This window comes from Salvelinus alpinus, chromosome 24 (assembly GCF_045679555.1).
Source record: "Salvelinus alpinus chromosome 24, SLU_Salpinus.1, whole genome shotgun sequence".
NCBI classification, from domain to species: domain Eukaryota; kingdom Metazoa; phylum Chordata; class Actinopteri; order Salmoniformes; family Salmonidae; genus Salvelinus; species Salvelinus alpinus.
Window position 1 is genome coordinate 41,262,870 of NC_092109.1, and position 130,265 is coordinate 41,393,134.

The 130,265-nt window shown below is 44.6% G+C and overlaps 3 protein-coding genes and 2 long non-coding RNA genes across 6 annotated transcripts in view; 3 read left to right on the forward strand and 2 right to left on the reverse strand.

The window, feature by feature from the left end:
- Positions 1-65,011: 65,011 nt before the first annotated feature.
- On the forward strand, positions 65,012-70,068 carry LOC139551973 (uncharacterized). The gene is made up of 3 exons (XR_011670352.1): positions 65,012-65,118; positions 66,189-66,227; positions 69,724-70,068. It is a non-coding gene; the product is annotated as an uncharacterized lncRNA (long non-coding RNA).
- A 153-nt stretch (positions 70,069-70,221) lies between these two features.
- On the forward strand, positions 70,222-84,852 carry LOC139551905 (macrophage mannose receptor 1-like). Its single transcript, XM_071363243.1, has 3 exons — positions 70,222-70,600; positions 70,794-71,150; positions 84,581-84,852. Exons 1-3 carry the CDS (start codon positions 70,222-70,224, stop codon positions 84,586-84,588), a joined length of 744 nt encoding a protein of 247 aa, XP_071219344.1. The 3' UTR covers positions 84,589-84,852.
- LOC139552845 (uncharacterized) lies at positions 75,860-77,768 on the reverse strand. The gene is made up of 2 exons (XR_011670547.1): positions 77,079-77,768; positions 75,860-76,664 (listed from the first exon to the last, which is right to left on the reverse strand). It is a non-coding gene; the product is annotated as an uncharacterized lncRNA (long non-coding RNA).
- A 24,049-nt stretch (positions 84,853-108,901) lies between the features above and the next one.
- On the forward strand, positions 108,902-109,725 carry LOC139551906 (CD209 antigen-like protein C). Its single transcript, XM_071363244.1, has 2 exons — positions 108,902-109,182; positions 109,358-109,725. The coding sequence occupies exons 1-2, from the start codon at positions 108,936-108,938 to the stop codon at positions 109,723-109,725; spliced, it is 615 nt and encodes a 204-aa protein (XP_071219345.1). The 5' UTR covers positions 108,902-108,935.
- A 20,354-nt stretch (positions 109,726-130,079) lies between these two features.
- Positions 130,080-130,265, reverse strand: part of LOC139552846 (C-type mannose receptor 2-like) — a 28,809-nt gene continuing 28,623 nt past the window's right edge. For both annotated transcript variants that reach the window (XM_071364932.1, XM_071364931.1), the window contains one exon: positions 130,080-130,265. This exon is cut by the window's right edge and continues 171 nt beyond it. The gene's annotated coding sequence lies outside the window, so the exon portion shown is untranslated.

Consider the following 130,265-nt stretch of genomic DNA (forward strand, 5'->3'; position numbering starts at 1 on the left):
TATATTGTTACTGTCTCTATAGGAGCTAGGGGAAGGGACTGTTATATATTGTTACTGTCTCTATAGGAGCTAGGGGAAGGGACTGTTATATATTGTTACTGTCTCTATAGGAGCTAGGGGAAGGGACTGTTATATATTGTTACTGTCTCTATAGGAGCTAGGGGAAGGGACTGTTATATATTGTTACTGTCTCTGTAGGAGCTAGGGGAAGGGACTGTTATATATTGTTACTGTCTCTATAGGAGCTAGGGGAAGGGACTGTTATATACTGTTACAGTCTCTGTAGGAACTAGGGGAAGGGACTGTTATATATTGTTACTGTTACTGTTATTTTGCTGTCTGTCTCTGTAGGAGCTAGGGGAAGTCTCTATATATATATATTTGCTTTGGCAATGAAAAGGAGTGGAATTGTATTTTGCTGTCTGTCTCTGTAGGAGCTAGGGGAAGTCCCTCTATATATGTTTGCTTTAGCAATGAAAAGGAGTGGAATTTTAGCTATAGAGACTGGTACTGACAACCTTCTCTCTTCTCCTCCCTCTGTCTTTTCTCTTGGTAGAGAACTCAGACTACCTTCTCTCCTCTCTCTCTCTTCTCTCTAAGTAGAAAAAGAAATGGTACTGCTCCAAAGAAAATGAATCAATATCCATTCCCATGGATACCGGGTGTGCAGAGATCATCTTCCTGACTTTCTTTCGACGGATAATTTGACAGGGCTTACAAACTATCACGGATTACAAAGAGAACCCAACCGTGGGGTTCCCAGCGACACTCACCCACTACACTCCAAAAAAGAATGGGTTAAAAACAAACCAATTTGGGTTATTTGGTAACCCAGCACTGGTTAAATAGTGGACAGAAGACATGTTAAGTGATTTTCACTCAGCCAGTTGGGTTGTGTGAATATTTTTTTTTTATCTGACCTTTTTTTAACGAGGCAAGTCAGTTAAGAACAAATTCTTATTTTCAATGACGGCCTAGGAACAGTGGGTTAACTGCCTTGTTGTTGGGATTACCCCTTATATGGGTTAATTTACCATCAAAGGGGAATTTTTTACACTCATGCTGGGTTAGCAGCTGGGTCTTTTTTAATGTTATCCTTAGGTTCTTTTCAGGAGGCGTGACTTATTAGGGGGTGTGGCTTTCAGATAGATCTTATTGGCCACCAGTGACAGTAAATGTCCTTCCTGTTCATCACGTTAAGTTTATATACAGCAAATGTAAGCGTTCGAGGGAAATTTCACCGCTGCTTTATTTCACTATATAGGTTCATTATTATGTTATTAACATATCATATGTGTCATAAAACATTTGAATATCCTCACTACATGCAAATACGAGCCTAAGTCAGATAAGAACAAATTCTTATTCATCATGACGGCCTACCCCAATCAAACCCTAACCTGGACGACACTGGCCCAATTGTGCGCCGCCCTATGGGAATCCCAATCAAAGCCGGTTGTGAAACAGCCTGGAATCGAACCAGGGTATGTAGTAACACCTCTAGCACTGAGATGTAGTGCCTTAGACCGCTGCGTCACTCGGGAGCTCCCCGGGCATCTCACCAGTAGAAACTAGCCAGCTACATTTCCTGGTTGTAAGCAAAACACAATATCCAGAATTCATAATGATTTCAGGAAGTGGAGGAACGCCCCGTGGAGTTGTAGTTGAGTAATATCAAAATCTGTGTTTGTAATCAGCACTTTCAGCACTTGCACTTTCAACTTTCACTATCAGAGGACTTTGAAAAGGAACTGAAGGCTCAACTGATGGGGTTGCCATGTCGTCGAACATTGAAAAATGATGCTATTCCATCGATCTTCCCCTTCACTTCTAAGAGGAAGGTCATCCTATCAGCCAACATCAGTGCAGCAGAAAAGAGGACAAAACTGAGGTAAGGTAGCTAACGTTACCTAGCGAACTTGCTAGATAGCGAACTGCATTTGTTTATCTACAACAAAATATAGCTAGCTAGTTTTCATAATATGCTAGCAAGACATTCCAAAGCATATCAATGCAATGAGCCAGCTACTATCTGGCGATGTGATTTGTAACTTTGCAAGCTAACATTGACTTTGTTAGGTTATGTTAGCTAACTGTTAGCTAACCGTTAGCTAGCTAACTAACTACCGCAGAGGCTAACATGACTACATGTGTTCTATTTAGAGTCCGATCCCATCAACATCAATCTCAGCACCAGGAGATTGTGTAAGTCCACTTCTAAAATCGTACTGAAATCTACTACATCATGACGTGAATATAAGTATACATATACTGGAGCTAGGCATAAACATGCCCTGTGTCTTGTTGTCATAGTTGATATGTTAACAAGTTGGCTACAATATGTACATATTATGGAGGCTTAGTTGATTTTTCCTGTGAGGCTTGAAGTCTAAATTGGAGAAAATGTGGTTTTAGTAAGGAAGGGATGGTGTGGGTGACTGACTGGTGTCAGTTGGGGGTGGGTATAATGTGTGAAGGTTAGTATGCATGATTTATAAAAAATAAATAAAAAATCACCAATACACTAAACTGTCTACAAGACAAGTTTCTCCTCAAACTTTACACACTCTTGCAGTCAGTTCTTTGGTATGGGGGGGGGGGGGTGTTAGTAGACTGTTCTAGACTATTGATTTCATTGTTGGCAGTGCTGGTCTTCTCAGCACAACTGTAGGTGCTCTTAAACAACAATGCACAACTAAACAAGTAAATCCCCCCCCCCTCCAACTTTTATCATACTTGCTAACAGCCCATCTAGGGTTGTGGCGGTCATGACATTTTGTCAGCCGGTTATTGACCTACAACAGCTCAAGATAATTGACCGTTAATTAATATAAACACATTTAGCATCTCCACGCCTCCGTCATATAAGCCGCTGATCCGCTCCTTGGGAACACCTACATTTAAAAAAGTCTAATAAATCAATTTAATATACACCATTACAATAAATCCATGATTTATTTTAGTCGGGTCTAAAGAAACATTATGATATGAAGAAAATGTTTTTCAGGAGAGTTGTCCTACTGTATGTTATCTGGATATGTGCCAATGTCACGTCCTGACCATAGAGAGGTGTTTATTCTCTATGTTGGTTGGGGCGTGATAGTGACTAGGGTGGGTCATCTAGGTGATTAATGGTTTATGTTGGCCTGGTATGCTTCCCAATCAGAGACAGCTGTTTATCGTTGTCTCTGATTGGGGATCATATTTAGGCAGCCATTTCCCCTTTTGTGATTTGTGGGATCTTTTCTACAGATAGTTGCCTGTGTGCACACCAGTAGCTTCATGTTTCATTCAGTATTTTGTTGTTTTTGTTCTGTGTTCATTTAAATAAAATAAAATGTACGCCTACCACACTGCACCTTGGTCCAATCCTTACGACGATCGTGACAGCCATGCCATAGGCTGTAGGCTTGTTCATTTAGCTGACAAGAAAAGCCTACGTCCTATGCCATTATTTAAAATTATATGATTAAATAAAATTTTTATAGTAAGAAGAATATAATTGAACCTAGCAGAATAAAATAGAAAGGATATTTTTCCTATTCCGGAGCGAGTGTGCATATGAAGTGGATACGTTGAGCGTAAAAGTGATCATATAAACTAGATTTAGAGTTATTTGGCAACTTTAGTTGTGACTGATACAAACCTTAGAATATCTTAGAAATCAATACATAAATGGGCTGCATGATGCGACTATAGGCTATTGATGATTTAAGAAAGTTGTAAAAAAAAAGAAGCTTGCTCTCTGTTCCTTGTCTCAGGCTTTACACAGCTGTTCTCTCATCAGGTGATCATATTTTTACTTTTCTCAATTGATTCTTGTCTTTACTAATATGTCAAATGAGTTTAGATTTAGAATGGCCCGTTATCAAACGGGTAGGAACAGGAACAGGAACAGGGGGAAAATACATGTCATCCGTATGCACTCAAATAGCGAACGGAGGCTGTTTTCCCGCAGGTTCGTTTTTCAACGAAGCAACACAAACATTGGCACAGACACATGCATAAACACACACACGAACATTAACATACGCACATACATACACATAGATTTAGTACGGTGGATATGTGGTAGTGGTGGAGTAGGGGTCTGAGGGCACACAGTGTGTTGTGAAATCTGTGTATGTATTGTAATGTTTTAAAATGGTAAAAACTGCCTTAATTTAGCTGGACCCCAGGAAGAGTAGCTGCTGCTTTAGCAGCAGCTAATGGAGATCCATAATAAATACAAAATACAAATCATGCCGGCTAGGCTACTCTGGATATTTCACTCCATACATCAACCACTGTTTGAGGAGCATGCAACCTCTCCCTGAGCAACAGGTGAAATTCCGCCCAAACTCTAGTGTGCAACTGCAACCGGCAATTCGGGGCATTCCTGCATGTGGGCCTTCCTTCATCTGCAGGAACAACCCCCTCGAGCATCTCATTGGTTCCTTCATGAACACCACTTCTCAAACATCACATTGTTCCTACATGAACACCCCCCCCGCCCCTCCCATGCTTGTGACACCTTCTGAATGTGGGTCAAAAGGGAAATAAAAGGGTTATCTGAGTTTTTTTGCCCCCGCCTCCGGAGACCTCCTTGCTAGCTAGCGGGAGCGACAACGGTAGACAGTGTCCTTTGCTCCCGGCAGCCGAACACCTGATCTCACAGTTGTTAACAGAACTGTGGGGAAACCGTTCCCGACAGGCGGGGGCGAAAGACACTGCTAGCACAGCAGGTGGGAGAATAGGGGGACACTTGGTGCTAGCTAACTAACTACCTAGCTTTCTAGTTAGCGACACCGTGTGCTAGCTAACTAACTACCTAGCTTTCTAGTTAGCGACACTGTGTGCTAGCTAACTAACTACCTAGCTTTCTAGTTAGCTACACCGTGTGCTAGCTAACTAACTACCTAGCTTTCTAGTTAGCGACACCGTGTGCTAGCTAACTAACTACCTAGCTTGCTAGTTAGTGACACAGTGTGCTAGCTAACTAACTACCTAGCTTTCTAGTTAGCAACACTGTGTGCTAGCTAACTAACTACCAAGCTTTCTAGTTAGTGACACCGTGTGCTAGCTAACTTACCACCTAGCTTGCTAGTTAGTGACACCGTGTGCTAGCTAACTTACCACCTAGCTTGCTAGTTAGTGACACCGTGTGCTAGCTAACTAACTACCTAGCTTGCTAGTTAGTGACACCATGACCTAGCTAACTAACTACCTAGCTTTGTAGTTAGCAACACTGTGTGCTAGCTAACTAACTACCTAGCTTTCTAGTTAGTGACACCGTGTGCTAGTTAACTAACTACCTAGCTTGCTAGTTAGTGACACTGTGTGCTAGCTAACTAACTACCTAGCTTTCTAGTAAGCAACAATGTGTGCTAGCTAACTAACTACCTAGCTTGCTAGTTAGTGACACTGTGTGATAGCTAACTACCTAGCTTTCTAGTTAGCAACACTGTGTACTAGCTAACTAACTACCTTGCTTGCTAGTTAGTGACACAGTGTGCTAGCTAACTAACTACCTAGCTTGCAAGTTAGTGACACCATGTGCTAGCATGCTAGTTAAACTGCCCACCAGCCACTCTCTCTGTGTGCTCGAGAAAGGAATGAAGGAGAGAGAGGAGATGGAAACACACGGTGTTGAGATACTCTGTATAGCTAAAGGTTTGTCAGCCTATTAATTATGAAAATATAAACAAGCCCTATAACTAGGATATAGAAGATCAAATGCAAAGTCACTATAATTGTAGGCGAAATGAATCGGACCCTTTTTTTCCCACTTTTCGCCTAAAATGACATACCCAAATCTAACTGGCTGTAGCTCAGGAACCTGAAGCAAGGATATGCATATTCTTGATACCGTTTGAAAGGGAACACTTTCAAGGTTGTGGAAATGTGAAATGAATGTAGGAGAATATAACACATTAGATCTGGTAAAAGATAATACAAAGAAAAATCATGCAGGTTTTTTCTGGTTTTTTTCTCCACTCTTTAATCCTGTTGTTGAACGTCTTTCTTCAAATTGGTCAATCACAGTGAGGTGAGTTTTAAAAAGAAATAGAGCCTTGAGTACCAGGGCATTAGCGACCTGATTGCCATTAGCGTGTTGGGTACTACCATCGCATATCCAGAGTGCATAAAAGGAGATTACCGTGACTCAAAGGTCAAGTGGAATATTACTGCGGTCACAGCAACAGCCCTAAATCTGTCTCAATCCCCCCTTATTGAATCTGAGTGTAACAAAACGCATATTCTGCCAGTAGTCTACTAAACCCTTTTTCACTTAGATGTACATGGTTTATTGTATGTTTTACACATCCTGATGATCAGTCTTCATGTTTTACACATCCTGATGATCAGGCTTCATGTCTTACACATCCTGATGATCAGTCTTCATGTTTTACACATCCTGATGATCAGTCTTCATGTTTTACACATCCTGATGATCAGTCATCATGTTTTACACATCCTGATGATCAGTCTTCATGTTTTACACATCCTGATGATCAGTCTTCATGTTTTACACATCCTGATGATCAGTCTTCATGTTTTACACATCCTGATGATCAGTCTTCATGTTTTACACATCCTGATGATCAGTCTTCATGTTTTACACATCCTGATGATCATCAGTCTTCATGTTTTACACATCCTGATGATCAGTCTTCATGTTTTACACATCCTGATGATCAGTCTTCATGTTTTACACATCCTGATGATCAGTCTTCATGTTTTACACATCCTGATGATCAGTCTTCATGTTTTACACATCCTGATGATCAGTCTTCATGTTTTACACATCCTGATGATCAGTCTTCATGTCTTACACATCCTGATGATCAGTCTTCATGTTTTACACATCCTGATGATCAGTCTTCATGTTTTACACATCCTGATGATCAGTCTTCATGTTTTACACATCCTGATGATCAGTCTTCATGTTTTACACATCCTGATGATCAGTCTTCATGTTTTACACATCCTGATGATCAGTCTTCATGTTTTACACATCCTGATGATCAGTCTTCATGTTTTACACATCCTGATGATCAGTCTTCATGTTTTACACATCCTGATGATCAGTCTTCATGTTTTACACATCCTGATGATCAGTCTTCATGTTTTACACATCCTGATGATCAGTCTTCATGTTTTACACATCCTGATGATCAGTCATCATGTTTTACACATCCTGATGATCAGTCTTCATGTTTTACACATCCTGATGATCAGTCTTCATGTTTTACACATCCTGATGATCAGTCTTCATGTTTTACACATCCTGATGATCAGTCTTCATGTTTTACACATCCTGATGATCAGTCTTCATGTTTTATACATCCTGATGATCAGTCTTCATGTTTTATACATCCTGATGATCAGTCATCATGTTTTACACATCCTGATGATCAGTCTTCATGTTTTTTTGTCACTGGTCTACACACAATACTCCATAATGTCAAAGTGGGATTATTTGTAAAAAAAATGTTTTACAATTAAAAATGAAATGCTGAAATGTCTTGACTCAATAACTATTTAACCGCATTTGTTATGCCAAGCCTAATTAAATCCAGGAGTAATAATGTGCTTAACAAGTCACATAATAAGTTACTCTGCATGCAATAATAGAGTAAGTATATTACTTTATTATTCCAGACTTGGGACATTGATACACATGATAAAAATTTTTTTTTAAACATATTAAGACCCATAAAGGCGCCTGCACAGAGTAAAGCGGGAGAAGGGTTTGAAGCGCAGTTTGGCAGGTCATGTTTCGGAGGATGCGTGACTTGACCTTCATCTCCCGACCTTGTTGGGGAGTTGCAGCGATGAGACCAGATCAAAATTGGGGAGAAAAAAAGGTGTAAAATACAAACCCCAAAAATATTTTTTTAAATGCCACCTGCGCAACACCTACAATAGTATCCCTCAAAGAATAGTCTGATTCCAGTTTAGGAAAAATAACGTCTTTGTTTTTCTATCCTACTCTGGGGGGAAAACAAGCAACAACACGTTCCAATAGGAAGACCTCATAAAACAGTTAATCAATTACACTCATTAAAAAGCCTGATGTCTGTAGGGTAAAACGACCTTCTAAACCTCTCTGTGGAACATCTGGGCAGGATGAACCTGCTACTGAAGCAGCCCTGTGGAGTTGGTGGGTTTCATTACAGCCCTGTGGAGTGGGTGGGTTTCATTACAGCCCTGTGGAGTTGGTGGGTTTCATTACAGCTCTGATGAGTGGGTCGGTGTCATTATAGCCCTGTGGAGTGGGTCGGTGTCATTATAGCCCTGTGGAGTGGGTGGGTGTCATTACAGCCCTGTGGAGTGGGTGGGTGTCATTACAGCCCTGTGGAGTGGGTGGGTGTCATTACAGCCCTGTGGAGTTGGTGGGTTTCATTACAGCTCTGATGAGTGGGTCGGTGTCATTATAGCCCTGTGGAGTGGGTGGGTGTCATTATAGCCCTGTGGAGTGGGTGGGTGTCATTACAGCCCTGTGGAGTGGGTGGGTCTCATTACAGCCCTGTGGAGTGGGTGGGTGTCATTACAGCCTTGTGGAGTGGGTGGGTCTCATTACAGCCCTGTGGAGTGGGTGGGTCTCATTACAGCCCTGTGGAGTGGGGGGGTGTCATTACAGCCCTGTGGAGTGGGTGGGTTTCATTACAGCCCTGTGGAGTGGGGGGGTCTCATTATAGCCCTGTGGAGTGGGTGGGTGTCATTACAGCCCTGTGGAGTGGGTGGGTGTCATTACAGCCCTGTGGAGTGGGTGGGTTTCATTACAGCCCTGTGGAGTGGGTGGGTCTCATTATAGCCCTGTGGAGTGGGTGGGTTTCATTACAGCCCTGTGGAGTGGGTGGGTTTCATTACAGCCCTGTGGAGTGGGTGTGTTTCATTACAGCCCTGTGGAGTGGGTGGGTTTCATTACAGCCCTGTGGAGTGGGTGGGTCTCATTACATTCCTGTGGAGTGGGTGTGCATGTTCTTTAGGGTTGTATGGTATTGAACAACAGAGGGGGGTTGTATGGTATTGAACAACAGAGTGGGGTCGTATGGTATTGAACAGCAGGTGGGGTTGTATGGTATTGAACAACAGAGTGGGGTTGTATGGTATTGAACAACAGAGTGGGTTTGTATGGTATTGAACATCAGGTGGGTTTGTATGGTATTGAACAACAGCGTGGGGTTGTATGGTATTGAACAACAGAGTGGGGTTGTATGGTATTGAACAACAGAGTGGGGTTGTATGGTATTGAACAACAGGTGGGGTTGTATGGTATTGAACAACAGAGTGGGGTTGCATGGTATTGAACAACAGAGTGGGGTTGTATGGTATTGAACAACAGAGTGGGGTTGTATTGTATTGAACAACAGAGTGAGGTTGTATTGTATTGAACAACAGAGTGAGGTTGTATGGTATTGAACAACAGAGTGAGGTTGTATGGTATTGAACAACAGAGTGGGGTTGTATGGTATTGAACAACAGAGTGGGGTTGTATGGTATTGAACAACAGAATGGGGTTGTATTGTATTGAACAACAGAGTGAGATTGTATGGTATTGAACAACAGAGTGAGGTTGTATGGTATTGAACAACAGAGTGGGGTTGTATTGTATTGAACAACAGAGTGGGGTTGTATGGTATTGAACAACAGAGTGGGGTTGTATGGTATTGAACAACATAGTGGGGTTGTATGGTATTGAACAACATAGTGAGGTTGTATGGTTTTGAACAACAGAGTGGGGTTGTATGGTATTGAACAACAGAGTGGGGTTGTATGGTATTGAACAACAGAATGGGGTTGTATTGTATTGAACAACAGAGTGAGATTGTATGGTATTGAACAACAGAGTGAGGTTGTATGGTATTGAACAACAGAGTGGGGTTGTATGGTATTGAACAACAGAGTGGGGTTGTATGGTATTGAACAACAGAGTGGGGTTGCATGGTATTGAACAACAGAGTGGGGTTGTATGTATTGAACAACAGAGTGGGGTTGTATGGTATTGAACAACAGAGTGGGGTTGTATGGTATTGAACAACAGAGTGAGGTTGTATGGTATTGAACAACAGAGTGGGGTTGTATGGTATTGAACAGCAGGTGGGTTTGTATGGTATTGAACAACAGAGTGGGGTTGCATGGTATTGAACAACAGAGTGGGGTTGCATGGTATTGAACAACCGTTTTTGGTCGTATGGTATTGAACACCAGTTTTTGGTCGTATGGTATTGAACAACAGAGTGGGGTTGTATGGTATTGAACAACAGAGTGGGGTTGCATGGTATTGAACAACAGAGTGGGGTTGCATGGTATTGAACAACAGAGTGGGGTTGCATGGTATTGAACAACAGAGTGGGGTTGCATAGTATTGAACAACAGAGTGGGGTTGCATGGTATTGAAAGCACTGAAGAAGTCAAAGGACATTGTTGTCACCACAACCGGGCTTCTCCAGGTGCTCATATACTCTATGGAGGATGTAGAGCAGAACATCTTCAACACCAGTTTTTGGGGCAAAAGGCATCATGCAAAGTTTTCAGATAGGCTGTCACTTCGACTTTATAAGGGTATTAAAACCTGCTTAAAGGTTTTAATGACTTGTGATGTCAAAGCCACTGGTCAAAGTCTTTGAGATGGGCACTATGCAGGATATTTTTCATTTAGTAGGAATATCTGATATTTTTATAGGGACATGTTGAAAATATACCTCAGTATGAAAGCCATTTGATTAGCACACACCTTGAGTCCTCTGGCTTTAACGCCAACAGGCTGACTTAGTGGGACTGATCCTCTTCAGCTGCTTCCCCACGTGTTCTTCCCAGATGCTCGTGGGCTCAGTGGTTCCCAGATCAGAGTCCAGAACCTCCCCTATCTGCTGTTTCTCTGCTGAGAAATCGTACTTTTCTAATCTGGTAGTAAAAAATAAAAATAAGATTAAACTCAGTGACTCTGTCCCTTCCCTCATCACTCTGTAGTTTTGTATTTATATTTGCCAAGGCAGCAGCTACTCTTCTTGAGGTAGTTGTCCTCTGGTGTTGTAGCCTGTTATCTTCTCTATACCATCCCAGACATCCATGATGTTATTCGCTTGTAGCTTTGCTTTCTAGCTTCAGTTTCTATTCATGTTTGCCTTTCCTGATCAGCCCGTTAATCTCTTTCTGTTCTACTCAGCCTTTCTTTTTCCTGTTCAGTGCCTCCTTGATTTCTTTTGTGACCCAAGGCTTATTATTTACATAGCATTTTCACTGTTTTGCTTGGCACCACATTTGTCAGGACAGAAGTTAACGTAGTCCATTAACGCATTCAGATGTCTCTTCCCAGTTGTAAACAGATTACAATCTGTACCTTCAAAGCAGCTCTGTACATCCTCTCCAGCTTCGGGTGTCCATTCGTGAATCACCGTCTGAGTGACGCGTTGCCTCTAGACCAGTGGGCTGTATTCTGGTAGTAGCTGGACGAGGTTGTGGTCAGGCGGTCCCAGCGGCGGCAGAGCCGTCGAGCAGTAAGCATCTTTCACATTGGAGTAGAGAAGGTCAATGGTCTTGTCCAGGTGAGTTGGAAGTAAAAAAAAAAAAAAGAAAGAGGTAGGGGCGTGGATCAGAAAACCAGTCAGTATAATTTTCCTCATACAGCACGATACATCCTTCGCATAGAATTGATCAGGCTGTTGATTGTGGAATGTTGTCCCACTCTTCGTCAATGGTTGTGCGAAGTTGTTGGATATTGGCGGGAACTGGAAAACGCTGTCGTACACGTCGATCCAGAGCATCCCAAACATGCTCAATGGTTGATGTCTGGTGAGTATGCAGGCCATGGAAGAACTTTGACATTTTCAGCTTCCAGGAGTTGTGTACAGATCCTTGTGACATGGGGATGTGTTTTATCATTCTGAAACATGAGGTGATGGCGGCGGATGAATGGCACGACAATGGGCCTCAGGATCTCATCACGGTATCTCAATGCATTCAAATTGCAATCGATAAAATGCAATTGCGTTCATTGTCCGTAGCTTATGCCTTCCCATACCATACCACCACCGCCACCATGGGGCACTCTGTTCACAATGTTGACATCAGGAAACCGCTTGTAGGTAGTGCAGCTCATCCAGGATGGCACATCAATGTGAGCTGTGGCAAGAAGGTTTGCTGTGTCTGTCAGCGTAGTCTCCAGAGCATGGAGGCGCTACCAGGAGACAGGCCAATACATCAGGAGACGTGGAGGAGGCCGTAGGAGGGCAACAACCCAGCAGCAGGACCGCTACCTCCGCCTTTGTGCAAGGAGGAGCACTGCCAGAGCCCTGCAAAATGACCTCCAGCAGGCCACAAATGTGCATGTGTCAGCATATGGTCTCACAAGGGGTCTGAGGATCTCATCTCGGTACCTAATGGCAGTCAGGCTACCTCTGGCGAGCACATGGAGGGCTGTGCGGCCCCACAAAGAAATGCCACCCCACACCATGACTGACCCACCGCCAAACCGGTCATGCTGGAGGATGTTGCAGGCAGCAGAACGTTCTCCACGGCGTCTCCAGACTCTGTCACTTCTGTCACATGTGCTCATGTGCTCAGTGTGAACCTGCTTTCATCTGTGAAGAGCACAGGGCGCCAGTGGCGAATTTGCCAATCTTGGTGTTCTCTGGCAAATGCCAAACGTCCTGCACGGTGTTGGGCTGTAAGCACAACCCCCACCTGTGGACGTCGGGCCCTCATACCACCCTCATGGAGTCTGTTTCTGACCGTTTGAGCAGACACATGCACATTTGTTGTGCTGACTCGTTGGGTAGACTGGCTCTAGAATATCCTCCGCTGTTGAGACGTTGTAGACTGAGGAGAACATCATGCATGGCCGTCCCCAGTTGAGCCAGCTGGTCATGGTGTTGACGAAGAACGTCACCTTTTTCATTGATCGTCTAAACGTTCTCTCTCCTTCCACACAGACTTTAATGTTCTCTCTCCATCCACACAGACTTTAATGTTCTCTCTCCATCCACACAGACTTTAATGTTCTCTCTCCATCCACACAGACTTTAATGGATGGAGAGAGAACATTAAAGCCTGTATGGATGGAGAGAGAGAGAGAACATTATTGGAGCGAGTAGTCCCTCGTTGGAATATATCCCTCGTTGGAGCGAGTAGTCGGGAGCGAGTAGTCGCATTTCGCTTCGCTCCACAGGTAGTATTACATTACATTTCATTTCATTTCATTACAGTACAACGGTTTGATTTGTTTGATCTTAGCAATTCTTTCTTAGCTAGCTACATAGCCGTCTTTGTATCAAAGATAATTGTGTAGTTTAGAGTAATTATCGAGGTTAGCTAGCCAGCTATTTTCGTCCTTCTAACGTAGTCAACACTGCTAGCTAGCCAGCTAGCCAACTCCTACCGAATAGCAGCACTGTAGAAACTATTACATTACAACGGAACAACTTGATTAGTGTAGTGTTAGCTAGCTACATAGTTGACTTTGCTGTCTTTGTATCTAAGATAATTGTGTAGTTTAGAGTAATTATCGAGGTTAGCTAGCCAGCTATTTTCGTCCGCCGCGCCGCCGTTCTCCTACCTAGTCAACACTGCTAGCTAGCCAGCTAGCCAAATTCTACCGAATAGCAGCACTGTAGAAACTATTACATTACAACGGAACGACCTGATTAGTGTAGTGTTAGCTAGCTACATAGTTGTCTATGCTGTCTTTGTATCCAAGATAATTGTGTAGTTTAGAGTAATTATCGAGGTTATCGAGGTTACATAGCCAGTTATCGAGGTTACCTAGCCAGCTACACTTTCAAACAAAGTCAACAACGCAGCCACTGCTAGCTAGCCTACTTCACCAGTCAGCAGTACTGTATCATTTTAGTCAATAAGATTTTTTGCAACGTAAGCTTAACTTTCTGAACATTCGAGACGTGTAGTCCACTTGTCATTCCAATCTCCTTTGCATTAGCGTAGCCTCTTCTGTAGCCTGTCAACTATGTGTCTGTCTATCCCTCTTCTCTCCTCTCTGCACAGACCATACAAACGCTTCACACCGCGTGGCCGCTGCCACTCTAACCTGGTGGTCCCAGCGCGCACGACCCACGTGGAGTTCCAGGTCTCCGGCAGCCTCTGGAACTGCCGATCTGCGGCCAACAAGGCAGAGTTCATCTCAGCCTATGCTTCCCTCCAGTCCCTCGACTTCTTGGCACTGACGGAAACATGGATTACCACAGATAACACTGCTACTCCTACTGCTCTCTCCTCGTCTGCCCACGTGTTCTCGCACACCCCGAGAGCTTCTGGTCAGCGGGGTGGTGGCACTGGGATCCTCATCTCTCCCAAGTGGACATTCTCTCTTTCTCCCCTGACCCATCTGTTTATCGCCTCCTTTGAATTCCATGCTGTCACAGTTACCAGCCCTTTCAAGCTTAACATCCTTATCATTTATCGCCCTCCAGGTTCCCTTGGAGAGTTCATCAATGAGCTTGACGCCTTGATAAGTTCCTTTCCTGAGGATGGCTCACCTCTCACAGTTCTGGGTGACTTTAACCTCCCCACGTCTACCTTTGACTCATTCCTCTCTGCCTCCTTCTTTCCACTCCTCTCCTCTTTTGACCTCACCCTCTCACCTTCCCCCCCCTACTCACAAGGCAGGCAATACGCTTGACCTCATCTTTACTAGATGCTGTTCTTCCACTAATCTCATTGCAACTCCCCTCCAAGTCTCCGACCACTACCTTGTATCCTTTTCCCTCTCGCTCTCATCCAACACTTCCCACACTGCCCCTACTCGGATGGTATCGCGCCGTCCCAACCTTCGCTCTCTCTCCCCCGCTACTCTCTCCTCTTCCATCCTATCATCTCTATCCTCTGCTCAAACCTTCTCCAACCTATCTCCTGATTCTGCCTCCTCAACCCTCCTCTCCTCCCTTTCTGCATCCTTTGACTCTCTATGTCCCCTATCCTCCAGGCCGGCTCGGTCCTCCCCTCCTGCTCCGTGGCTCGACGACTCATTGCGAGCTCACAGAACAGGGCTCCGAGCAGCCGAGCGGAAATGGAGGAAAACTCGCCTCCCTGCGGACCTGGCATCCTTTCACTCCCTCCTCTCTACATTCTCCTCTTCTGTCTCTGCTGCTAAAGCCACTTTCTACCACTCTAAATTCCAAGCATCTGCCTCTAACCCTGGGAAGCTCTTTGCCACCTTCTCCTCCCTCCTGAATCCTCCTCCCCCCCCCCTCCTCCTCCCTCTCTGCGGATGACTTCGTCAACCATTTTGAAAAGAAGGTCGACGACATCCGATCCTCGTTTGCTAAGTCAAACGACACCGCTGGTTCTGCTCACACTGCCCTACCCTGTGCTTTGACCTCTTTCTCCCCTCTCTCTCCAGATGAAATCTCGCGTCTTGTGACGGCCGGCCGCCCAACAACCTGCCCGCTTGACCCTATCCCCTCCTCTCTTCTCCAGACCATTTCCGGAGACCTTCTCCCTTACCTCACCTCGCTCATCAACTCATCCTTGACCGCTGGCTACGTCCCTTCCGTCTTCAAGAGAGCGAGAGTTGCACCCCTTCTGAAAAAACCTACACTCGATCCCTCCGATGTCAACAACTGCAGACCAGTATCCCTTCTTTCTTTTCTCTCCAAAACTCTTGAACGTGCCGTCCTTGGCCAGCTCTCGTGCTATCTCTCTCAGAATGACCTTCTTGATCCAAATCAGTCAGGTTTCAAGACTAGTCATTCAACTGAGACTGCTCTTCTCTGTGTCACGGAGGCGCTCCGCACTGCTAAAGCTAACTCTCTCTCCTCTGCTCTCATCCTTCTAGACCTATCGGCTGCCTTTGATACTGTGAACCATCAGATCCTCCTCTCCACCCTCTCCGAGTTGGGCATCTCCGGCGCGGCCCACGCTTGGATTGCGTCCTACCTGACAGAGTGCTCCTACCAGGTGGCGTGGCGAGAATCTGTCTCCGCACCACGTGCTCTCACCACTGGTGTCCCCCAGGGCTCTGTTCTAGGTCCTCTCCTATTCTCGCTATACACCAAGTCACTTGGCTCTGTCATATCCTCACATGGTCTCTCCTATCATTGCTATGCAGACGACACACAATTAATCTTCTCCTTTCCCCCTTCTGATAACCAGGTGGCGAATCGCATCTCTGCATGTCTGGCAGACATATCAGTGTGGATGACGGATCACCACCAACACCACAGACTAGCCACATGGGAATCAACACCACAGACTAGTCACATGGGAATCAACACCTCAAGCTGAACCTCGGCAAGACGGAGCTGCTCTTCCTCCCGGGGAAGGACTGCCCGTTCCATGATCTCGCCATCACGGTTGACAACTCCATTGTGTCCTCCTCCCAGAGTGCTAAGAACCTTGGCGTGATCCTGGACAACACCCTGTCGTTCTCAACTAACATCAAGGCGGTGACCCGTTCCTGTAGGTTCATGCTCTACAACATTCGCAGAGTACGACCCTGCCTCACACAGGAAGCGGCGCAGGTCCTAATCCAGGCACTTGTCATCTCCCGTCTGGATTACTGCAACTCGCTGTTGGCTGGGCTCCCTGCCTGTGCCATTAAACCCCTACAACTCATCCAGAACGCCGCAGCCCGTCTGGTGTTCAACCTTCCCAAGTTCTCTCACGTCACCCCGCTCCTCCGCTCTCTCCACTGGCTTCCAGTTGAAGCTCGCATCCGCTACAAGACCATGGTGCTTGCCTACGGAGCTGTGAGGGGAACGGCACCTCCGTACCTTCAGGCTCTGATCAGGCCCTACACCCAAACAAGGGCACTGCGTTCATCCACCTCTGGCCTGCTCGCCTCCCTACCTCTGAGGAAGTACAGTTCCCGCTCAGCCCAGTCAAAACTGTTCGCTGCTCTGGCACCCCAATGGTGGAACAAACTCCCTCACGACGCCAGGTCAGCGGAGTCAATCACCACCTTCCGGAGACACCTGAAACCCCACCTCTTTAAGGAATACCTAGGATAGGATAAAGTAATCCTTCTAACCCCCCCCCCCCTTAAAAGAGTTAGATGCACTATTGTAAAGTGGTTGTTCCACTGGATGTCATAAGGTGAATGCACCAATTTGTAAGTCGCTCTGGATAAGAGCGTCTGCTAAATGACTTAAATGTAAATGTAAACATTAAAGCCTGTATGGATGGATGGAGAGAGAGAGAATATTGAAGCCTGTATGGATGGATGGAGAGAGAGAGAGAACATTAAAGCCTGTATGGATGGATGGAGAGAGAGAGAACATTAAAACCTGGATGGATGGATGGAGAGAGAAAGAATATTAAAGCCTGTATGGATGGATGGAGAGAGAGAGAATATTAAAGCCTGTATGGATGGATGGAGAGAGAGAGAGAGAGAACATTAAAGTCTGTATGGATGGAAGGAGAGAGAGAGAACATTAAAGCTTGAATGGATGGATGGAGAGAGAGAGAGAGAGAGAGAGAGAGAGAGAGAGAGAGAGAGAGAGAGAGAGAGAGAGAGAGAGAGAGAGAGAGAGAGAGAGAGAGAGAGAGAGAGAGAGAACATCTTAGCCTGTATGGATGGAGAGAGAGAGAGAGAGAACATTAAAGCCTATATGGAAGGAGAGAGAGAGAGAGAACATTAAAACCTGTATGGAGAGAGCGAGAACATTAAGTGATGCCAGGCTGCTCCTGTAATATAGGCATGCTGAGTCTCTGAACAACACATCTCACTCAGAGAGGAAATCTAATTTAGTGTGTTGCTGGGCAAGGGAAGAGAGGGGGGAAGAATGAAAGAGAAGAGAGAGATGGAGAAAGGAGAGCAAGAGAGGTGGGGAAAAGGATAATTAAATGGGGAGGGGTGCGTGGTTGTTAGAGGGAGCAGGAAAGAGGTGAGAAGTAAGGAGGTGAGAAAGACGGGAAAGAAGTGGGAAGAGAAAATGAAAGGAGAGTGAAGTGGGGAGAGAAAAAAGAGGTGAAAGAGGTGATAAGTGTCAGATAGTTTCAAAACATGTATCTGTGGGTGTAGATTAAGAGATCAGGAGGACTTGAAGCAGTAAACGTGTGGTGACAGATAGCACACTGAGGCTACGCCCCAGACGGCACCCTATTCCCTACATGGTGCACTACTACCTAGGGTCCCTGGTCAAAAGTAGTGCACTGTAGAGTAAATAGGATGCCATTTGGGACGCATTTTAAACGCATACCACCTCTATGGCTACATGTCTCTCACTCTCTGTCTCTCTATCTCTCTGTCTCTCTCTCTCTCTCTCTCTCTCTCTCTCTCTCTCTCTCTGTCTCTCTGTCTCTCTGGCTCTCTCTCTCTCTCTCTCTGTCTCTCTGTCTCTCTCTGTCTCTCTGTCTCTCTGTCTCTCTCTCTCTCTCTCTGTCTCTCTCTCTGTCTCTCTGTCTCTCTGTGTCTCTCTCTCTCTCTCTCTGTCTCTCTCTCTCGTTTTTTCAATTCAATTTAAATTTAACCACATAGCAGCCAACCTGCTTGCACCAATCATATTAAATGACGGTAAAATACAAACACCATCTCCCCTCAATTAATTTAATTCATTCATTCATCCATAAATTTGTTATAATTATCATAAAAATATTACAGTAATGCACTGCACTGTTGTTTTATGGTAACTTACAGGCAGCCAATGTACAGACATTGCTTTGGCAATGTAAACATTTGTTTCCCATGCCAACAAGCCCCTTAAGTATTACACCTTATCAATGAATACCAGTTTTAAAGTCCTTGTTAATGAAGGCCTTTATTTAACCTGAAATGACTTTTGGTCTTTAATATCGCTTGTTCTTCTAGATGCCTTAACAAGGGCTTCCAAACTGGCAGCGACTCCGTGGTAAAACACACCAGACATCGCAAATACTAGTGACGATACGTTTGATACCAGAACTCCCGAGACGTTCGAAACCAGCGTGCCGATTCGTGCCGATCAGAAGCATGTCATCCATGACGTCTGAAGCTTCGTTTGGTAGAACAAATCAAATCAAAGTTGATTTGTCACGTGCGCCGAATACAACAGTGAAATGCTTACTTACAGGCTCTAACCAATAGTGCAAAAAAGGTATTAGGTGAACAATAGGTAAGTAAAGAAATAAAACAACAGTAAAAAGACAGGCTATAAAAGTAGCGAGGCTACATACAGTAGCGAGGCTATATACAGTAGAGAGGCTATATACAGTAGTGAGGCTATATACAGTAGCGAGGCTATATACAGTAGAGAGGCTATATACAGTAGAGAGGCTATATACAGTAGAGAGGCTATATACAGTAGTGAGGCTATATACAGTAGCGAGGCTATATACAGTAGAGAGGCTATATACAGTAGTGAGGCTATATACAGTAGAGAGGCTATAGACTGTAGCGAGGCTATATACAGTAGCGAGGCTATATACAGTAGCGAGGCTATATACAGTAGAGAGGCTATTTACAGTAGCGAGGCTATATACAGTAGCGATGCTATATACAGTAGCGAGGCTATATACAGTAGCGAGGCTATATACAGTAGAGAGGCTATATACAGTAGCGAGGCTATATACTCTGTAGTTTTGTATTTATATTTGCCAAGGCAGCAGCTACTCTTCTTGAGGTAGTTGTCCTCTGGTGTTGTAGCCTGTTATCTTCTCTATACCATCCCAGACATCCATGATGTTATTCGCTTGTAGCTTTGCTTTCTAGCTTCAGTTTCTATTCATGTTTGCCTTTCCTGATCAGCCCGTTAATCTCTTTCTGTTCTACTCTCAGCCTTTCTTTTCCTGTTCAGTGCCTCCTTGATTTCTTTTGTGACCCAAGGCTTATTATTTACATAGCATTTTCACTGTTTTGCTTGGCACCACATTTGTCAGGACAGAAGTTAACGTAGTCCATTAACGCATTCAGATGTCTCTTCCCAGTTGTAAACGGATTACAATCTGTACCTTCAAAGCAGCTCTGTACATCCTCTCCAGCTTCGGGTGTCCATTCGTGAATCACCGTCTGAGTGACGCGTTGCCTCTAGACCAGTGGGCTGTATTCTGGTAGTAGCTGGACGAGGTTGTGGTCAGGCGGTCCCAGCGGCGGCAGAGCCGTCGAGCAGTAAACATCTTTCACATTGGAGTAGAGAAGGTCAATGGTCTTGTCCAGGTGAGTTGGAAGTAAAAAATAAAATAAAAAAAGAAAGAGGTAGGGGCGTGGATCAGAAAACCAGTCAGTATAATTTTCCTCATACAGCACGATACATCTCCTTCGCATAGAATTGATCAGGCTGTTGATTGTGGAATGTTGTCCCACTCCTCGTCAATGGTTGTGCGAAGTTGTTGGATATTGGCGGGAACTGGAAAACGCTGTCGTACACGTCGATCCAGAGCATCCCAAACATGCTCAATGGTTGATGTCTGGTGAGTATACAGGCCATGGAAGAACTTTGACGTTTTCAGCTTCCAGGAGTTGTGTGCAGATCCTTGTGACATGGGGATGTGTTTTATCATTCTGAAACATGAGGTGATGGCGGCGGATGAATGGCACGACAATGGGCCTCAGGATCTCATCACGGTATCTCAATGCATTCAAATTGCAATCGATAAAATGCAATTGCGTTCATTGTCCGTAGCTTATGCCTTCCCATACCATACCACCACTGCCACCATGGGGCACTCTGTTCACAATGTTGACATCAGGAAACCGCTTGTAGGTAGTGCAGCTCATCCAGGATGGCACATCAATGTGAGCTGTGGCAAGAAGGTTTGCTGTGTCTGTCAGCGTAGTCTCCAGAGCATGGAGGCGCTACCAGGAGACAGGACAATACATCAGGAGACGTGGAGGAGGCCGTAGGAGGGCAACAACCCAGCAGCAGGACCGCTACCTCCGCCTTTGCGCAAGGAGGAGCACTGCCAGAGCCCTGCAAAATGACCTCCAGCAGGCCACAAATGTGCATGTGTCAGCATATGGTCTCACAAGGGGTCTGAGGATCTCATCTCGGTACCTAATGGCAGTCAGGCTACCTCTGGCGAGCACATGGAGGGCTGTGCGGCCCCACAAAGAAATGCCACCCCACACCATGACTGACCCATCGCCAAACCGGTCATGCTGGAGGATGTTGCAGGCAGCAGAACGTTCTCCACGGCGTCTCCAGACTCTGTCACTTCTGTCACATGTGCTCATGTGCTCAGTGTGAACCTGCTTTCATCTGTGAAGAGCACAGGGCGCCAGTGGCGAATTTGCCAATCTTGGTGTTCTCTGGCAAATGCCAAACGTCCTGCACGGTGTTGGGCTGTAAGCACAACCCCCACCTGTGGACGTCGGGCCCTCATACCACCCTCATGGAGTCTGTTTCTGACCGTTTGAGCAGACACATGCACATTTGTTGTGCTGACTCGTTGGGTAGACTGGCTCTAGAATATCCTCCGCTGTTGAGACGTTGTAGACTGAGGAGAACATCATGCATGGCCGTCCCCAGTTGAGCCAGCTGGTCATGGTGTTGACGAAGAACGTCACCTTTTTCATTGATCGTCTAAACGTTCTCTCTCCTTCCACACAGACTTTAATGTTCTCTCTCCATCCACACAGACTTTAATGTTCTCTCTCCATCCACACAGACTTTAATGTTCTCTCTCCATCCACACAGACTTTAATGGATGGAGAGAGAACATTAAAGCCTGTATGGATGGAGAGAGAGAGAGAACATTATTGGAGCGAGTAGTCCCTCGTTGGAATATATCCCTCGTTGGAGCGAGTAGTCGGGAGCGAGTAGTCGCATTTCGCTTCGCTCCACAGGTAGTATTACATTACATTTCATTTCATTTCATTACAGTACAACGGTTTGATTTGTTTGATCTTAGCAATTCTTTCTTAGCTAGCTACATAGCCGTCTTTGTATCAAAGATAATTGTGTAGTTTAGAGTAATTATCGAGGTTAGCTAGCCAGCTATTTTCGTCCTTCTAACGTAGTCAACACTGCTAGCTAGCCAGCTAGCCAACTCCTACCGAATAGCAGCACTGTAGAAACTATTACATTACAACGGAACAACTTGATTAGTGTAGTGTTAGCTAGCTACATAGTTGTCTTTGCTGTCTTTGTATCTAAGATAATTGTGTAGTTTAGAGTAATTATCGAGGTTAGCTAGCCAGCTATTTTCGTCCGCCGCGCCGCCGTTCTCCTACCTAGTCAACACTGCTAGCTAGCCAGCTAGCCAAATTCTACCGAATAGCAGCACTGTAGAAACTATTACATTACAACGGAACGACCTGATTAGTGTAGTGTTAGCTAGCTACATAGTTGTCTATGCTGTCTTTGTATCCAAGATAATTGTGTAGTTTAGAGTAATTATCGAGGTTATCGAGGTTACATAGCCAGTTATCGAGGTTACCTAGCCAGCTACACTTTCAAACAAAGTCAACAACGCAGCCACTGCTAGCTAGCCTACTTCATCAGTCAGCAGTACTGTATCATTTTAGTCAATAAGATTTTTTGCAACGTAAGCTTAACTTTCTGAACATTCGAGACGTGTAGTCCACTTGTCATTCCAATCTCCTTTGCATTAGCGTAGCCTCTTCTGTAGCCTGTCAACTATGTGTCTGTCTATCCCTCTTCTCTCCTCTCTGCACAGACCATACAAACGCTTCACACCGCGTGGCCGCTGCCACTCTAACCTGGTGGTCCCAGCGCGCACGACCCACGTGGAGTTCCAGGTCTCCGGCAGCCTCTGGAACTGCCGATCTGCGGCCAACAAGGCAGAGTTCATCTCAGCCTATGCTTCCCTCCAGTCCCTCGACTTCTTGGCACTGACGGAAACATGGATTACCACAGATAACACTGCTACTCCTACTGCTCTCTCCTCGTCTGCCCACGTGTTCTCGCACACCCCGAGAGCTTCTGGTCAGCGGGGTGGTGGCACTGGGATCCTCATCTCTCCCAAGTGGACATTCTCTCTTTCTCCCCTGACCCATCTGTTTATCGCCTCCTTTGAATTCCATGCTGTCACAGTTACCAGCCCTTTCAAGCTTAACATCCTTATCATTTATCGCCCTCCAGGTTCCCTTGGAGAGTTCATCAATGAGCTTGACGCCTTGATAAGTTCCTTTCCTGAGGATGGCTCACCTCTCACAGTTCTGGGTGACTTTAACCTCCCCACGTCTACCTTTGACTCATTCCTCTCTGCCTCCTTCTTTCCACTCCTCTCCTCTTTTGACCTCACCCTCTCACCTTCCCCCCCCTACTCACAAGGCAGGCAATACGCTTGACCTCATCTTTACTAGATGCTGTTCTTCCACTAATCTCATTGCAACTCCCCTCCAAGTCTCCGACCACTACCTTGTATCCTTTTCCCTCTCGCTCTCATCCAACACTTCCCACACTGCCCCTACTCGGATGGTATCGCGCCGTCCCAACCTTCGCTCTCTCTCCCCCGCTACTCTCTCCTCTTCCATCCTATCATCTCTATCCTCTGCTCAAACCTTCTCCAACCTATCTCCTGATTCTGCCTCCTCAACCCTCCTCTCCTCCCTTTCTGCATCCTTTGACTCTCTATGTCCCCTATCCTCCAGGCCGGCTCGGTCCTCCCCTCCTGCTCCGTGGCTCGACGACTCATTGCGAGCTCACAGAACAGGGCTCCGAGCAGCCGAGCGGAAATGGAGGAAAACTCGCCTCCCTGCGGACCTGGCATCCTTTCACTCCCTCCTCTCTACATTCTCCTCTTCTGTCTCTGCTGCTAAAGCCACTTTCTACCACTCTAAATTCCAAGCATCTGCCTCTAACCCTGGGAAGCTCTTTGCCACCTTCTCCTCCCTCCTGAATCCTCCTCCCCCCCCCCTCCTCCTCCCTCTCTGCGGATGACTTCGTCAACCATTTTGAAAAGAAGGTCGACGACATCCGATCCTCGTTTGCTAAGTCAAACGACACCGCTGGTTCTGCTCACACTGCCCTACCCTGTGCTTTGACCTCTTTCTCCCCTCTCTCTCCAGATGAAATCTCGCGTCTTGTGACGGCCGGCCGCCCAACAACCTGCCCGCTTGACCCTATCCCCTCCTCTCTTCTCCAGACCATTTCCGGAGACCTTCTCCCTTACCTCACCTCGCTCATCAACTCATCCTTGACCGCTGGCTACGTCCCTTCCGTCTTCAAGAGAGCGAGAGTTGCACCCCTTCTGAAAAAACCTACACTCGATCCCTCCGATGTCAACAACTGCAGACCAGTATCCCTTCTTTCTTTTCTCTCCAAAACTCTTGAACGTGCCGTCCTTGGCCAGCTCTCGTGCTATCTCTCTCAGAATGACCTTCTTGATCCAAATCAGTCAGGTTTCAAGACTAGTCATTCAACTGAGACTGCTCTTCTCTGTGTCACGGAGGCGCTCCGCACTGCTAAAGCTAACTCTCTCTCCTCTGCTCTCATCCTTCTAGACCTATCGGCTGCCTTTGATACTGTGAACCATCAGATCCTCCTCTCCACCCTCTCCGAGTTGGGCATCTCCGGCGCGGCCCACGCTTGGATTGCGTCCTACCTGACAGAGTGCTCCTACCAGGTGGCGTGGCGAGAATCTGTCTCCGCACCACGTGCTCTCACCACTGGTGTCCCCCAGGGCTCTGTTCTAGGTCCTCTCCTATTCTCGCTATACACCAAGTCACTTGGCTCTGTCATATCCTCACATGGTCTCTCCTATCATTGCTATGCAGACGACACACAATTAATCTTCTCCTTTCCCCCTTCTGATAACCAGGTGGCGAATCGCATCTCTGCATGTCTGGCAGACATATCAGTGTGGATGACGGATCACCACCAACACCACAGACTAGCCACATGGGAATCAACACCACAGACTAGTCACATGGGAATCAACACCTCAAGCTGAACCTCGGCAAGACGGAGCTGCTCTTCCTCCCGGGGAAGGACTGCCCGTTCCATGATCTCGCCATCACGGTTGACAACTCCATTGTGTCCTCCTCCCAGAGTGCTAAGAACCTTGGCGTGATCCTGGACAACACCCTGTCGTTCTCAACTAACATCAAGGCGGTGACCCGTTCCTGTAGGTTCATGCTCTACAACATTCGCAGAGTACGACCCTGCCTCACACAGGAAGCGGCGCAGGTCCTAATCCAGGCACTTGTCATCTCCCGTCTGGATTACTGCAACTCGCTGTTGGCTGGGCTCCCTGCCTGTGCCATTAAACCCCTACAACTCATCCAGAACGCCGCAGCCCGTCTGGTGTTCAACCTTCCCAAGTTCTCTCACGTCACCCCGCTCCTCCGCTCTCTCCACTGGCTTCCAGTTGAAGCTCGCATCCGCTACAAGACCATGGTGCTTGCCTACGGAGCTGTGAGGGGAACGGCACCTCCGTACCTTCAGGCTCTGATCAGGCCCTACACCCAAACAAGGGCACTGCGTTCATCCACCTCTGGCCTGCTCGCCTCCCTACCTCTGAGGAAGTACAGTTCCCGCTCAGCCCAGTCAAAACTGTTCGCTGCTCTGGCACCCCAATGGTGGAACAAACTCCCTCACGACGCCAGGTCAGCGGAGTCAATCACCACCTTCCGGAGACACCTGAAACCCCACCTCTTTAAGGAATACCTAGGATAGGATAAAGTAATCCTTCTAACCCCCCCCCTTAAAAGAGTTAGATGCACTATTGTAAAGTGGTTGTTCCACTGGATGTCATAAGGTGAATGCACCAATTTGTAAGTCGCTCTGGATAAGAGCGTCTGCTAAATGACTTAAATGTAAATGTAAACATTAAAGCCTGTATGGATGGATGGAGAGAGAGAGAATATTGAAGCCTGTATGGATGGATGGAGAGAGAGAGAGAACATTAAAGCCTGTATGGATGGATGGAGAGAGAGAGAACATTAAAACCTGGATGGATGGATGGAGAGAGAAAGAATATTAAAGCCTGTATGGATGGATGGAGAGAGAGAGAATATTAAAGCCTGTATGGATGGATGGAGAGAGAGAGAGAACATTAAAGTCTGTATGGATGGAAGGAGAGAGAGAGAACATTAAAGCTTGAATGGATGGATGGAGAGAGAGAGAGAGAGAGAGAGAGAGAGAGAGAGAGAGAGAGAGAGAGAGAGAGAGAGAGAGAGAGAGAACATCTTAGCCTGTATGGATGGAGAGAGAGAGAGAGAGAACATTAAAGCCTATATGGAAGGAGAGAGAGAGAGAGAACATTAAAACCTGTATGGAGAGAGCGAGAACATTAAGTGATGCCAGGCTGCTCCTGTAATATAGGCATGCTGAGTCTCTGAACAACACATCTCACTCAGAGAGGAAATCTAATTTAGTGTGTTGCTGGGCAAGGGAAGAGAGGGGGGAAGAATGAAAGAGAAGAGAGAGATGGAGAAAGGAGAGCAAGAGAGGTGGGGAAAAGGATAATTAAATGGGGAGGGGTGCGTGGTTGTTAGAGGGAGCAGGAAAGAGGTGAGAAGTAAGGAGGTGAGAAAGACGGGAAAGAAGTGGGAAGAGAAAATGAAAGGAGAGTGAAGTGGGGAGAGAAAAAAGAGGTGAAAGAGGTGATAAGTGTCAGAGAGTTTCCAAACATGTATCTGTGGGTGTAGATTAAGAGATCAGGAGGACTTGAAGCAGTAAACGTGTGGTGACAGATAGCACACTGAGGCTACGCCCCAGACGGCACCCTATTCCCTACATGGTGCACTACTACCTAGGGTCCCTGGTCAAAAGTAGTGCACTGTAGAGTAAATAGGATGCCATTTGGGACGCATTTTAAACGCATACCACCTCTATGGCTACATGTCTCTCACTCTCTGTCTCTCTATCTCTCTGTCTCTCTCTCTCTCTCTCTCTCTCTCTCTCTCTCTCTCTCTCTCTCTGTCTCTCTGTCTCTCTGGCTCTCTCTCTCTCTCTCTCTGTCTCTCTGTCTCTCTCTGTCTCTCTCTGTCTCTCTGTCTCTCTCTCTCTCTCTCTGTCTCTCTCTCTGTCTCTCTGTCTCTCTGTGTCTCTCTCTCTCTCTCTCTCTCTGTCTCTCTCTCTGTCTCTCTGTCTCTCTCTCTCTCTCTCTGTCTCTCTCTCTGTCTCTCTGTCTCTCTGTGTCTCTCTCTCTCTCTCAATTCAATTCAATTCAATTCAAGGGGCTTTATTGGCATGGGAAACATGTGTTAACATTGCCAAAGCAAGTGAGGTAGATAATACACAAAAGTGAAATAAACAATACAAATTAACAGTAAACATTACACATACAGAAGTTTCAAAACAAGAAAGACATTACAAATGTCATATTATATATATACAGTGTTGTAACAATGTACAAATGGTTAAAGCACACAAGTTAAAATAAATAAGCATAAATATGGGTTGTATTTACAATGGTGTTTGTTCTTCACTGGTTGCCCTTTTCTTGTGGCAACAGGTCACAAATCTTGCTGCTGTGATGGCACACTGTGGAATTTCACCCAGTAGATATGGGAGTTTATCAAAATTGGATTTGTTTTCAAATTCTTTGTGGATCTGTGTAATCTGAGGGAAATATGTCTCTCTAATATGGTCATACATTGGGCAGGAGGTTAGGAAGTGCAGCTCAGTTTCCACCTCATTTTGTGGGCAGTGAGCACATAGCCTGTCTTCTCTTGAGAGCCATGTCTGCCTACGGCGGCCTTTCTCAATAGCAAGGCTATGCTCACTGAGTCTGTACATAGTCAAAGCTTTCCTTAAGTTTGGGTCAGTCACAGTGGTCAGGTATTCTGCCACTGTGTACTCTCTGTTTAGGGCCAAATAGCATTCTAGTTTGCTCTGTTTTTTTGTTAATTCTTTCCAATGTGTCAAGTAATTATCTTTTTGTTTTCTCATGATTTGGTTGGGTCTAATTGTGCTGTTGTCCTGGGGCTCTGTGGGGTGTGTTTGTGTTTGTGAACAGAGCCCTAGGACCAGCTTGCTTAGGGGACTCTTCTCCAGGTTCATCTCTCTGTAGGTGATGGCTTTGTTATGGAAGGTTTGGGAATCGCTTCCTTTTAGGTGGTTGTAGAATTTAACGGCTCTTTTCTGGATTTTGATAATTAGTGGGTATCGGCCTAATTCTGCTCTGCATGCATTATTTGGTGTTCTACGTTGTACACGGAGGATATTTTTGCAGAATTCTGCATGCAGAGTCTCAATTTGGTGTTTGTCCCATTTTGTGAAATCTTGGTTGGTGAGCGGACCCCAGACCTCACAACCATAAAGGGCAATGGGCTCTATGACTGATTCAAGTATTTTTAGCCAGATCCTAATTGGTATGTTGAAATTTATGTTCCTTTTGATGGCATAGAATGCCCTTCTTGCCTTGTCTCTCAGATCGTTCACAGCTCTGTGGAAGCTACCTGTGGTGCTGATGTTTAGGCCGAGGTATGTATAGTTTTTTGTGTGCTCTAGGGCAACGGTGTCTAGATGGAATTTGTGGTCCTGGCGACTGGACCTTTTTTGGAACACCATTATTTTGGTCTTACTGAGATTTACTGTCAGGGCCCAGGTCTGACAGAATCTGTGCAGAAGATCTAGGTGCTGTTGTAGGCCCTCCTTGGTTGGTGACAGAAGCACCAGATCATCAGCAAACAGTAGACATTTGACTTCGGATTCTAGTAGGGTGAGACCGGGTGCTGCAGACTGTTCTAATGCTCGCGCCAATTCATTGATATATATGTTGAAGAGGGTGGGGCTTAAGCTGCATCCCTGTCTCACCCCACGACCCTGTGAGAAGAAATGTGTGTGTCTTTTGCCAATTTTAACCGCACACTTGTTGTTTGTGTACATGGATTTTATAATGTCGTATGTTTTACCCCCAACACCACTTTCCATCAATTTGTATAGCAGACCCTCATGCCAAATTGAGTCGAAGGCTTTTTTGAAATCAACAAAGCATGAGAAGACTTTGCCTTTGTTTTGGTTTGTTTGGTTGTCAATTAGGGTGTGTAGGGTGAATACATGGTCTGTTGTACGGTAATTTGGTAAAAAGCCAATTTGACATTTGCTCAGTACATTGTTTTCATTGAGGAAATGTACGAGTCTGCTGTTAATGATAATGCAGAGTATTTTCCCAAGGTTACTGTTGACGCATATTCCACGGTAGTTATTGGGGTCAAATTTGTCTCCACTTTTGTGGATTGGGGTGATCAGTCCTTGGTTCCAAATATTGGGGAAGATGCCAGAGCTAAGGACGATGTTAAAGAGTTTTAATATAGCCAATTGGAATTTGTTGTCTGTATATTTGATCATTTCATTAAGGATACCATCAACACCACAGGCCTTTTTGGGTTGGAGGGTTTTTATTTTGTCCTGTAACTCATTCAAGGTAATTGGAGAGTCCAGTGGGTTCTGGTAGTCTTTAATAGTTGATTCTAGGATTTGTATTTGATCATGTATATGTTTTTGCTCTTTATTCTTTGTTATAGAGCCAAAAAGATTGGAGAAGTGGTTTACCCATACATCTCCATTTTGGATAGATAATTCTTCGTGTTGTTGTTTGTTTAGTGTTTTCCAATTTTCCCAGAATTGGTTAGAGTCTATGGATTCTTCAATTACATTGAGCTGATTTCTGACGTGCTGTTCCTTCTTTTTCCGTAGTGTATTTCTGTATTGTTTTAGTGATTCACCATGAAGGCGTAGACTCAGGTTTTCCGGGTCTCTATGTTTTTGGTTGGACAGGTTTCTCAATTTATTTCTTAGATTTTTGCATTCTTTATCAAACCATTTGTCATTGTTGTTCATTTTCTTCGGTTTTCTATTTGAGATTTTTAGATTTGATAGGGAAGCTGAGAGGTCAAAAATACTGTTAAGATTTTCTACTGCCAAGTTTACACCTTCACTATTGCAGTGGAACGTTTTACCCAGGAAGTTGTCTAAAAGGGATTGAATTTGCTGTTGCCTAATTGTTTTTTGGTAGGTTTCCAAACTGCATTCCTTCCATCTATAGCATTTCTTAATGTTACTCAGTTCCTTTGGCTTTGATGCCTCATGATTGAGTATTGCTCTGTTCAAGTAGACTGTGATTTTGCTGTGGTCTGATAGGGGTGTCAGTGGGCTGACTGTGAACGCTCTGAGAGACTCTGGGTTGAGGTCAGTGATAAAGTAGTCTACAGTGCTACTGCCAAGAGATGAGCTATAGGTGTACCTACCATAGGAGTCCCCTCGAAGCCTACCATTGACTATGTACATACCCAGCGTGCGACAGAGCTGCAGGAGTTGTGACCCGTTTTTGTTGGTTATGTTGTCATAGTTGTGCCTAGGTGGGCATATGGGGGAGGGAATGCTGTCACCTCCAGGTAGGTGTTTGTCCCCCTGTGTGCTGAGGGTGTCAGGTTCCTGTCCAGTTCTGGCATTTAGGTCGCCACAGACTAATACATGTCCCTGGGCCTGGAAATGATTGATTTCCCCCTCCAGGATGGAGAAGCTGTCTTCATTAAAGTATGGGGATTCTAGTGGGGGGATATAGGTAGCACACAGGAGGACATTTTTCTCTGTTAAGATAATTTCCTTTTGAATTTCTAGCCAAATGTAAAATGTTCCTGTTTTGATTAATTTAATGGAGTGAGTTAGGTCTGCTCTATACCAAATTAGCATTCCCCCTGAGTCCCTTCCCTGTTTCACACCTGGTAGTTTGGTGGATGGGACTACCAGCTCTCTGTAACCTAGAGGGCAACCAGTGGGTCCGTCTCCTCTATACCATGTTTCTTGCAGGATGACAATGTCTGCATTACCGATTTCTTTGGTGAAGTCCGGGTTCCTGCTCTTTAGGCCAAAGGCAGATGACCTCAGACCTTGGATATTCCAGGATGATATAGTGAAGGCTTTTTGTTCCATAAAGTGTCCAATGTTGTTGGTCGGGGTTTGGCCTCAGGCCAGTAAGTGTGAGCAGAGCCTGCTGAGCATCTGGTACATGCCGTTGGCTTGGGCGAGTGTAAGAGTGGGGGTTGGGCCTGTTTGCCCGCTCACTACCTGGGCGTATGTGTGACTTCCATGTTGATGCCCTCTTTGCGGGGGTGGGGTGCATGGGGTGGGCAGGAGTGGCATGGGTCTGATCTGAGGGGGCCTAAATTGGGTGTGGGCATGGTTGATGTGGGGGGGGTGTGTAGGTCCAGGGGGGGGTCCTGGAGGTCTTGGAGGGTGTCTCGCTGGTCTGGGTGGGGTGTCTATTGATCTGTTGCTCCTGTGTGAAGTGTTGGGGCTTCGTTTGAGAGCGATGTCCTTTAGAGTCCGGGCAAAGGTGGGCACTGCTGCCTTGTAGAGGTGGACCTGGTCATAGAGGCTGTTCAAGTCCAGGGTGGAGTGGTGGGCCAGAAAAACATTTGGTTTTGAGGCACAGTCACGGGAAATGCTTGCGTTTACCCGCTGTATTGTAGCAGGGTGGAAGTCTTTTCGTGGTAGCAGGGTGGAGATGACCACTTGTGCGTTGGGGAAAGTAGAAGAAGCTTTTTCAATCACTCCCTTCAGTGCTGTGGCCACCCTTTCCTGCTGTGCTCTCAGGTCGTTTGTGCCTGTGTGTATTATTATGTGGCTAGGTGAGCCTAGTTTGTCCTCAGACAGAAGGTCTAGGGCGCGCTGGGTGTTTGGACACCAGAGTTTAGACACACTGTGTTTGGGAAAAAGTTTTTTTTCTTCTATATATTTCCCATTTGAGTCCATAAGAAGGACAATCTGTGTCTTGTGTTTGTCCTCAGTGGGTGTGGGGGGGTTGTCAGGAGGGCTATCAGGGTGGCTGACAGGGGGGGTGCTCAGAGGGGGTGAGAGCTGCTGGGCTTGGGGTTTTTCTTTTGTCTGTTCTGTTGTGATGTCGTTTCTATGGTCAGGGTCTGGTGTGGACTGTTCTGCTGTGGTGTCGAGACTTTTGTCGGGTGCTGAGGTGGGCTGTTCTGCTGGCGTCTCTGTGGGGATGGCCACCTCCCTAGTGGGTTGTTCTCTGTCACATGCCATCCCCCTCAACCTCTCCTCCAGCAGTCTGATCCTCTCCTCCATCCCCTTCTCCCTCTCCTCCTGTAGTCTGATCCTCTCCTCCATCCCCTTCTCCCTCTCCTCCTGTAGTCTGATCCTCTCCTCCATCCCCCTCTCCCTCTCCTCCTGTAGTCTGATCCTCTCCTCTAGTGCTCTGTTCTTCTCCTGCTCCTGCTCTTTCTCCTGTTGATGTTGTCTCACCACTGTCCATAGTGCAGATATGTCTTTCTCCACCTCCAGCTCTCCAGGTCTGGTTAAGGGGGTGTTGTTGTGCTGGACTGTTGTCTGGGTCTGTGCTGACTGGAGTGTGATCACCTGCTGTTCCAGCTCCACCTGCCTTACCTCCAGCTGGGTGAATTTATCCTTCATTTCAATGAGGGAGAAGTACTCTGTACTGGGAGGTTGACTGTCTGCTGAGGGTTGCTCGTCTGTGGGGTTATATGGTGAAGAGGTTTGGTCTGACCCACTTGGGGTGGGGGTATCTTTATCAAGGGAGAGCTTCTCCTGCTGGGCTAATTCTTTGATTAGGTGAAAGTCCAGCTGAAACTGTTTGTGGTTGCCCTGTACCAATACTGTTCCAGACTTATAGAGATTTATATTAGCTGACTCCTCGTCCTCATTGTCAAGAATCCTGAGTTTCCACCCCTCGTTAACCCCCCCTCTCTTAACAGAGGGGTAGTGTGCTAATATAGCACTGTGCCATGCCTGGGGATGGTTTGTGTGGAAGATAAGGTTGCTGATGTTCCCATTTTTGTAATAGTCAGCAAAAAGTGTCTCTTGATTTTCCATAAGGAGCTTCATTTTGTGATCTTTTCTTGTCTTGTCATTTTTTACATGCACAGGGTACTGTATTTTAATTACCTCTGAACAGCAGGAGGGAGCTTCTAAGGCCTCTCCATTTGGTTGGGGTAGACTATTCGACTCTCCTGCCATTGTTGGGCTAATGGGCTTTGACACCTCTCACTTGACACTTAAGTGCTAGTTGAAGCTGTATCAAGCTTGGCAGAATTATATTACTATTCAGTCCTTATAAAGTAGTGTCATGTATTTTTCTTCTTGGCTTTTGGAAATCAAATATAGTTTCAGACTAAACATTACTCACTCAGTTCCAGGTTGGGTGGTGTTCTCAGGTTTCTGTTGTTTTCCAGAGGATTTGCTGAATATAATAATTAATCCTTGGTAGATGTGAACCTTCCAGGTGATTCCGTAAATCCGTCCAAAATCAGGTTGTAGGTTTTGAGTTTTGATTTGAAGTGAAGGTTATGTTCTAGAGGGTAGCATCCTGTATGGGTTCCTGACAAAAAATCCAAGTTTATCTAACTCTAAATTTATCTTTTTTAAAGAAAATGCTGAAAAATGCAGGAGCTCATCTGATCGTGACCCACCTCTCTCTCTCTCTCTCGTTTTTTCAATTCAATTTAAATTTAACCACATAGCAGCCAACCTGCTTGCACCAATCATATTAAATGACGGTAAAATACAAACACCATCTCCCCTCAATTAATTTAATTCATTCATTCATCCATAAATTTGTTATAATTATCGTAAAAATATTACAGTAATGCACTGCACTGTTGTTTTATGGTAACTTACAGGCAGCCAATGTACAGACATTGCTTTGGCAATGTAAACATTTGTTTCCCATGCCAACAAGCCCCTTAAGTATTACACCTTATCAATGAATACCAGTTTTAAAGTCCTTGTTAATGAAGGCCTTTATTTAACCTGAAATGACTTTTGGTCTTTAATATCGCTTGTTCTTCTAGATGCCTTAACAAGGGCTTCCAAACTGGCAGCGACTCCGTGGTAAAACACACCAGACATCGCAAATACTAGTGACGATACGTTTGATACCAGAACTCCCGAGACGTTCGAAACCAGCGTGCCGATTCGTGCCGATCAGAAGCATGTCATCCATGACGTCTGAAGCTTCGTTTGGTAGAACAAATCAAATCAAAGTTGATTTGTCACGTGCGCCGAATACAACAGTGAAATGCTTACTTACAGGCTCTAACCAATAGTGCAAAAAAGGTATTAGGTGAACAATAGGTAAGTAAAGAAATAAAACAACAGTAAAAAGACAGGCTATAAAAGTAGCGAGGCTACATACAGTAGCGAGGCTATATACAGTAGAGAGGCTATATACAGTAGTGAGGCTATATACAGTAGCGAGGCTATATACAGTAGAGAGGCTATATACAGTAGAGAGGCTATATACAGTAGAGAGGCTATATACAGTAGTGAGGCTATATACAGTAGCGAGGCTATATACAGTAGAGAGGCTATATACAGTAGTGAGGCTATATACAGTAGAGAGGCTATATACTGTAGCGAGGCTATATACAGTAGCGAGGCTATATACAGTAGCGAGGCTATATACAGTAGAGAGGCTATTTACAGTAGCGAGGCTATATACAGTAGCGATGCTATATACAGTAGCGAGGCTATATACAGTAGCGAGGCTATATACAGTAGAGAGGCTATATACAGTAGCGAGGCTATATACAGTAGAGAGGCTATATACAGTAGCGCGGCTATATACAGTAGCGAGGCTATAACAGTAGCGGGGCTATATACAGTAGCGAGGCTATATACAGACACCGGTTAGTCTGGCGGATTGAGGTAGTATGTACATGTAGATATGGTTATAGTGACTATGCATATATGATGAACAGAGAGAACAGAGAGAACAGAGTAACAGCAGGGTAAAAGAGGGGTTGGCAGGTGGGACACAATGCAGATAGCCCGGTTAGCCAATGTGCTGGTTGGTCGGCCCAATTGAGGTAGTATGTACATGAATGTATAGTTAAAGTGACTATGCATATATGATAAACAGAGAGTAGCAGCAGAGTAAAAAGAGGGTTCGGGGGGGATTGGGGGGGACACCACATCCTTAATTAATCGGTCTCTAATCTATAACAACCCCAAAGAGCACCAATAGATGTAACAGTATTTTTAATCAATAAAAATGTTTACAGTTTTTTACAGTCACTTTGGCGCTAATTTCAGAACCTTTTCAGAAGTAGAGACACAAACCTCACAACCGATGATCAAAATGTACATTTTTCAAAACTTTTTCCATTTGATTGGATACAATACACATGAAGCTAAGATTATTTGTTCATTGAACTAAAATCACCTGTTCAAAATGACACAACTTAACATCAAAGTATTATCATTTCAAAATGCAATTCACACATTACATCTGAGATGACTGTCTATTCATTGCATTACAATGATCTAACTATCAATTGATACAACGGCTCAAAATGATAAGTAACTGTTGCATTAATCAACCTCTTGGCGCACAGATCCCTTTAGCGGGATCATTTACGTAAACATCCGCTGAATTGCAGAGCGCCAAATTCAAGAAAAATTACAAAAAATATTTAATTTCATGAAATCACAAGTGCAATATAGCAAAACACAGCTTAGCTTGTTGTTAATCCACATGTCGTGTCAGATTTTGAAAATATGCTTTACAGCGAAAGCAATCCAAGCGTTGGTGTGAGTTTATCGATCAGTAGACAAAACATTATGAACAGCTAGCATCAAAGTAGCTTGGTCACAAATGCCACAAAAGCAATACAATTAATCGCTTACCTTTGATGATCTTCGGATGTTTGCACTCACAAGACTCCCAGTTACACAATAAATGTTCCTTTTGTTCGATAAAGATTATTTTTATATCCAAAAACCTCCATTTGGTTGGCGCGTTATGTTCAGAAATCAACACGCTCGAGCGGTCTTGAAGGGCAGACGAAAATTCCAAATAGTATGCGTAAAGTTTGTAGAAACATGTCAAACGTTTTTATAATCAATCCTCAGGTTTGATTTTAGCATAAATAATCGATAATATTTCAACCGGACGGTAAACTATTTAATACAAGAGAGAAAGAAAATGTCAAGCTATCACTGTGGCGCGCATGAACTAATGGAAGGACATCTGGCAGTCCACTGACGCGATGTGAAAAATCTCGCTCATTTTTCAGAATAAAAGCTTGAAACTATGTCTAAAGACTGTTCACACCCTGTAGAAGTCATTGGAAAAGGAATCTGGTTGATATCCCTTTAAATGGAGGAAAGGCAAGCAAAGGAACAGGGATTTTTCAAAATAAGAGGCACTTCCTGGTTGGATTTCCTCAGGTTTTTGCCTGCAAAATGAGTTATGTTATACTCACAGACAATATTTTGACAGTTTTGGAAACTTTAGAGTGTTTTCTATGCTAATCTGTCAATTATATGCATATACTAGCATCTGGGCCTGATAAATAGGCCGTTTACTTTGGGAACGTTATTTTTCCAAACATATAAATAGTGCCCCCTAGCTTCAAGAGGCATATGGAAACTGACAAACAATATTCCATGTTTAGATCATAAAAGTTTCAAGATAACGAGATCCATTGACACCAATTACCGTGGAACATTGAACCAATTGGACTACATTATCTATGGTTGTAATATTTCATCATCATTCTTTATCAGACACTGTTTCTATGGTCCCATGTATCACTTTTCCAGACCATGTTTTCAGATTTGTACGCTCACCGGCCACTTTATTAGGTACACCCTATCTAGTACTGGGTAGGACCCACTTTTGCCTCCACAACAGCCTGAATTATTCACGGTGTTGTATGTTAAGAGATGGACTTCTGCACACCATTTGGGGCCTTTCTGTTAGCTTGAATGAGTCTGGACTCCTCTGACCTCTCTCATTAACAAGACGTTTCTGCCCACAGAACTGCCGCTCACTGAATTTGTTTTGTTTATCGCACCGTTCTCTCTAAACTCTAGAGACTGTAGTGCCTAAATATCCCAGGAAGGCAGCTGTTTCTGAGATGCTGGAATCACCATGTGTGGCGCAATCAATCATACCACGGTCAAAGTTGCTTAGATGAATCATCCAGCCCGTTCTAATTTTGGTCGAACAACAACTAAAGCTCTCTACTCTATATATTGAGTTGCAGGCAGCCGCATGATTCACTGTTCGAAGGAGCAGTCTATTTGCATTAACATGCAGGTGTACCTAATAAAGTGTAATTGCTTTTTCCAATACTGCCAGCTCGTTACTGATGATTGATTTCACATTGAGGTACGAGTATATAGTGAAATGAGTGGTATCCACCTACAACAACACAGCGATAACATGGAGCCGGCAGGTGATCCAGCTCACAATATAGGTCAAGCACTGGGAGGAGGAAGACGTGGTGGTCAAAGGAATGGCAGGAGACAAGCACCCCTTCTGAGAGGTGGTCGTGGGCCTCGTTTGAGAGGTGGTCGTGGGCCTCGTTTGAGAGGTGTGGGGGAACGTGGTAGAGGACAAGCACCCCTTCTGAGAGCTGGTTGTGGGCCTGGTTTGAGAGGTGTGGGGGAACGTGGTAGAGGACAAGCACCCCTTCTGAGAGGTGGTTGTGGGCCTGGTTTGAGAGGTGTGGGGGAACGTAGTAGAGGACAAGCATCCCTTCTGAGAGGTGGTCGTGGGCCTCGTCTGAGAGGTGTGGGGGAACGTGGTAGAGGACAAGCACCCCTTCTGAGAGGTGGTTGTGGGCCTGGTTTGAGAGGTGTGGGGGAACGCGGTAGAGGACGAGGCCACGGACCAAGACAGCGGCAGCAACAGCAAAGAGTGTCCAATGAAATCCAAGCAATAGTTGTAGACCATGTCGTAAATCATGGCATGGCAATGACTGAGGGAGCTACAATGATTCAACCAAACCTCAGAAGATCAACCGTGGCCTCAATCATCAGAACTTTCCTCAATGAGAACCGGTAAGTCTTCAGCATGCACTAAACATTAGGCTACTCTCAATTGTCAAATGACTGTATACTGCATGCCAATGTACACCACAGAGTAGGTAATGTGACTAAATGTTTTCTTTCCCTGCAGAATTGAGACTAGGCCAAATAGGGGAGGCAGAGGCAAAATTCTGACTGACCAACAAGAGCGGGCTGTGGTCAATTTGGTTCGTACCAGAAATGATATTCACCTTACAGACATTCAGCAGCACATCTTGGACAATGACGACATGTTCAACAATGTGGAAGACATCAGTTTGCCGACTATTACATGCTGAAAAGGCACCAGGTGTGTCTAAAAGAACTATACCGTGTGCCTTCTGAAAGAAATGCAGACATAGTGAAGCAACTGAGGACTGACTATGTTCAGGTACGTTCAGTTTCAAGATGACTTTTTATGAAAAAATTCCCCCCAAAATTCTACATCCTTGTAATCAGTAATTCTCTTTCCAAAATGTATTTTTTAGAGGGTGATGGAGCTGGTGTAACGGTCGTCGTCTGATGAGGAAGAATCGGACCAAAGCGCAGCGTGGTAAGTGTTAATGATTTTATTAAACTGAACACTAGAACAAACAAATCCTGTCATGTGCAGAACACTAAACAGAAAACAACTACCCACAAAACATAGGTGGGGAAAAGCTACCTAAGTATGGTTCCCAATCAGAGACAACGATAGACAGCTGTCCCTGATTGAGAACCATACCAAGCCAAAACAAAGAAATACAAAACATAGAAAAAATAACATAGAATGCCCACCCCAAATCACACCCTGACAAAAAAACAAAATAGAGACATAAAAAGCTCTCTAAGGTCAGCGCGTGACAGCTGGATACTGACGAAAACCATCACACATTCCTCTTTTTGGATGAGGCAGGCTTCAACCTGGCCAAGACAAGGAGGAGAGGTCGGAATTTCATTGGCCAGCGGGCAACCATCCAAGTACCTGGACATCGTGGGGCCAACATCACCATGTGTGCGGCTATATTGGAAGATGGTGTGGTGGGACGCAGACCTCGTATAGGATCATATAATGCAGCTCTCCTTGTAACCTTCCTTGATGAGCTAAATCAGGTCTATAGAGCTGATAGCGTGACCTATGTCATTGTGTGGGATAATGTCAGGTTCCACCATGCTCAAATGGTGCAAGCATGGTTTCAGGCCCATCCACAATTTACCACCCTGTACTTACCCCCATACTCTCCTTTCCTAAAACCCGATTGAGGAATATTTCTCCACATGGAGGTGGAAGGTATATGATAGTTGACCTCACGAACAAGCCACCCTTCTCCAGGCCATGGATGACGCATGCAATGACATCACGGCAGACCAGTGTCAGGCCTGGATTCGCCCGAAGATTCTTCCCAAGATGTTTGGCTAATGAAAACATCCATTGTGATGTGGATGAGAACCTGTGGCCCAAATCCACAAGACAGGGTTGATGGAAATATAGAAGTACAGTAATCAACCTTTTGTTTTGCTTTTTACAGTAAGCCAGGTGAGGAACACTGCAGTTCATGTTTTACTGTAGTTTTTCTTTTTTGTTACAAATCATTTTTATATTGATTCAAAGAAAATAATGTTGTGGTTTTTATTGTATTTCATCAATACATTTCTGATTTTGTTCAGTGATTCCACTGTATCTGAGGTATTCTCTCTACTAATAATTTTACAGTGAAGTATTTACGTGTAGTACCATAATGAAACATGTATCACATATTTTCTACTACAATATATGATTGTACGAACAACTACACAGTGAAACTATTGGTATCTTGTGTGTGTGTGATCTAAACGAATGTTCCTATGCTATTTCATGATTAAAGAGTTATTAGAACCAATGATTCTGAAAGTGCAAGGTTCCTTTAAAGATTTGAATGCACAATGCAATGTTTTGAACACTGGACAGCCTGTGTTACAAGTGATGACCGTTTTTGAGTTTTGTGTCTAGAGTTTTGAAAGTTTCTGACATTAGTGTCAGTTATTGTAAAAAAAAAACTGTAAGAAGTGATCAGTGGATGACTCAGTATTACTCTCTCTCCCATTGATCAGCATTACTCTCTCTCCCATTGATCAGCATTACTCTCTCTCCCATTGATCAGCATTACTCTCTCTCCCATTGATCAGCATTACTCTCTCTCTCATTGATCAGCATTATTCTCTCTCTCATTGATCAGCATTACTCTCTCTCCCATTGATCAGCATTACTCTCTCTCCCATTGATCAGCATTACTCTCTCTCCCATTGATCAGCATTACTCTCTCTCCCATTGATCAGCATTACTCTCTCTCCCATTGATCAGCATTACTCTCTCTCCCATTGATCAGCATTACTCTCTCTCTCATTGATCAGCATTACTCTCTCTCTCATTGATCAGCAACACTCTCTCTCTCTCTCATTGATCAGCAACACCCTCTCTCTCTCTCATTGATCAGCAACACTCTCTCTCTCTCTCATTGATCAGCAATACTCTCTCTCCTGTTGATCAGCAATACTCTCTCTCTCATTGATCAGCATTACTCTCTCTCTCATTGATCAGCAATACTCTCTCTCCTGTTGATCAGCATTACTATCTCTCTCCTGTTGATCAGCATTACTCTCTCTCATTGATCAGCATTACTCTCTCTCTCTCATTGATCAGCAACACTCTCTCTCTCTCTCTCTCTCTCATTGATCAGCAATACTCTCTCTCTCATTGATCAGCAACACTCTCTCTCTCTCTCATTGATCAGCAATACTCTCTCTCCCATTGATCAGCATTACTCTCTCTCCCATTGATCAGCATTACTCTCTCTCTCATTGATCAGCATTACTCTCTCTCTCATTGATCAGCAACACTCTCTCTCTCTCATTGATCAGCAACACTCTCTCTCTCATTGATCAGCAACACTCTCTCTCTCATTGATCAGCAACACCCTCTCTCTCTCTCATTGATCAGCAACACTCTCTCTCTCTCTCATTGATCAGCAATACTCTCTCTCCTGTTGATCAGCAATACTCTCTCTCTCATTGATCAGCATTACTCTCTCTCCTGTTGATCAGCATTACTATCTCTCTCCTGTTGATCAGCATTACTCTCTCTCATTGATCAGCAACACTCTCTCTCTCTCTCTCTCATTGATCAGCAATACTCTCTCTCTCATTGATCAGCAACACTCTCTCTCTCTCTCATTGATCAGCAATACTCTCTCTCCTGTTGATCAGCAATACTCTCTCTCTCATTGATCAGCATTACTCTCTCTCTCATTGATCAGCAATACTCTCTCTCCTGTTGATCAGCATTACTATCTCTCTCCTGTTGATCAGCATTACTCTCTCCTGTTGATCAGCAACACTCTCTCTCTCATTGATCAGCAACTCTCTCTCTCTCTCTCATTGATCAGCAACACTCTCTCTCTCATTGATCAGCAACACTCTCTCTCTCTCTCATTGATCAGCAATACTCTCTCTCCTGTTGATCAGCAATACTCTCTCTCTCATTGATCAGCATTACTCTCTCTCTCATTGATCAGCAACTCTCTCTCTCTCTCTCATTGATCAGCAACACTCTCTCTCTCATTGATCAGCAACTCTCTCTCTCTCTCTCATTGATCAGCAACACTCTCTCTCTCATTGATCAGCAACACTCTCTCTCTCTCTCATTGATCAGCAATACTCTCTCTCCTGTTGATCAGCAATACTCTCTCTCTCATTGATCAGCAATACTCTCTCTCCTGTTGATCAGCATTACTCTCTCTCTCCTGTTGATCAGCATTACTCTCTCTCTCCTGTTGATCAGCATTACTCTCTCTCATTGATCAGCATTACTCTCTCTCTCTCATTGATCAGCAATACTCTCTCTCTCATTGATCAGCAATACTCTCTCTCTCCTGTTGATCAGCATTACTCTCTCTCTCCTGTTGATCAGCATTACTCTCTCCTGTTGATCAGCATTACTCTCCCTCTCATTGATCAGCATTACTCTCTCTCCCGTTGATCAGCATTACTCTCTCCCGTTGATCAGCATTACTCTCTCCCATTGATCAGCATTACTCTCTCTCTCAATGATCAGCATTACTCTCTCTCCTGTTGATCAGCATTACTCTCTCTCCCATTGATCAGCATTACTCTCTCTCCCATTGATCAGCATTACTCTCTCTCCCATTGATCAGCATTACTCTCTCTCTCATTGATCAGCAACACTCTCTCTCTCATTGATCAGCAACACTCTCTCTCTCATTGATCAGCAACACTCTCTCTCTCATTGATCAGCAACACTCTCTCTCTCTCATTGATCAGCAACACTCTCTCTCTCTCATTGATCAGCATTACTCTCTCTCTCTCATTGATCAGCAACACTCTCTCTCTCTCTCATTGATCAGCAACACTCTCTCTCTCTCTCATTGATCAGCATTACTCTCTCTCTCATTGATCAGCAACACTCTCTCTCTCTCTCATTGATCAGCAACACTCTCTCTCTCTCTCATTGATCAGCAATACTCTCTCTCTCATTGATCAGCATTACTCTCTCTCTCATTGATCAGCAATACTCTCTCTCTCCTGTCGATCAGCATTACTCTCTCTCTCATTGATCAGCATTACTCTCTCCTGTTGATCAGCATTACTCTCTCTCTCCCGTTGATCAGCATTACTCTCTCCCATTGATCAGCATTACTCTCTCTCCCATTGATCAGCATTACTCTCTCTCTCATTGATCAGCATTACTCTCTCTCTCATTGATCAGCATTACTCTCTCTCTCATTGATCAGCAATACTCTCTCTCCCATTGATCAGCATTATTCTCTCTCTCATTGATCAGCATTATTCTCTCTCTCATTGATCAGCATCACTCTCTCTCCCATTGATCAGCATTACTCTCTCTCTCATTGATCAGCATTATTCTCTCTCTCATTGATCAGCAATACTCTCTCTCCCATTGATCAGCATTATTCTCTCTCTCATTGATCAGCATTATTCTCTCTCTCATTGATCAGCATCACTCTCTCTCCCATTGATCAGCATTACTCTCTCTCTCATTGATCAGCATTATTCTCTCTCTCATTGATCAGCATTATTCTCTCTCTCATTGATCAGCATCACTCTCTCTCCCATTGATCAGCATTACTCTCTCTCCCATTGATCAGCATTACTCTCTCTCTCATTGATCAGCATTATTCTCTCTCTCATTGATCAGCATTACTCTCTCTCCCATTGATCAGCATTACTCTCTCTCCCATTGATCAGCATTACTCTCTCTCTCATTGATCAGCATTACTCTCTCTCTCATTGATCAGCATTAGCAGCCTCCACACCCACATCTCCTGCACAAGCCTCTGAAGCAGCTGCTCAGTTTTTACAGGGTTATTTCTGGCTGTGTGTGTGTGTGCCTGTGTGTCTCAGCTGCCTACAATACAGAGGATTAGGCCCATGGGGGGGTTGAGGTGGCAGGGAGGGAGGGAAATGGGGGGGTTGATGTGGCAGGGAGGGAGATTGGGGGGGGGTGATGTGGCAGGGAGGGAGATGGGGGGGGTTGAGGTGGCAGGGAGGAAGGGAGGAAGGGAAATGGGGGGGGGTTGAGGTGGCAGGGAGGGAGATAGGTTTGATCTGCAAGTTAGCACTTCTCCCTCCCTCCCTGCCACCCCCCATCTCCCTCCCTCCCCTGCCACCTCAACCCCCCCATCTCCCTCCCTCCCTGCTACCTCAACCCCCCCATCTCCCTCCCTCCCTGCTACCTCAACCCCCCCATCTCCCTCCCTCCCTCCCTGCTACCTCAACCCCCCCATCTCCCTCCCTCCCTCCCTGCCACCTCAACCCCCCCCATCTCCCTCCCTCCCTGCCACCTCAACCCCCCATCTCCCTCCCTCCTTGCCACCTCAACCCCCCCATCTCCCTCCCTCCCTCCCTGCCACCTCAACCCCCCCATCTCCCTCCCTCCCTGCCACCTCAACCCCCCCATCTCCCTCCCTCCCTGCCACCTCAACCCCCCCCATCTCCCTCCCTCCCTGCCACCTCAACCCCCCCATCTCCCTCCCTCCCTGCCACCTCAACCCCCCCATCTCCCTCCCTGCCACCCCCCATCTCCCTCCCTCCCTCCCTGCCACCTCAGCCCCCCCTTCTCCCTCCCTGGCCCTGCCACCTCAACCCTCCCTTCTCCCTCCCTCCCTGCCACCTCAACCCCCCCCCATCTCCCTCCCTGGCCCTGCCACCTCAACCCCCCCTTCTCCCTCCCTCCCCTGCCACCCCCCATCTCCCTCCCTCCCCTGCCACCTCAACCCCCCCATCTCCCTCCCTCCCCTGCCACCTCAACCCCCCCATCTCCCTCCCTCCCCTGCCACCTCAACCCCCCCATCTCCCTCCCTCCCTGCTACCTCAACCCCCCCATCTCCCTCCCTCCTTGCCACCTCAACCCCCCCATCTCCCTCCCTCCCTCCCTGCCACCTCAACCCCCCATCTCCCTCCCTCCCTGCCACCTCAACCCCCCCATCTCCCTCCCTCCCTGCCACCTCAACCCTCCCTTCTCCCTCCCTCCCTGCCACCTCAACCCCCCCCCATCTCCCTCCCTGGCCCTGCCACCTCAACCCCCCCTTCTCCCTCCCCCCTGCCACCCCCCATCTCCCTCCCTCCCTGCACCCCCATCTCCCTCCCTGCCACCTCAAGCCTCCCATCTCCCTGGCCCTGCCACCCCCCATCTCCCTCCCTCCCTGCCACCTCAACTCTCCCTTCTCCCTCCCTCCCTGCCACCTCAACCCCCCCATCTCCCTCCCTGGCCCTGCCACCTCAACCCCCCCCCCTTCCCCCCCCCCCTGCCACCCCCCATCTCCCTCCCTGCCACCTCAAGCCTCCCATCTCCCTGCCAGCTCAACGCCCCATCTCCCTCCCTCCCTGGCCCTGGCACCCCCCATCTCCCTCCCTCCCTGGCCCTGCCACCCCCCATCTCCCTCCCTCCCTGGCCCTGCCACCCCTCCCTCCCTGGCCCTGCCACCCCCCATCTCCCTCCCTCCCTGGCCCTGCCACCCCCATCTCCCTCCCTCCCTGCCACCTCAACTCCCCCATCTCCCTCCCTCTCTGTCACCTCAGCCCCTCATCAGGAGTGGGTTGTTGCTGTAGATGTGAACAATAAGTTATTTTTGTAGTGATGAAGTCGTTCATCGCCAGTAGCAACAGTATAATCACATGTATAACAACTTTCTAGGACCTTTCTTTTGGTAACCACTGTTCAGAACAAATCTCTAATAGAGGTTGAATTTGGTTGGTGCCATGTCGACTGTCAAATCAGGATGTTACTGTCAAATCAGGATGTTACTGTCAAATCAGGATGTTACTGTCAAATCAGGGTGTTACTGTCAAATCAGATGTTACTGTCAAATCAGGATATTACTGTCTAATCTGGATGTTACTGTCAAATCAGGATGTTACGGTCAAATCAGGATGTTACGGTCAAATCAGGATGTTACGGTCAAATCAGGATGTTACTGTCGAATCAAGATGTTACTGTCAAATCAGGATGTTACTGTCAAATCAGGATGTTACTGTCAAATCAGGATGTTACTGTCAAATCAGGATGTTACTGTCGAATCAGAATGTTACTGTCAAATCAGAATGTTACTGTCAAATCAGGATGTTACTGTCAAATCAGGATGTTACTGTCTAATCAGGATGTTCCTGTCTAATCAGGATGTTCCTGTCTAATCAGGATGTTCCTGTCTAATCAGGATGTTCCTGTCTAATCTGGATGTTCCTGTCTAATCTGGATGTTACTGTCTAATCTGGATGTTACTGTCTAATCTGGATGTTCCTGTCTAATCTGGATGTTACTGTCTAATCTGGATGTTACTGTCTAATCTGGATGTTACTGTCTAATCTGGATGTTACTGTCTAATCTGGATGTTCCTGTCTAATCTGGATGTTCCTGTCTAATCTGGATGTTACTGTCTAATCTGGATGTTCCTGTCTAATCTGGATGTTACTGTCTAATCTGGATGTTACTGTCATGGACACGGTTCAAGGACGAACAGAGAACAGAAATCCTCCCTGACATCTCTAACCCACCGGCACATTTTCTCTCTCGAGCCCCCCCCCCCCCCCCCGTTATTAGCCAGATTATTATTAAAATCCCTATTTAGACCGGCCCACTGGGCTTAAAATGGACTATCTTATCTGTTTTTTCCCCAAAGTGCCATATGGACCATCTGAAGCTGATGCAGTTTGAGAAACTATGCATATTTATTTTGCTCAGGCTGACTATAAACCGTACGGTCTTCTTGTCATAATCTCTGCTTGTCAAATACATATACCAGTTACGGCTAATTAAAATCAGTGGTATGATGGTCTGAAAGGTCAGGACAGTAGGGACGGTGAGAGAGTAAGGTGGATATTTTATCCCTTAAATAAAACCATATGAATCACTAAGACTTACGATAGAGCCATGGCCAAGAGGCAAAACTCTACCTACATACAGAAATAAACTAATCATATGCAGATATACTTTACTGTAACGATAGCTCAATGAATGTGAATATTACATGAGATATTAGACTGAGCAGGTCCTGCTGATTCTAACCTGCTTAGCAACTTGATACCATCTGTTATCCTGACTGCAGTGTTTTAATCACCCGTGTTTAAATCACCCGTGTTTAAATCACCCGCGTTTTAATCATCAGTGTTTTAAGAAGAGTTTCTTAATAACAGTTCTAGAAGAGTTACATAAGAAGGGTTTCAGGTTACAGAAGAACAGTTCTAGAAGAACAGCTACGGAAGAACGGTTCTAGAAGAACAGCTACGGAAGAACGGTTCTAGAAGAACAGCTACGGAAGAACGGTTCTAGAAGAACAGCTCTGGAAGAACAGCTCTAGAAGAACGGTTCTAGAAGAACAGTTACGAACAGTTTCAGAAGAGCAGTTACTGAAGAACAGTTCTAGAAAAACACATCTAGAAAAACAGTTCTAGAAGAACAGTTACTGAAGAACAGTTCTAGAAAAACACATCTAGAAAAACAGTACTAGAAAAACAGTTCTAGAAAAACAGTTCTAGAAGAGCAGTCGCAGAAGAACAGTTACAAACATTTACAGAAGAACAGTTCTAGAAGGACAGTTCCAGAATAGCAGTTACAGAAGAGAAGTTACAGAAGAACAGTTCTAGAAGAACGTTTCTGGAAGAACAGTCACAGAAGAACAGTTCTAGAAGAACAGGTCTAAAAGAACAGGTCTAGAAGAACAGGTCTAGAAGAACAGTACTAGAAGAACAGGTCTAGAAGAACAGGTCTAGAAGAACAGTTCTAGAAGAACATGTCTAGAAGAACAGGTCTAGAAGAACAGGTCTAGAAGAACAGTACTAGAAGAACAGGTCTAGAAGAACAGTTCTAGAAGAACAGGTCTAGAAGAACAGGTCTAGAAGAACAGGTCTAGAAGAACAGTTCTAGAAGAACAGGTCTAGAAGAACAGGTCTAGAAGAACAGGTCTAGAAGAACATGTCTGGAAGAACAGGTCTAGAAGAACAGGTCTAGAAGAACAGGTCTAGAAGAACAGTTCTAGAAGAGCAGTATGAAAATAACAGGTCTAGAAGAACAGGTCTAGAAGAACAGGTCTAAAATAACAGGTCTAGAAGAACAGTTCTAGAGGTGATGTGTGGGAATAGGGATGCATATTTCGGTAAATGTTGCTACTGACTAACCGACCCTCATTAACTAGTTAACAAACGGTTACATTTGAAGTGACCCAGAAAATACAATGCGTGCATACAAGGAATGGACATTTTTCATTAAAAAGATGTTCATTCCCGAGTGACGCAGCGGTCTAAGGTTACTGCATCTCAGTGCAAGAGGTGTCACTACAGTACCTAGTTCAAATCCAGGCTGTATCACACCTGGCTGTGCTTGGGAGTCCCATAGGGTGGCGCACAATTGGCCCAGCATCGTCCGGATTTGGCTGGAGTAGGCTGTCATTGTAAATAATAATTTGCCTATTTAAAACAAGTTGTTTGATTTTGTTTAGAATAAGACTATAATTATTTGTTCTATTTTTAGGCCTTATCAATAATGAACTTAATCTGGTTTATTAATAATGTTTGCCATGTCCCTGCTCAGCCATAATGTAATGTACGGTAGGCCCAGCCCTTATATCAGTGTGAATGCTATTGAAGACATACCAGTAGGCCCAGCCCCTATATCAGTGTGAATGCTATTGAAGACATACCAGTAGGCCTAGCCCCTATATCAGTGTGAATGCTATTGAAGACATACCAGTAGGCCCAGCCCCTATATCAGTGTGAATGCTATTGAAGACATACCAGTAGGCCCAGCCCCTATATCAGTGTGAATGCTATTGAAGACATACCAGTAGGCCCAGCCCCTATATCAGTGTGAATGCTATTGAAGACATACCAGTAGGCCCAGCCCCTATATCAGTGTGAATGCTATTGAAGACATACCAGTAGGCCCAGCCCCTATATCAGTGTGAATGCTATTGAAGACATACCAGTAGGCCCAGCCCCTATATCAGTGTGAATGCTATTGAAGACATACCAGTAGGCCCAGCCCCTATATCAGTGTGAATGCTATTGAAGACATACCAGTAGGCCCAGCCCCTATATCAGTGTGAATGCTATTGAAGACATACCAGTAGGCCCAGCCCCTATATCAGTGTGAATGCTATTGAAGACATACCAGTAGGCCCAGCCCCTATATCAGTGTGAATGCTATTGAAGACATACCAGTAGGCCTAGCCCCTATATCAGTGTGAATACTATTGAAGACATACCAGTAGGCCCAGCCCCTATATCAGTGTGAATGCTATTGAAGACATACCAACAGGCCTAGACCCTATATCAGTGTGAATGCTATTGAAGACATACCAACAGGCCTAGACCCTATATCAGTGTGAATGCTATTGAAGACATACCAACAGGCCTAGACCCTATATCAGTGTGAATGCTATTGAAGACATACCAACAGGCCTAGACCCTATATCAGTGTGAATGCTATTGAAGACATACCAACAGGTCTAGACCCTATATCAGTGTGAATGCTATTGAAGAAATACCAACAGGCCCAGCCCCTATATCAGTGTGAATGCTATTGAAGACATACAATTACATAGAACAATGTGGACTGCAAATGGGTTCAAGTTAACATATTTAGCACAGATAGGACTACATTTTGTTATTTCGTTTCTGTAAGCCATTTAACAAACTATAACGGACTAATATTGGAATTTGAGTTAAGTTCCAGTCAATTCAGAAAGTAAACCAAATTCATAATTTTCCGTTATTGAAAATGATTGAGTTAGAATTAGAATGTTTGTGTAGTTCCTGAATACAGTTCATTGTTGAATATTTTACTGACAAAATACAGTTCAGCTTTAGAAATGCATTAAAAGTTGTTTATTTTCACCGTAACTCAGTATAGTGGCCGGTAAAATGTTATTAAATTACAGGAAAGTTCTTTAACCGGTTTGTGCCATAAGTGCATATAAAGTATCCTATAAGTTTAAATGTAATTGCAAGTGAGGCATGCCAGCTTAATTAGCAGGACAGGACACAAATGTGCCTTCATAATGTATTCACACCACTTGAGTTTTTAACATTTTCTTGTCGAATTTAAAATGGATGAAGTGTAGATGTTTCTGTCATTGGTTTACACACAATACCGCATAATGTCAAAATTGAATTATATTTTTTAGAAATGTTTACAAAGTAATAAAAATACAAATCTGAAATGTCTTGAGTCAGTAATTATTCAACCCCTTTTGTTATGGCAAGCCTCAATAAGTTCAGGAGTAAACATGTGCTTAACATTGGCTTTGAAAGGAGAACTGAGGATGGGTCAACAACATTGTTACTCCCCAATACTAAACTAAATGACAGAGTGAAAAGAGGGAAGCTTGTACTGAATACAAATATTCCAAAACATGCATCCTGTTTGCAACAAGGCACTAAAAGAAAACTGCAAAAACATGTGGCAAAGAAATTCCCTTTATGTCATGAATACTAACCATTATGTTTGGGGCAAATCCAACACATCACTGTGTACCACTCATCCTATTTTCAAGCATGGTGGTGGCTGCATCATGTTATGGGTCTGCTTGTCATCGGCAAGGACTAGGGAGTTTTTTGGGGGATAAAAATAAACAGAATAGAACTCATGCACAGGCAAAATCCTCGAGGAAAACATGGTCCAGTCTGCTTTCCAACAGACACCGAGAGACAAATGTACCTTTCAGCAGGACAATAGCTGATAACACAAGGCTAAATATATACATGAGTTGCTAACTAAGACGACATTGAATGTTCCTGAGTGGCCTAGTTCCACTTTTGACTTAAATCTGCATGAAAATCAATGGCAAGACATAAGTCGAGTACTAAAGGCATGAAAATGGCGAGGAGGTACGTAAATGTATTGCACCACCAGGCCCACATTATTTTAGCAATGCAGGTTCCGTTTTGGACGTGAGTAAAACCCCCTCCATGATGGAGGCTACGTGTCCGTGCCCATCATGAAACGAGAGATGAGAACCTTGGTGAAGGCTACCGGTGAACCTCGTATTTAAAAGTTATCTGTAACCTGTAACAATTGCTTGTTGTTTCCATGTCATATGTTCAAAACCCAAGCCCTTCCTTTGGCCTACTGTAATGAAGGACTAGTTCAACAGCATACTGGCGATTTTATGATATCATTATATTTTACATGTCGATAAAACATAGGCCTTATTGGGGAAGCAGTTTATCTGGGAGTGGACGTTCTCTCTTTATATAGGATCTTTGTCCAGCTACTGTTTGAAGTTTGGATGTGCGTAAAACCCTCCATAGTCTGAGTTGTTTTAATATTATATGCCCACGGGGGGAAATGACGGGCCTTGTAAGTGTGAAATAGCCTATTTAAAAAAAATGTGTGTTGGAATACTTTGACGACATGGCAGAATTAAATATCCTTAACTATCTGACACAGAAAAGAAAACATGTCACTGAGTGATTAAACAGGTAGAATAATCTGGCTTGTGGACTTCCTTATAAAGGGTACATTATCAGCACAGCATCCAAGATGGCTTAGCAGTTCAGACGTCATTTTCTGTTTCGTATTGTCGTGTCCTGTATATATATATATTTACACCTTTCTTCGCATATCTTTTCTTTATTTTATTATCCAAGAACTCAACTACAAAAGCTTTCCTGCAAAAGCTTTCCTGCAACCCGCTTCACCAATTACAAAAAAAGTATTATTTACCTCAAATCTGAAAATCCACCGTGGAAGCTAGCCAGGGGCTAATTCAGAAGCTAGCCAGAAAGCTAACCAGAAGCTACTCCGATAGCTAGCCAGAAGCTAATCTGTAGCTGCCCCGAAATTAGCCGGTTTGCTGGCTAGCGTTGGTGTTTCAGCTGCCCACGTTTTGTGGTCATCAGCTATTCCTTTAGCTCGATAATCTACCGGCACTTTTGTGCAACGCGACTCGGACCGGAGCATACCGGGACTTTTTTTCTCTCAGTTTCCCCGGATTTCAGCCGCAGGCTCTGGACACTTGCACCTTGATTTCGCAGCTAGCTAGCTGCAAACCGTGTGACTATTGGCTTACGTCGACCCCGGAGCAAACTCAAATCATTCTGGAGCTAGCCAGCTGAGGAGTTCCATCAGCCATTCCTGGGCTACAGTCACCTTTCCGGACCCGTTTTTTTTGTTGTTGCTGCAGATACGGAGCCCCACCGGGCCTTCACGACTGACTGCCGCGACTGACTGCCGACGTTATCTGCCCGAGGGATTTATCCAACTGGCACCTCCGTCCCGACGTTACCTGAATGCTCATCTGGGGCCCGCTAATCGTTAGCTGTCTTATCGGCTGCTATCTGAATAAGTATATCGGACAACTATTATTATTATTATTATTTATTTATTTATTTATTTTTTCTTGGGTCACTATATCTATTTTGCCAATTTGGATTGATCCCCTCTACCACACGGAACCCCACTACACGGAACCCCACTAACCTACCGACGGAAACGCACGAGGTATCTACAAATAGACCTCCATCCTATGCTGCTACCGATAGGCATCTACCCGGCCAGCTGTCTGGATCGCCATGACCCCAACCAACCTCTACTCACTGGACCCTTATTGATCACTCGATTAAGCATGCCTCTCCTTAATGTAAATATGCCTTGTCCATTGCTGTTCTGGTTAGTGTTTATTGGCTTATTTCACTGTAGAGACTCTAGCCCTGCTCACTATACCATATCCAACCTCTCAGTTCCACCACCCACATATGCGATGACATCACCTGGTTTCAATGATGTTTCTAGAGACAATATCTCTCTCATCATCACTCAATACCTAGGTTTACCTCCACTGTATTCACATCCTGCCATACCTTTGTCTGTACATTATTCCTTTAAACTATTTTATCGCCCCCAGAAACTTCCTTTTACTCTCTGCTCTAGTAGCTCTAGGCGACCAATTCTCCTGGCTTTTAGCCGTACCCTTATCCTACGTTATCTGCCCGAGGTTCCTCTGGTGATGTAGAGGTGAATCCAGGCCCTGCAGTACCTAGCTCCACTCCTATTCCCCAGGCGCTCTCTTTTGATGACTTCTGTAACCGTAATAGCCTTGGCTTCATGCATGTTAACATTAGAAGCCTCCTCCCTAAGTTTGTTTTGTTCACTGCTTTAGCACACTCTGCCAACCCGGATGTTTTAGCCGTGTCTGAATCCTGGCTTAGAAAGACCACCAAAAATTCAGACATTTTCATCCCCAATTACAAGATTTTCAGACAAGATAGAACGGCCAAAGGGGGCGGTGTTGCAATCTACTGCAAAGATTGCCTGCAGAGTTCTGTTTTACTATCCAGGTCTGTTCCCAAACAATTTGAACTTCTACTTTTAAAAATCCACCTCTCTAAAAACAAGTCTCTCACCGTTGCCGCCTGCTATAGACCACCCTCTGCCCCCAGCTGTGCTCTGGACACTATATGTGAACTGATTGCCCCCCATCTATCTTCAGAGCTCGTGCTGCTAGGCGACCTAAATTTGAACATGCTCAACACCCCAGCCACCCTACAATCTAAGCTTGATGCCCTCAATCTCACACAAATTATCAATGAACCTTTTTTATTTTTATTTTTATTTTTTTTATTTCACCTTTATTTAACCAGGTAGGCTAGTTGAGAACAAGTTCTCATTTGCAACTGCGACCTGGCCAAGATAAAGCATAGCAGTGTGAACAGACAACACAGAGTTACACATGGAGTAAACAATAAACAAGTCAATAACATGGTAGAAAAAAGGAGAATCTATATACAATGTGTGCAAAAGGCATGAGGTAGGCAACAAATCGAATAATTACAATTTAGCAGATTAACACTGGAGTGATAAATCATCAGATGATCATCAGATGAACCTACCAGGTACCACCCCAATTCCGTAAACACGGGTACCCTCATAGATATCATCCTAACAAACTTGCCCTCCAAATACACCTCTGCTGTTTTCAACCAAGATCTCAGCGATCACTGCCTCATTGCCTGCATCCGTAATGGGTCAGCGGTCAAACGACCTCCACTCATCACTGTCAAACGCTCCCTGAAACACTTCAGCGAGCAGGCCTTTCTAATCGACCTGGCCGGGGTATCCTGGAAGGATATTGATCTCATCCCGTCAGTAGAGGATGCCTGGACATTTTTTTAAAATGCCTTCCTCACCATCTTGAATAAGCATGCCCCATTCAAGAAATTTAGAACCAGGAACAGATATAGCCCTTGGTTCTCTCCTGACCTGACTGCCCTTAACCAACAGAAAAACATCCTATGGCGTTCTGCATTAGCATCGAACAGCCCCCGTGATATGCAACTTTTCAGGGAAGCCAGAAACCAATATACACAGGCAGTTAGAACAGCCAAGGCTAGCTTTTTCAAGCAGAAATTTGCTTCCTGCAACACAAATTCAAAAAAGTTCTGGGACACCGTAAAGTCCATGGAGAATAAGAACACCTCCTCCCAGCTTCCAACCGCTCTGAAGATAGGAAACACTGTCACCACCGACAAATCCACTATAATTGAGAATTTCAATAAGCATTTTTCTACGGCTGGCCATGCTTTCCACCTGGCTACCTCTACCCCGGACAACAGCACTGCCCTCCCCTCTGCTACTCGCCCAAGCCTTCCCCATTTCTCTTTCTCCCAAATACAGTCAGCTGATGTTCTAAAAGAGCTGCAAAATCTGGACCCTTACAAATCAGCCGGGCTAGATAATCTGGACCCTTTCTTTCTAAAACTATCTGCTGAAATTGTTGCCACCCCTATTACTAGCCTCTTCAACCTCTCTTTCGTGTCGTCTGAGATCCCCAAAGATTGGAAAGCAGCTGCGGTTATCCCCCTCTTCAAAGGGGGGGACACTCTTGACCCTAACTGCTACAGACCTATATCTATCCTACCCTGCCTTTCTAAGGTCTTCGAAAGCCAAGTCAACAAACAGATTACCGACCATTTCGAATCCCACCACACCTTCTCCGCTATGCAATCTGGTTTCAGAGCTGGTCATGGGTGCACCTCAGCCACGCTCAAGGTCATAAACGATATCGTAACCGCCATCGATAGGAAACAATACTGTGCAGCCGTATTCATTGACCTGGCCAAGGCTTTTGACTCTGTCAATCACCACATCCTCATCGGCAGACTCGACAGCCTTGGTTTCTCTAATGATTGCCTCGCCTGGTTCACCAACTACTTCTCTGATCGAGTTCAGTGTGTCAAATCGGAGGGTCTGTTGTCCGGGCCTCTGGCAGTCTCTATGGAGGTGCCACAGGGTTCAATTCTTGGACCGACTCTCTTCTCTGTATACATCAATGATGTCGCTCTTGCTGCTGGTGATTCCCTGATCCACCTCTACGCAGACGACACTATTCTGTATACTTCTGGCCCTTCTTTTGACACTGTGTTAACAACCCTCCAGGCGAGCTTCAATGCCATACAACTCTCCTTCCGTGGCCTCCAACTGCTCTTAAATACAAGTAAAACTAAATGCATGCTCTTCAACCGATCGCTGCCTGCTCCTGCCCGCCTGTCCAACATCACTACTCTGGACGGCTCTGACTTAGAATATGTGGACAACTACAAATACCTAGGTGTCTGGTTAGACTGTGAACTCTCCTTCCTGACTCACATCAAACATCTCCAATCCAAAGTCAAATCTAGAATTGGCTTCCTATTCCGCAACAAAGCATCCTTTACTCATGCTGCCAAACATACCCTTGTAAAACTGACCATCCTACCAATCCTCGACTTCGGTGATGTCATTTACAAAATAGCCTCCAAAACCCTACTCAATAAATTGGATGCAGTCTATCACAGTGCCATCCGTTTTGTCACCAAAGCCCCATATACTACCCACCACTGCGACCTGTACACTCTCGTTGGCTGGCCCTCGCTTCATACTCGTCGCCAAACCCACTGGTTCCAGGTCATCTACAAGACCCTGCTAGGTAAAGTCCCCCCTTATCTCAGCTCGCTGGTCACCATAGCAGCACCTACCTGTAGCACGCGCTCCAGCAGGTATATCTCTCTAGTCACCCCCAAAACCAATTCTTCCTTTGGACGCCTCTCCTTCCAGTTCTCTGCTGCCAATGACTGGAACGAACTACAAAAATCTCTGAAACTGGAAACACTTATCTCCCTCACTAGCTTTAAGCACCAGCTGTCAGAGCAGCTCATAGATTACTGCACCTGTACATAGCCCATCTACAATTTAGCCCAAACAACTACCTCTTTACGTACTGTATTTATTTATTAATTTATTTTGCTCCTTTGCACCCCATTATTTCTGTCTCTACTTTGCACTTTCTTCCACTGCAAACCAACCATTCCAGTGTTTTTAGTTTTTATTTTACTTGCTGTGTTGTATTCACTTCGCCTCCATGGCCTTTTTATATTTTTATTTATTTATACATATATTTGTTTGCCTTCCCTTCCTTATCTCACCTCACTTGCTCACATTGTATATAGACTTATTTTTTTTTTCACTGTATTATTGACTATATGTTTGTTTTACTCCAGGTGTAACTATGTGTTGTTGTATGTGTCGAACTGCTTTGCTTTATCTTGGCCAGGTCGCAATTGTAAATGAGAACGTGTTCTCAATTTGCCTACCTGGTTAAATAAAGGTTAAATAAAAAATAAAATAAAAAAATCACAGCTCTTCTATGACATCTAAAGAGTAGTTGAGATTTTATTAATCTACTTGCGACCCATCCCGGATCCGGGAGCACCCCCCACAGTAAAAAAGCTGACTAGCATAGCCTAGCATAGCGTCACAAGTAAATAGTAGCATCTAAATATCATTAAATCACAAGTCCAAGACACCAGATGAAAGATACAGATCTTGTGAATCCAGCCATCATTTCTGATTTTTAAAATGTTTTACAGGGAAGACACAATATGTAAATCTATTAGCTAACCACGTTAGCAAAAGACACCACTTTTTTTACTCCACCATTTTTTTACTCCATCAGTAGCTATCACTAATTCGACTAAATAAAGATATATATAGCCACTAACCAAGAAACAACTTCATAAGATGACAGTCTGATAACATATTTATGGTATAGGATAGTTTTTTTTAGAAAAATGTGCATTTTTCAGGTATAAATCACAGTTTTACATTGCAGCTGCAACCTGAAATAGCGTTGGAAGCAGCCGGAATAATTACAGAGACCGACGTCAAATACATAATTACTCATCATAAAACATTTCTGAAAAATACACAGCCTACAGCAATTGAAAGACACAGATCTTGTGAATCCAGACAATATTTCAGATTTTCTAAGTGTTTTACAGGGAAGACACAATATGTAAATCTATTAGCTAACCACGATAGCAAAAGACACCACTTTTTTTCTCCACCATTTTTTTCCTGCATCAGTAGCTATCACTAATTCGACTAAATAAAGATATATATATATAGCCACTAACCAAGAAACAACTTCATAAGATGACAGTCTGATAACATATTTATGGTATAGGATAGTTTTTTTTAGAAAAATGTGCATTTTTCAGGTATAAATCACAGTTTTACATTGCAGCTGCAATCTGAAATAGCGTTGGAAGCAGCCGGAATAATTACAGAGACCGACGTCAAATAGATAATTACTCATCATAAAACATTTCTGAAAAATACACAGCGTACAGCAATTGAAAGCCCAACATCTTGTGAATCCAGCCAATATGTCAGATTTTTTAAGTGTTTTACAGCGAAAACACAATATAGCATTATATGAGCGTACCACAATAGCCAGAATCACAACCGCATTTACCAGCAGTAAATGTTAGCGATCGTAACAACCCAACAAAAGATATATAATTTTACTAACCTTGATATACTTCATCAGATGACAGTCCTGTAACATCATATTACACAATGCATATAGCTTTTGTTCGAAAATGTGCATATTTAGCAGCACAAATCGCGGTTATACTATGTAATCAGTACAAACATTGCATGCATTCTGGCCGGCGCCATCTTGGAGAAGCGCCTATTCTAATAAAAAAACTATTCATAAACTTGACAAAAAAATATAAGTTGGACAACAATTGAAAGATAAATTAGTTCTTAATGCAATCGCTGTGTTAGATTTTTAAAATTAACGTTACTAGACATATAGTGTGCGTTGCAGCCAGACCAGTGCCTGCAAAAATGGCGAGCAAACACTATTACATTTTTCCATATAAATACGGAATAACATCATAAATAGTTCCTACTTTTGGACGAGCTTCCATCAGTATCTTGGGCAATGTGTCCTTTGTTCAAAAGAATAGTTGCTTTGTTGTAAAACGTCCTCTTCACCTTTGGAATTAGCTGCTAACAGTGGCTATGTCGCACACACATGTCCAAATCCTCAAACGCAATACTAAGGAAATTCAGAAAAATAGCAATATGCTCGCATAAACTGATATAAATCGGTTTCAAATAACTTCGTTATGATGTTTCTAACACCTATATCGAATTAAATCACAGACGGATATATCTTTCCTCGATAACGAGAGCTTTTGAGCATGCAATTCTGATGTCCCTCTTGCGTCCTGGCGAGCGTCGAAAGGAAGGGACATCTCACTCCATCCCCTTTTATAAACTCTGAGAAACACGTAGAGAGCCCATTCCACTTCTCATTGGTTACTGACATCCAGGGGAAGGCGGGTGCAGTTCATTTCAACCCATAGGGCACACACAGAGTTTTAAACTGATCCGAGATCAGAGACTATTTTTCAGACCTTCGCAAGTCATGTCAGGATTTTCGCTGTAGAAAGAGTTCTGGTTCACCCACAGACATAATTCAAACGGTTTTAGAAACTAGAGATTGTTTTCTATCCAATAGTAATAATAATATGCATATTGTACGAGCAAGAATTGAGTACGAGGCAGTTTAATTTGGAGACGCAAAATGTCAAAGTTGAAACAGCACCCCCTGTATTCTCAAGAGGTTTTAACAACCTGTTTCTATATGTAATAGATCACTAGGATGATGCGTCCATGACCACACACACACACACAAAACATTGGCCCACTCATTTAAGATTACCTCTCGACAAACTTCTCAAACCTGTAGTGACATTTACTTCTAAAAGGCATTGAAAGTTTCTGTTACTCTCCTCACCTAATCATCATGATCGACCTTTCTGCCAAACGCCTTTCCAGTCCAGATACTCTAAAGACTCCATCAAACAGGCTCCATCATACAGGCAGCATTATACAGACTCCATCATACAGGCTCCATCATACAGACTCCATCAAACAGACTCCTTCATACAGACTCCTTCATACAGACTCCATCATACAAACTCTTTCAAACAGGCTCCATCATACAGGCAGCATCATACAGACTCCATCATACAGACTCCATCATACAGACTCCTTCATACAGACTCCTTCATACAGACTCCTTCATACAGGCTCCTTCATACAGACTCCTTCATACAGACTCCATCATACAGACTCCTTCATACAGACTCCATCAAACAGACTCCACCAAACAGACTCTTCATACAGGCTCCTTCATACAGACTCCAACATACAGACTCCTTCATACAGACTCCATCATATAGACTCCATCATACAGACTACTTCATACAGACTCCATCATACAGACTCCATCATACAGACTCCTTCATACAGACTCCTTCATACAGACTCCAACATACAGACTCCTTCATACAGACTCCATCATATAGACTCCATCATACAGACTACTTCATACAGACTCCATCATATAGACTCCATCATACAGACTCCTTCATACAGACTCCTTCATACAGACTCCTTCATAAAAACTCCATCAAACAGACTCCACCAAACAGACACCTTCATACAGACTCCTTCATACAGGCTCTGTCATACAGACTCCTTCATACAGACTCCTTCATACAGACTCCATCATACAGACTCCATCATACAGACTCCTTCATACAGATTCCTTCATACAGACTCCTTCATACAGACTCCTTCATACAAACTCTTTCAAACAGGCTCCATCATACAGACTCCATCATACAGACTCCTTCATACAGACTCCATCAAACAGACTCCTTCATACAGACTCCTTCATACAAACTCTTTCAAACAGGCTCCATCATACAGGCTCCATCATACAGGCTCCATCAAACAGGCTCCATCATACAGGCAGCATCATACAGACTCCATCATACAGACTCCATCATACAGACTCCATCAAACAGACTCCTTCATACAGACTCCATCATACAGACTCCTTCATACAGACTCCTTCATACAGGCTCCTTCATACAGACTCCCTCATACAGACTCCCTCATACAGGCTCCTTCATACAGACTCCATCATACAGACTCCTTCATACAGACTCCTTCAGACAGGCTCCTTCATACAGACTCCCTCATATAGGCTCCTTCATACAGACTCCATCAAACAGACTCCATCAAACAGACTCCATCAAACAGGCTCCATCAAACAGGCTCCATCAAACAGGCTCCATCATATACTCCATCATACAGGCTCCTTCATACAGACTCCATCATACAGACTCCTTCATACAGACTCCATCATACAGACTACTTCATACAGACTCCATCATACAGACTCCTTCATACAGACTCCAACATACAGACTCCTTCATACAGACTCCATCATATAGACTCCATCATACAGACTACTTCATACAGACTCCATCATACAGACTCCATCATACAGACTCCATCATACAGACTCCTTCATACAGACTCCTTCATAAAAACTCCATCAAACAGACTCCACCAAACAGACATCTTCATACAGACTCCTTCATACAGGCTCTGTCATACAGACTCCTTCATACAGACTCCTTCATACAGACTCCATCATACAGACTCCATCATACAGACTCCTTCATACAGATTCCTTCATACAGACTCCTTCATACAGACTCCTTCATACAGACTCCTTCATGCAAACTCTTTCAAACAGGCTCCATCATACAGGCTCCATCATACAGGCTCCATCAAACAGGCTCCATCGAACAGGAAGCATCATACAGACTCCATCATACAGACTCCATCATACAGACTCCATCAAACAGACTCCTTCATACAGACTCCATCATACAGACTCCATCATACAGACTCCTTCATACAGGCTCCTTCATACAGACTCCCTCATACAGACTCCTTCATACAGACTCCCTCATACAGTCTCCATCATACAGTCTCCATCATACTATAACGGCTCCATCATACTATAACTAACTCTGAAAGCAATGAGACCTCACTGTAAATAATAATACCTGCCTATGCCTTGTTACTTCACTGGGGTAGTGAACAGTGTGTGTGTGTGTGTGTGTCACTTCACTAGGTCAATGTAATAAACCTTGGGTGGAGTTGTTCCATCAACAGTTAGTTTTCCTCAATCTCATACAACAACTTTTTGGATCTTTGTTGAAACGCACCACAAGCAGCACAGCAGTGATCAAATGGCGTTTCCGCTGTCAGCATTCATGCCATAACCAACTGTGTTACTGCTAAAACCAGCTTTCGGTTGGTCTTAAATATTCCTACCAGCGCTGCCTGAAATGAGCACTTTGGATCATGTTCTTAAGGACACACTTCAAATATTTCCACCCCTCCCATCTGAGCGCAAGGGAGCTGATATAAGAAATTGTCGATCTTGGCATTAGGGCTGCTGGAAACTGCCAGTGCGCCAGTTTTTACATGACGAAATAACAAACTGACGTGCATTTGACACTAGTGCCGCCTTTACGCCAGTCGAAAATAGAGCACTAAGGCTTAGATTCAATCAGTTTAACACGTGATAGCCTGCGTAGCTGTTGTTTTCGTGTAATTGTGTTATCAAATCAAATCAAATCGTATTGGTCACATACACATGGTTAGCAGATGTTAATGCGAGTGTAGTGAAATGCTTGTGCTTCTAGTTCCAACAGTGCAGTAATATCTAACAAGTAATCTAACAATTCCATAACAACTACCTAATACACACACATCTAAAGGGGTGAATGAGAATATGTACATGTAAGTATATGGATGAGCGATGGCCGAGCGCATAGGCAAGGTGCTATAGATGGTATAAAATACAGTATATACATGTGATATGAGTAATGTAAGATATGTAAACATTATTAAAGTGACATTATTAAAGTGGCTAGTGATCCATTTATTAAAGTGTCCAGTGATCGGGTCTCAATGTAGGCAGCAGCCTCTCTGAGTTAGTTATTGCTGTTTAGTGGCCTTGAGATAGAAGCCGTTTCTCAGTCTCTCGGTCCCAGCTTTGATGCACCTGTACTGACCTCGCCTTCTGGATGATAGCGGGGTGAACAGGCAGTGGCTCGGGTGGTTGATGTCCTTGATGATCTTTTTGGCCTTCCTGTGACATCGGGTGGTGTAGGTGTCATGGAGGGCAGGTAGTTTGCCCCCGGTGATGCGTTGTGCAGACCGCACCACCTTCTGGAGAACCTTGTGGTTGAGGGCGGTGCAGTTGCCGTACCAGGCGGTGATACAACCCGACAGGATGCTCTCGATTGTGCATCTGTAAAAGTTTGTCAGGTTTTGGGGGTACTAGCCAAATTTCTTCAGCCTCCTGAGAGGCACTGTTGCGCCTTCTTCACAACACTATCTGTGTGGGTGGACCATTTCAGTTTGTCTGTGATGTGTAGTCCTAGGAACTTAAAACGTTCCACCTTCTCCACTACTGTCCCTTCGATGTGGATAGGGGGGTGCTCCCTCTGCTGTTTCCTGAAGTCCATGATCATCTCCTTTGTTTTGATGATGTTGAGTGAGAGGTTGTTTTCCTGACACCACACTCCGAGTGCCCTCAACTCCTCCCTGTAGGCCGTCTCGTCGTTGTTGGTGATCAAGCCCACTACTGTTGTGTCGTCTGCAAACTTGATGATTGAGTTGGAGGCGTGCATGGCCACGCAGTCATGGTTGAACAGGGAGTACAGGAGGGGGCTGAGCACGCACCCTTGTGGGGCCCAAGTGTTGAGGGTCAGCGATGTGGAGATGTTGTTTCCTACCTTCACCACCTGCGGGGAGGCCCTTCAGAAAGTCCAGGACCTAGTTGCACAGGGAGGGGCTGAGATCCAGGGCCTCAAGCTTGATAATGGGTTTGTTTGGAGGGTACTATGGTGATGAATTCTGAGCTGTAGTCAATGAACAGCATTCTTACATAGATATTCCTCTTGTCCTGGGCAGTGTGTAGGTTGATGGTGATTGCGTCATCTGTGGACCTGTTGGGGCGGTATGCAAACTGAAGTGGGTCTAGGGTGGCTGGTAAGGTGGCGGTGATATGATCATTGACTAGCCTAGCAAAGCACTTCATGATGACAGAAGTGAGTGCTATGGGGCTGTAGTCATTTAGTTCAGTTTTCTTTGCCTTCTTGGGCAAAGAAATATGAAGCATATGGGGACAACAGACTGGGATAGGGAGCGATTAAATATGTCTGTAAACACACCAAATCAAATCAAATTTTATTTTTGAGTGTAGCGAAATGCTTGTGCTTCTAGTTCCGACAATGCAGTAATAACCAACAAGTAATCTAACCTAACAATTCCACAACTACTACCTTATACACACAAGTGTAAAGGGATAAAGAATATGTACATAAAGATATATGAATGAGTGATGGTACAGAACGGCATAGGCAAGATGCAGTAGATAGTATAGTGTACAGTCTATACATATGAGATGAGTAATGTAGGGTATATAAACATAAAGTGGCATAGTTTAAAGTGGCTAGTGATACATGTATTACATAAAGATGGCAAGATGCAGTAGATGATATAGAGTACAGTATATACATATACATCGTATTGGTCACATACACATGGTTAGCAGATGTTAATGCGAGTGTTTAAATGTTTTACTCACGTTAGCCACTGTCAAATCAGAGCTGTCAAATCAGAGCTGTCAAATCAGAGCTGTCAAATCAGAGCTGTCGAATCAGAGCTGTCAAATCAGTTGTAAAGTCGTAAATAGAATGTGTATGCGTTCACGTGCTTTGAAGTGGTTGGGAAATGCCAATTGGCTAATGGCCAACACGCTGTGTCAACCATGCACTAAAACAACTATCATGCTTGTAAACAAATTATAGACTTCAAAACCCATATTACTAGCTTGATTTTTATTTTAAAAATATTTTGTTGTTACACTTAACTGCAGTTGTTGCTGTTATCGAGGTCATTTCCATAGTAGGTGAGGTCAGAGGTCACCATGATTGTTGTGTTTTTTTAACACAATTTCCTGCCATCTAGAGCCAAAAAATAACCAGGTTTCCATCCAACCTTTTTATGTGAGTAAAGTACATGTTGGATAAAAAATGTCACCCCGGGGACTGACGGAAACAGCAAATGTGTTGGTAAACTTTCCAAATGTCGACAACCCCACCACCAGAAAGTAGTAAATATTTATTCAATAACCATCATTCCGAAGTGAACATGGAATCAACATTTTTGGTTACTACATGATTCCATATGTGTTATTTCATAGTTTTGATGTCTTCACTATTAATCTACAATGTAGAAAATAGTACAAATGAAGAAAAACCCTTGAATGAGTAGGTGTGTGCAAACTTTTGACAGATAGTGTATAGTTTATTTAGAACTCTCACATGAAAAGGTTCATTATAAACCAAACAATAATTCACATTTCCTGTTTCTGTTTGATTATTTTCTTGCTGTAAAAAACTGGTCCAATTAAAATCCTACATCTGTGTGTGTGTGTGTGTGTGTGTGTGTGTGTGTGTGTGTGTGTGTGTGTGTGTGTGTGTGTGTGTGTGTGTGTGTGTGTGTGTGTGTGTGTGTGTGTGTGTGTGTGAAAGAGAGAGAGGTAGAGTGAGAGAACATGGAGTCACGCGATGGTGTGTGTGTGTGTGTGTGTGTGTGTGTGTGTGTGTGTGTGTGGGAGAGTGAGAGAACACGGAGTCACGCGATGACCTTGTGTGTGTGTGTGTGTGTGTGTGTGTGTGTGTGTGTGTGTGTGTGTGTGTGTGTGTGTGTGTGTGTGTGTGTGTGTGTGTGTGGGAGAACACGGAGTCACGCGATGACATTGTGTGTGTGTGTGTGTGTGTGTGTGTGTGTGTGTGTGTGTGTGTGGAGAGAGAGAACATGGAGTCACGCGATGACATGTTGTGTGTGTGTGTGTGTGTGTGAGAGAACATGGAGTCACGCGATGACATGTTGTGTGTGTGTGTGTGTGTGTGTGTGTGTGTGTGTGTGTGTGTGTGTGTGTGTGTGTGTGTGTGTGTGTGTGTGTGTGTGTGTGTGTGTGTGTGAGAGAGAGAGAACATGGAGTCACGCAATGACATGTTCTGTGGTAAAGCAGGCAGTTTATTAGGTTTTTCAGACTATGAAGTAAGTGATGATGAACTTCCCAGGCTGGTGAAAGTACACGGTGATGAGATCATACTCCTGTCCAATAGATAGAGGCTCTTATTCTGGTGACATGATGATCAATGATTGGCTGCCATTGGACAAATAATCATCTCATCAGGTAGCCTAAATGGCCCACCTGCACTGTATCTGAGTACATTCACTCTATAACTGTATCTGAGTACATTCACAATACAACTGTATCTGAGTACATTCCTATTAAAATCCTACGTATGTGTGTATGTGTGTGTGTGTGTGTGTGTGTGTGTGTGTGTGTGTGTGTGTGTGTGTGTGTGTGTGTGTGTGTGTGTGTGTGTGTGTGTGTGTGTGAGAGTGAGGGAGACCAGAGTTGTGTTAGTATTTGCATGTGTGCTGCAGGTGTTCCTTCTCATTTTGTTTTCTTTTGCATGTTTCTAAGAGGAAGAAATTAGACTAAACAACCAATAGAGATGCCATTCATCCCTCCATCATGACATCACTACAATATGAAGTTGGGTAGCAGGAGGTACAGGTGTTGAAATGCACCTGAATAACATCCACCTGTCCCAGAGGTGACATAACCACTCAGAGAGAGAGAGAGAGACAGAGAGAGAAAGAGGGAGAGAGAGAGCTGACAACAACAAATACAACAGCAAAGACAACATCTACAACAACATTAAACATCAGGTATAATGATTTATCTAATATCTCTGCATGTTTGCCTGTTGAAAGAATAAAGTTCAACACATTTAGTGATTTTGTATTTTTATTTAGTAAAAGACTTATTGTTCATGTTTGTAAATACATTATTCTGAACAATAGAAAATACTAGCCTGGATGTGCATACTGTGCATGATACAATTTATGTCATTTAAAATGTGAAATGCTCCTTCAAACATCTGTAGCATGTCACCATGTTGTTGATAGTAGTTCTAGTTAACATCTGTAGCATGTCACCATGTTGTTGGTAGTAGTTCTAGTTAACATCTGTAGCATGTCACCATGTTGTTGGTAGTAGTTCTAGTTAACATCTGTAGCATGTCACCATGTTGTTGGTAGTAGTTCTAGTTAACATCTGTAGCATGTCACCATGTTGTTGATAGTAGTTCTAGTTAACATCTGTAGCATGTCACCATGTTGTTGGTAGTAGTTCTAGTTAACATCTGTAGCATGTCACCATGTTGTTGGTAGTAGTTCTAGTTAACATCTGTAGCATGTCACCATGTTGTTGGTAGTAGTTCTAGTTAACATCTGTAGCATGTCACCATGTTGTTGGTAGAAGTTCTAGTTAACATCTGTAGCATGTCACCATGTTGTTGGTAGTAGTTCTAGTTAACATCTGTAGCATGTCACCATGTTGTTGGTAGAAGTTCTAGTTAACATCTGTAGCATGTCACCATGTTGTTGGTAGTAGTTCTAGTTAACATCTGTAGCATGTCACCATGTTGTTGATAGTAGTTCTAGTTAACATCTGTAGCATGTCACCATGTTGTTGATAGTAGTTCTAGTTAACATCTGTAGCATGTCACCATATTGTTGGTAGTAGTTCTAGTTAACATCTGTAGCATGTCACCATGTTGTTGGTAGAAGTTCTAGTTAACATCTGTAGCATGTCACCATGTTGTTGGTAGTAGTTCTAGTTAACATCTGTAGCATGTCACCATGTTGTTGGTAGTAGTTCTAGTTAACATCTGTAGCATGTCACCATGTTGTTGGTAGTAGTTCTAGTTCAAATTTGTTTTCCCTCCAATCTCCAGGGATGGACCACACTCTGTTCCTCCTCCTTGTTTTCTCAGGTAAGTGTTTCTTTCTGTACGTGTGTGTTTGTGTTTGCGTGAGTATTTTATTTGTACTCTCAAAATGTTGGTTTGTTCTCCACAGGGCTGTCCATCCTCCCCTCATAATGTTGGTTTGTTCTCCACAGGGCTGTCCATCCTCCCCTCATAATGTTGGTTTGTTCTCCACAGGGCTGTCCATCCTCCCCTCATAATGTTGGTTTGTTCTCCACAGGGCTGTCCATCCTCCCCTCATAATGTTGGTTTGTTCTCCACAGGGCTGTCCATCCTCCCCTCATAATGTTGATTTGTTCTCCACAGGGCTGTCCATCCTCCCCTCATAATGTTGGTTTGTTCTCCACAGGGCTGTCTGTCCTCCCCTCATAATGTTGGTTTGTTCTCGACAGGGCTGTCCATCCTCCCCTCATAATGTTGGTATGTTCTCCACAGGGCTGTCCATCCTCCCCTCATAATGTTGGTTTGTTCTCCACAGGGCTGTCCATCCTCCTCTCTTAATGTTGGTTTGTTCTCCACAGGGCTGTCCATCCTCCTCTCTTAATGTTGGTTTGTTCTCCACAGGGCTGTCCATCCTCCCCTCATAATGTTGGTTTGTTCTCCACAGGGCTGTCCATCCTCCTCTCATAATGTTGGTTTGTTCTCCACAGGGCTGTCCATCCTCCTCTCTTAATGTTGGTTTGTTCTCCACAGGGCTGTCCATCCTCCCCTCATAATGTTGGTTTGTTCTCCACAGGGCTGTCCATCCTCCTCTCTTAATGTTGGTTTGTTCTCCACAGGGCTGTCCATCCTCCTCTCATAATGTTGGTTTGTTCTCCACAGGGCTGTCCATCCTCCTCTCTTAATGTTGGTTTGTTCTCCACAGGGCTGTCCATCCTCCCCTCATAATGTTGGTTTGTTCTCCACAGGGCTGTCCATCCTCCCCTCATAATGTTGGTTTGTTCTCCACAGGGCTGTCCATCCTCCTCTCATAATGTTGGTTAGTTCTCCACAGGGCTGTCCATCCTCCCCTCATAATGTTGGTTTGTTCTCCACAGGGCTGTCTGGCCTCCTCTCATAATGTTGGTTTGTTCTCCACAGGGCTGTCCATCCTCCTCTCATAATGTTGGTTTGTTCTCCACAGGGCTGTCCATCCTCCCCTCATAATGTTGGTTTGTTCTCCACAGTGCTGTCCATCCTCCTCTAATAATGTTGGTTTGTTCTCCACAGGGCTGTCCATCCTCCTCTCATAATGTTGGTTTGTTCTCCACAGGGCTGTCCATCCTCCCCTCATAATGTTGGTTTGTTCTCCACAGGGCTGTCCATCCTCCCCTCATAATGTTGGTTTGTTCTCCACAGGGCTGTCCGTCCTCCCCTCATAATGTTGGTTTGTTCTCCACAGGGCTGTCCATCCTCCCCTCATAATGTTGGTTTGTTCTCCACAGGGCTGTCTGTCCTCCTCTCTTAATGTTGGTTTGTTCTCCACAGGGCTGTCCATCCTCCCCTCATAATGTTGGTTTGTTCTCCACAGGGCTGTCCATCCTCCCCTCATAATGTTGGTTTGTTCTCCATAGGGCTGTCCATCCTCTTTTCATAATGTTGGTTAGTTCTCCACAGGGCTGTCCATCCTCCCCTCATAATGTTGGTTTGTTCTCCACAGGGCTGTCCATCCTCCCATCATAATGTTGGTTTGTTCTCCACAGGGCTGTCCATCCTCCCCTCATAATGTTGGTTTGTTCTCCACAGGGCTGTCCATCCTCCCCTCATAATGTTGGTTTGTTCTCCACAGGGCTGTCCGTCCTCCCCTCATAATGTTGGTTTGTTCTCCACAGGGCTGTCCATCCTCCCCTCATAATGTTGGTATGTTCTCCACAGGGCTGTCCATCCTCCCCTCATAATGTTGGTTTGTTCTCCACAGGGCTGTCCATCCTCCTCTCTTAATGTTGGTTTGTTCTCCACAGGGCTGTCCATCCTCCTCTCTTAATGTTGGTTTGTTCTCCACAGGGCTGTCCATCCTCCCCTCATAATGTTGGTTTGTTCTCCACAGGGCTGTCCATCCTCCTCTCATAATGTTGGTTTGTTCTCCACAGGGCTGTCCATCCTCCTCTCTTAATGTTGGTTTGTTCTCCACAGGACTGTCCATCCTCCCCTCATGATGTTGGTTTGTTCTCCACAGGGCTGTCCATCCTCCCCTCATAATGTTGGTTTGTTCTCCACAGGGCTGTCCATCCTCCTCTCATAATGTTGGTTTGTTCTCCACAGGCCTGTCCATCCTCCCCTCATAATGTTGGTTTGTTCTCCACAGGGCTGTCCCCACAGGGCTGTCCATCCTCCTCTCATAATGTTGGTTTGTTCTCCACAGGGCTGTCCATCCTCCTCTCATAATGTTGGTTTGTTCTCCACAGGGCTGTCTGGCCTCCTCTCATAATGTTGGTTTGTTCTCCACAGGGCTGTCCATCCTCCTCTCATAATGTTGGTTTGTTCTCCACAGGGCTGTCCATCCTCCCCTCATAATCTTGGTTTGTTCTCCACAGGGCTGTCCATCCTCCTCTCTTAATGTTCGTTTGTTCTCCACAGGGCTCTCCATCCTCCTCTCATAATGTTGGTTTGTTCTCCACAGGGCTGTCCACCCTCCTCTCTTAATGTTGGTTTGTTCTCCACATGGCTCTACATCCTCCTCTCATAATGTTGGTTTGTTCTCCACAGGGCTGTCCATCCTCCTCTCCTAATGTTGGTTTGTTCTCCACAGGGCTCTCCATCCTCCTCTCATAATGTTGGTTTGTTCTCCACAGGGCTGTCCATCCTCCTCTCATAATGTTGGTTTGTTCTCCACAGGGCTGTCCATCCTCCCCTCTTAATGTTGGTTTGTTCTCCACAGGGCTGTCCATCCTCCCCTCATAATGTTGGTTTGTTCTCCACAGGGCTGTCCATCCTCCTCTCATAATGTTGGTTTGTTCTCCACAGGGCTGTCCATCCTCCTCTAATAATGTTGGTTTGTTCTCCACAGGGCTGTCCATCCTCCTCTCATAATGTTGGTTTGTTCTCCACAGGGCTGTCTGGCCTCCTCTCATAATGTTGGTTTGTTCTCCACAGGGCTGACCATCCTCCTCTCATAATGTTGGTTTGTTCTCCACAGGGCTGTCCATCCTCCCCTCATAATCTTGGTTTGTTCTCCACAGGGCTGTCCATCCTCCTCTCATAATGTTGGTTTGTTCTCCACAGGGCTGTCCATCCTCCCCTCATAATGTTGGTTTGTTCTCCACAGGGCTGTCCATCCTCCTCTCATAATGTTGGTTTGTTCTCCACAGGGCTGTCCATCCTCCTCTAATAATGTTGGTTTGTTCTCCACAGGGCTGTCCATCCTCCCCTCATAATGTTGGTTTGTTCTCCACAGGGCTGTCCATCCTCCCCTCATAATGTTGGTGTGTTCTCCACAGGGCTGTCCATCCTCCTCTAATAATGTTGGTTTGTTCTCCACAGGGCTGTCCATCCTCCTCTCATAATGTTGGTTTGTTCTCCACAGGGCTGTCCATCCTCCCCTCATGCCTCCCTCATCAGTTCCACTTTGTGAACTTGAAAAAGACCTGGATTGAATCTCAGAGATTCTGCAGACAGAACTACACTGACCTGGCCACCATATATGATGACATGGCAGATATGAAGAACCTCAGTAACACAGGATCAGCCTGGATAGGGCTGTATAACAACGTCTGGAGGTGGTCTCTGGGAGACAGAGAATTAGAGGGGAACGGGTTTTGGGATGATCAACCAAATAATGATCCCAAAAACAAAGAGTTCTGTGCGTCTATGATGCTAAATGCGGCTTGGCGTGATGACAACTGTAACAACGAAAGGCCTTTTGTCTGCTATGATGGTGAGTTCCCATGTCCATTTCCTCATCAATCAACGATGTTGTCAAATACCAAATAATTTTTTTCAGATTCGAGATTCATTTTTTAAATTCAACTTTTTTTTAACAAAGGATTTATTTACAAACATTCATCTGTATTTGTATTCTGTTATGTCTTTTTTTCAAATAGAAACAATTGCGATCTGTAAGTACATTCTCATCACTCCGTCTACGACTTGGAGTCAGGCTCAGAGCTACTGTCGGGAGAACCACACAGACCTGGCCAGTGTGAGGAACACAACAGAGAGGGACGCCATAAAGACTATCTTACCTACCGTCAACCCACACTACAGAGTGTGGATTGGCCTTAACAAATCTCTTGGAGTCTGGTCTGACCAGAGTGCCTCCTCCTACAGGAACTGGGACTCAGGCGAGCCGAATGGGGCAGGTAGGGGAATTCAGGGAGGAGACTTCTGTGGAGAAGTAAAACCGTCTGGAAAGTGGAACGATAGAAGATGTACTCATCCAAATCCCTTTATTTGCTACGATGGTGAGCTGCTGACATCAATCCTCAACATGGATCTACATTTAACAATCAATATTACTGTAAAGTATTGATGAGAGACTGAACATTTTGGGTAGGGGAAGGAGGGGTTGAGATGGGGGTGAATATTGACTGAATACCATTACTTTTCCTTGTTTTACTTAACATGAGTCTCTGTATCCCCCTCTTCTTCCTCCAGATGAACTGGTCCTGGTCTCAGAGAACAAGACGTGGTCAGAAGCCCTGTGGCACTGCAGAGATCTGGACATGGAGCTGGTCTCTGCCCACAACCAGAGCATCCAGCACTGGGTCCAACAGAGAGCCAAGAAGGCCTCCACCCCCTTCGTCTGGCTGGGCCTGAGGTACACCTGCACCCTGGACTTCTGGTTCTGGGTCAATGGAGAAGAGTCCTGCTACCACAACTGGGCCGACGGGGAGGGCTACAACACCATCAAGGAGCAGTGTGGGAACACGGGGGCCATACAGAGAGACGGGGGACAGTGGGTCGGCAAGTCTGAGAAAGAGAGATTCAACTTCATCTGCAGCAACAGTACTGGTGAGATTTGATCTCTTTCTTTTAATGTGTTAAACCTCTCTACACCTCTACCTACCCCTCTCTATACCTCTACCCCTCTCTACACCTCTCTACACCTCTACCCTCTCTCTACACCTCTACCCCTCTCTACACCTCTACCCCTCTCTACACCTCTACCCCTCTCTACACCTCTACCCTCTCTCTACACCTCTACCCTCTCTACACCTCTACCCCTCTCTACACCTCTACCCCTCTCTACACCTCTCTACACCTCTACCCCTCTCTACACCTCTACCCCTCTCTCTCTATACCTCTACCCCTCTCTACACCTCTACCCCTCTTTACACCTCTACCCCTCTCTACACCTCTACCCCTCTCTACAGCTCTACCCCTCTCTACACCTCTACCCCTCTACACACCTCTACCCCTCTCTCTCTATACCTCTACCCCTCTCTACCCCTCTACCCCTCTCTACACCTCTACCCCTCTCTCTCTACACCTCTACCCCTCTCTACACCTCTACCCCTCTCTACACCTCTACCCCTCTCTACACCTCTACCCCTCTCTACACCTCTACCCCTCTCTACACCTCTACCCCTCTCTACACCTCTACCTCTCTCTACACCTCTACCTCTCTCTCTCTATACCTCTACCCCTCTCTACCCCTCTACCCCTCTCTACACCTCTACCCCTCTCTACACCTCTACCCCTCTCTACACCTCTACCCCTCTCTACACCTCTACCTCTCTCTACACCTCTACCTCTCTCTACACCTCTACCCCTCTCTCTCTATACCTCTACCCCTCTCTACCCCTCTACCCCTCTCTACCCCTCTACCCCTCTCTACACCTCTACCCCTCTCTACACCTCTACCCCTCTCTACACCTCTACCCCTCTCTATACCTCTACCCCTCTCTACACCTCTACCCCTCTCTCTCTACCTACCCCTCTCTACACTTCTACCCCTCTCTACACCTCTACCCCTCTCTACACCTCTACCCCTCTCTCTCTAACTACCCCTCTCTACACCTCTACCCCTCTCTACACCTCTACCCCTCTCTACACCTCTACCCCTCTCTACACCTCTACCCCTCTCTACACCTCTACCCCTCTCTACACCTCTACCCCTCTCTACACCTCTACCCTCTCTCTACACCTCTACCCCTCTCTACACCTCTACCCCTCTCTACACCTCTACCCCTCTCTACACCTCTACCCTCTCTCTACACCTCTACCCTCTCTACACCTCTACCCCTCTCTACACCTCTACCCCTCTCTACACCTCTCTACACCTCTACCCCTCTCTACACCTCTACCCCTCTCTACACCTCTACCCCTCTCTCTCTATACCTCTACCCCTCTCTACACCTCTACCCCTCTCTACACCTCTACCCCTCTCTACACCTCTACCCTCTCTCTCCACCTCTACCCCTCTCTACCCCTCTACCCCTCTCTACACCTCTACCCTCTCTCTACACCTCTACCCCTCTCTACACCTCTACCCCTCTCTACACCTCTACCCTCTCTCTACACCTCTACCCCTCTCTACACCTCTACCCCTCTCTACACCTCTACCCATCTCTACACCTCTACCCCTCTCTACACCTCTACCCCTCTACACACCTCTACCCCTCTCTCTCTATACCTCTACCCCTCTCTACCCCTCTACCCCTCTCTACACCTCTACCCCTCTCTCTCTACACCTCTACCCCTCTCTACACCTCTACCCCTCTCTACACCTCTACCCCTCTCTACACCTCTACCCCTCTCTACACCTCTACCCCTCTCTACACCTCTACCTCTCTCTACACCTCTACCTCTCTCTCTCTATACCTCTACCCCTCTCTACCCCTCTACCCCTCTGTACACCTCTACCCCTCTCTACACCTCTACCCCTCTCTACACCTCTACCCCTCTCTACACCTCTACCTCTCTCTACACCTCTACCTCTCTCTACACCTCTACCCCTCTCTACACCTCTACCCCTCTCTACACCTCTACCTCTCTCTACACCTCTACCTCTCTCTACACCTCTACCTCTCTCTACACCTCTACCTCTCTCTCTCTATACCTCTACCCCTCTCTACCCCTCTACCCCTCTCTACACCTCTACCCCTCTCTACACCTCTACCCCTCTCTACACCTCTACCCCTCTCTACACCTCTCTCTCTACACCTCTACCCCTCTCTCTCTATACCTCTACCCCTCTCTACCCCTCTACCCCTCTCTACCCCTCTACCCCTCTCTACACCTCTACCCCTCTCTACACCTCTACCCCTCTCTACACCTCTACCCCTCTCTATACCTCTACCCCTCTCTACACCTCTACCCCTCTCTCTCTACCTACCCCTCTCTACACTTCTACCCCTCTCTACACCTCTACCCCTCTCTACACCTCTACCCCTCTCTACACCTCTACCCCTCTCTACACCTCTACCCCTCTCTACACCTCTACCCCTCTCTCTCTAACTACCCCTCTCTACACCTCTACCCCTCTCTACACCTCTACCCCTCTCTACACCTCTACCCCTCTCTACACCTCTACCCCTCTCTACACCTCTACCCCTCTCTACACCTCTACCCCTCTCTCTCTCCCTTCACCTCTCTGATGGTGAGATTGTGAGTCAGGGGTCAGTGGGTCGGCAAGCTTGAGACCGAGAGATTCAACCTAGTCTGCAGCAACAGTGATGATGAGATTTGATCTCTTTGGATGCTGTCTTGTTGAGTTATTATTAAAAGAAATTACATTTTACTTTGTCATTTTTCTAGCTCATACTCTGTCTCCTATCAAATCTATTTCCTGATTCTCTCTCTGTGTCTCTGATATGGTCATACATTTGACAGGGGGTCAGGAAGTGCAGCTCTGTTTCCACCTAATTTTGTGGGTAGTGTGCACATAGCTTGTCTTCTCTTGAGACCAAAGTCTGTCTATGGCGGGCTCGCTCAATAGCAAGGCTATTCTCACTGAGTCTGTACATAATCAAAGCTTTCCTTAATTCTTAGGTCAGTCACAGTGGTCAGGTATTCTGCCACTGTGTACTCTCTGTTTAGGGCCAAATATCATTCTAGTTTGCTCTGTTAGTTGGTCAATTCTTTCCAATGTGTCAAGTAATTATCTTTTAGTTTTCTCATGATTTGGTTGGGTCTAATTGTGTCCTGGGGCTCCTTGGGGTCTTTTTGTGCTTGTGAACGGAACCAGCTTGCTTAGGAAACTCTTGTCTAGGTTAATTTCACTGTAAGTGATGGCTTTGTTTTACGTTGTACACTGAGGGTGTTATTGCATAATTCTACATACAGTCTCAATTTGGTGTTTGTCTCATTTTGTGAATTCTTGGTTGGTGAGGGGACCCCAGACCTCACAAGCATAAGGACAATGGGTTTTTATAACTAATTCAAGTGTTTTTAGCCAGATTGGGATGTCAAATTGTATGTTCCTTTTGATGACGTTGTCACGTTCCTGACCTTATTTCCTTTGTTTTGTCTTTGTTTAGTTGGTCAGGACGTGAGCTGGGTGGGCATTCTATGTTATGTGTTTCTATGTTGGGTTCATTGTTAATTAGCCTGATATGGTTCTCAATCAGGGGCAGGTGTATTAGGTTTCTTCTGATTGAGAACCATATTAAGGTAGATTGTTTTCACTGTTTGTTTTAGGGTGATTGTTGCTGTGTCTGTTCGCCACATGGTACCGTTTCGTTTCGTTTCGTTCCTGCGTTCATGTTTTATGTTCACAAGTTCAGGTCTGTTCACGTCGTTTATTGTTTTGTAGTTTGTTTAAGAGTTTTTTCCGTCTTCGTTATTATTAACCCTTTCACACGTACCATCACACGGGGTGTGATCGTTCTACAGTGGTCCCTGAAGCGTACGATCACACCCGTGTGATTAGAACACTCTTTTAGAACGCTCGTTTAGAACGGCCAGTTTCGAATGACGCAACAATCAGCGTTTGAGCTGGCCACACTTTTTTCAGAAACTATTTACACAAACACAGTCCTTACAAAGTTATGTCCAGAATGTGAGCAGTTTATTTTTTGCATTCAATGTTCAGATATTCACAGAAGTATATATAGCGTAACACAATCATCCTAACCGGGAAAATGTAGGCTACAATAGTCCTAGCGCTAACTGAGGAAAGATTGACCCAACACAAGCAGTCATATTTTCTAACTCTCGGCTGACATAAACTACAATATGAATTAGCTAATAGCAATTACTATGTATAATTAATCACATCACGGGTGAGCTCACCATTGATCGAAATAGGTACAGCACTTTTTAGAAATCGAAAGTAATCCGATGATTAGTTTCAGCGCGCAGCCATGCATTTTTCCTCACAGAAACCGAAGATAATAAGAGAAGACGAGATGAGTTTGGTCTGTTTATAGTATGCATGTTGAAGGGCTGTGTCATCTACCGTCGTTCACATCCCACCATTCATTTCCGGAAGTCCTCAAAGAATTTGTGAACTCTTACTCACCTAATTTTGTTATAACATCTTTGGTCAAACAGACGATTACGTGAAACCCAGAATGCATTGTATGTCAACAAACATGGCTACACAGCTGGAATTAGCTTAGCTCATCATAATCAGTACAACCTTCAAAATAAGTATTTTACACACATAATATGTGTCCATTACAATCTGTGCAAGAATCGGAATGCATGATTTGTCACCTAGAATTGAAAACATGTGAATAAAACCGTAAATACACAAATAATTGCCACACGAAACATTTTCTGATAGTGATTTATTGATACAAGTGGCGCGTGCCGGCAGTCAACCACGTACCCTCTCACTCGAAACCATTCAGTGTTGTTGTTTATGTATGTAGCTCATGAGATAAGCTGTAGCATTAGCAATGTCTTTCAAAAACTCACAAATGTGGAAATTCTGGAGATTTAAAAAAATTCTGACAATGAGTCTGAGTATGAAAGTCAGGAATCAGATTCTGACAGTGACAGTGAGGAGCTGCCCCCCAACCTTGTAGCCATTGAGAACCCTGAATCTGAATTTCCCTTGTCCACTGACAAAGTACCAGTTCCCTTTGAAGATGCTGGTGGTGATGGGGGCAGACCGACAGTGGATGAAGTACAGGAGTTCTGTGGTAGCTGAAAGGCCACCAGTCATTTCACCCCTCCTGGCCCTGCTGATTGTGTTGACGAGTCCCAGTCTGGAGTGCAACGCCCCTTGCCATTTCCAACTGAGGCAGAGTGCTTCAAGTTGTTTCTGACAGAGGAGCTGGTGGGAGACATAGTAGAGACCAATCGCTATGCCTTGGAGCTACAGGATAAGAGTGAGCCAGGAGTGGGGGACAACCACAATTAGTGAAATGTATACATTCCTGGTGACAGTAAAGACTGCTTTCTAGTTCTGCTGCTATGACTGAATTTCATCAACGCTACTACCATCCTAAATGACCCATTATACAAAATAAGAAATGTTAACAGCTGGCAGTAAAGTGGCATGACAAACGAGACGTCCATGTCCTCTCCACTGTCCATACAGCAACCATGTCGGCCACAGGGAAGGTGGACCACCTGACGGGAGAGAGAAACAAACCAGACAGAGAAACATGAAACCAGATTGCGTGCTTGACTATTACCTCAAAATGGGCAGTGGATGGGCAGTGGATGATAAACAGCTTTGTGGAATGCACTCAGAAAACGACCAAGTGGTATAAGATATTTTTAAATTTTTCCAGGGTAGCGTCAAAATACAACATGCCAATACTTCTGACGCATTTAGCATTGTTTTACAGAACTAATAGAATAATGTAACTAGCTACATAAGCACGATTGAATATAACACCATAAAAGGTGAGTAACATGAGTAACGTTACCTCGCGTGTCCGCGGTTATAAGGAATATATACAAATATATTATGCTCCATTCACACAGTGAGCTATAGTAGAAACGGTATAACACGACACAATAACGTAATTTGGCACTTACTTTGATAGAAACGCAGTCTTGATTTGAAGATGGGTGTCTGGAGTGACGCCTCTAGCACTGAGACGCTGTGCCACTTGGGAGTCATAAGGCCAGGGTAGCTTCAAAATACAACACATGCTAATACTTCCCTGACGCAATTAGCATTGTTTTCCAGAGCTAATAGGAGAATGTAGCTAGCTACCTAAGCATTGAGTATAACACCATAAATGTTATGAAATGAGTAACGTTACATCGCGTGTCCGCGGTTATAAGGAATATACACAAAAACATGATGCTACAGTAGAAACGACATAACACGACATGCAGAAACTATTATAACGTAATAAGGCACTTTGATAGAAACGCACACATTTCCAAAGGTATTATTGGTAACGAAAACAACTTTGATTTCGATGCAGGCGACAGGTAGAATAATATGAACACGTGTATGCAGGACGGCAGATGAGTAAATGTCCTGGGGAATTTTGTCCGGGTCAAAAATGTCAAAAAAATTAATTGGTCCGCAAAAGTAAAAATGACTACTTTTATGTGAATGAATGAGGCGGAACACACCTCATTTCAAACTGTTATTAGAAAATAAAAAACTTGTTAGAAAATAATAAAAAATTGACAAATAAAAACAGGCTGCGTGCTTTTGTTTGAGGGCAGCGGGATGAAATGTACTGTTACATAACAAACACATTCTGGAATGGAGAGAACGTTCTAATATCACGTGCATAAAAAAACTCACGCTGGGGCGACCGTTAGAGATATTTGGAACTCACGCATGAAAGGGTTAATAAACAAATATGTATTCAACCCACGCTGCGTTTTGGTCCGATCCATGCTCCTCTTCAGACGAGGAGGAAAACGACCGTTACAGACGTAGAAGGCCATTCTTACCACTTATATCATCCACAACTTTGTGGATGTTACCTGTGGTGATGATGTTTAGGCCAAGGTAGGTATAGTTTTTTGTGTGCTCTAGAGCAACGGTGTCTAGATAGAATTTGTATTTGTAGTTCTGACAACTGGACCTTTTTTTGGAATATTATTATTTTTGTCTTACTGAGATTTACTGTGAGGTCACAGGTCTGTCAGGTCACAGGTCTGTCAGGACATAGGTCTGTCATGGCCCAGGTCTGTCAGGTCACAGGTCTGTCAGGGCCCAGGTCTGTCAGGTCACAGGTCTGTCAGGTCACAGGTCTGGCAGAATCTGTGCAGAAGATCTACAGTACCAGTCAGAATTTTGGACATACCTACTCATTCAAGGATGTTTCTTTATTTTTACTACTTTCTACATTGTAGAAAAATAGTGAAGACATCACAACTATGAAATAACACATATGGATTCATGTAGTAATGAAAAAAAGTGTTAAACTAATCAAAATATATTATATATTTGCCTTAATAATAGCTTTGCACACTCTTGTGCTGAGCACTTGTTGGCAGCTTTTTCTTCACTCTGCAGTCAAATTTATCCCAAACCATCTCAATTTGGTTCAGGTTGGGTGATTGAGGAGGCCAGGTCATCTGATGCAGCACTCCATCACTCTCCTTCTTGGTCAAATAGCCCGTACACAGCCTGGAGGTGTGTTGGGCCATTGTCCTGTTGAAAAACAAATGATAGTCCCACTAAGCGCAAACCAGATGCAATGGCATATCACTGTAGAATGCAGCCTCACCATGCTGGTTAAGTGTGCCTTGAATTCTAAATAAATCACAGACAGTGTCACCAGCATAGCACCCCCACACCATCACACCTCCTCCTCCATGCTTCATGGTGGGAAGCGAAGATCATCCATTCACCTACTCTGAGTCTCACAAAGACATGGCAGTTGGAACCAAAAATCTCAAATTTGGACTCATCAGACCAAAGGACAGATTTCCGCCGGTCTAATGTCCATTGCTCGTGTTTCTTGGCCCAAGCAAGTCTCTTCTTCTTATTGGTGTTCTATAGTAGTGGTTTTGTTGCAGCAATTCAACCATGAAGGCTTGATTCACACAGCCTCCTCTGAACAGTTGATGTTGAGATGTGTCTGTTACTTGAACTCTGTGAAGCATTTATTTGGGCTGTAATTTCTGAGGCTGGTAACTCTAATGAACTTATTCTCTGCAGCAGAGGTAACTCTGGGTTATCCTTTCCTGTGGCGGTCCTCACGAGAGCCAGTTTCATTATTGCGCTTGATGGTTTTTTTGCAACTGCCTTGAAGAAACGTTCAAAGTTCTTGACATTTTTAGGATTGACTGACCTTCATGTCTTAAAGTAATGATGGACTGTCATTTCTCTTTGCTTTTTTGAGCTGTTCTTGCCATAATATGGACTTGGTATTTTGCCAAATTGGGCTATATTCTGTATACCACCCCTACCTTGTCACAACACAACTGATTGGCTCACCGTATCATCACAGCAAGCTAGCTGCAACCGAGTGGCTACTACTGGCTAACACCTCTGTCCCGAAGCAAGCACCAGTTAGCCTTGAGCTAGCCTCGAGTTAGGCCCATCTGCCGGCTAGCTGAAGAGGTCTACCAGCGAATTCTTGGGCTACAATACCAGCTACAAGCTAATTTAGCCATTTTTTTGCCGCTGCTAGTAGCTTTTACCTTCTGCACAGACACCAGCCCTGTTATTAGCCTGGATATTACTCACCAATTTACCAGCATCGGACTGTCTCTCGACAACAACGCCGGATTCCTGCCGTAATCCCTGAGCCACTACTTCTGATCCTCACAGCTAGCTTGCAGCTAGCGCACCTAGCGCCACTGCCACGAAGCTAGCACCAGTTAGCAAACACAATTCTACAATTCACAACCTCTCTTTCGCCATCGCCATCTGGCTTGGATTCTCTGTCGACACGACCACGTCTGAGCAGACCCCCTCCGTCTGAGCAGACCACCCCCCGGGCTACTAACTTTAAACGCCGCGTGCTAGCTTAGTGGAGGCCTCCCTGCTCCATCTACGGCTGCCCCCTGGACACTATGATCACTTGGCTACATAGCTGATGCATGCTTGACTGTCCATTAATTCACAGTACTCCATTCTGTTTATTTGTGTTTTATCTGTCGGCTCTGTGCTTTAACTCAGGATCTGTGTGTAGTTAATCCGACCCTCTCTGCCTAGTCGTCGCCATTTTTACCTGTTGTTGCTGTGTTAGACTAGCACCCTGTTATTGCTGCTGTTATCTTACCTGTTGTTTTAGCTAGCTCTCCCAATCAAGACCTGCAATCACTTTATGGTGCTCTTGTTCTCCATGGACTTTACAGTATCCCAGAACTTTTTGGAGTTAGAGCTACAGGATGCAAATTTCTGCTTGAAAAAGCTGGCCTTTGCTTTCCTGAGTTATCATTATCATTGTTCTGGTTTGCAATGGACCCCGTAGTTCCACTCTCCGTACCTCTGATACCTCCTTTGTCTCACCCCCCACACATGCGGTGACCTCACCCATTGAGACCAGCATGTCCAGAGATACAACCTCTCTTATCATCACCCAGTGCCTGGGCTTGCCTCCGCTGTACCCGTGCCCCACCATACCCCTGTCTGCACATTATGCCCAGAATCTATTCTACCACGCCCATAAATCTGCTCCTTTTATTCTTTGTCCCCAACGCTCTAGGCGACCAGTTTTGATAGCCTTTAGCCGCACCCTCATCCTACTACTCCTCTGTTCCTCGGGTGATGTGGAGGTAAACCCAGGCCCTGCATGTCCCCAGTCACCCTCATTTGTTGACTTCTGTGATCGAAAAAGCCTTGACCTCATGCATGTCAACATCAGAAGCCTCCTCCCTAAGTTTGCCTTACTCACCGCTTTAGCACACTCTGCCAACCCTGATGTCCTTGCCGTGTCCGAATCCTGGCTTAGGAAGGCCACCAAAAATTCTGAGATTTCCATACCCAACTATAACACTTTCCGTCAAGATAGAACTGCCAAAGGGGGAGGAGTTGCAATCTACTGCAGAGATAGCCTGCAAAGTTCTGTCATACTCTCCAGGTCTATGTCCAAACAGTTCGAACTTCTAATTTTTAAAATTAATCTCTCCAGAAATAAGTCTCTCACTGTTGCCGCCTGCTACCGACCCCCCTCAGCTCCCAGCTGTGCCCTGGACACCATCTGTGAATTGATCGCTCCCCATCTAGCTTCAGAGTTTGTTCTGTTAGGTGACCTAAACTGGGATATGCTTAACACCCCGGCAGTCCTACAATCCAAGCTTGATGCCCTCAATCTCACACAAATCATCAAGGAACCCACCAGGTACAACCCTAAATCCGTAAACATGGGCACCCTAATAGACATTATCCTGACCAACCTGCCCTCCAAATACACCTCTGCTGTCTTCAATCAAGATCTCAGCGATCACTGCCTCATTGCCTGTATCCGCCACGGGTCCGCGGTCAAACTAAAACACTTCTGCGAGCAGGCCTTTCTAATCGACCTGGCCCGGGTACCCTGGAAGGATATCGACCTCATCCCGTCAGTTGAGGATGCCTGGTCATTCTTTAAAAGTTACTTCCTCACCATATTAGACAAGCATGCTCCGTTCAAAAAATGCAGAACCAAGAACAGATATAGCCCTTGGTTCACTCCAGACATGACTGCCCTCGACCAGCACAAAAACATCCTGTGGCGAACTGCAATAGCATCGAAGAGCCCCCGCGATATGCAACTGTTCAGGGAAGTCAGGAACCAATACACGCAGTCAGTCAGGAAAGCAAAGGCCAGCTTTTTCAAGCAGAAATTTGCATCCTGTAGCTCTAACTCCAAAAAGTTCTGGGATACTGTAAAGTCCATGGAAAACAAGAGCACCTCCTCCCAGCTGCCCACTGCACTGAGGCTAGGTAACACGGTCACCACTGATAAGTCCGTGATAATCGAAAATTTCAACAAACATTTCTCAATGGCTGGCCATGCCTTCCTCCTGGCGACTCCAACCTTGGCCAACAGCCCCGCCCCCCCCCGCTGCTACTCGCCCAAGCCTCCCCAGCTTCTCCTTTACCCATATCCAGATAGCAGATGTTCTGAAAGAGCTGGAAAACCTGGACCCATACAAATCAGCTGGGCTTGACAATCTGGACCCCCTATTTCTGAAACTGTCCGCCGCCATTGTCGCACCCCCTATTACCAGCCTGTTCAACCTCTCCTTCGTATCATCTGAGATCCCCAAGGATTGGAATGCTGCCGCGGTCATCCCCCTCTTCAAAGGGGGAGACACCCTGGACCCAAACTGTTACAGACCTATATCCATCCTGCCCTGCCTATCTAAGGTCTTCGAAAGCCAAGTCAACAAACAGATCACTGACCATCTCGAATCCCACCGTACCTTCTCCGCTGTGCAATCCGGTTTCCGAGCCGGTCACGGGTGCACCTCAGCCACGCTCAAGGTACTAAACGATATCATAACCGCCATCGATAAAAGACATTACTGTGCAGCCGTCTTCATCGACCTGGCCAAGGCTTTCGACTCTGTCAATCACCATATTCTTATCGGCAGACTCAGTAGCCTCGGTTTTTCTAATGACTGCCTTGCCTGGTTCACCAACTACTTTGCAGACAGAGTTCAGTGTGTCAAATCGGAGGGCATGTTGTCCGGTCCTCTGGCAGTCTCTATGGGGGTACCACAGGGTTCAATTCTCGGGCCGACTCTTTTCTCTGTATACATCAATGATGTTGCTCTTGCTGCGGGCGATTCCCTGATCCACCTCTACGCAGACGACACCATTCTATATACTTCCGGCCCTTCCTTGGACACTGTGCTATCTAACCTCCAAACGAGCTTCAATGCCATACAACACTCCTTCCGTGGCCTCCAACTGCTCTTAAACGCTAGTAAAACCAAATGCATGCTTTTCAACCGTTCGCTGCCTGCACCCGCACGCCCGACTAGCATCACCACCCTGGACGGTTCCGACCTAGAATATGTGGACATCTATAAGTACCTAGGTGTCTGGCTAGACTGCAAACTCTCCTTCCAGACTCATATCAAACATCTCCAATCCAAAATCAAATCAAGAATCGGCTTTCTATTCCGCAACAAAGCCTCCTTCACTCACGCCGCCAAACTTACCCTAGTAAAACTGACTATCCTACCGATCCTCGACTTCGGCGATGTCATCTACAAAATAGCTTCCAATACTCTACTCAGCAAACTGGATGCAGTTTATCACAGTGCCATTCGTTTTGTTACTAAAGCACCTTATACGACCCACCACTGCGACCTGTATGCCCTAGTCGGCTGGCCCTCGCTACATGTTCGTCGTCAGACCCACTGGCTCCAGGTCATCTACAAGGCTATGCTAGGTAAAGTGCCGCCTTATCTCAGTTCACTGGTCACGATGGCTACACCCACCCGCAGCACGCGCTCCAGCAGGTGTATCTCACTGATCATCCCTAAAGCCAAAACCTCATTTGGACGCCTCTCCTTACAGTTCTCTACTGCCTGCGACTGGAACGAATTGCAAAAATCTCTGAAGTTGGAGACTTTTATCTCCCTCAACAACTTTAAAAATCTGCTATCCGAGCAGCTAACCGATCGCTGCAGCTGTACATAGTCCATCTGTAAACTACCCACCCAATTTACCTACCTCTCCCCCCATACTGCTTTTATTTATTAACTTTTCTGCTCTTTTGCACACCAGTATCTCTTCTTGCACATGATCATCTGATGATTTATCACTCCAATGTTAATCTGCTAAATTGTAATTATTCGATTTATTGCCTACCTCATGCCTTTTGCACACATTGTATATAGATTCTCTTTTTTCTACCATGTTATTGACTTGTTTATTGTTTACTCCATGTGTAACTCTGTGTTGTCTGTTCACACTGCTATGCTTTATCTTGGCCAGGTCGCAGTTGCAAATGAGAACTTGTTCTCAACTAGCCTACCTGGTTAAATAAAGGTGAAATAAAAAAATAAATAAAAAAAAGTAAGTGATTTACTTAATCGCTGTTTGTGATTTTGTGACGCCTGTGCTGGTTGAAAAATATTTTGATGTGGGGTGCTGTCCTCAGACAATCGCATGGTATGCTTTTGCTGTAAAGACTATTGTAGTAGTTAGATTAACAAGAAGTTACGCTTTTAAATTTTATAAAATACTTGTATGTTCACAAACGTTTAATATTACGATTATTTATTTGAATTGCCCTTAAATTTCAATGGATGTTGTCGACTGGTGTCGCTAGTGGGACGGCGAGCCTTAGAGTGAGATAGGTCTGCTCTATATCAAATTAGCATACACCCTGAGTCTCTTCCCTGTTTCACACCTGGTAGTTTGGAGGATGGGACTACCTGCTCTCTTTAACCTAGAGAGCAAACCATCTCCTTTCTACCATCTTTCTGTCTTTCTCTCTCTCTCTCTCTCGTCAAATATATTTCCTGAAACTCTCTTGCTCTCTCTCATTCTTTTTCTCTATATCAATCTCTCTCTTTCGCTCTCTCTTGAAATGTATTTCCTGATGTTCTCTCTCATGTGAAATGTTTTTCATGATATTCTCTTACATTATTATATCCTTTGTTCTCTAATCCAGATTACTAGGACCAGACCCTGTTCTGTGGACCAGCTGAACCCTACAGCCCAACACATTGTTCCAGACCCTGTTCTGTAGACCATCTGAACACTACAGTCCAGAATGTTCCAGACCCTGTTCTGTAGACCATCTGAACACTACAGTCCAGAATGTTCCAGACCCTGTTCTCTAGACTAGCAGAACACTACAGTCCAGAATGTTCCAGACCCTGTTCTGTAGACCATCTGAACACTACAGTCCAGAATGTTCCAGACATTCTCACATTTACATGATTTAAGGTGATGGATAATCATTGTTTTAAGTATATATATATATATATATATATATATATATATATATATATATATATATATATATATATTATTTTTTACAGTGAGCTCCAAAAGTATTGGGACAGTGACAAATATCATACCCCCAAGACAGTCTAACCTCTCACCATTACAATAACAGGGTAGGTTAGCATTTTATATCATACCCCCAAGACATGCTAATCTTTCACCCTTACAATAACAGGGAGGGGTTAGCATTTTATATCATACCCCCAAGACATGCTAACCTCTCACCATTACAGTAACAACGGAGGTTAGCATTTTATATCATACCCACAAGACATGCTAACCATTCACCATTACAGTAACAACGGAGGTTAGCATTTTTGTCGGTATGATATTTATGCCTCCAATTGGTACAGTCAGTTGATATAGTCTTTGCGTTCTGTGAAAATGGGACCAAAGACTTCTTATTTTATTACTTTCATAGACATACAAGTGAATTTGTCCCAATAGTTTTGGTCCCCTAAAATGGGGGGACTGTGTAAATGGTTTACCCGATACGGATGAATAAATAATGGCTCAGTACTCCAAAGTGCTGGAGTACAGAGCCAGAAGAACACACATAGTCTCACTGTCCAGATACTGTTGTAGCTCACAGGAAATAAAACAGAGTTACATAGAGCTCACTGGATATTAAACATAGAGCTACATAGAGCTCACTGGATTATTGTGACATGTGTTCAATATTTGTATATTTTAACATGTTATTTGATTATTATTATATTTTGCTGTTTTATTACTGGTTGATGTCATTTCATTTTAAAGGTTAACTGTTAGTTGTTCTCAAATCAAGTTTTAATTGTTTTAATTAGCTTTTCTACTTGGTGGTCAAGTCTTCATTCAGATATTTTATATAATATAAAATTACGGACACAGGATTTTGGGGGATTTATATAAATACTTGTATTTGACTATTATGAAACCATACTATTATTGTTTTCACATTGACTTAGTGTATTACTCATGAATTATGTTTTTTTATTTTAAAGGTTAAACTTTTAGTTATTCTTGTTTTGGTATTTGGTATTTTATTAGGATCCTTATTAGCTGTTCCAAAAGTAGTAGCTACTCTTTCTTTGTGAAACAACATGGCATTAATAGACAAGAACAGCTCAAGGACAGATCTGTATCAATTTAAAAATGGCACACGTAGCCTCCATATCAATACATACACACAAACTATCCAGGTCAAATAGAGGAGAGGCGTTGTGTCGTGAGGTGTTGCTTTATCTGTTTTGAAACCAGGTTTGCTGTTTATTTGAGCAATATGAGATGGAAGTTCCATGCAATAACGGCTCTATAATAATATTATTATTATTATTATAGAATATTATTATTATAGAGTATAATATTGTATGCTTTCTTGAATTTGTTCTGGATGTGGGGACTGTGAAAAGACCCCTGGTGGCATGTCTGGTGGGGTAAGTGTGTGTGCCAGACTGTGTGTAAGTTCACTATGCAAATAATTTGGATTTTTTTTAAACTAATGTTTGTTCATCTATGCATAGTCGATTTACCCCAACCAACATGTACAAAATAACTAGACTAACCTCTACCCCGCTCATTGACCCGTTACCGGTACCCCCTTATATAGCCTCGTTATTGTTATTTTTATTAGGTTACTTTTTATTCTTATTTTACTATTTTTGATTTAGTTTATTTAGTAAATATTTTCTTAACTCTATCTTGAACTGATATTTGATATTAAATAAGGAGATGGATAGAGGATTTTATAATGACATGTTTTATATTATACTCTTGTAATGTAATATTATCCTACCACACTGTTGTTTTCATATTTACTTACTATACTTGTTGATGTTAATGAATGTTAAACGTTAACTTTAAGTTGTTCTCAATATTCAGTTGTTTTATTTATTTTCTATTAATATAGTAAGTAAATATGGAAACAATAACAGTATGGAACGATAACAACACATTACAAGAGTATAATATACGTTTATAAGTGTAATAAATGTATAGAAGTATATACGTGTACTTTAAGTATAATATGTTGATGTTAATGAATGTTATTTTTTTTATTTATTTTTATTTAACCTTTATTTAACCAGGTAGGCAAATTGAGAACACGTTCTCATTTACAATTGCGACCTGGCCAAGATAAAGCAAAGCAGTTCGACACATACAACAACACATAGTTACACATGGAGTAAAACAAACATATAGTCAATAATACAGTGAAAAAAATAAGTCTATATACAATGTGAGCAAGTGAGGTGAGATAAGGGAGGTGAAGGCAAACAAATATATGTATAAATAAATAAAAATATAAAAGGCCATGGAGGCGAAGTGAATACAACACATCAAGTAAAATAAAAACTAAAAAAACACTGGAATGGTTGGTTTGCAGTGGAAGAAAGTGCAAAGTAGAGACAGAAATAATGGGGTGCAAAGGAGCAAAATAAATTAATAAATAAATACAGTAGGTAAAGAGGTAGTTGTTTGGGCTAAATTGTAGATGGGTTATGTACAGGTGCAGTAATCTATGAGCTGCTCTGACAGCTGGTGCTTAAAGCTAGTGAGGGAGATAGGTGTTTCCAGTTTCAGAGATTTTTGTAGTTCGTTCCAGTCATTGGCAGCAGAGAACTGGAAGGAGAGGCGTCCAAAGGAAGAATTGGTTTTGGGGGTGACTAGAGAGATATACCTGCTGGAGCGCGTGCTACAGGTAGGTGCTGCTATGGTGACCAGCAAGCTGAGATAAGGGGGGACTTTACCTAGCAGGGTCTTGTAGATGACCTGGAACCAGTGGGTTTGGCGACGAGTATGAAGCGAGGGCCAGCCAACGAGAGTGTACAGGTCGCAGTGGTGGGTAGTATATGGGGCTTTGGTGACAAAACGGATGGCACTGTGATAGACTGCATCCAATTTATTGAGTAGGGTTTTGGAGGCTATTTTGTAAATGACATCACCGAAGTCGAGGATTGGTAGGATGGTCAGTTTTACAAGGGTATGTTTGGCAGCGTGAGTAAAGGATGCTTTGTTGCGGAATAGGAAGCCAATTCTAGATTTGACTTTGGATTGGAGATGTTTGATGTGAGTCTGGAAGGAGAGTTTACAGTCTAACCAGACACCTAGGTATTTGTAGTTGTCCACATATTCTAAGTCAGAGCCGTCCAAAGTAGTGATGTTGGACAGGCGGGCAGGAGCAGGCAGCGATCGGTTGAAGAGCATGCATTTGGTTTTACTTGTATTTAAGAGCAGTTGGAGGCCACGGAAGGAGAGTTGTATGGCATTGAAGCTCGCCTGGAGAGTTGTTAACACAGTGTCAAAAGAAGGGCCAGAAGTATACAGAATAGTGTCGTCTGCGTAGAGGTGGATCAGAGAATCACCAGCAGCAAGAGCGACATCATTGATGTATACAGAGAAGAGAGTCGATCCAAGAATTGAACCCTGTGGCACCCCCATAGAGACTGCCAGAGGCCCGGACAACAGACCCTCCGATTTGACACACTGAACTCGATCAGAGAAGTAGTTGGTGAACCAGGCGAGGCAATCATTAGAGAAACCAAGGCTGTCGAGTCTGCCAATGAGGATGTGGTGATTGACAGAGTCAAAAGCCTTGGCCAGGTCAATGAATACGGCTGCACAGTATTGTTTCCTATCGATGGCGGTTACGATATCGTTTATGACCTTGAGCGTGGCTGAGGTGCACCCATGACCAGCTCTGCATGACCAGATTGCATAGCGGAGAAGGTGTGGTGGGATTCGAAATGGTCGGTAATCTGTTTGTTGACTTGGCTTTCGAAGACCTTAGAAAGGCAGGATAGGATAGATATAGGTCTGTAGCAGTTAGGGTCAAGGGTGTCCCCCCCTTTGAAGAGGGGGATAACCGCAGCTGCTTTCCAATCTTTGGGGATGTCAGACGACACGAAAGAGAGGTTGAAGAGGCTAGTAATAGGGGTGGCAACAATTTCAGCAGATAGTTTTAGAAAGAAAGGGTCCAGATTATCTAGCCCGGCTGATTTGTAAGGGTCCAGATTTTGCAGCTCATTTAGAACATCAGCTGACTGTATTTGGGAGAAAGAGAAATGGGGAAGGCTTGGGCGAGTAGCAGAGGGGAGGGCAGTGCTGTTGTCCGGGGTAGGGGCAGCCAGGTGGAAAGCATGGCCAGCCGTGGAAAAATGCTTATTGAAATTCTCAATTATAGTGGATTTGTCGGTGGTGACAGTGTTTCCTATCTTCAGAGCGGTTGGAAGCTGGGAGGAGGTGTTCTTATTCTCCATGGACTTTACGGTGTCCCAGAACTTTTTTGAATTTGTGTTGCAGGAAGCAAATTTCTGCTTGAAAAAGCTAGCCTTGGCTGTTCTAACTGCCTGTGTATATTGGTTTCTGGCTTCCCTGAAAAGTTGCATATCACGGGGGCTGTTCGATGCTAATGCAGAACGCCATAGGATGTTTTTCTGTTGGTTAAGGGCAGTCAGGTCAGGAGAGAACCAAGGGCTATATCTGTTCCTGGTTCTAAATTTCTTGAATGGGGCATGCTTATTCAAGATGGTGAGGAAGGCATTTTTAAAAAATGACCAGGCATCCTCTACTGACGGGATGAGATCGATATCCTTCCAGGATACCCCGGCCAGGTCGATTAGAAAGGCCTGCTCGCTGAAGTGTTTCAGGGAGCGTTTGACAGTGATGAGTGGAGGTCGTTTGACCGCTGACCCATTACGGATGCAGGCAATGAGGCAGTGATCGCTGAGATCTTGGTTGAAAACAGCAGAGGTGTATTTGGAGGGCAAGTTTGTTAGGATGATATCTATGAGGGTACCCGTGTTTACGGAATTGGGGTGGTACCTGGTAGGTTCATTGATAATTTGTGTGAGATTGAGGGCATCAAGCTTAGATTGTAGGGTGGCTGGGGTGTTGAGCATGTTCAAATTTAGGTCGCCTAGCAGCACGAGCTCTGAAGATAGATGGGGGGCAATCAGTTCACATATAGTGTCCAGAGCACAGCTGGGGGCAGAGGGTGGTCTATAGCAGGCGGCAACGGTGAGAGACTTGTTTTTAGAGAGGTGGATTTTTAAAAGTAGAAGTTCAAATTGTTTGGGAACAGACCTGGATAGTAAAACAGAACTCTGCAGGCAGTCTTTGCAGTAGATTGCAACACCGCCCCCTTTGGCCGTTCTATCTTGTCTGAAAATCTTGTAATTGGGGATGAAAATGTCTGAGTTTTTGGTGGTCTTTCTAAGCCAGGATTCAGACACGGCTAAAACATCCGGGTTGGCAGAGTGTGCTAAAGCAGTGAACAAAACAAACTTAGGGAGGAGGCTTCTAATGTTAACATGCATGAAGCCAAGGCTATTACGGTTACAGAAGTCATCAAAAGAGAGCGCCTGGGGAATAGGAGTGGAGCCAGGTACTGCAGGGCCTGGATTCACCTCTACATCACCAGAGGAACAGAGGAGGAGTAGGATAAGGGTACGGCTAAAAGCTATGAGAATTGGTCGCCTAGAGCTACTAGAGCAGAGAGTAAGAGGAAGTTTCTGGGGGCGATAAAATAGTTTAAAGGAATAATGTACAGACAAAGGTATGGTAGGATGTGAATACAGTGGAGGTAAACCTAGGTATTGAGTGATGATGAGAGAGATATTGTCTCTAGAAACATCATTGAAACCAGGTGATGTCATCGCATATGTGGGTGGTGGAACTGAGAGGTTGGATATGGTATAGTGAGCAGGGCTAGAATCTCTACAGTGAAATAAGCCAATAAACACTAACCAGAACAGCAATGGACAAGGCATATTTACATTAAGGAGAGGCATGCTTAATCGAGTGATCAATAAGGGTCCAGTGAGTAGAGGTTGGTTGGGGTCGTGGCGATCCAGACAGCTGGCCGGGTATATGGCTATCGGTAGCAGCATAGGATGGAGGTCAGTTTGTAGATACCTCGTGCGTTTCCGTCGGTAGGTTAGTGGGGTTCCGTGTAGTGGGGTTCCGTGTGGTAGAGGGGATCAATCCAAATTGGCAAAATAGATATAGTGACCCAAGAAAAAAAAAAAAAAAAAAAAAAAAGATAATAATAATAATAATAGTTGTCCGGTATACTTATTCAGATAGCAGCCGATAAGACAGCTAACGATTAGCGGGCCTCAGGTGAGCGTTCAGGTAACGTCGGGACGGAGGTGCCAGTTGGATAAATCCCTCGGGCAGATAACGTCGGCAGTCAGTCGCGGCAGTCAGTCGTGAAGGCCCGGTGGGGTTCCGTATCTGCAGCAGCAACAAAAGAAACGGGTCCGGATGGTGATGGAACTCCTCAGCTGGCTAGCTCCAGAATGATTTGAGTTTGCTCCGGGGTCGACGTAAGCCAATAGTCACACGGTTTGCAGCTAGCTAGCTGCGAAATCAAGGTGCAAGTGACCAGAGCCTGCGGCTGGAATCCGGGGAAACTGAGAGAAAGGAAAAGTCCCGGAATGCTCCGGTCCGAGTCGCGTTGCACAAAAGTGCCGGTAGATTATCGAGCTAAAGGAATAGCTGATGACCACAACACGTGGGCAGCTGAAACACCAACGCTAGCCAGCAAACCGGCTAATTTCGGGGCAGCTACAGATTAGCTTCTGGCTAGCTATCGGAGTAGCTTCTGGTTAGCTTTCAGGCTAGCTTCTGAATTAGCCCCTGGCTGGCTTCCACGATGGATTTTCAGATTGAGGTAAATAATACTTTTTAGTAATTGGTGAAGCGGGTTGCAGGAAAGCTTTTGCAGGAAAGCTTTTGTAGTTGAGTTCTTGGATAATAAAATAAATAAAAGATAAGCGAAGAAAGGTGTAAATATATATATATACAGGACACGACAATACGGAACAGAAAAAGACGTCTGAACTGCTAAGCCACCTTAGCAGGTGGTTAAAGGTGAACTTTTAGTTGTTCTAAACATTCAGTTTTTTTATTTATTTTCTATTTTAATTTGCTGTTACTGTTTCCAGAGTCTATTTCACTCATTCATTATTTTATCTAGACCGTTAATTCCATTATAGAAATATTTGAAGGTATTATGAGTTGTTTAAAATATATTTTTCCAACAAGTCTTTTTTCTATGATGCTAGTGTGTAACATTTAAATTACTGTATCTGTTCTGGTGATGGTGGTGGAGTCTACATTTCAAGGGGCAATCTGTGACACGGGCATCCGTTTTAGAATTTTTATTTCATGAAATGTACCCATTCATTCTTGAAGTACATGACTTATAAATGCCTCATGAGCTTAATTCAACTGTCATTTCCCATCAGAACCAAAAATGTAAATTTGTTTTACTCCATTGTTTTTAAACAATGTAATTGTAAACAAACACTGTTTATCTTCAGAAACATAGTTTAAACTATAATGTTGATATCATGGACGGTCATTCTGTTTAGTCTCAGAAACGTAGTTTAAACTATAATGTTGATATCATGGATGGTCATCCTGTATAGTCTGAGAAACATAGTTTAAACTATAACGTTGATATCATGGATGGTCTGTCCTTTAATATGTTGTTCTGTCTGTTAATTTGAGAGTGGTTACATTTCTCTATCTCCATCCTAAAGATTTTCACAAAACAGTGGTGGGGTTTACACTTTGTTATTGATTGAACTGCAGATTGCCCCTTTAACTATTTGACAATGGTACATTCATCCTTTACACAGTACAACAAATCAATAAAGTTATGAAAATGCCTCTAGTTTGTTTCGTTTTTTGTTTAATACTTATTTCAAGAAACAGAGGAAAGAATAGAAGGGATTTTGATAATGATGTTAGACCTGACCTCAGATCATCAGTTAGTCAATAGGAACACTGTCTACTGTTGTATACAGGATGTTAGACCTGACCTCAGATCATCAATTAGTCAATAGGAACACTGTCTACTTTTGTATACAGGGTGTTAGACCTGACCTCAGATCATCAGTTACTCAATAGGAACACTGTCTACTGTTGTATACAGGATGTTAGACCTGACCTCAGATCATCAGTTAGTCAATAGGAACACTGTCTACTGTTGTATACAGGATGTTAGACCTGACCTCAGATCATCAGTTAGTCAGTAGGAACACTGTCTCTGTTGTTGTTGGACCTGGCTTCAGATCCTAGAAAAATAATAACTCAGATCCACGTTTTACAATCAGTCCACTCTGATAAATAAACTTTATTCAAATATAAATCAATCAATCCAATTAAATTCAGGCAACAAATTAATCATCAAAGCAATTAATCAACAAATTAATCAGGCAATCAATCTAATAAACAAATCCTATTAACAAATCAAGCAGTCAAATGACCAATTAACCAACCAATCAATCAATTCGTCAATCAATGAACAGTGTATATTTTCACATTTATAAAAGACATTATGTTAACAGTAAACAATAGGAGATATGTGATCCAATACTAATTAGGATGAACACTAGCAAATTGTATTCATCACCAATAATAAAAAAATAGAGGTTTCACTTAATTCGCAATTAAATCATTTGAATCGTGCAGCAGGCTTTGATTTTTCCATGTATGTTTTGAGTTTGGACTTTAGCACATATAGCACGTTAGCACGTTGGGCGCACCGATTGGTGTCACCTCGTTAGTACGTGTTACACCTGTGCTTTCCTGTCCATCTCATTAGTGGGAAGGTGTTTCAGCTGTGCTGGCCCAGGTTCTATTTAAGAGTGGCTGGCCCAGGTTCTATTTAAGAGTGGCTGGCCCAGGTTCTATTTAAGAGTGGATGGCCCAGGTTCTATTTAAGAGTGGATGGCCCAGGTTCTATTTAAGAGTGGCTGGCCCAGGTTCTATTTAAGAGTGGATGGCCCAGGTTCTATTTAAGAGTGGCTGGCCCAGGTTCTATTTAAGAGTGGCTGGCCCAGGTTCTATTTAAGAGTGGATGGCCCAGGTTCTATTTAAGAGTGGCTGGCCCAGGTTCTATTTAAGAGTGGCTGGCCCAGGTTCTATTTAAGAGTGGATGGCCCAGGTTCTATTTAAGAGTGGCTGGCCCAGGTTCTATTTAAGGGTCTCTTTAGTTTGTTCTCTATGTTATTTCTAGAAAAACAACCTTTATCTGATCTTCCCTGTTTTCTGTTTGCTCCACTTTTAGGTTTGCTTCCTGTCTTTAAGTTTGGTGGGTTTTTATTTTGTTTGCCTCTTCTTGGGCAAATTAGTTGGCGTTCATGGGGGTTGTCTTTTAGGTTCCAGTTGTTGTTGCTAGGTAACTTTCAGTGGACACCGCCATGAGGGTCTTTCAGAACCCGTCCTAATCACCCACCTGTTCTGTTTGATGGTTTGTCAGTGACTTTGTTAGTTCTCCCTTCTGTTTGAGTGACATTATTTGTTTTTCTAGCTGAGGAACGTAACAATCTGTAACGCGCTTCCTCCTTCTCCTCATCAGAAGAGGAGTAGCATGGATTTGACCAACGTGCAGCGGGTTTTGAATACATCATGAAACTTTATTTACAAGACAAAACTAAACACACGAAGAACACTTGAATATTTTACAAAAACAACAAAACGAAGAAGACAGACCTGAACGAGAGTACTTACATAAAACACGAAGAACGCACGGACAGGGAAAACAGACTACACAAAAACCGAACAAACGCTACAGTCCCGTGTGGTACACCAACAAGGACACAGGAGACAATCACCCACAAACAAACAGTGAGAACAACCTACCTTAATATGACTCTCAATTAGAGGAAAACGCAAAACACCTGCCTCTAATTAAGAGCCATACCAGGCAACCCAACACCAACATAGAAACAGCAAACATAGACTGCCCACCCAAAACTCACGCCCTGACCATCACACACATACAAAACAACAGAAAACAGGTCAGGAACGTGACAGAACCCCCCCCTCAAGGTGAGAACGCCGGGCGCACCAGCACAAAGTCCAGGGGAGGGTCTGGGTGGGCATCTGACCACGGTGGTGGCTCAGGCTCCGGACGCTGTCCCCACACCACCATAGTCACTCCCCGCTTCTGTATCCCCCTCCCAATGACCACCCTCCAACTAAAACCACCTAAATGAAGGGGCAGCACCGGGATAAGGGCCAGCACCGGGATAAGGGGCAGCACCGGGATAAGGGGCAGCACCGGGATAAGGGGCAGCACCGGGATAAGGGGCAACACCGGGCTGAGGGACTCTGGCAGGTCCGGGCTGAGGGACTCTGGCAGGTCCGGGCTGAGGGACTCTGGCAGGTCCGGGCTGAGGGACTCTGGCAGGTCCGGGCTGAGGGACTCTGGCAGGTCCGGGCTGAGGGACTCTGGCAGGTCCTGGCTGAGGGACTCTGGCAGGTCCTGGCTGAGGGACTCTGGCAGGTCCTGGCTGAGGGACTCTGGCAGGTCCTGGCTGGACGGCTCTGGCAGGTCCTGGCTGGACGGCTCAGGCTGGTCCTGGCTGGACGGCTCTGGCTGATCCGGTCTGGCGGAAGGCTCTGGCTGATCCGGTCTGGCGGAAGGCTCTGGCTGATCCGGTCTGGCGGAAGGCTCTGGCTGATCCGGTCTGGCGGAAGGCTCTGGCTGATCCGGTCTGGCGGAAGGCTCTGGCTGATCCGGTCTGGCGGAAGGCTCTGGCTGATCCGGTCTGGCGGAAGGCTCTGGCAGACGGGCGGCTTTGCAGGCTCATGGCAGACGGGCAGTTCAGGCGCCGTTGGGCAGACGGGCAGTTCAGGCGCCGCTGGGCAGACGGGCAGTTCAGGCGCCGCTGGGCAGACGGGCAGTTCAGGCGCCGCTGGGCAGACGGGCAGTTCAGGCGCCGCTGAGCAGACGGGCTCAGACGGCGCTGGGCAGACAGATGGCTCCGACGGCGCTGGGCAGACAGACAGTGCAGAAGGCGCTGGGCAGACAGGCAGTGCAGAAGGCGTTGGGCAGACGGCCGACTCTGCCCTGCTGAGGCGCACAGTAGGCCTTGTGCGTGGTATAGGCACTGGCTGCGCTGGAGAGGAGGAAAGCTCTGACAGCGCTGGACAGGTGGGAGCAGCTGGAGAGAGAACCCGGAGAGACAGCCTGGTGCGGGGGGGCTGCCACCGGTGGACTGGTACTTGGAGGTGGCACCGGGTATACCGGACCGTGAAGGAGGACACGTGCTCTTGAGCACCGAGCCTGCCCAACCTTACCAGGTTGAATGGTGCCCGTAGCCCTGCCAGTGCGGCGAGGTGGAATAGCCCGCACTGGGCTATGCTGGCGAACCGGGGACACCATTCGTAAGGCTGGTGCCATGTATGCCGGCCCGAGGAGACGTACTGGAGACCAGATACGTTGGGCCGGCTTCATGACATCTGGCTCGATGCCCAACCTAGCCCTCCCAGTGCGGCAAGGTGGAATAGCCCGCACTGGGCTAAGCACGCGTACTGGGGACACCGTGCGCTTTACCGCATAACACGGTGTCTGACCAGTACGACGCTCTCTCACTCCACGGTAAGCAGGGGGAGTTGGCTCAGGTATCCTACCCGGCTTTGCCACACTCCTCGTGTGCCCCCCCCCAATAAATTTTTGGGTCTGACTCTCGGGCTCCCAACCGCGTCGCCGCGCTGCCTCCTCATACCAGCGCTCCTGGGCTGTGGCTGCCTCCTTCTCCTCCCGAGAGCGGCGATTCTCTCCCACCTTAGCCCAGGGTCCTTCTCCGTTGAATACTTGCTCCCAAGACCATAAATCCTGCTTCGTGCGCTGTCGTTGCTGTCCATTAACCCGCTGCTTGATCTGGGTTTGGTGGGTGATTCTGTAACGCGCTTCCTCCTTCTCCTCATCAGAAGAGGAGTAGCATGGATTTGACCAACGTGCAGCGGGTTTTGAATACATCATGAAACTTTATTTACAAGACAAAACTAAACACACGAAGAACACTTGAATATTTTACAAAAACAACAAAACAAAGAAGACAGACCTGAACGAGAGTACTTACATAAAACACGAAGAACGCACGGACAGGGAAAACAGACTACACAAAAACCGAACAAACGCTACAGTCCCGTGTGGTACACCGACAAGGACACAGGAGACAATCACCCACAAACAAACAGTGAGAACAACCTACCTTAATATGACTCTCAATTAGAGGAAAACGCAAAACACCTGCCTCTAATTAAGAGCCATACCAGGCAACCCAACACCAACATAGAAACAGCAAACATAGACTGCCCACCCAAAACTCACGCCCTGACCATCACACACATACAAAACAACAGAAAACAGGTCAGGAACGTGACACAATCGATTATTTGGATATAGACTTTCCACCATTACGAAGAATCACATTTGGCATATCCTCCAAATAAGTATCACACAATTACATTATTGATAAATCAAATAGCTAATACATTAACTGTTTAAAAACAAAAGTTAATCATTAAAATTAAATAACATACGTGTTTGTTGAACTCCAAATTAACTGTTACAAACAAGCAAAAAGTTCAACTTAAATATTAAGTAACGTCTATGACAAATATTCTTTATAAAATGTAATTGTAACTATGGAAACAGTGACAGTGTAAATATAGCTCAGTTGTTAGCATAGCCGCAGGAAGTAGAGGTACAGGGCCGTTCACACTACCCTCTGTAGTGCCTTGTGGTCGGAGGCCGAGCAGTTACCACACCAGGCAGTGATGCAACCAGTCAGGATGCTCTCGATGGTTAAACTGTAGAACCTTTTGAGGATCTGAGGAACTTCAGTCCCCTGAGGGTGAATTTGTCTTGATCATGTTGACGGAGAGGTTGTTGTCCTGGCACCACACGGCCAGGTCTCTGACCTCTTCCATATAGGCTGTCTCGTTGTTGTCGGTGGTCAGGCCTACCACTGTTGTGTCATCGGCAAATTTAATGAGGGTGTTGGAATCGTGCCTGGCCGTGCAGTCATGAGTGAACAGGAAGTACAGGAGGGGGCTGAGCACGCACCCCTTAGGGGCCTCTGTGTTGAGGTTCAGCGTGGCGGATGTGTTGTTACCTACCCTTACCACTTGGGGGTGGCACGTCAGGAAGTCCAGGATCCAGTTGCAGCGGGAGGTGTTTAGTCCCAGGGTCCTTAGCTTATTGATGAGATTTGAGAGCACTATGGTCTTGAATGCTGAGCTGTAGTCAATGAATAGCATTCTCACTTCAGTGTTCGTTTTTTCCAGGTGCGACAGTGCAGTGTCGAGTACAATAGAGACTGCATCATCTGTGGATCTGTTGGGGCGGTATGCACATTGGAGTGGGTGTAGGGTTTCTGGGATGATGGTGTTGATGTGAGCCATGACAAGCCTTTCAAAGCACTTCATGGCTACAGACGTGAGTGCTACGGGTCGGTAGTCATTTACGCAGGTTACCTTAGTGTTCTTGGGCACAGGCACTATGGTGGTCTGCTTAAAACATGTTGGCATTACAGACTCGGACAGGGAGAGGTTGAAAATGTCAGCGAAGACACATACTAGTTGGTCAGCGCATGCTCGCAGTACACGTCCTGGTAATCCGTCTGGCCCTGCGGCCTTGTGAATGTTGATCTATCTAAAAGTCTTACTCAGATCGGCTGCGGAGAGCGTGATCACACAGTCTTCCGGTACAGCTGGTGCTCTCATGCATGTTTCAGTGTTATTTGCTCCGAAGTGAGTATAGAAGTAGTTTAGCTCGTCTGGTAGGCTCGTGTCACTGGGCAGCTCTCGGCTGTGCTTCCCTTTGTAGTCTGTAATGGTTTGCAAGCCCTGCCACATCTGACGAGCGTCAGAGCCGGTTTAGTACAACTCGATCTTAGTTCTGTATTGACACTTTGCCTGTTTGATGGTTTGTCGGAGGGGAAAGCGGGATTTCTTATTAGCTTCCGGGTTAGCGTCCCGCTCCTTGAAAGCGTCAGCTCTAGCCTTTAGCTCAGTGCGGATGTTTTCTGTAATCCATGGCTTCTGGTTGGGGTATGTGCGTACGGTCCCTGTGGGGATGACGTCATCAATGTACTTATTGATGAAGCCAGTGACTAATGTGGTGTACTCCTCAATGCCATCGGAAGAATCCCGGAACATATTCCAGTCTGTGCTAGCAAAACAGTCCTGTAGTTTAGCATCTGCTTCATCTGACCACTTATTTATTGATCTAGTCACTGGTGCTTCCTGCTTTAATTTTTGCTTGTAATCAGGAATCAGAAGGATGGAATTATGGTCATTTTTGCAAAATGGAGGGCGAGGGAGGGCTTTGTATGCGTCTCTGTGTGTGGAGTATAGGTGGTCCAGAGGTATTTTCCATCTGGTTGCACATTTAACATGCTGATATAAATTTTGTAAAACTGATTTAAGATTCCCTGTATTAAACTCCCCAGTTCTCTCTCCTAGGAGCGCCGCCTCCGGGTGAGCGTTTTCTTGTTTGTCTGTATGTGTGCGTCTGCTCTGCCATAGATCCCATTTCATGAACCTTTCGACGAACAGTTCTTGTGCCGACCTTGTTTCCAAAGGCAGCTTGGAACTCAGTAGGGAGTGTTGCAACAGGAAAGACAATCTTTACCAATTAGCGGCTGAGCCGTTGTTGCTCCTAGACGTTTCCACTTCACAATAACAATTTGACAAACTGACATGTTGGAAAGGTGACATCATTTGAAGGTGCCACGTTGAAAGTCACTAATCACTTCAGTAAGGCCATTCTACTACCAACGTTAATTATAATCCACACGATAATTCACATTTCCTGATTCTGTATGATTATTTCCTGATGTAAGAAACTGGTCAAATTAAGATTCTACATCTGTATGACAGAGAGTGGGAGAGAGAGAGAGAGAGAGAGAGAGAGAGAGAGAGAGAGAGAGAGAGAGAGAGAGAGAGAGAGAGAGAGAGAGAGAGAGAGAGAGAGAGAGAGAGAGAGAGAGAGAGAGAGAGAGAGAGAGAGAGAGAGAGAGAGAGAGAGAGAGAGAGAGAGAGAGAGAGAGAGAGAGAGAGAGAGAGAGAGAGAGAGAGAGAGAGAGAGAGAGAGAGAGAGAGAGAGAGAGAGAGAGAGAGAGAGAGAGAGAGAGAGAGAGAGAGAGAGAGAGAGAGAGAGAGAGAGAGAGAGAGAGAGAGAGAGAGAGAGAGAGAGAGAGAGAGAGAGAGAGAGAGAGAGAGAGAGAGAGAGAGAGAGAGAGAGAGAGAGAGAGAGAGAGAGAGAGAGAGAGAGAGAGAGAGAGAGAGAGAGAGAGAGAGAGAGAGAGAGAGAGAGAGAGAGAGGTGTTTTGGTATTTGCATGTGTGCTGAAGGTGTTTCTTCACATTTAGTTTTCTTTGACCAGTAATTTTTTCTCTATGGAAATAAGACCGAACAACGAATAGATATGCCATTCATGCCTCCATCAATACAATACATGTATAACATCCACCTGCCCTAGAGGTGACAGAACCACTCAGAGAGAGAGAGAGAGACAGAGGGAGAGCTGACAACAACATAATACAACAGCAAAGACAACATCTACAACAACATTAAACATCAGGTATAATGATTTATCTAATATCTGCACGTATGCCTGTTGAAAGAATAAAGTACAACACATTTAGTGATTTAGTATTTTTATTTAGTAAAGACTTATTGTTCATGTTTGTAAATACATTATTCTGAACAATAGAAAATACTAGCCAGGATGTGCATACTGTGCATGATACAATTTATGTCATTTAAAATGTGAAATGCTCCTTCAAACAGTGACTATAGACAGCCTATTTACATATTAATATTGGAGCACTTTATGTTTGTCTTTTCAGTCATTACTTTTCAACACTTAATGCATCTGTAGTATTCTAGTTAACATCTGTAGCATGTCACCATGTTGTTGTAGTAGTACTAGTTAACATCTGTAGCATGTCACCATGTTGTTGGTAGAAGTTCTAGTTAACATCTGTAGCATGTCACCATGTTGTTGATAGTAGTTCTAGTTAACATCTGTAGCATGTCACCATGTTGTTGATAGTAGTTCTAGTTAACATCTGTAGCATGTCACCATGTTGGTAGTAGTTCTAGTTAACATCTGTAGCATGTCACCATGTTGGTAATAGTTCTAGTTAACATTTGTTTTCCCTCCAATCTCCAGGGATGGACCAACCACTGTTCCTCCTCCTTGTTTTCTCAGGTAAGTGATTTCTGTATGTGTGTGTTCATGTGCATTTGTTAGTGTATTTTATTTGTACTCTCATAATGTTGGTTTGTTCTCCACAGGGCTGTCCGTCCTCCCCTCATAATGTTGGTTTGTTCTCCACAGGGCTGTCCATCCTCCCCTCATATTGTTGGTTTGTTCTCCACAGGGCTGTCCATCCTCCTCTCATAAAGTTGGTTTGTTCTCCACAGGGCTGTCCATCCTCCCCTCATAGTGTTGGTTTGTTCTCCACAGGGCTGTCCATCCTCCTCTCATAATGTTGGTTTGTTCTCCACAGGGCTGTCCATCCTCCCCTCATAATGTTGGTTTGTTCTCCACAGGGCTGTCCGTCCTCCCCTCATAATGTTGGTTTGTTCTCCACAGGGCTGTCCATCCTCCTCTCATAATGTCGGTTTGTTCTCCACAGGGCTGTCCATCCTCCCCTCATAATGTTGGTTTGTTCTCCACAGGGCTGTCCATCCTCCCCTCATAATGTTGGTTTGATCTCCACAGGGCTGTCCATCCTCCCCTCATAATGTTGGTTTGTTCTCCACAGGGCTGTCCATCCTCCCCTCATAATGTTGGTTTGTTCTCCACAGGGCTGTCCATCCTCCTCTCATAATGTTGGTTTGTTCTCCACAGGGCTGTCCATCCTCCCCTCATAATGTTGGTTTGTTCTCCACAGGGCTGTCCATCCTCCCCTCATATTGTTGGTTTGTTCTCCACAGGGCTGTCCATCCTCCTCTCATAAAGTTGGTTTGTTCTCCACAGGGCTGTCCATCCTCCCCTCATATTGTTGGTTTGTTCTCCACAGGGCTGTCCATCCTCCTCTCATAAAGTTGGTTTGTTCTCCACAGGGCTGTCCATCCTCCCCTCATAGTGTTGTTTTGTTCTCCACAGGGCTGTCCATCCTCCTCTCATAATGTTGGTTTGTTCTCCACAGGGCTGTCCATCCTCCTCTCATAATGTTGGTTTGTTCTCCACAGGGCTGTCCATCCTCCCCTCATAATGTTGGTTTGTTCTCCACAGGGCTGTCCGTCCTCCCCTCATAATGTTGGTTTGTTCTCCACAGGGCTGTCCATCCTCCCCTCATAATGTTGGTTTGTTCTCCACAGGGCTGTCCATCCTCCCCTCATAATGTTGGTTTGATCTCCACAGGGCTGTCCATCCTCCCCTCATAATGTTGGTTTGTTCTCCACAGGGCTGTCCATCCCACCTCATAATGTTGGTTTGTTCTCCACAGGGCTGTCCATCCTCCTCTCATATTGTTGGTTTGTTCTCCACAGGGCTGTCCATCCTCTCCTCATAATGTTGGTTTGTTCTCCACAGGGCTGTCCATCCTCCCCTCATAGTGTTGGTTTGTTCTCCACAGGGCTGTCCATCCTCCTCTCATAATGTTGGTTTATTCTCCACAGGGCTGTCCATCCTCCTCTCATAATGTTGGTTTGTTCTCCACAGGGCTGTCCATCCTCCTCTCATAAAGTTGGTTTGTTCTCCACAGGGCTGTCCATCCTCCCCTCATCATGTTGGTTTGTTCTCCACAGGGCTGTCCATCCTCCCATCATAATGGTGGTTTGTTCTCCACAGGGCTGTCCATCCTCCCCTCATAATGTTGGTTTGTTCTCCACAGGGCTGTCCATCCTCCCCTCATAATGTTGGTTTGTTCTCCACAGGGCTGTCCATCCTCCCCTCATAATGTTGGTTTGTTCTCCACAGGGCTGTCCATCCTCCCCTCATAATGTTGGTTTGTTCTCCACAGGGCTGTCCATCCTCCTCTCATAATGTTGGTTTGTTCTCCACAGGGCTGTCCATCCTCCCCTCATAGTGGTGGTTTGTTCTCCACAGGGCTGTCCATCCTCCCCTCATAATGTTGGTTTGTTCTCCACAAGGCTGTCCATCCTCCCCTCATAATGTTGGTTTGTTCTCCACAGGGCTGTCCATCCTCCCCTCATCATGTTGGTTTGTTCTCCACAGGGCTGTCCATCCTCCCCTCATAGTGGTGGTTTGTTCTCCACAGGGCTGTCCATCCTCCCCTCATAATGTTGGTTTGTTCTCCACAGGGCTGTCCATCCTCCCCTCATAATGTTGGTTTGTTCTCCACAGGGCTGTCCATCCTCCCCTCATAATGTTGGTTTGTTCTCCACAGGGCTGTCCATCCTCCCCTCATAATGTTGGTTTGTTCTCCACAGGGCTGTCCATCCTCCCCTCATAATGTTGGTTTGTTCTCCACAGGGCTGTCCATCCTCCCCTCATAATGTTGGTTTGTTCTCCACAGGGCTGTCCATCCTCCCCTCATAATGTTGGTTTGTTCTCCACAGGGCTGTCCCCACAGGGCTGTCCATCCTCCTCTCCTAATGTTGGTTTGTTCTCCACAGGGCTGTCCATCCTTCCCTCATAATGTTGGTTTGTTCTCCACAGGGCTGTCCATCCTCCCCTCATAATGTTGGTTTGTTCTCCACAGGGCTGTCCATCCTCCCCTCATAATGTTGGTTTGTTCTCCACAGGGCTGTCCATCCTCCCCTCATAATGTTGGTTTGTTCTCCACAGGGCTGTCCATCCTCCCCTCATCATGTTGGTTTGTTCTCCACAAGGCTGTCCATCCTCCCCTCATAATGTTGGTTTGTTCTCCACAGGGCTGTCCATCCTCTCCTCATAATGTTGGTTTGTTCTCCACAGGGCTGTCCATCCTCCCCTCAAAATGTTGGTTTGTTCTCCACAGGGCTGTCCATCCTCCCCTCAAAATGTTGGTTTGTTCTCCACAGGGCTGTCCATCCTCCCCTCATAGTGGTGGTTTGTTCTCCACAGGGCTGTCCATCCTCCCCTCATAATGTTGGTTTGTTCTCCACAGGGCTGTCCATCCTCCCCTCATAATGTTGGTTTGTTCACCACAGGGCTGTCCATCCTCTCCTCATAATGTTGGTTTGTTCTCCACAGGGCTGTCCATCCTTCCCTCATAATGTTGGTTTGTTCTCCACAGGGCTGTCCATCCTCCCCTCATAATGTTGGTTTGTTCTCCACAGGGCTGTCCATCCTCCCCTCATAATGTTGGTTTGTTCTCCACAGGGCTGTCCATCCTCTCCTCATAATGTTGGTTTGTTCTCCACAGGGCTGTCCATCCTTCCCTCATAATGTTGGTTTGTTCTCCACAGGGCTGTCCATCCTCCCCTCATAATGTTGGTTTGTTCTCCACAGGGCTGTCCATCCTTCCCTCATAATGTTGGTTTGTTCTCCACAGGGCTGTCCATCCTCCCTCATAATGTTGGTTTGTTCTCCAAAGGGCTGTCCATCCTCCCCTCATAATGTTGGTTTGTTCTCCACAGGGCTGTCCATCCTCCCCTCATAGTGGTGGTTTGTTCTCCACAGGGCTGTCCATCCTCCTCTCATAATGTTGGTTTGTTCTCCACAGGGCTGTCCATCCTCCTCTCATAATGTTGGTTTGTTCTCCACAGGGCTGTCCATCCTCCCCTAATAATGTTGGTTTGTTCTCCACAGGGCTGTCCATCCTCCCCTCAAAATGTTGGTTTGTTCTCCACAGGGCTGTCCATCCTCCCCTCATAATGTTGGTTTGTTCTCCACAGGGCTGTCCATCCTCCCCTCATAATGTTGGTTTGTTCTCCACAGGGCTGTCCATCCTCCCCTCATAATGTTGGTTTGTTCTCCACAGGGCTGTCCATCCTCCTCTCATAATGTTGGTTTGTTCTCCACAGGGCTGTCCATCCTCCCCTCATAATGTTGGTTTGTTCTCCACAGGGCTGTCCATCCACCCCTCAAAATGTTGGTTTGTTCTCCACAGGGCTGTCCGTCCTCCCCTCATAATGTTGGTTTGTTCTCCACAGGGCTGTCCATCCTCCTCTCATAATGTTGGTTTGTTCTCCACAGGGCTGTCCATCCTCCTCTCATAATGTTGGTTTGTTCTCCACAGGGCTGTCCATCCTCCTCTCATAATGTTGGTTTGTTCTCCACAGGGCTGTCCATCCTCCTCTCATAATGTTGGTTTGTTCTCCACAGGGCTGTCCATCCACCCCTCAAAATGTTGGTTTGTTCTCCACAGGGCTGTCCATCCTCCCCTCATAATGTTGGTTTGTTCTCCACAGGGCTGTCCATCCTCCTCTCATAATGTTGGTTTGTTCTCCACAGGGCTGTCCATCCTCCCCTCATAGTGGTGGTTTGTTCTCCACAGGGCTGTCCATCCTCCTCTCATAATGTTGGTTTGTTCTCCACAGGGCTGTCCATCCTCCCCTCATAATGTTGGTTTGTTCTCCACAGGGCTGTCCATCCTCCTCTCATAATGTTGGTTTGTTCTCCACAGGGCTGTCCATCCTCCTCTCATAATGTTGGTTTGTTCTCCACAGGGCTGTCCATCCTCCTCTTATAATGTAGGTTTGTTCTCCACAGGGCTGTCCATCCTCCTCTCATAATGTTGGTTTGTTCTCCACAGGGCTGTCCATCCTCCTCTCATAATGTTGGTTTGTTCTCCACAGGGCTGTCCATCCTCCTCTCATAATGTTGGTTTGTTCTCCACAGGGCTGTCCATCCTCCCCTCATAATGTTGGTTTGTTCTCCACAGGGCTGTCCATCCTCCTCTCATAATGTTGGTTTGTTCTCCACAGGGCTGTCCATCCACCCCTCAAAATGTTGGTTTGTTCTCCACAGGGCTGTCCATCCTCCCCTCATAATGTTGGTTTGTTCTCCACAGGGCTGTCCATCCTCCCCTCATAATGTTGGTTTGTTCTCCACAGGGCTGTCCATCCTCCCCTAATAATGTTGCTTTGTTCTCCACAGGGCTGTCCGTCCTCCCCTCATGATGTTGGTTTGTTCTCCACAGGGCTGTCCATCCTCCCCTCATAATGTTGGTTTGTTCTCCACAGGGCTGTCCATCCTCCTCTCATAATGTTGGTTTGTTCTCCACAGGGCTGCCCATCCTCCCCTCATAATGTTGGTTTGTTCTCCACAGGGCTGTCCATCCTCCTCTCATAATGTTGGTTTGTTCTCCACAGGGCTGTCCATCCTCTCCTCATAATGTTGGTTTGTTCTCCACAGGGCTGCCCATCCTCCCCTAATAATGTTGGTTTGTTCTCCACAGGGCTGTCCATCCTCCACTCATAATGTTGGTGTGTTCTCCACAGGGCTGTCCATCCTCTCCTCATAATGTTGGTTTGTTCTCCACAGGGCTGTCCATCCTCCCCTCATAATGTTGGTGTGTACTCCACAGGGCTGTCCATCCTCCCCTCATAATGTTGGTGTGTACTCCACAGGGCTGTCCATCCTCCACTCATAATGTTGGTGTGTACTCCACAGGGCTGTCCATCCTCCCCTCATAATGTTGGTTTGTTCTCCACAGGGCTGTCCATCCTCCTCTCATAACGTTGGTTTGTTCTCCACAGGGCTGTCCATCCCTCCCTCATAATGTTGGTTTGTTCTCCACAGGGCTGTCCATCCTCCTCTTGTAATGTTGGTTTGTTCTCCACAGGGCTGTCCATCCTCTCCTCATAATGTTGGTTTGTTCTCCACAGGGCTGTCTGTCCTCCCCTCATTATGTTGGTTTGTTCTCCACAGGGCTGTCTGTCCTCCCCTCATAATGTTGGTTTGTTCTCCACAGGGCTGTCCATCCTTCTCTCATAATGTTGGTTTGTTCTCCACAGGGCTCTCCATCCTCCTCTCATAATGTTGGATTGTTCTCCACAGGGCTGTCCATCCTCCTCTCATAATGTTGATTTGTTCTCCATAGGGCTGTCCATCCTCCCCTCATAATGTTGATTTGTTCTCCACAGGGCTGTCCATCCTCCACTCATAATGTTGGTTTGTTCTCCACAGGGCTGTCCATCCTCCCTCATAATGTTGGTTTGTTCTCCACAGGGCTGTCCATCCTCCCCTCATAATGTTGGTTTGTTCTCCACAGGGCTGTCCATCCTCCCCTCATAATGTTGGTTTGTTTCTCCACAGGGCTGTCCATCCTCCCCTCATAATGTTGGTTTGTTCTCCACAGGGCTGTCCATCCTTCTCTCATAATGTTGGTTTGTTCTCCACAGGGCTGCCCATCCTCCTCTCATAATGTTGGTTTGTTCTCCACAGGGCTGTCCATCCTCCTCTCATAATGTTGGTTTGTTCTCCACAGGGCTGTCCATCCTCCCCTCATAATGTTGGTTTGTTTCTCCACAGGGCTGTCCATCCTCCCCTCATAATGTTGGTTTGTTCTCCACAGGGCTGTCCATCCTTCTCTCATAATGTTGGTTTGTTCTCCACAGGGCTGCCCATCCTCCTCTCATAATGTTGGTTTGTTCTCCACAGGGCTGTCCATCCTTCCCTCATAATGTTGGTTTGTTCTCCACAGGGCTGTCCATCCTTCCCTCATAATGTTGGTTTGTTCTCCACAGGGCTGTCCATCCTCCATCATAATGTTGGTTTGTTCTCCACAGGGCTGTCCATCCTCCCCTCACAATGTTGGTTTGTTCTCCACAGGGCTGTCCATCCTCCCCTCATAATGTTGGTTTGTTCTCCACAGGGCTGTCCATCCTCTCCTCATAATGTTGGTTTGTTCTCCACAGGGCTGTCCATCCTCCCTCATAATGTTGGTTTGTTCTCCACAGGGCTGTCCATCCTCCCTCATAATGTTGGTTTGTTCTCCACAGGGCTGTCCATCCTCCCTCACAATGTTGGTTTGTTCTCCACAGGGCTGTCCATCCTCCCCTCATAATGTTGGTTTGTTCTCCACAGGGCTGTCCATCCTCCCTCATAATGTTGGTTTGTTCTCCACAGGGCTGTCCATCCTCTCCTCATAATGTTGGTTTGTTCTCCACAGGGCTGTCCATCCTCCCCTCATAATGTTGGTTTGTTCTCCACAGGGCTGTCCATCCTCCCCTCATAATGTTGGTTTGTTCTCCACAGGGCTGTCCATCCTCCCCTCATAATGTTGGTTTGTTCTCCACAGGGCTGTCCGTCCTCCCCTCATAATGTTGGTTTGTTCTCCACAGGGCTGTCCATCCTCCCCTCATAATGTTGGTTTGTTCTCCACAGGGCTGTCCATCCTCCCCTCATAATGTTGGTTTGTTCTCCACAGGGCTGTCCATCCTCTCCTCATAATGTTGGTTTGTTCTCCACAGGGCTGTCCATCCTCCCCTCATAATGTTGGTTTGTTCTCCACAGGGCTGTACATCCTCCCCTCATAATGTTGGTTTGTTCTCCACAGGGCTGTCCATCCTCCCCTCATAATGTTGGTTTGTTCTCCACAGGGCTGTCCATCCTCCCCTCATAATGTTGGTTTGTTCTCCACAGGGCTGTCCATCCTCCAATCATAATGTTGGTTTGTTCTCCACAGGGCTGTCCATCCTCCCCTCATCATGTTGGTTTGTTCTCCACAGGGCTGTCCATCCTCCCCTCATGCCTCCCTCATCAGTTCCACTTTGTGAACTTGAAAAAGAACTGGACTGAAGCTCAGAGTTTCTGCAGACAGAACTACACTGACCTGGCCACCATAAATGACATGGCAGATTTGATGAAGCTCAACAACAGAGTAGCAGATAGATGGAGAGGATCAGCCTGGATAGGGCTGTATAACAACGTCTGGAGGTGGTCTCTGGGAGACAGAGAGTTAGAGGGGAACGGGTTTTGGGATCTCAAGCATCCAAATAATGATCCCCCCAAAAAAAGGTTATGTGTGTATATGTTGCTAAATGCGACTTGGCAAAATTACGACTGTGAATTTTTTTTTTGTTTTGTCTGCTATGATGGTGAGTTCCCCTGTCCATTTCCTCATCAATCAACGATGTTGTCATATACCAAATAATTGTATTCAGATAAGAGATTCATATTTTATTTATTAAAAAAATATATATATTTACAAACATTCATCTGTATTTTGTATTTTGTTATATCTTTTTTTTCTTCTCAAATAGACAAAAATGCGACCAATAAGTACATTCTCATCAAGGATTTTAAGTCTTGGGGTGATGCTCACAGCTATTGTCAGCGACACCACACAGACCTGGCCAGTGTGAGGAACACAACAGAGATGGACGCCATCAAGAGTATCTTACCTGACGTCACTGATATCTACAGAGTGTGGATTGGCCTGAAGAAATCTCTTGGAGTCTGGAGGTGGTCCGACCAGAGTGGATTCTCTTTTTGGGACTTATTCAAGGCAAACATGGCAGATGGGAGTTATCAGGACGGAGAGTTCTGTGGTGTAGTTACTTTCCCTTCTGGAATGTTGAATTTTCAGGGTTGCACCACCAACTCTAATTTCATCTGCTATGACGGTGAGCCTCTGACCAACACTTTAAATCCTCAATATAGACTTACGTTTAACATTTGGTAACGTTGTGATGAGAAGGACTGAACATTAATGTACAACGGTGTAGGTCTTAGAATCAAAGTGAACTTAATATATTAACAATCATCATGAGTCTCTGTATCCCCCTCTTCTTCCTCCAGATGAACTGGTCCTGGTCTCAGAGAACAAGACGTGGTCTGAAGCCCTGTGGCACTGCAGAGATCTGGACATGGAGCTGGTGTCTGCCCACAACCAGAGCATCCAGCACTGGGTCCAACAGAGAGCCAAGAAGGCCTCCACTCCCTTCGTCTGGCTGGGCCTGAGGTACACCTGCACCCTGGACTTCTGGTTCTGGGTCAATGGAGAAGAGTCCTGCTACCACAACTGGGCCGACGGGGAGGGCTACAACACCATCAAGGAGCAGTGTGGGAACACGGGGGCCATACAGAGAGACGGGGGTCAGTGGGTCGGCAAGTCTGAGACAGAGAGATTCAACTTCATCTGCAGCAAAAGTACTGGTGAGATGTGATTTCTTTCTTTTAATGTGATAAACCTCTCTCTCTACTTACCCCTCTCTACACCTCTACCTCTCTCTCTACACCTCTACCCCTCTCTACACCTCTACACCTCTACCCCTCTCTACACCTCTACCCCTCTCTACACCTCTACACCTCTACCCCTCTCTACACCTCTACCCCTCTCTACACCTCTACCTACCCCTCTCTACACCTCTACCCCTCTCTAGACCTCTCTCTCTTTTTACACCTCTACCCTTCTCTACAACTCTACCCCTCTCTACACCTCTACCCCTCTCTACACCTCTACCCCTCTCTACACCTCTACCCCTGTCTACACCTCTACCCCTCTCTACACCTCTACCCCTCTCTACACCTCTACCCCTCTCTCTCTACCTACCCCTCTCTACCCCTCTCTACCCCTCTCCCCCTCTCTACACCTCTACCCCTCTCTATACCTCTACCCCTCTCTACACCTCTACCCCTCTCTACACCTCTACCCCTCTCTCTCTACCTACCCCTCTCTACACCTCTACCCCTCTCTCTCTACCTACCCCTCTATACACCTCTACCCCTCTCTACCCCTCTCTACCCCTCTCTACACCTCTACCCCTCTCTATACCTCTACCCCTCTCTATACCTCTACCCCTCTCTACACCTCTACCCCTCTCTACACCTTTACCCCTCTCTACACCTCTACCCCTCTCTACCCCTCTCTACCCCTCTACCCCTCTCTACCCCTCTCTATACCTCTACCCCTCTCTACACCTCTACCCCTCTCTATACCTCTACCCCTCTCTACACCTCTACCCCTCTCTACACCTCTACCCCTCTCTATACCTCTACCCCTCTCTACACCTCTACCCCTCTCTACACCTCTACCCCCCTCTACACCTCTACCCCTCTCTACACCTCTACCCCTCTCTACACCTCTACCCCTCTCTACACCTCTACCCCTCTCTACACCTCTACCCCTCTCTACACCTCTACACCTCTACCCCTCTCTACACCTCTACCCCTCTCTACACCTCTACCAATCTCTACACCTCTACCCCTCTCTACACCTCTACCCATCTCTACACCTCTACCCCTCTCTACACCTCTACCCCTCTCTACACCTCTACCCCTCTCTACACCTCTACCCCTCTCTACATCTCTACACCTCTCTCTCTACATCTCTACACCTCTCTCTCTATATCTCTACACCTCTCTTTCTACACCTCTACCCCTCTCTACACCTCTACCCCTCTCTACACCTCTACCCCTCTCTACACCTCTACCCCTCTCTACACCTCTACCCCTCTCTACACCTCTACCCCTCTCTACACCTCTACCCCTCTCTACCTACCCCTCTCTTTCTACCTACCCCTCTCTACACCTCTACCCCTCTCTACACCTCTACCCCTCTCTCTCTACCTACCCCTCTCTACACCTCTACCCCTCTCTACACCTCTACACCTCTACCCCTCCCTACACCTCTACCCCTCTCTACACCTCTACCTACCCCTCTCTACACCTCTACCCCTCTCTAGACCTCTCTCTCTTTTTACACCTCTACCCTTCTCTACACCTCTACCCCTCTCTACACCTCTACCCCTCTCTACACCTCTACCCCTCTCTACACCTCTACCCCTCTCTACACCTCTACCCCTCTCTACACCTCTACCCCTCTCTCTCTACCTACCCTTCTCTACCCCTCTCTACCCCTCTCCCCCTCTCTACACCTCTACCCCTCTCTATACCTCTACCCCTCTCTACACCTCTACCCCTCTCTACACCTCTACCCCTCTCTCTCTACCTACCCCTCTCTACACCTCTACCCCTCTCTCTCTACCTACCCCTCTCTACACCTCTACCCCTCTCTACCCCTCTCTACCCCTCTCTACACCTCTACCCCTCTCTATACCTCTACCCCTCTCTTTACCTCTACCCCTCTCTACACCTCTACCCCTCTCTACACCTCTACCCCTCTCTACACCTCTACCCCTCTCTACCCCTCTCTACCCCTCTCTATACCTCTACCCCTCTCTACACCTCTACCCCTCTCTACACCTCTACCCCTCTCTACACCTCTACCCCTCTCTACACCTCTACCCCTCTCTACACCTCTACCCCTCTCTACACCTCTACCAATCTCTACACCTCTACCCCTCTCTACACCTCTACCCATCTCTACACCTCTACCCCTCTCTACACCTCTACCCATCTCTACACCTCTACCCCTCTCTACGCCTCTACCCCTCTCAACACCTCTACCCCTCTCTACACCTCTACCCCTCTCTACACCTCTACCCCTCTCTACACCTCTACCCCTCTCTACACCTCTACCCCTCTCTACCTACCTACCCCTCTCTACACCTCTACCCCTCTCTACACCTCTACCCCTCTCTCTCTACCTACCCCTCTCTACACCTCTACCCCTCTCTACACCTCTACCCCTCTCTACCCCTCTCTATATCTCTACACCTCTACCCCTCTCTACATCTCTACACCTCTACCCCTCTCTACACCTCTCTCTCTACATCTCTACACCTCTCTCTCTACATCTCTACACCTCTCTCTCTACACCTCTACCCCTCTCTACACCTCTACCCCTCTCTACACCTCTACCCCTCTCTACCTACCCCTCTCTTTCTACATACCCCTCTCTACACCTCTACCCCTCTCTACACCTCTACCCCTCTCTCTCTACCTACCCCTCTCTACACCTCTACCCCTCTCTACACCTCTACCCCTCTCTACACCTCTACCTCTCTCTACACCTCTACCCCTCTCTCTCTATCTACCCCTCTCTTTCTACCTACCCCTCTCTACACCTCTACCCCTCTCTCTCTACCTACCCCTCTCTCTCTACACCTCTACCCCTCTCTACACCTCTACCCCTCTCTACACCTCTACCCCTCTCTACACCTCTACCCCTCTCTCTCTACCTACCCCTCTCTACACCTCTACCCCTCTCTACACCTCTACCCCTCTCTTTCTACCTACCCCTCTCTACACCTCTACCCCTCTCTCTCTACACCTCTACCCCTCTCTACACCTCTACCCCTCTCTCTCTACACCTCTACCCCTCTCTCTCTCCCTTCACCTCTCTGAAGGTGAGGTTGTGAGTCAGGGTTCAGTGGGTTGGCAAGCCTGAGGCTAAGAGATTCAACTTACTCTGCAGCAACAGTGATGGTGAGATTTGATCTCTTTGATTGCTGTCTTGTTGAGTTATTATTAAACGAAATTACATTTTACTTTGTCATTTTTCTAGCTCATACTCTGTCTCCTATCATATCTATTTCCTGATTCTCTCTCTCTGTGTCTCTGATATGGTCATAGATTTGACAGGGGGTCAGGAAGTGCAGCTCTGTTTCCACCTAATTTTGTGGGCAGTAGCTTGTCTTCTCTTGAGACCAAAGTCTGTCTATGGCGGGCTCTCTCAATAGCAAGGCTATTCTCACTGAGTCTGTACATAATCAAAGCTTTCCTTAATTCTTAGGTCAGTCACAGTGGTCAGGTATTCTGCCACGGGTCACAGTGGTCAGGTATTCTGCCACGGTGTACTCTCTGTTTAGGGCCAAATATCATTCTAGTTTGCTCTGTTAGTTGGTCAATTCTTTCCAATGTGTCAAGTAATTTTCTTTTAGTTTTCTCATGATTTGGTTGGGTCTAATTGTGTCCTGGGGCTCCTTGGGGTCTTTTTGTGCTTGTGAACGGAACCAGCTTGCTTAGGAAACTCTTGTCTAGGTTAATTTCACTGTAAGTGATGGCTTTGTTTTGCGTTGTACACTGAGGGTGTTATTGCATAATTCTACATACAGTCTCGATTTGGTGGTTGGCCCATTTTGTGAATTCTTGGTTGGTGAGTGGACCCCAGACCTCACAAGCATAAGGACAATGGGTTTTATAACTGATTCTAGTATTTGTAGCCAGATTGGGATGTCAAATTGTATGTTCCTTTTGATGACGTTGTCACGTTCCTGACCTTATTTCCTTTGTTTTGTCTTTGTTTAGTTGGTCAGGACGTGAGCTGGGTGGGCATTCTATGTTATGTGTTTCTATGTTGGGTTCATTGTTAATTAGCCTGATATGGTTCTCAATCAGGGGCAGGTGTTTTAGGTTTCCTCTGATTGAGAACAATATTAAGGTAGGCTGTTTTCACTGTTTGTTTGTGGGTGATTGTTGTTGTGTCTGTGTTTGTTCGCCACACGGTACCGTTTCGTTTCGTTACGTTTCGTTTCGTTCCTGCGTTCATGTTTTATGTTCACAAGTTCAGGTCTGTTCACGTCGTTTATTGTTTTGTAGTTTGTTTAAGAGTTTTTTCCGTCTTCGTTATTATTAATAAACAAATATGTATTCAACCCACGCTGCGTTTTGGTCCGATCCATGCTCCTCTTCAGACGAGGAGGAAAATGACCGTCACAGACGTAGAAGGCCATTCTTGCCTCTCATATCATCCACAGCTTTGTGGATGTTACCTGTGGCGCAGATGTTTAGGCCGAGGTATGTATCGTTTTTTGTGTGCTCTAGGGCAACGGTGTCTAGATGGAATTTGTATTGGTGGTCCTGACAACTGGACCTTTTTTGGAACACTATTATTTTTGTCTTACTGAGATTTACTGTCAGGTCATAGGTCTGTCAGGGCCCAGGTCTGTCAGGGCCCAGGTCTGTCAGGTCACAGGTCTGTCAGGACCCAGGTCTGTCAGGACCCAGGTCTGTCAGGGCCCAGGTCTGTCAGGGCCCAGGTCTGTCAGGGCCCAGGTCTGTCAGGGCCCAGGTCTGTCAGGTCACAGGTCTGTCAGGTCACAGGTCTGTCAGGTCACAGGTCTGTCAGGAGGTCACAGGTCTGTCAGGTCATAGGTCTAACAGGAGGTCACAGGTATGTCAGGTCACAGGTCTGTCAGGTCACAGGTCTGTCAGGACCCAGGTCTGTCAGGTCACAGGTCTGTCAGGACCCAGGTCTGTCAGGTCCCAGGTCTGTCAGGTCCCAGGTCTGTCAGGTCCCAGGTCTGTCAGGTCCCAGGTCTGTCAGGTCCCAGGTCTGTCAGGTCACAGGTCTGTCAGGTCACAGCTCTGTCAGGTCACAGCTCTGTCAGGTCACAGCTCTGTCAGGTCACAGGTCTGTCAGGTCACAGGTCTGTCAGGACCCAGGTCTGTCAGGACCCAGGTCTGTCAGGACCCAGGTCTGTCAGGACCCAGGTCTGTCAGGACCCAGGTTTGTCAGGACCCAGGTTTGTCAGGACCCAGGTTTGTCAGGACCCAGGTTTGTCAGGACCCAGGTCTGTCAGGGCCCAGGTCTGTCAGGTCACAGGTCTGTCAGGTCACAGGTCTGGCAGAATCTGTGCAGAAGATCTACAGTACCAGTCAGAATTTTGGACATACCTACTCATTCAAGGATTTTTCTTTATTTTTACTACTTTCTACATTGTAGAAAAATAGTGAAGACATCACAACTATGAAATAACACATATGGATTCATGTAGTAATGAAAAAAAGTGTTAAACTAATCAAAATATATTATATATTTGCCTTAATAATAGCTTTGCACACTCTTGTGCTGAGCACTTGTTGGCTGCTTTTCCTTCACTCTGCAGTCAAATTTTATCCCAAACCATCTCAATTTGGTTGAGGTTGGGTGATTGAGGAGGCCAGGTCATCTGATGCAGCACTCCATCACTCTCCTTCTTGGTCAAATAGCCCGTACACAGCCTGGAAGTGTGTTGGGCCATTGTCCTGTTGAAAAACAAATGATAGTCCCACTAAGCGCAACCAGGTGCAATGGCATATCACTGTAGAATGCAGCCTCACCATGCTGGTTAAGTGTGCCTTGAATTGTAAATAAATCACAGACAGTGTCACCAGCACAGCACCCCCACACCATCACACCTCCTCCTCCATGCTTCACGGTGGGAAGCGAAGATCATCCATTCACCTACTCTGAGTCTCACAAAGACACGGCAGTTAGAACCAAAAATCTCAAATTTGGTCTCATCAGACCAATGGACAAATTTCCACCGGTCTAAAATCCATTGCTCGTTTTTCTTGGCCCAAGCAAGTATTTTCTTCTTATTGGTGTCCTTTAGTAGTGGTTTCGTTGCAGAAATTCAACCATGAAGGCTTGATTCACACAGTCTCCTCTGAACAGTTGATGTTGAGATGTGTCTGTTACTTGAACTCTGTGAAGCATTTCTTTGGGCTGTAATTTCTGAGGCTGGTAACTCTAATGAACTTATCCTCTGCAGCAGAGGTAACTCTGGGTCTTCCTTTCCTGTGGCGGTCCTCATGAGAGCCAGTTTCATTATTGTGCTTGATGGTTTTTTGCAACTGCCGTGAAGAAACGTTCAAAGTTCTTGACATTTTCAGGATTGACTGACCTTCATGTCTTAAAGTAATGATGGACTGTCATTTCTCTTTGCTTTTTTGAGCTGTTCTTGCCATAATATGGACTTGGTATTTTGCCAAATTGGGCTATATTCTGTTTACCACCCCTACCTTGTCACAACACAACTGATTGGCTCATTAAGAATGAAAGAAATTCCACAAAATAACTTTTAACAAGACACACCTGTTACTTGAAATGCATTCCAGGTGACTACCTCATGAAGTTGGTTGAGGGAATGCCAATAGTTTGCAAAGCTGTCATCAAGGCAAAGGGTGGCTACTTTAAAGAATATAAAATATAAAATATTTTTTGATTTGTTGAACACTTTTTTGTGATTTCATGTGTTATTTCATAGTTTTGATTAAAGGTTTAATTTAATCAATTTTAGAAAAAGGCTGTAACGTACCAAAATGTTTAAAAGTCAAGGGGTCTGAATACTATCCAAATGCACTGTAGGTAGCACACAGGAAGACATTTTTCTCTGTTGAGATCATTTCCTTTTGAATTGCTTCCCAAATGTAAAATGGTCCTCTTTTGATTCATTTAAATAGGGCTAGTGTCTAGTTTCCTGAATATCCGCCTGACTGACGTGCCCAAAGTAAACTGCCTGTTACTCAGGCCCAGAAGCCAGGAAATGCATGTAATTGGTAGCATTGGATAGAAAACACTTTGATGTTTCTAAAACTGTTACAATAATGTCTGAGACTATAACAGAATTGAAATGGCAGGGAAAAATCTGAAGAAAAACCAAACAGATTTTTTTTTTTTGAGGTCCCAGGCTCTTATTTATCGAACAAAACGACCATTGATGTTGTAGCTGGGACTGTTGGGATTGCAAACAGAGGAATATTTTCAAAAGTAAGTGAATTATTTAATCGCTGTTTGTGATTTTGTGACGCCTGTGCTGGTTGAAAAATATTTAAATGTGGGGTGCTGTCCTCAGACAATCGCATGGTATGCTTTTGCTGTAAAGACTATTGTAGTAGTTAGATTAACAAGAAGTTAAGCTTTTAAATAATTTAAAATACTTGTATGTTCACAAATGTTTAATATTACGATTATTTATTTGAATTGCCCTCAAATTTCAATGGATGTTGTCGACTGGTGTCGCTAGCGGGACGGATAGCCTTAGAGTGAGATAGGTCTGCTCTATACCAAATTAGCATACACCCTGAGTCTCTTCCCTGTTTCACACCTGGTAGTTTGGAGGATGGGACTACCAGCTCTCTAACCTAGATTGCAACCATCTCCTTTCTACCATCTTTCTGTCTTTCTCTCTCTCTCTCTCGTCAAATATATTTCCTGAAACTCTCTCGCTCTCTCTCATTCTTTTTCTCTATATCAATCTCTCTCTTTCGCTCTCTCTTGAAATGTATTTCCTGATGTTCTTTCTCATGTGAAATGTTTTTCATGATATTCTCTTACATTATTATTTCCTTTGATCTCTAATCCAGATTACTAGAACCAGACCCTGTTCTCTGAACCAGTTGAACCCTACAGTCCAACACATTGTCCAGACCCTGCTCTGTAGACCAGATGAACCCTACAGCCAAGAATGTTCCAGACATTCTCACATTTACATGATTTAAGGTGATGGATAATCATTGTTTTAAGTATATATATATATTTTTTTTTTACAGTGAGCTGCAAAAGTTTTGGGACAGTGACAAATATCATACCCCCAAGACAGTCTAACCTCTCACCATTACAATAACAGGGTAGGTTAGCATTTTATATCATACCCCAAAAACATGCTAATCTTTCACCCTTATAATAACAGGGAGGGGTTAGCATTTTATATCATACCCCCAAGACATGCTAACCTTTCACCATTACAATAACAACAGAGGTTAGCATTTTATATCATACCCCCAAGACATGCTAACCATTCACCATTACAGTAACAACGGAGGTTAGCATTTTTGTCGGTATGATATTTATGCCTCCAATTGGTACAGTCAGTTGATATAGTCTTTGCGTGCTGTGAAAATGGGACCAAAGACTTAATATTTTATTACTTTAATAGACATACAAGTGAATTTGTCCCAATAGTTTTGGTCCCCTAAAATGGGGGGACTATGTAAATGGTTAACCCGATACGGATGAAAATACTGACAGTCTGCACTTTAACCTCATAAATAATGGCTCTGTACTCCAAAGTGCTGTAGTACAGAGCCAGAAGAACACACATAGTCTCACTGTCCCGATACTGTTGGAGCTCACTGGAAATACAACATAGAGCTACATAGAGCTCACTGGAAATACAACATAGAGATACATAGAGCTGACTGGGGAAAAAAACATAGAGCTACATAGAGCTCACCGGATATAAAACATAGAGCTACTTAGAGCTCACTGGGGAAAAAAAACATAGCGCTACATAGAGCTCACTGGAAATAAAACATAGAGTTACATAGAGCTCACTCGATTATTGTGACATGTGTTCAATATTTGTATATTTTAACATGTTATTTGATTATTATTATATTGTGCTGTTGTTTTATTACTGGTTGATGTCATTTCATTTTAAAGGTTAACTCTTAGTTGTTCTCAAATCAAGTTTTAAATGTTTTAATTAGCTTTTCTACTTGGTTGTCAAGTCTTCATTCAGATATTTTATATAACATAAAATTACGGATACAAGATTTTGGGGGATTTATATAAATACTTGTATTTGACTATTATGATACCATACTATTATTGTTTTCACATTGACTTAGTGTATTACTCATGAATTATGTTTTATTTTAAAGGTTGAACTTTTAGTTGTTCTTGTTTTGGTATTTGGTATTTTATTAGGATCCTTATTATCACTTATTGCAAAGTAGTAGCTACTCTTTCTTCATGACATAACATGACATAATACAGAACATTAATAGACAAGAACAGCTCAAGGACAGAACTATATCAATTTAAAAAGGCACACGTAGCCTACATATCAATACATCCACACAAACTATCTAGGTCCAATAGAGGAGAGGCGTTGTGCCACGAGGTGTTGCTTTATCTGTTTTTTGAAACCAGGTTTGCTGTTTATTTGAGCAATATGAGATGGAAGGGAGTTCCATGCAATAACGGCTCTATATAATATTGTACGCTTTCTTGAATTTATTTTAGATTTGGGGACTGTGAAAAGACCCCTGGTGGCATGTCTGGTGGGGTAGGTGTGTGTGTCAGAGCTGTGTGTAAGTTCACTATGCAAATCATTTGGATTTTTTTTTACTAATGTTTCTTAATCTATGCATAGTCGATTTACCCCAACCAACATGTACAAAATACCCTGACTAACCTGTACCTCCACACACAGGTACATACAGGTACCCCTTTATATAGCCTCGTTATTGTTATTTTTATTGGGTTACTTTTTACTCTTATTTTACTATTTTTGTTTTAGTTTATTTAGTAAATGTTTTCTTAACTCTATCTTGAACTGATATTTGATATTAAATAAGGAGATGGACACAGGATTTTATAATGACATGTTTTATGTTATACTCTTGTAATGTAATATTATCATATCACACTGTTGTTTTCATATTTACTTGCTATACTTGTTGATGTAAATGAATGTTAAACGTTAACTTTAAGTTGTTCTCAATATTCAGTTTTATTTATTTTCGATTAATATAGTAAGTAAATATGGAAACAATAACAGTATGGTATGATAACAACACATTACAAGAGTATAATGTAAGTTTATAAGTATAATAAATGTATATAAGTATATACGTGTACTTTAAGTATAATATGTTGATGTTAATGAAGGTTAAAGGTGAACTTTTAGTAGTCCTGAACATTCAGTTGTTTTATTTATTTTCTATTTTAACTTGCTGTTACTGTTTCCAGAGTCTATTTCACTCATTCATTATTTTATCTAGACCGTTAATTGTATTCCATTACAAAAATATTTTAAGGTCTTTTGAGTTGTTCTAAGTTGTTTTAAATATATTGTACTAACAAGTCATTTTTCTATGATACTAGTGTAACATTTAAATGATAGAATCTGTTCTGGTGTTGGTGGTGGAGTCTTCATTTAAAGGGGCAATCTGTGACACGGGCATCCGTTTTAGAATTTTTAATCAACGTATGTTCATTCTTGAAGTATATGACTTATAAATCTCTCATGAGCTTAATTCAGCTGTCATTTCCCATCAGAACCCAACATACACTGCTCAAAAAAATAAAGGGAACACTTAAACAACACAATGTAACTCCAAGTCAATCACACTTCTGTGAAATCAAACTGTCCACTTAGCAAGCAACACTGATTGACAATAAATGTCACATGCTGTTGTGCAAATGGAATAGACAAAAGGTGGAAATTATAGGCAATTAGCAAGACACCCCCAAAAAAGGAATGATTCTGCAGGTGGTGACCACAGACCACTTCTCAGTTCCTATGCTTCCTGGCTGATGTTTTGGTCACTTTTGAATGCTGGCGGTGCTCTCACTCTAGTGGTAGCATGAGACGGAGTCTACAACCCACACAAGTGGCTCAGGTAGTGCAGTTCATCCAGGATGGCACATCAATGCGAGCTGTGGCAAAAAGGTTTGCTGTGTCTGTCAGCGTAGTGTCCAGAGCATGGAGGCGCTACCAGGAGACAGGCCAGTACATCAGGAGATGTGGAGGAGGCCGTAGGAGGGCAACAACCCAGCAGCAGGACCGCTACCTCCGCCTTTGTGCAAGGAGGTGCACTGCCAGAGCCCTGCAAAATGACCTCCAGCAGGCCACAAATGTGCATGTGTCAGCATATGGTCTCACAAGGGGTCTGAGGATCTCATCTCGGTACCTAATGGCAGTCAGGCTACCTCTGGAGAGCACATGGAGGGCTGTGCGGCCCCACAAAGAAATGCCACCCCACACCATGACTGACCCACCGCCAAACCGGTCATGCTGGAGGATGTTGCAGGCAGCAGAACGTTCTCCACGGCGTCTCCAGACTCTGTCACGTCTGTCACATGTGCTCATGTGTTCAGTGTGAACCTGCTTTCATCTGTGAAGAGCACAGGGCGCCAGTGGCGAATTTGCCAATCTTGGTGTTCTCTGGCAAATGCCAAACGTCCTGCACGGTGTTGGGCTGTAAGCACAACCCCCACCTGTGGACGTCGGGCCCTCATACCACCCTCATGGAGTCTGTTTCTGACCGTTTGAGCAGACACATGCACATTTGTGGCCTGCTGGAGGTCATTTTGCAGGGCTCTGGCAGTGCACCTCGTTGCACAAAGGCGGAGGTAGCGGTCCTGCTGCTGGGTTGTTGCCCTCCTACGGCCTCCTCCACGTCTCCTGATGTACTGGCCTGTCTCCTGGTAGCGCCTCCATGCTCTGGACACTACGCTGACAGACACAGCAAACCTTTTTGCCACAGCTCGCATTGATGTGCCATCCTGGATGAACTGCACTACCTGAGCCACTTGTGTGGGTTGTAGACTCCGTCTCATGCTACCACTAGAGTGAGAGCACCGCCAGCATTCAAAAGTGACCAAAACATCAGCCAGGAAGCATAGGAACTGAGAAGTGGTCTGTGGTCACCACCTGCAGAATCACTCCTTTTTTGGGGGTGTCTTGCTAATTGCCTATAATTTCCACCTTTTGTCTATTCCATTTGCACAACAGCATGTGACATTTATTGTCAATCAGTGTTGCTTGCTAAGTGGACAGTTTGATTTCACAGAAGTGTGATTGACTTGGAGTTACATTGTGTTGTTTAAGTGTTCCCTTTATTTTTTTGAGCAGTGTATAAACTTGTTTTATTCCATTGTTTGTAAACAACGTAATTGTAAACAAACACTGTTTAGCCTCAAAAACATAGTTCAAACTATAATGTTAATATCATGGATGGTCATCCTGTATAGTCTGAGAAACATAGTCTAAACTATAATGTTGATATCATGGATGGTCATCCTGTATAGTCTCAGAAACATAGTTTAAACTATAATGTTGATATCATGGATGGTCATCCTGTATAGTCTCATAAACATAGTTTAAACTATAATGTTGATTTCATGGATGGTCATCCTGTATAGTCTCAGAAACATAGTTAAAACTGTAATGTTGATATCATAGATGGTCTGTCCTTTAATATGTTGTTCTGTCTGTTAATTTGAGAGGTTACATTTCTCTATCTCTATCCTAAAGATTTTCCCAAAATAGTGGTGGGGTTTCCACTTTGTTATTGATTGAACTGCAGATTGCCCCTTTAACTATTTGACAGTGGTACATTGTTCCTTTACACAGTCAAAACATCAATAAAGTTATGAAAATGACGCTAGTTTGTTTAGTTTTTTTGTTTAACACTTATTTCAAGAAACAGAGGAAAGAATAGAAGGGATTTTGATAAGGATGTTAGACCTGACCTCAGATCATCAGTAAGTCATTAGGACCACTGTCTACTGTTATATACAGGATGTTAGACCTGACCTCAGATCATCAGTTAGTCAGTAGGAACACTGTCTACTGTTGTATACATGATGTTAGACCTGACCTCAGATCATCAGTTAGTCAATAGGAACACTGTCTACTGTTGTATACATGGTGTTAGACCTGACCTCAGATCATCAGTTAGTCAATAGGGACACTGTCTACTGTTGTATACATGATGTTAGACCAGACCTCAGATCATCAGTTAGTCAATAGGACCACTCTCTACTGTTGTATACATGATGTTAGACCTGACCTCAGATCATCAGTAAGTCAATAGGGACACTGTCTACTGTTATATACAGGATGTTAGACCTGACCTCAGATCATCAGTAAGTCAACAGGACCACTCTCTACTGTTACATTTACATTTACATTTAAGTCATTTAGAAGACGCTCTTATCCAGAGCGACTTACAAATTGGTGCGTTCATCTTATGATATCCAGTGGAACAACCACTTTACAATATCCACTTTACACTTTACACACTTTACAATATCCACATATCCCTAACGGCCAAACCCTCCCTAACCCGGACCCGGACGACGCTAAGCCAATTGTGCGTCGCCCCACGGACCTCCCGGGCGCGGCCGGCTGCGGCAGAGCCTGGGCGTGAACCCAGAGACTCTGGTGGTGCAGCTAACACTGTTGTATACAGGGTGTTAGACCTGACCTCAGATCATCAGTAAGTAAATAGGGACACTGTCTCTGTTGTTGTTGGACCTGGCTTCAGATCCTAGAAAAACAGATCCACGGCTTGTCAGTACGTGTTACACCTGTGCTTTCTTGTCCATCTCGTTAGTGGGAAGGTGTTTCAGCTGTGCTGGCCCAGGTTCTATTTAAGAGTGGCTGGCCCAGGTTCTATTTAAGAGTGGATGGCCCAGGTTCTATTTAAGAGTGGCTGGCCCAGGTTCTGTTTAAGAGTGGCTGGCCCAGGTTCTATTTAAGAGTGGCTGGCCCAGGTTCTATTTAAGAGTGGCTGGCCCAGGTTCTATTTAAGAGTGGCTGGCCCAGGTTCTATTTAAGAGTGGCTGGCCCAGGTTCTTTTTAAGAGTGGCTGGCCCAGGATCTATTTAAGAGTGGCTGGCCCAGGTTCTATTTAAGAGTGGCTGGCCCAGGTTCTATTTAAGAGTGGCTGGCCCAGGTTCTATTTAAGAGTGGCTGGCCCAGGTTCTATTTAAGAGTGGCTGGCCCAGGTGCTATTTAAGAGTGGCTGGCCCAGGTTCTATTTAAGAGTGGCTGGCCCAGGTTCTATTTAAGAGTGGCTGGCCCAGGTTCTATTTAAGAGTGGCTGTCCCAGGTTCTATTTAAGAGTGGCTGGCCCAGGTTCTATTTTAGAGTGGCTGGCCCAGGTTCTATTTTAGAGTGGCTGGCCCAGGTTCTATTTTAGAGTGGCTGGCCCAGGTTCTATTTTAGAGTGGCTGGCCCAGGTTCTATTTTAGAGTGGCTGGCCCAGGTTCTATTTTAGAGTGGCTGGCCCAGGTTCTATTTAAGAGTGGCTGGCCCAGGTTCTATTTAAGAGTGGCTGGCCCAGGTTCTATTTAAGAGTGGCTGGCCCAGTGCTCCAGTTCTCTTTAGTTTGTTCTCTCTAATTTCTTTTTGCTCCACTTTTAGGTTTGCTTCCTGTCTTTAAGTTTGGTGGGTTTGTATTACGTTTGCCTCTTCTTGGGCAAATTTAGTGGGGGCTCATGGAGGGTCTCTTTTAGGTTCCAGTTGTTGTTGATAGTCAACTTTCAGTGGACACCGTCATGAGTGTCTTTCAGAACCCGTCCTAAACACCCACCTGTTCCGTTTGATGGTTTGTCCGTGACTTTGTTAGTTCTCCCTTCTGTTTGAGTGACATTATTTGTTTTTCTAGCTTAAGAACGTAACAATCAATTAGTTGGATATAGACTTTCCACCACTACGAAGAATCACATTTGGCATATCCTCCAAATAAGTATCACACAATTACATTATTGATAAATCAAATAACTAATACATTAACTGTTTAAAAACACAAGTTAATCATTAAAATGAAATAACATAAGTGTTTGTGGAACTCCAAATTAACTGTAACAAACAAACAAAGTTCAACTTAAATATTAAGTAACATCTATGACAAATATTCTTTATAAAATGTAATTGTAACTATGGAAACAGTAACAGTGTAAATGTAGCTCAGTTGGTAGCATAGCCGCAGGAAGTAGAGGTGCTGAGGTTGTTGTCACCCCCTTACAAATCAAAATAAAACATAATTAAAAAAACATTTTTCAGCATCTCTACTTTGGCAAAAAAGGTAGATGTATATATAATTACACTGTTTTTCAGGATTCAACAGTTGGAATTGTAAGACTTGTTGCCCTGTTCCTTTATCTGTGATGTCATTCTAATGGGATCCAGAAAGAACAAAACCCTGTCCCTTTATCTGTGATGTCATTCTAATGGGATCCAGAAAGAACAAAACCCTGTCCCTTTATCTGTGATGTCATTCTAATGGAATCCAGAAAGAACAAAACCCTGTCCCTTTATCTGTGATGTCATTCTAATGGGATCCAGAAAGAACAAAACCCTGTCCCTTTATCTGTGATGTCATTGTAATGGAATCCAGAAAGAACAAAACCCTGTCCCTTTATCTGTGATGTCATTCTAATGGATTCCAGAAAGAACGAAACCCTGTCCCTTTATCTGTGATGTCATTCTAATGGAATCCAGAAAGAACAAAACCCTCTCCCTTTATCTGTGATGTCATTCTAATGGAATCCAGAAATAACAAAACCCTGTCCCTTTATCTGTGATGTCATTCTAATGGGATCCAGAAAGAACAAAACCCTGTCCCTTTATCTGTGATGTCATTCTAATGGAATCCAGAAAGAACAAAACCCTGTTCCTTTATCTTAGATGTCATTCTAATGGAATCCAGAAAGAACAAAACCCTGTCCCTTTATCTGTGATGTCATTCTAATGGAATCCAGAAAGAACAAAACCCTGTCCCTTTATCTGTGATGTCATTCTAATGGAATCCAGAAAGAACAAAACCCTCTCCTTTATCTTTGATGTCATTCTAATGGAATCCAGAAAGAACAAAACCCTCTCCCTTTATCTGTGATGTCATTCTAATGGAATCCAGAAAGAACAAAACCCTGTCCCTTTATCTGTGATGTCATTCTAATGGGATCCAGAAAGAACAAAACCCTCTCCTTTTATCTGTGATGTCATTCTAATGGAATCCAGAAAGAACAAAACCCTGTCCCTTTATCTGTGACGTCATTCTAATGGGATCCAGAAAGAACAAAACCCTCTCCCTTTTTCTGTGATGTCATTCTAATGGAATCCAGAAAGAACAAAACCCTCTCCTTTATCTGTGATGTCATTCTAATGGAATACAGAAAGAACAAAATCCTCTCCCTTTATCTGTGATGTCATTCTAATGGAATCCAGAAAGAACTAAACCCTCTCCCTTTATCTGTGATGTCATTCTAATGGAATCCAGAAAGAACAAAACCCTGTCCCTTTATCTGTGATGTCATTCTAATGGGATCCAGAAAGAACAAAACCCTCTCCCTTTATCTGTGATGTCATTCTAATGGAATCCAGAAAGAACAAAACCCTCTCCCTTTATCTGTGATGTCATTCTAATGGAATCCAGAAAGAACAAAACCCTGTCCCTTTATCTGTGATGTCATTCTAATGGAATCCAGAAAGAACAAAACCCTCTCCCTTTATCTGTGATGTCATTCTAATGGAATCCAGAAAGAACAAAACCCTCTCCTTTATCTGTGATGTCATTCTAATGGAATCCAGAAAGAACAAAACCCTGTCCCTTTATCTGTGATGTCATTCTAATGGAATCCAGAAAGAACAAAACCCTATCCCTTTATCTGTGATGTCATTCTAATGGAATCCAGAAAGAACAAAACCCTGTCCCTTTATCTGTGATGTCATTTTAATGGAGTCCAGAAAGAACTAAACCCTGTCCCTTTATCTGTGATGTCATTCTAATGGAATCCAGAAAGAACAAAACCCTGTCCCTTTATCTGTGATGTCATTTTAATGGAGTCCAGAAAGAACAAAACCCTGTCCCTTTATCTGTGATGTCATTCTAATGGAATCCAGAAAGAACAAAACCCTGTCCCTTTATCTGTGACGTCATTCTAATGGAATCCAGAAAGAACAAAACCCTCTCCCTTTATCTGTGATGTCATTCTAATGGGATCCAGAAAGAACAAAACCCTCTCCCTTTATCTGTGATGTCATTGTAATGGGATCCAGAAAGAACAAAACCCTCTCCCTTTATCTGTGATGTCATTCTAATGGAATCCAGAAAGAACAAAACCCTCTCCCTTTATCTGTGATGTCATTCTAATGGGATCCAGAAAGAACAAAACCCTGTCCCTTTATCTGTGATGTCATTGTAATGGGATCCAGAAAGAACAAAACCCTCTCCCTTTATCTGTGATGTCATTGTAATGGGATCCAGAAAGAACAAAACCCTCTCCCTTTATCTGTGATGTCATTCTAATGGAATCCAGAAAGAACAAAACCCTCTCCTTTATCTGTGATGTCATTCTAATGGAATCCAGAAAGAACAAAACCCTGTCCCTTTATCTGTGATGTCATTCTAATGGAATCCAGAAAGAACAAAACCCTGTCCCTTTATCTGTGATGTCATTCTAATGGAATCCAGAAAGAACAAAACCCTGTCCCTTTATCTGTGATGTCATTCTAATGGAGTCCAGAAAGAACAAAACCCTGTCCCTTTATCTGTGATGTCATTCTAATGGAATCCAGAAAGAACAAAACCATGTCCCTTTATCTGTGATGTCATTCTAATGGAATCCAGAAAGAACAAAACCCTGTCCCTTTATCTGTGATGTCATTCTAATGGAATCCAGAAAGAACAAAACCCTGTCCCTTTATCTGTGATGTCATTCTAATGGAATCCAGAAAGAACAAAACCCTGTCCCTTTATCTGTGATGTCATTCTAATGGAATCCAGAAAGAACAAAACCCTCTCCTCACTCAACATTTACACCAAAAGGTCCACAATTATGGGTGAAGACACAAAACATCCACGGCAAATTAAATATTTTTATTGATCAAATAACATGGAAACAACCACTTTCTGTGCAGTATTAACTGACCATCCTTACAAACCACTCACTGTACATGTACATTAGTGTATTGTACAGAGGCTGGTCATCTAGGTTTGTACCTGTAGACTTTCCAATCCAGTAATAGAGCACATTGAGACATCAAGCGGTTTGTGGTGATGTGGTGATGTGGCTCAGTTGGTAGGGCATGGTGTTTTCAAAGTTAAGTTTGTGTGTTCGATTCCCACGTGGGACCAGTAGCCAAAATGTATTAAATGATTACATTCACTACTGTAAGTTGATCTGATTAACCTCTAACACCTCCCAAACCCGGATCCGGGAGCACCCCCCCCCCCCACTGACTAGCATAGCTAGCATAGCGTCACAAGTAAATTGTAGCATCTAAATATCATTAAATCACAAGTCCAAGACACCAGATGAAAGATACACTTCTTGTGAATCTAGCCACCATTTCTGATTTGTAAAATGTTTTACAGGGAAGACACAATATGTAAATCTATTAGCTAACCACGTTAGCAAAAGACACCATTTTTTTTACTCCACTATTTTTCCACTCCATCAGTAGCTATCACCAATTCGACCAAATAAAGAAATAAATAGCCACTAACCAAGAAAAAACCTCATCAGATGACAGTCTGATAACATATTTATTGTATAGCATAGGTTTTGTTAGAAAAATGTGCATATTTCAGGTATAAATCATAGTTTGCAATTGCAGCCACCATCACAAATCTCCCCAAAGCGACTAGAATTACTACAGAGAGCAACGTGTATTACCAATTTACTCATCATAAAACATTTCTTAAAAATACACAGCTCACAGCAATGGAAAGACACAGATCTTGTGAATTCAGACAATATTTCAGATTTTCAAAGTGTCTTACAGCGAAAACACAATAAATCGTTATATTAGCATACCACATTTGCAAACGTTACCCGAGCATTGATTCAAGGCAAAATGAGCTATAGCGTTATCATCACCAAAATACATTAATTTTTTCACTAACCTTCTCAGAATTCTTCCGATGACACTCCTGTAACATCATATTACACAATCCATATAGAGTTTGATCGGAAATGTGCATATTTAGCGGCACAAATCGTGCTTACACAATGTAAATAGTGTCCAACTACTCAAGCAATCTGCCCGGCGCCAGCTTGAAAATACAACTATTTTTATCGAAAACTATTCATAAACTTGACTAAAAAAATACAGGTTGGACATGAAATGAAAGATGCATTAGTTATTAATGCAACCGCTGAGTTAGATTTTTAAAATTAACGTTACTAGACATACAGTGTGCGTTACAGCCAGACTAGTGCCGCAATAATGGCGTCACTAGTCGCCATTATTGAGTTTACATTTTTCCACATAAAAACGGAATAACATCATAAATAGCTCTTACTTTTCGACGAGCTTCCATCAGAATCTTGGCCAAGTGGTCCTTTGTCCAAAATAATCGTTGCTTGGTTGTAAAACGTTGCATTCAACTTCGGATATAGCAGCTAACAATAGCTATTTTGACCCAGCATGTCCAAATCCTCACGATGCAATACTGAGGAAATTCCGAAAAATAGCAATATACTCGCATAATCTGATATAACTCGGTTTAAAATAGCTTCGTTATGATGTTTCTAACACCTATGTCGAATTAAATTACAGACGGATACATCTAACGTTGATAACTGAGCGTTTGAAAATGGCATCTTGAGGTCCTTCTCTGCGTAATGGCCAGCGTCGAAAAGAAGGCTACCCTCACTCCTTGGCCTTTTATAACCTCTGAGAGCTACGTAGAAAGCCAATTACACTTCTCATTGGTTACTGACATCCAGGGGAAGGCGGGTGCAGTTCATGTCGTTCCATAGGATACACACAGACCTTTAAAACTGATCTGAGACCAGAGCTTCGCTCTCAGACCTTGGCAGTACCTGTCATGGATTTTGCTGTAGAAAGAGTTCTGGGTCACCCACAGACATAATTCCAACGGTTTATGAAACTAGAGAGTGTTTTCTATCCAATATAATTAATAATATGCATATTGTACGAGCAAGAATTGAGTACTAGGCAGTTTAATTTGGAGACGAAAAAATGCTAAGTCGAAACAGCACCCCCTGTACTTGCAAGAAGTTTTAAGAGTGTCTACTATAAAGGAATGAATTTCAGTTTTCACCTAGAAAGAAGTTGTGACCCGTCACCAAAACATTTCAGCACCCACCTTCAACCCAAACTACTTCCTGTGGCTATGGTTGGTAGAGCAGGGTGCTTGCAATGCCAGAACTGTGGGTTTGATTCCTGGGACCACCCCTATGTAAAGTCTATACATGAACATAAATCACTTCAGATAAAAGTGTCTCCTAAAAGGTTATTATTGTTAATATTATTATTTGTCACTTGATAGAGCAGTAAACAACTCAAAAGACCTTAACATGTTAGTGTTTTTATCTGATTATTAGTGTTTTTTAAGAAACATACACAATGTAAACAGTAACAGCATGATATCGATTTTATCAACAGGTACTATAATAAATCAATATGGAAACAGTAACAGTGTGTTACAATATTCAAACAAAATATGATCATAAAAAATGTATATTATTGAAAATATCCATCACCTTATATAATGTAAATCTGAGTATATCTGGAACATTCTGGACTGTAGTGTTCAGCTGGTCTAC

Excerpts from the sequence above, each read along its gene's own strand:
- LOC139551905 (XM_071363243.1), top strand. The coding sequence starts at position 70,222 with ATGTCTTTTTTTCAAATAGAAACAATTGCGATCTGTAAGTACATTCTC. Across the intron at positions 70,601-70,793 it reads TCCCTTTATTTGCTACGATG|ATGAACTGGTCCTGGTCTCA; the intron begins GTGAGCTGCTGA and ends TTCTTCCTCCAG.
- LOC139551906 (XM_071363244.1), top strand. The coding sequence starts at position 108,936 with ATGGACGCCATCAAGAGTATCTTACCTGACGTCACTGATATCTACAGA. Across the intron at positions 109,183-109,357 it reads TAATTTCATCTGCTATGACG|ATGAACTGGTCCTGGTCTCA; the intron begins GTGAGCCTCTGA and ends TTCTTCCTCCAG.